The sequence below is a fragment of the Telmatherina bonti genome (assembly GCF_933228915.1).
Source record: "Telmatherina bonti genome assembly, chromosome: 21".
Classification (NCBI taxonomy): Eukaryota; Metazoa; Chordata; class Actinopteri; order Atheriniformes; family Telmatherinidae; genus Telmatherina; species Telmatherina bonti.
The window spans coordinates 24,275,791-24,419,969 of NC_136630.1; the positions used below are offsets into that span (position 1 = coordinate 24,275,791).

The 144,179-nt window shown below is 40.3% G+C and overlaps 3 protein-coding genes across 6 annotated transcripts in view; all 3 read left to right on the top strand.

The window, feature by feature from the left end:
- The window catches only part of pkd1b (polycystic kidney disease 1b), a gene marked incomplete at both ends in the record, with an annotated part of 36,443 nt that extends 29,712 nt beyond the window's left edge, over positions 1-6,731 (top strand). The window contains 9 exons of the mRNA XM_079260626.1: positions 2,430-2,615; positions 2,792-2,966; positions 3,057-3,239; positions 3,353-3,457; positions 3,551-3,685; positions 3,763-3,965; positions 5,541-5,652; positions 5,738-6,166; positions 6,723-6,731. Of these exons, the coding sequence (XP_079116752.1) occupies positions 2,430-2,615; positions 2,792-2,966; positions 3,057-3,239; positions 3,353-3,457; positions 3,551-3,685; positions 3,763-3,965; positions 5,541-5,652; positions 5,738-6,166; positions 6,723-6,731 (1,537 nt within the window). The remainder of the gene's footprint in view (positions 1-2,429; positions 2,616-2,791; positions 2,967-3,056; positions 3,240-3,352; positions 3,458-3,550; positions 3,686-3,762; positions 3,966-5,540; positions 5,653-5,737; positions 6,167-6,722) is intronic.
- A 3,617-nt stretch (positions 6,732-10,348) lies between these two features.
- spata20 (spermatogenesis associated 20) lies at positions 10,349-121,192 on the top strand. Of its 4 annotated transcripts, none has more exons than XM_079260457.1 (17): positions 10,349-10,597; positions 11,400-11,528; positions 11,603-11,667; positions 11,756-11,910; positions 11,989-12,132; positions 12,994-13,195; positions 13,898-14,028; positions 15,372-15,476; positions 17,556-17,630; positions 18,381-18,593; positions 19,118-19,310; positions 19,796-19,964; positions 31,500-31,708; positions 39,536-39,735; positions 45,048-45,128; positions 68,641-68,859; positions 120,958-121,192. In XM_079260457.1, exons 1-16 carry the CDS (start codon positions 10,401-10,403, stop codon positions 68,833-68,835), a joined length of 2,463 nt encoding a protein of 820 aa, XP_079116583.1. In that variant the 5' UTR covers positions 10,349-10,400; the 3' UTR covers positions 68,836-68,859; positions 120,958-121,192. The 4 variants fall into 4 exon arrangements, with proteins under 4 accessions (XP_079116583.1, XP_079116584.1, XP_079116582.1 ...); XM_079260458.1 differs by having other exon boundaries at positions 68,641-68,855; XM_079260456.1 differs by lacking the exon at positions 120,958-121,192 and having other exon boundaries at positions 68,641-69,773.
- An 11,014-nt stretch (positions 121,193-132,206) lies between these two features.
- cacna1g (calcium channel, voltage-dependent, T type, alpha 1G subunit) overlaps positions 132,207-144,179 on the top strand; it is a gene marked incomplete at both ends in the record, with an annotated part of 337,957 nt that continues 325,984 nt past the window's right edge. Inside the window, one exon of the mRNA XM_079261395.1 lies at positions 132,207-132,547. Coding sequence (XP_079117521.1) covers positions 132,207-132,547 — 341 coding nt within the window. The remainder of the gene's footprint in view (positions 132,548-144,179) is intronic.

The following is a 144,179-nucleotide window of genomic DNA, read 5'->3' on the forward strand; positions in this document are numbered from 1 at the left end:
ACAATCACGGACTATGAAGGTTTATACTCCCTGGTCATGGTTTCCATCATCACACTGACAAGCGTGACCTGGTCCATAACAGCGGCCTGCACATTATTCATGCAGATTTGATGGAACTTTACTCCGTCAATCTGAACAGATCGCTGAGAGTCACATTTTCATTTCATTGTCAGGCTTTGTTTTCAGCGTGTTTGAGTTTTTAAACTTCAGACACCCAAATAAACAGGAAAATAACTACAGAAAATAGTTATTTTTACTGTTAGTGTTTTTTTTTCTTAGATTAGCTCTAAATGAAACCAGTCCACATCAGATTGATGATCTGAATGGTTAGCACTTCGTGTTCCAGCAGCTTCCTACTCAAAGTTCATGCCCTCCAGAACTCTGTTGCAAAATGCATGTTGGATGCACTTGCTGGGACGCAGAGGACCACGCTGATAGGCTGCTGCTGGAATCGCTGATGTGTTGAACATTATGGAGCTGAAGCACTTCATGGTTTGGACATGGAAACAGGTCTGGTCAGAGTATCTTAATGTGTACATGGGTGCAGTTCTGTGAAGCAGATGTGACGGAATCAATATTTTATTACACTGATTCTCCAGAGGAACGTTGGAAAGGGTGCTGGATCAAATAAGCACTGAGGAAAACACACCGTCATACAAGTTAACTTCAGTTACAGAAATAGTCCTATTTTACGCCTATAAATAGCATGACTTATGAGAGTGTGTTATCTGTTTTAATAAACTATCAAAGTTTTATAGATTTCAGAAAAACAGTGATGATCTAATTTACATAAATTTCTGCCCCCATTTGAATCTCGCTGATTTGCAGAGAGGCATTTTTAGACCTGGATTAAGGCACATATTGTTCCAAAAGTAACTACTTCATGTTCATTTGTCAATATTTGATGAACCTCCCTTGAGTTATCCTCATTACATGCTACATGCTGTACAACGTTTGGTGAACTGGAGCATCATCAATCTGAGCTGTACCTCACATACATTTCGCACAAAAAGTAAAGAAATTCATGTTTGATGGAAAATTTTTCCCTTTTATTAACACCAGCTGGTATTCTATGATATACGACTGGAAAGCCCAATTAGTCACATTTAAATTAAGGTAGAACTTTTGATTGATTGAGAAAGTTTATTTAAAAGGGTGCTATTATGGGTTTTCTGAGCTTTCTACAGTGTTACAGTGTTGAATACTCATCAGACATGTGAACGACACTGATTTTTATCACCTAAACGCATGTTTGAGTTTGAGTTTGAGTTCCAGCATGCTCTCCGTTCGGTTTCCATGGCGACGAAAAACGTGTTGTTTTAGAGAGTTTTTTCTACTTGGAAATCTTTGTGACGTCCCGGGGGATAAGGTTTGGTGATTGGTTACCTTCTACTGGTTAACAAGGGCATGTACAAATACATCAGGCGGGTGGAAAACGTGGGATAAAGTTATTTCCAACGATGGCTGGTGAGTTTACCAAAGAGAGACATCCTGCTGCATTCGTTGCTGTGGGTTGCTGTTTTCCACTTTGTTTTCAGGGTCTGATTCAGGTTCCAACATGTAGGGCTGTATGCTATGTGTTGACATTGTATTTTGTTTTTTATTGAGTTTATATTCGCCTAATCCTTCTGTTTATGAGATGTTACAATGACGGCGAAAGCAGTTGCAGTGCGCGCTCCCGAAATAAAACATATGACCAATAAAGAGAAAAACACAAATGTTCAAAAGGAGTGGGTGGATGCATGAGTTTATGTAATCCCACACCTGTAATTGCAACAATCCTCAGACATTAAACCATTATCCAAATCACTCATGAGCACATGCAAGGATGGTGCTTCAGTGGACCGACACGGCTAAATGTGTGGGTGGTCCTTCCTATAAGCAAAAATGGCCTGAAAGCCCACCGTCTGGGAACCTGCAGTCCTCCAAAAACACCTGGCAAAGTTTTCATTCGAGTGTTTATTTCATGTTCCTCTGTGAGATACAGCTGCTGTTGCTCATGTTGTCTTGCTTTCCCAACATGTCGTTAGCTTCATAGCATAACTGCTAAATATCTGAAGGTTTTATAGACAATAATGGACAGTCAGTCAGCAATTTACGAATGTACAGTTAGGCATTTGTCGCAATTTAGCTAAAACGTGACTTAAGCGGTTATGCCAGGGGTCTCCAACTCCGGTCCACGAGAGCTAGCGTCCTGCAGGTTTTATTTTTTTTTATTGTTGCTCAACAGCTCATTAACAAGCAGATGCAGAAGATGACAACAAGTTGTTGTAGATCCTTTTCGTTTAAATGAAGTGTGTTGCACCAGGGAAACACTAAACTCTGCAGGATGGTGGGTTCTTGAGGATCGGAGTTGGTGACCCCTGAGTTATGTTATGAAGCTAATGATATGCAATCCAAAAACTCGTACATTTCCTGTCTTTACGCAGCTGGTCAGATACCGAGCAGTGGATCACTCACACCTTGGTGCCATACCTCCACCAGAACCCTACCTTGCACCTTGTAGGGTTGCCACGGCTACAGCACACACATGCAGTTGGTTTTCTGGGGAACAACAGCAAAACAACGGTCCAGCTCCTGGCCGATATGCAGCTAAACAACAAGAGCGAAAAGCAGTAAGCTGGTTTATTACAGCAGCTCAAACCTCCAGACATGCTGAGCGCGTATTTGTTACAATTTAAACTCCTAAAGTCTTGATTTTTTGTTTTAAACATAATGAAGTGTGTGACCTGCCGAATGTTGAATCTGCTCCAATGATTTTCTAAATATCTTCAAACTCTTTTCGTCAAAGGTATACAACTCTCTCTATAGACTTCACACACTACCACAGAGAGTCTGGTTTGTTCGTGTGTGTGTCTATACAACTGAAAACAACACAGGGCCAAGGAATTGCCTCCGTCCTCTCCATCCATCCACTCCTTGTCCCCTCATCCTCCTCTGGACCAGACCTTCATGTTGCAGTAACGGTAACAAATCCTCATCCTCTCATACTACCAGTAGACTTCTGTTACTTATACATTCGTCAGACTTAACCCTCTGGCTTTTTTTTTTTGCAGATTCTTCTCCTCATCTCCGCTCTTTTCATCATGTTTGGGGAGTTTCGGTCAATGGTCAAGGAGCGTGCTCAGTATATGTGCCAGTACTACCACTGGTTCCAACTACTCCTGGCCTTATGGTCCCTGGCGACAGCAGTTCTGCAGCTCTGCTATTTGTCTTTTGCTTCTTCATGTGTCTCAGAGGTGGAAAACAAACCTTTTGGGGTGTTTTGACGCTGCATGTTTTGACTCTGCACTATTCCAATGTAATCTACATTACTCTGACTAACTTCAAGTATCCCCTGTGTACCATTCAGATGCAGTCCAGTCCAGACAATTTCATCAGCTTCCACAGGGCTGCCCTTCTGGCAGAGTCGTCCTCTCAGTGTGCCGCTGTTTTGCTCACTCTGCTTGTTCTGAAGGTAAATGGGAGATCTGGTTCTTAATGATCCAACACTTATCCAGAGAATTAACACTTTAGCAAATGTCTGCTTGTCTTCACTGCTGTTCTCCAGCTGCTGGGAACCTTACGGTTTGTGCGGAGGTGGGTGATGATTGGCAGAGTACTGCAGAGAGCCTGGAGGGAACTGTGGGCTGTGGCTGTTTTAATGCTGCTACAGCTGCTTCTCTGCACTCACCTTGGAAACATGGTATGAGGAAAAACTCTTCAGCTGATAAAGGTATTCAGAGGGGACAGCCCTGTTATAGGACTTTGTCTTCGTTCCAGCTCTTCTCTCAATCAGTGGAAGGTTTTCTGTCAGCGCAGCAAACCAGGGTCTCAGTGTTGTCCATCCTCCGTGGACGGACGGTACTCCAAAAGCTCTGCAGGGTCCACACAGTTCTTGGACCCCTCTATGGGCTACTGCTGATGGGTGGAAGCTTTTGGCTTCTAGCTAGGTTCTGTGGAGCAGTTCTCATCCATAAATATAGGTATGCAGCATCATCTTTTTTATGAGTGTTTGACCATGTTTAGTGAACCCGAACAAAAGTTTTGTGGTGATAGCCTAAATGTGCAGTAAGTAAGAGAACTTAGCTAACTAGTGCTAGTTTGTTGGTTCACCAAACTTTTGTTGACCATGTTTCTCTCTTGGCCAACAAGGAACCTGCATATTTCATAGAAAGAGAGAAGACAGAGTCAACATCAGAGAAGATGCAAGATGCCTGCTGAATTAGGCACCATTAGGGGAGCGCCAATGCACATTGGCGTAGTGGATGTCCTCACAGCAAGAAGATCACTGGTTTGATCCTCGGCTGGGGGAGGCTCGACTGGTGGTCTTACTGTGTGGAGTTTGTATGTTCTCCCTGTATATGTGTGGGTTCTGTCTAGATAATTTGGCTTCATCTGACCATCCAAAGGTTAATTGGTTACTCTAAATTGCCCATAGGAGTGAGTGTGAGCATGAATGGTTGTTTGTCTGATTGTGTTGGCTCTACACCCCTCCAGGGTGTACCTTGCCTCTCGCCTGAAGGCTGCTGGGATAGGCTCCAGTCCTGCAACCCTTAATCAGATTAAGCGGTTTCAGAAGATGAATAGAGAGCACCAAAAGTTTGAAAATCTGCAGAATTTTAGTAGCTTAGCTTATAAGAGCATGTGGTATGTACTGTTCTCTGTTCCGTTTGTTGCTCACCGTGGTAAAAAAAAAAAAAAAAGAAGCGGAAGATTTTACTTTAAGTGAAACATTATGATCAGATCTCTGATGTCACTATGTTAGTGGGGTTTAACCATTCAGGTTAAAAGAGAAGTTGGGGCTTCAGTGACATCGGTTCAGGAAATATGTATAAAGGCCAATTTATGCTCCCTTATGTGTGTAAACAGGGACGTCTGTTGTCATACATCGTTGCCCTCAAGTCAAAACCTCTGGTAGTGGGCAGTGTTGAGTTTGCCGTTCACTTCAGAGTTTTGACACCAGCTGGTAGTATTAATGCACCGCTATGAAGTCACTTACAGCTGTCCAAAAACACCAGAAGTAGAATAAAACCAACGTTTTTTTTTACTGTTCTCAGCTTCTTATACGTCATTTTAATGTACTTTTTTGTTAGGAGGTTTCTGCGTTGTCTTCTTCCTCCTCTTCCTCTTCTTCTCTGGTTTGTTACCTTCGCTGCTTGCATGTGGGCTATAAAACTACATTGCCCCCATGATTACCGATGGTCTAGTTCTGTTTTTTTGCTTCAAGCAAAGTAGAGATAAGTTCTTTGAAAACGGAACAAATTAGTCATGAAACCGACACAGGAGATGGAAAAAACTGTCTGTCTATCTGTGTATCCGTCTTCTACATAAATGTTCCTTGAGATGAATTATTCAGTAGTTGTCTTAAAATAAGCATAAAATAATTCAAGTGTGTATCACTGTGACTTCCAGTTGATGCCAGTTAGAACTATCCTCATCCTCCAATGATCCATTATGATAGTTAGAACTTATAGATTGATTGTCCTTCTAAACGTTGTACTGATTGTCTGATTATCCATATCATACCACTGAGTAGCTAACTGTGATGTGTCATCAAGGGAGGAGCAGGCCGAGTTGTTCCATCCAACCATTGAGCCTCAGGATTATGAAATGGTTGAGTTCTTCATCAAGAGACTCAAACTGTGGATGGGCATCTCCAAGGCTAAACAGGTAGGGGGAGTATCAGTTTTGACATTTTACATTGGATGGACTGAAGATTGATTGATTCCGCACCTTCTTTCCCTTTCCCATCTAGTTCAGACACAGGGTGAAGTTTGAAGACATGGCCATCCCTCCGTCCAGATCTTCACAGGACTCTTCTTACTCCACCTTGTCCTCCACTCTCCCGTCTTCACGCTCTTCTTCACGTTCATCCTCATTGTCATCCCCCTGTCCACTGTCTTCTGAGGTTTCTGTCCGGTCAGAGGACAAACCGAGGTTTGAAGTCCAGCTTTACCTGGACAACCTGGAATCAATCATTGATACTCTCCTATCTCGTTTTGATCAAGTCAACCAGTTAACCGAAGACATTCACAACCTGGAAATCCAACTGGAAGAAGCTCAAGTCAGGAGAAGGAAGAAATGGATGAGTGACAGAAAGGAAAAGGAAAATATATCTGAAGAGCAAAAACAGCCGAAGGAACTGGATGAAAGGAGGGAAACTGGAGAAGTTAGACGCAGGAAGGTGGGTCTTCTTTGCCCAAGGCCTCAAGTATCTCTTCCATACTTGTTTCCATTCTCTCCCTCAACACCTCAGTCTTCTGCTGCATCATTTCCCAGAGTACGTAACTCCTACTCTGAGTGTGAGTCAACACAGTTCCACCATCAACCGTCCAGAAGCAGAACTTCCTCTGATGCTGCCCCTCCTGCATCCGGAATCAGTGGTTTGTATACAAAGGGTCCATCCACTGGGTTTGGACAGTTCCCTAGAAGAAGAGCATGGCATTCTGGAAGCTCTCATTCAGCGGATGCTGCTCAGAGGCCCTTCCAGTCCTTGGGAGCTGCTCCATGTAGAAACGAAGGAGAAAATTTGGCTTTGACAAATGTAAGGCCTAGAAGTGAAGAGGGGGTAAGAGGATGTATGTGTGATGGGGTTCCAATGAAAAGGAAGGCTTGGATCACTGAAGACCCTTAGCAAAACTAACCCTGTGTTGAAACATCCCATACAAACACAAAGTTTCTGTTTTTTCACGATGAATACCGCGTGTTACTTTCTCCATCTTTTTATTCTCCACTTTCAGCCATCTTAGCAGAGCATTGAGGCAGCCACCACTGTCAAAATGAAATCTCTACTGTTCCATACAATCTGTGTAAACAATATCTTGTGATCCAGACTGGAAGATTTGAATAAAGTTTATTACTTCCTTTATTCTGTATTTTAGGCTCTGTTTACACTATCAATCATACTCAGTCAAACTTTATTTATAAAGAAATTTTCATGCAACCAGCACAAAGGGGTTTGCATAATAAAAACAATGTCTGCATATTGAATAAAGCCTTCATACTCCAAATCAATAATCCCCCTCAAAAACAAACAAATAATCAATAAATAAATAAATAAATGGTGGCAGTAAATAAAGTTTTTCATTTTGATTTTAAGCAGCTGAGAGTTTTAGCTGACCTGCAGTTTTTTGGACGTTTCTTCCATATGTGAGGAGCATAAAAACTGAACATTGCCTCTCTATGTTTAGTTCCCACTATGGGAACAGAAAGTAGACCTGACTCTGACCACCTGAGGAATCTGGTTGGTTCATAACAAACTAGAAGATCCTGAATGTATTTTGATCCTAAACCATTCAGTGCTTTATAAACTAACAACAGGATTTTGAAGTCTATTCTTTGACAGACATGAAGCCAGAATGAAGATCTAAAGACTGGAGTTACATGATGATTGGTGCAGCAGCGTTCTGGACTTCAGCTGTCTGAAGGGAGACCTAAAAGACAGTGTTACAGTAGTCTGGTTAACTAAAGGACAACTTTTTCTAAATTCTGCTGAGACATTAGTACTTTTTATCCTCGGTGTTTCTTCAAGTGATAAAAGGCGACTTTATGACTGTTTGAGGCTAAAATTCAGGTCTGAGTCCAGGACTACACTAAGATTTCTGTCTTAATTATCTCCACCAAGGAGATCATGTTTTTGCCAGTGTTTTTCTGTCTGTTAGCGACTTTATGCAAAAACTATTGGACAGATTTTTATGATTTTTTTCTGAGAATGGATCTTGGTCTAAATTACATTCCATTAAATTTTGGGAGTGATCTGGATCACCATCTGGAACCAGGCCTGTTGTGAAGAATTTATTTATTACTGCAAGATCATTGTGAGTCCAGTCTCAAGATATATGTGTTAGGGGTGGAAAAATCAAATCGAATATCAGGATTTTTTTGCATCACAATTTTAAAATTGATTTTTTTTTTTTGTTAAAATAAATATTTTTTTGTTTTTAAAAAAAAAAAAAAAGTTTTTTTTTTTTTTTCCCCCAAATAAATAAATATAATCCATTTTAAAACTTTTTTTTTTTTTTTTTTTTTTGTCATTTTTATTGTTTTTATTGATCTTTTTACTTGTCTTCTTAAGCATTATAGCATCAGAATGATGGTCTGGCTATTGTGTTGTTTTTTTCTAACTGAAATCAACAAAAATGACAAAAACAAAAAAAAGTTTTGTACATTTTTTTTTTTTAAATTTACAAAAATCAGCAATATCAAGGAATTGTTAGGATGGCAATCTAAATCAAATTGGCACGCAAAAAAATTGGAATAGAATCGGGACAAAAGCATGCCGTCACAGCCCTAATGTACATAACTCCACAATAAACAACCAAATAAATACAGGAAAAGTTTCCAACAGGTTTTACATGGTATAACAGTTACATCTGGATCCAGGCAAAACTTTGGATACTACAATCAAAAATGAGGAATAAATAGGGAATCTTTGTATTTTTCATCACAGCAAGAGAACAAATTAAGATATGAACATGCAACAAACACCACAATATAAACAATATACTGTAGACTTATGATCATCTAATTGTGTATTCTCATAAAATGAACATAGGACTAGAACAGGGTGGAAATCACAACATGGGTAGATCCGCTTGGTGGAAGTCTGGACCAAGTAGAGTGGTTTTCTCGTTGCTGGTTTTGAACTGAGCTGTTCAAAGCAAAATGCTTACTTTTGATCGGTCTTCCTTGGCTCCGAATACTCCTATTTTAGTTTTGTCTTCATTCAACTAAAGGAAGTTCTGCCACATCCCGTCTTAAAGGAGTCCTTTTGCAGCTGATCTTGCTTATTACCGTGTTTTAACAGAAATATTAAACTGCTGATGCACAGCTTGTGCCGTCTCCATGACTGAATTGAGTGCTCAGACATCACAGGTTCGTAAAGGAATCAAACTGGATATCATGAACTGAACTGTTGCTTCACTAAAATAATTTTTTAAAGTATTTTTTGTTGGCTCATTGTGTCTTGTGCAGTCAGCCTTAACACTCTTGCTTGTGGTTCTCTCTTTTTTCTTGGATTTAACAACCTTCCTACTCTATTAGCTCTTTTGAAACCAAAGACATATTTGGCATTTAAAATTGCAAGCTTGTAATGACACCGTGAGCACACACTTCTCAAAGGTCAACAGATGTCTTTTCCTTTGGATTGTAGCTACATGAGCTACGTTTAAATAAGGTTGTTTTTTTTTTAAATAATGGATGATCTGATCAGGCAAGGTCAAGCATGAATTATGGGAACATTTTGAATCCTGATATATGATGTAAAAGTAGCATATGCAATGAGGTCAGCCTACTTTGGTGTTAATAGTTTACTTTGTCATTTGTATGAGTACGAGAGGCGTTTACTCATGTAAAGCATGAAGAAGGTGGGTCTGCATGTGAGCATGTTTATGACCTTTTACAAGAATCCCAAAGCTGACCTAAATATGGAAATGTCACCTGACAGCGGGTGGTGGTAAATATGGAAGAGTATTAGGGCAACTGAATTTAAAAAAAAAAATAAAAAATAAAAATCTGTGAACTCTGACTTTAATCTCAGACTTTTTTTTCTCAGAATTCTGACTTTAATCTCAGAATTCTGAGATTAAAGTCAGAATTCTGAGAAGCCACGCAGCACAAAATAACGCTGCGTAGCTACTTTGCATACGCAGCAGTTCTGACAATTCTAAACTGAGGCTTACACACTGCACAGCTCAATGAAACACCTACAAAGAGCGATTGTTTTTTTTTTTTTTGTCAAAACTGACAAATGTTGCTTTCTTTTTGCGATAGAATAAAATTGGAACACAGCTACTGAAAACCCAGGCGTTAAACTTGTAGTCTTAACTTGCAGTTAAACTTCTGAGATTAAAGTCAGAATTATGAGAAAATAGTCAGAATTCTGACAAAAAAGTCCAAATTCTGACTATTTTCATAGAATTATTAATATATATATATATATATATATATATATATATATATATATATATATATATATATATATATTTTAATTTAGTGGCCCCAATACCCCAATACTACGAAGGGAACACAGCTACTGAAAACCCATGCGTTAAACTTGTATTAACTTGTAGAGAAACTTCTGAGATTAAAGTTAGAATTCTGAGAAAAAAGTCAGAATTCTTACCATTTTCACAGAATTATTATTATTATTATTTTATTATTCAGTGGCCCTAATACTCTTCCGTAGGTATACAAGGTTAGAAAATATTTTTCTTTTTACCCCCCCCTTTTATACTTCTTCTTCTTGACATATTAATTTACTTGTGAAGGAATGTCCTGTTAGTGCGCCATCGTGTGCACAGTGGCGGTATTGCAGCAAAGTGTTGCCACTCGTGTGGAGAGGTTTTTATCTGTCCGTTGGTGCAGATGAGAAAGCAGCCAACGCTAGCTTGCCAAAGTAACACACTTGGTGGATTAGGATGTTAAGACTAGCATGGCGTCGCTCGACGTCTACAAATAGCCTTGCGGAGCCTGCACTACGTCTAACTGCAGCATTTCTAGGAGCGGACGGGCAACAGCAGAGCTCACCGGCTCACATTAGGTGTTTTAGACTAATTCCCCACCCACCAAACGACAGGTCACCTCTCCTGCAGCCCCTGTCGGCCTGCTGCCTCAGGTAAAGCCATCTCGGCTAATAGGTAGCTACCGCCAGCTTGAAGTAAACCTTACTATAACGTGTTACAGCAAGCACACCAAACCTAACATGTATTTCCTTGTCATCGTCATTATGTTTCGTCGTTGTATGTTACCTGACGGCAGTGAACGTGCTAAGCTATTTATGCGCACCAAACTCATGTACAGAAATACGCATTTTAGAAGTCTTCAACATGAAATACCACATTGACAGATGTAACCGTGTGTGCGTATAAACAGTTAAGGTAGAAATTACTTGTGTTTATATTCGGCGTGACCACACAAGCTGGTATACTTCTCTTACTTCCAAAAAACGTGTTACTCTGGCTAACTGGTTTCCTTGGTAACCCCATACGTCCCGATGCTAACGGTGACCTGCATCGATGCTTTGCTAAATACATATATAAAACACTTGTCACACAAGCCCTATATATTTTGAATATATCACCCGAATTAAAATTCACGGTATAAATAATCGTATAATATCCAGTCATGACTTGAGAGCCGTACATTTTCAGCATTAAGCCAAGTTGCAGTAAATTAAGCGTTATTCTAACGTAATTCAACATGACTCGGTTAGCTAACAGCAACACAGACTGACAGCCAACACATGAAGGACACAGCCTTGTGTCAATGTTTACCTTAACAGCTGGCTTATTAAAACAACTTTAAAGCTGACTCATAAGGGAAACTAGCCAGCTAGAATTAACTTAGTGTAATTTTAATGTTTTACAATCCATTAATAAGGAGAAAATTAATGTGATATTGTGAACATGTGTGTCCAGTCCATCTTTGCATAGGAGCATGGCATCAGGGGGTGAAGGGCCAGCATCCGATGGGCAAAAACACACCAACAGGCTGGCCAAAGAGAGGTCTCCCTACCTGCTACAACATGCACACAACCCTGTTGACTGGTATGTTCTTTATAGATTCACACATTTTAATGATCATTGATTTGGCTTAGTTTCATGCAATATTTTTATTGCAGGTATCCGTGGGGACAAGAGGCTTTTGAGAAGGCAAAGAGCGAAGACAAGCCCATCTTTTTATCAGGTGAGAAAGCACTCTTAGGCCTGATACTTCTCAAACAGCAGGATTTACACATCTGCTGACTGGTACACTGTCTGTGTTTTACCACCAGTGGGCTATTCAACATGTCACTGGTGTCATGTTATGGAGAGGGAATCTTTTGAGGACAAGGAAATTGGTAAAATCCTCAGCGACAACTTTGTCTGCATCAAACTAGATAGAGAAGAGAGACCTGATGTGGACAAGGTCTACATGACTTTTGTACAGGTATGTGTGCCAAATTCCCACATTACCAAATAGTTAATATTTAATTCTTATTTAACCTTTAGTTGTTGATTTTCCCAGGCAACAAGTGGAGGTGGAGGTTGGCCTATGAGTGTTTGGTTGACTCCTGATCTTCGACCGTTCATTGGAGGCACTTACTTCCCCCCCAGAGACCATAGAGGACGACCTGGGTTCAAGACAGTCCTCACCAGAATCATTGAACAGGTAGTGATATTTTTCAGGAATAAGAAAATATATTTAATTTGAAATCATGAGCACATTGAAATATTTAAAAACATTTCCCACCTTTAACGTGACCTACAACCTGGACAATACATCTGAAAAAGTGAGAAATCTGTTAAAGAAAATTGAGACAAAAGGAACATTGCAAAGCTCTGGATTTTTCCCAAAACCAATGAAATGACAAGATGAAAACTTTTCATGGAGGTTGCCAAGGATTAAAAAAAGCTGCAGGAATCTCTGACAATAATTGTTGTCTAACTTTTTTGACAACAATTTCAAAGGTATGTTTGGCATATACAAGAAACGCATTGCATCAAAAGAACACTATACCCACAGTGGAGCACAGTGGTGGCAGTTTCATGCTGTGGGGATAATAATCTTTGGCTGAAACTGGGAGGGAATATCAGTCACTTTTTGTCCTCAAACCCCTCAGATGTCTGCCAGGAAGCTGAGGAGGAATTTCACCTTCCAGCACGACAATAACTCCAAGCAGACATCCAAATCAACAAAATATAAACTTCACCAGAAGAAAATGAAAGATTTTGACTGGCCCAGTCAGGGCTCAGACCTAGATCCAGTAAAGAATAACTGGGGTGACCTAAAGATGGCCGTGCACGAGACTTGGCAGCCATAAATCTGATGGAGTGATTACATTAACTGTTGCTTTGTTCATTTCTCAGTTGAACTGTAAAGGTTATAGGACATATCCCAGATGGAAAACATTTAGAAATTATATACTGTGCTTTCATTTTTTAACATAATGAAAAGCTGGAATTACAACCAAGGTGTGAACACTGATGAGATCCACTGTGAATGCTCTGACGTATGACTTTAACTCTTCAGTGGCAGAACAACCGTCCTGCTTTGGAGTCCAGTGGTGAGAGGATCCTCGAGGCTCTGAAGAAAGGCACTGCCATCACTGCAAACCCTGGAGAAAGCCCTCCACTGGCCCCAGATGTTGCTAATCGTTGCTTCCAACAGTTGGCCCATTCATATGAGGAGGAGTATGGAGGATTTAGGGACGCTCCAAAGTTCCCCTCTCCAGGTAGACCAAGCTGAAGCCAAAGCTATCGTCTGACAGTAGAAACATTCCTCAGGAACTAGGAACTTCTGGAGCAGAGGGACCCAAAGTCGGTCCTTAAGGGGCTGCTGTCCTGCAGGTTTTTAATGTATCCTTGTTCCAGCACACCTGGCTTGTATCAAATGGATCCAACAGCCTATGAAGTTCTGCACAATGACTGATTAGTTTGAGTCAGGTGTGTTGGAACAGGAATACATGGAAACCCTACAGGATTGTGGTCTACGAGGACCAGATCTGGACACCCCTGTTTTGGAGGATCCCGTTTGCTTCCATCACAAGAACCAAAAGGACAAAAGTAGAAGTTTTGTCCCTGGTGTCAGGGTGGACTTATAAAAGTCCCAGCTTCTCTCTGGATGGAGTTTGTGGGTCTTCTGAACTTTTCAAATAGTTTAATCTCCTGGCTTCTAATTTCCATGTTTCTGCCTCCATCTCATGTTAAATCTCAGCTATAACTCATAAAGTCTGTTAACTAAAGCACAGTTAGAATTGTTGATATGGTTTTTATCAATGCAAAGCATAGGAAGGAGTAAAATAATGAATGAGGCGAATTGAGCACCCAATCAGAAAAGGGACTGCCTCATTGGCTGTTAGTGTGACTTTCAGCTGTCATAAACCAGTTAAATATTTGACAATATTTCAACTTTCTATCTTTCTCTGGCTCCACAGTGAATCTGATGTTCCTCATGTCTTACTGGTCGGTGAATCGCTCCACCTCAGAAGGGGTTGAAGCTCTTCAGATGGCCATGCACACGCTTCGCATGATGGCGCTGGGAGGCATCCACGACCACGTAGCACAGGTTCATTACTTGCATGGTTGTAATGTGACATTGTCTTTGTTTTCTCTGTAGTTACCGTCACAGTTCTTCTCATTACTGGGAAAACTTTTCAAGCACAGCAGAAGATTATAGATACAATCTATGTCTAACAACTCATCAAACAATGAAATCAAAGCCCACAAACCCAATTTAAAAACAGCTTTTCACAACAAAATAAATCACAAGCTCTGACACCATTTTAACACTATTTTTAGTTGTTAACTGGAAGGAAACCAGAGCTTCCAGTTAACTGGACGATTATCTTTCATCTTCAACAAGCTGTTTCACCCCTAAGATGTTAGTCTGTTTAATAAGAGGCTAATCTTTGGAATCAAGCAGTGAAAGCACCTGAGGGGATTGCAGAAAAATATTAAAACTGGGTTGAAACTGTCCAAAGCATTATCGACAACTAGGAAGATAGTTGGTGGTTTTCCATGTGGAAAAAAAATTGAATGACGGTGATCACTTGAACGTTTGGTGAAATCAGATAAAAGAGAAACACCAGTAGACCTCAGGGCTGTGTTTAATAGTGAAAACAAGAAAATATCACACAAAATGTGGAGGAAATGTAAGGGATTGGGACTGAACAGCTGTGTAGCCAGAAGAAAACCTCTGATCTGCTCGGCTAACCGGAGAAAAAGGCTCCAGTTTGCAGGGAACGTGGATTCTGGAGCTGTAGAAGAACGTTGGCTGAGTCCAGAGTTACCCTGTTCCACAGTGACAGGAGCACCAGGGCAAGAAGAGAGGCAGGTGAAGTGATGCAGCCATCATGCCTGTTGGCTACTGTACAAGCCTGTGGGGGCGGTCTGTGATCTGGGGCTGCTGTAGCTGGTCCGCTCCAGATTCAGCAACATTATGTGTCCAAACGAGGAGGTCAGCTGATACTTGAATACACTGAATGAGCAGGTTATTCCATCTTTCTTGATCGAACTTCCATATTGCAAGATGACAATATCAGGATTCATGGGATCATATTGTGAAGGAGTGGTTCAGGGAACAGGAGACATGGATTTTGCAGCTCTGAGTCCAGACCTGAACCCCGTTTAGAATCTTTGAGATGTGCTGGAGAAGTCGTCGAGCAGTGGTCGGACTCTCCCATCATTACCACAAGATTTAGATGATGACTAAATATCTGTTCGTCAGATTACACAACATTAATTCTTTCATCCAGGAGTTTGTTAGTTTGTTGATTCGTTGCTGGGTTTTCAGTTCAGGACAAAGAAGCCAAGCTTTTCCTTCCAGAACATTTAGAATTAGATATAATGTGAATCATTTTATGTCAGTGTCAGGATGAAACCTTTCCCCCCGCTCTGTTTCTTCCTCAGGGATTTCATCGTTACTCTACAGATTCCTCCTGGCACGTTCCTCACTTTGAGAAGATGCTGTATGACCAGGCCCAGCTGGCTGTGGCCTACATAACAGCTTTCCAGGTGTGTACATACGTTGTTAGTGTATCTCACATGGTAATTCACCTCCAAACACACGTCCCCAGCCAGCCCCCGTCATCTGCGGGACCTGGATAACAACCACTGCTTCACAGGAAATATGTGTTCAGTCTCTTCCCATTAAAAGGGGTCAGTGTTGAATTAAGCAGAAGGAGAAAACATGCGGTTGTGTTTCTTCATGAGTGGAAGCAGGACTGTCCTGTTTTTGTTTTTGTAAAAAAAAAAATAAACGGAAAACAAACAAACCTCCCCCCCATCCCAAAGGAAAAAAAAGACATAATTAGGACACAAACACTAGCGTAGACCAGTGGTGTCAAAAGTATTCACATTCATTACTCGGGTAGAAGTACAGATACTCAGGTTTAAAAAGTACCAACTCAATTTTTTTAATTAAGTAAAAGTGCTGATTTAAGTAATGCAAGTGTGAAAAATACCATTAAAAAGGAAAACTTTAAACACTGTGGCACTGGATGCTACAGCACACTCACCCAAAATAACATTTTTCTAAAAGTTATAATGACTGTAATGTGATATCAGAATGTTAATAAAGTAGTACACCTTTTCAGCCACATAACTTCTGATGAAAAATGACCACAACTGAGTGCAATGCAAGTATTTTAATGAACGATATATGAGCATTAAGATGTGTTTCATGGCCTTGATGGTGTGACTGTAAGCATTATAATGTTGCAAATAGTCCAACTTTAAAAGGCATGTTATAAATAACCTTTATTAGAACATAAGTAAATATAAGCTATATATTCCCACATTCCCACAGAGATGGAGCTATATATATATATATATATATATATATATATATATATATATATATATATATATATATATATAATGTACCTTTTGCATATTTGGATCTCAATGGGATTTTAAGTAGAGCTACAATATGCAAAAGGAAGAAGGGGGAATGTGACAAAAAAAATTTGAAAATGTAATTTATTGAAAACAGCAATTAAACTGAAATAGGCTGTTTATATATATATATATATATATATATATATATATATATATATATATATATATATATATATATATATATATATATATATATATGTATATATATATATATATATATATATATATATATATGTATATATATATATATATATATGTATATATATATATATATATATATGTATATATATATATATATATATATATATATATATGTATATATATATATATATATATATGTATATATATATATATATATATATATATATATGTATATATGTATATATATATATATATATGTATATATGTATATATATATATATGTATATATGTATATATATATATATATGTGTATATATATATATGTATATATATATATATGTATATATATATATGTATATATATATATATGTATATATATATATATGTATATATATATATATATATGTATATATATATATATATATATATATATATATATATATATATATATATATATATATGTATATATATATGTATATATATATTTTATATGTATATACATATACATTTATATATATATATATATATATATATATATATATATATATATATATATATATATATATATATATATATATATATGTATACATATACATACCTTATCCCCCGGGACGTCACAAGGATTTCCAAGTAGAAAAAACTCTCTAAAGCGACGCGTTTTTGGTCGCCATGGAAACCGAACAGAGAGCGTGCTGGAACTCAAACTCAAACTCAAACATGCGTTTAGGTGATAAAAATCAGTGTCGTTCACATGTCTGATGAGGATTCAACCCTGTAATGCTGTAGAAAGCTCAGAAAACTTAAAATACCATAATAGCACCCCTTTAAGTAAGGTATTGAAGTATTTGTACTTTGTTACTTGTACTTGTACTTCTCTGGTGTGGACACACATCTAGTCCAGGCTGGTGTTTACTGAAGATACAGAGGCTGCCTCAGCCTTCTCTTCAGATGCTGCAGGGAACTCCCTGCTGATAAATGCCACCTCCCCATGTTTAAGGCTACCTCCTGCGTACATCATGGTCCTCATGCAGGCGTGTCCGTTGTGTTTTCCAGGTGTCAGGTGAGCAGTTTTATGCAGAAGTGGCAAAGGACGTGCTGCTCTACGTCTCCAGAGACCTGAGCGACAAGGTGAGTGCTCTGCACCTCCTTTACTGCCATCCTTGTAATTGTTTGTGCGTGTTCCTCTGTACGTTGCACTTGAGGTCTAAAGGTAGGACCTTGCTGACAAGAAGCTTTTAAACCTTAGCTTTCCTCCACAGGTCATCCTTTTATTCCTTTTTGATTAATGAGGCGATGGCGGCGAACAGCGCACTCAACTAAAACCGCACTCCTGCTTATTGTTATATTCTCAAAGATTTATTAAGTAATTATAGGATAATGAATTACCATTTTCCATACATGCCTGGCTTCTTCTTTTTTCTTTAAACATAGCGTGGAATTTCCTCTGAATGAGGCAGGACCCCTAAGTTCTCATGCTGGCGGTGTGAAGGCAGTTGCTGTTCTGCTGCTGAGAGGAGAGGCCTATGATACTCTGATCATCATGTCCTCACAAACATGGCAGTTTTTCCTTTCAGGTTCCCCTCCAAAAATGTTCACATTCATGTTAAACACACAATTAAAACTCGAGTTGGTGTGAACTGTGGCGATCTAGTGCCCAACCTCCGAGGCCACGTTCGACCACGTGTTGCTCTAAATATCACATGTGCTTTCTTTAAACTAAATAAAACTGTGAAATTTTAAACCTTTTTGTAAAATATTCACTAGATTGTTTTTTATTTCCTGCATTTTTATCAATCTGATGGTTTAAGCTACAAACAGCAGTCTAATCTCCAATCATCTTGTCCTTCACGGCGCCCTGGGGATCTCTTTGCTTTGCAGTCTGGAGGCTTCTACAGTGCAGAGGATGCAGACTCCGTCCCAGTGTCGGGGGGACCGGGCAAACGAGAGGGGGCCTTCTGCGTCTGGACGGCCTCGGAAGTTCGGGAGCTTTTGCCAGACGTGGTGGAGGGTGCCAGTGGAGCTGCCACGCAAGCGGACATCTTCATGCACCACTATGGGGTGAAGGAGCAGGGCAACGTCGCACCAGAACAGGTGGCTTCCAGTTAATCAGGAAATCAGACACAAGAAAAGTCAGATTCATTTTGAGGTTTTGGATGAAAACAGAAGCTTAAAGGTGGAGTATGTAAGATTTTCAATATTTTTAATATAAATTAACTAATAAAATAACTACAATCATAATTAGATAGTTTTTTGAACATGTAGGTTCCAGTCTGTCCATATTTGATGCGTCATTAAATTACAAGTTTAATTAATGACAAATGACAAAAAGCACTTTTTTTTACTGGTAGGCAAACATTTAAGAAGGGTCTTTGTCATTAATTAAACTTGTAATTTAATAACACATCAAATATGGACAGACTGGAACCTACATGTTTTAAAAAAAACTATCTAATTATGATTGTAGTTATTCTTTAGTTAATTTATTTTAAAAATATTGAAAAGCTTACATACTCCACCTTTAAAAGATGCAAAAAGCCGTGCTCAGAGGCACAAGCGCAGCATCTGACACAGAAAGCCAGGACTGCTCTGTAAGACCACCTTTCTGCTGTTGCCAGGACCCTCACGGGGAGCTGCAGGGCCAGAACGTGCTGATCGTCCGCTACTCAGTCGAGCTTACAGCTGCTCGCTTCGGCGTCACAGTGGAGAAAGCCAACCAGCTCCTGGCGTCTGCCAGAGCCAAGATGGCGGATGTGAGGACGACTCGGCCACGCCCACACCTGGACACCAAGATGCTGGCGTCCTGGAACGGTACTTCTTCGCTGAGTCGCTCATCGTCTGAACAGATCACTCTGATATAACGCTGTTTGTCTAGAAAAGCCCATGTAGCTAAAGACAAACTTATCTCCCACGTCTCAGGACGCTGTGTTAGCGAGGTAATGAGGCGCGCCGATCCCGAGAACTCTCCAATTAGAGCTCAGCCTCTTCCCCCTCTCTAATGAACAAACCCCTCCATTAATCACCTGTCCTCCACTGCAGCACTTTGAAGACCAGGCTGTGCAGCAGTGGCTTTGATTCCCTACATGAAAGAGGAGTGGAGAGACGGATGCAGAGAGAGAAAGGGGAGGGGGGGAGTTCAAAGAGAGAGAGGGGGGAGGTGTGTGTGTGTGTGTGTGTGTGGGGGGGGGTAGCTAGAGACGAGCGGCTCGGCTGAATAAGACACGATGTTTTAAGAATGGTTTTCTACCTAATCATCATCCTCATCATCATCATCGCCGTGGTTTCCTCCCCGACAGGCCTGATGCTGTCAGCCTACGCGCGCGTCGGAGCCGTGCTGGGGGACGAGGCCTTGCTGGAGAGAGCGGTGCAGGCAGCCAACTTCCTCAGGGAGCACCTGTGGGACGCCGAGCAACAGATCATTCTCCGATCTTGTTACCGTGGAGACCAGATGGAGGTGCAACAGATGTAAGAGAGAGTTTTCATGGAACTTGGTAGAGCTTTTAATTAGTGGTTTTAAGTTGGCTGCTGCTGGTTTTCCAAACTTAGTTAGGGTTTTTATGTCTGGGTAAGATGCCAATGATGGCGCATGTGCGAAAAGTGTCACTATTTTAGATTTACACACTTATGACATCATTGTGACCTACTGACGTTTCCACGTAGATGCCATGAAGATTTACCAGGTCTGTTTATTCATCCATTCATTATCTGATGAAGGGTTGCGGGGAAGCTGGAGCGTATCCCAGCAGCCTTTGGGCGAGAAGCGGGGTACATCCTGGACAGCTCGCCAGTCCATCGCTAACACAAAGAGACAATCAGCCATTCACGCTCACACTCACTCCTATGGACAGTTTAGAGTACCTAACATGCATGTATTTGGACGGTGGGAGGAACCCACAGATACACAGGGAGAACATGCAAACTCCACACAGAAAGGCCGTAGGACTGGGCGATTAATCGGATTTTTATCTCAACTACAATCTGGGTTTTTAACGATCATAAAAATAAAAGGGTGTGATTATTTTTCTTTTTACAGTTTCCTCTCCTGCTGTCTTCAGCTGTTAATCGAGCGTCTCTGGCATTGCAGCGCTGTGCTGTAAACTCCTCCCACAGCCGCTTTGCTTTCATTCAGACACTGTTGCCAACTTGGCGACTTTCTCTCTAAATCTGGCGACTTTTTTTGTTAAAAGCGACAAATCTAGCAGCTTTTACTGGACGTTTCTTTTGTTTTGGTGACTGACTTGAAGGCACATATAGTTCTGCAGTTACTGTAAGGAAGGAGCAGCGGGAGCCTCTCCCGTCCTAAAGCACTCCCAGGCGGCCAGTCTCAGTCGGCTCCGGCTGCAGGTCCATGTAGAATAACTGCAGTAGGTTGTGGAAGTTCACCTAAACATAGTTTATACCATTGTCAGTGACAACTGGCTGCATTATTTTCCTATACATAGTTCGGCAAGTTAAGTCACTGTAATATCCCTCCGTTACAGGGCGTTACCATAGCAACGCGTTAATCATCTGGTTCAGATCAGCCGTCTTTTAACAGGAGAATGAGAGAAACGCGCTGCAGCCTGACAGCGGTTGTTTGGCATAAAACATGCATCAAGGCCAACGTAAAATAGTTCCTATAGTGGTAAAAATGGATTAAACAACTGGGAACCGTTCATTAGACGGTTATGATGTGCGACATGGAGTCAAAAACATCACAACATGCAGCATTGTTTAAAAATACTGGATAATTGTGTTAAATTATCGAGATCTCAATTTCAGTCAAAATAATCGTGATTATAATTTTTGTCATAATCGAGCAGCCCTAAAAGGCTGCCGTTCCACCGGGCAGCCATAGGTCTGTTTATTATTTTATTTAATTTGTTAGAATTGGGCCAAATTGGCTGAAAAGACATCAGTACACAACTGCATCATGTAAACTTAGGGTTCAACATTTCTGTTATAATCCATCTGTGGTCTTGATGAAAGCCAGAAGACGCAGTACAGAAATGCAGATAAAAACATAACAGATTGCATAGACTTCTACCTAACAGCAGCTTTATCAGATCCACCTTGCTGTTACCGGTTTGGAGCCCTTTTCTCTTCAGCTCTGCCGCAATTCTCGGCGTTCTAGATTCACCAAGGTGCTGGAAACATTCCTCACCTCAGCATCACACAGTTGCTGCACACATGTTAGCAGCTGAAGAAGATGATAGCTTTGTGACATGGAAGTGTCCATCAGAAGATGCTACTCTGCTCATACAGGGATGGATGTGGTCAGCACTGGCTGTAGCATGTAGAAGATTCCCCACGATGTTAAGCCACCTGCAACCTGAACCGCTGATAAAATGCAGGATGGATTCATGCTTTCATGTTGTTTCCAGCTAATTCTGAGCCTACCATCTTACAGTTGTGCTCATATGTATTCATCCCCTTTCATTAAAGAAAAGGCTGAATTTACAACAGTCACTCAAATAACTTGAAACTTAAAAAAGGAACAATAACTAAAAAATTGCAAAAATATAATTTAGTAATATAAGAGACTGTTTTCATTTAAGTTGAGTTGAAGGAAGAAAAAACAAACAAACAAACAAATGTGTCCTGGACAAGTTAGAGCACTTATCTGTTGAACAGTGGGACAAAAATAGCGGAAACATTAAAGGATTGTTCAACTAAATATCAGTTTATAAATGATGTAAAATGTAATAAATTATCTTATTTGTTTTTTTTTTTTTTGTTTTTTTAAAATATTTAAATTGAACCAGAATTAGAAAATAATGTCATGATTTTCATAAAATGTTTATTTATTATTACTTTAGTCAATTTCAGCTTATTTTACAGGCAGCTGTTTTTTTTCCCTTCTTTAATGAAAGGTTATGAATACATATGAGCACAACTGTAAATGTAGATGTAAAAAGAGACCAGGCAACATTTTCCATCTTCTTTTGTCCGGTTTTGGTGAGTCTGTGTGAATTGTAGCCTCAGTTTCCTGTTGTTAGAGGCGGAGTGGCGCCAGGTTTGCTCTTCTGCTGAAGTAGCCCACCTGCTTCAAGGCTGGACGTTCTGCAGTGCTAACTGACCTTTTTTACCTTTTTATCATCTCCAACCAGTCTGCCCATTCTCCTCTTGCATCAACAAGGCAGTTTGGTCCAGACAACCGCTGCTCACTGGATATTTTCCCTTCTTCAGATCATTCTCTCTAAACCCTAGAGATGGTTGTGTGTGAAAATCCCAGTAGATCAGCAGTTTCTAAAAATACCCAGACCAACCTGTCTGGTACCAGCAACCAGTAACCAGTTGCTGCAGTGTGATCGCCTGATTCATTATTTCTGTAGACATACGGTTGACTTTGACTGAAAACTCATTTGACTCATTTTACTCCATGGAAACACAACTCCCCAAGGAAGATTATCGCTCCGAGTTTAAACTACAGAAGGTATAAACAGATGTGCTCTCTTCCTTGGAAGGTTAAGTGTTTACAGGTAAACAGGAAACCCTGACGTCTGGCTAAATCAGGTTACAGACAGAGATCAGAGAACATGCTCTCATGCACCTCAGTAACCTGGTTATGATAAAGTTGCACTGACTTGCAACAGGCCAGTTATTGGATTTCACTCGTAGCCTCTGTCATGAAGCATATTTCAAACAAGATTTGCCAACTTTAAATCAGATTACAGTGTTCTGTTGCTTAAGAGTGTTTTCCTGGTCAGAGATTGACAGAGAGAAGAGAGTCTCAGAAATCTGAGGTCTGAAATACAAAGTTTTCTCTCCATCTTTCACTTTAAACAAAACACAAAGAAAACACAGGTTTTGGTAAAAAATTACTGAAAGTATTTTTAATTCTGGCACAAATGAGCGAAAATCTTTTAATGCTGTCAGCTGAAGCAGATGCGTGGTATCAGAAGATATTAGCTTTTTATAAGTCCTGTCAAATCCTTGTGAAGAATTTGTTTCCATCATACAGAGAGCCGAACCGTCTCCACAAAGGGAGGATCTTTTTATTTAAAGAACATGATTTTGCTCATGAATAAAGATGAATCGCATCATTTGACTCAATCTGAAAGGCAGAATGTGTAGTTTTCTGTGTAGAACTGGTATAAACACCTTAATCAGAATGGTTTTTGTCAGTTCAGTTCATTATTTTATATTGCAATAACACACAAGAAAATCATATTGAGGTAAAGATGCCGTCCTGTTCAGTCTAACTCTAAGTCTATTATATGATCAACATTAGTCAAATGAATCAAAAGTGGATTTGTTTAAGCCAGTTCAAACGAATTAATTGCCTTGATAAGGAAATTTATTTGCAGATTGCATTAAATTTAATTCAGTCTCCCTATCCTGACCATGTATGAGGTGGCAAGTGACAGTGGAGAGCAACAACTTCTTTTAATGTCAAGAAAACCTGGAAAACCAGAACCAGGAAGAGCAGCCATTCGCCTTGGCATAAAAGTTGTCTCAGGACACTGCAGGGCAACAATGACTCCGGGAATGCACGTCATAAATGTCACAGTGACATCAAAGCGAGTCAGATTCATCGCTAAACCTTTTAAAGTCCAACTGTAGAAATCTCAATTTTTTTAAATCTGAAGATTTTATTTGGTTCTTTAAAAAAAAAAAAAAACTGATTTATTGTTTGACATTTCATATTTTTTGGTAAGTTTAGTATTTATTACTAGTAGTGTGACAGTATGTTTTTGTCACAATTCGATTCGTTTCTGATTTTTTGGTGCCAATGCGATTTAAATTGTAGTTCTCTCTTTTTTTTTTTTTTTTTTTTTTTTTGCTCATCATTTTTTTAATTTCAATTAGGAAAAATGCCCAAGAAGACAAGTAAAAAGATCAATAAAAACTATAGAAATGACCATTTTTTTCTAATGGATTATTTGTATATATTTATAAAAAAAAAAAAAAAAAAAAAGACTTTTTTTTAACCAAAAAAATCCATTTTAAAATTGTGAAGCAAAAAAATTCCCGATTTTTGATTTTTCGATTTGATTTTCCCACCCCTATGCATTACCATGTGATTGGTAAAAATTGTTGTAGTCTTCTGATTTCTAGTATCTATTAGAAAGCAGGTGACAAGTATCAGACTGTGTACAACAGAGTTTGGAGAAAAGTTTCTAACAAAACGTGATGCAAAAAGTCTGTATCAAATATGTTTAAGGTTGGAACATTATGTACGACTGCTTAAAGAGCTTTATATGGAGTGTTGGGTGAGATGATGAGGATCAGCTGCTCACTATGCGATCCCTTCATTCTGAGAACAAGTTTATGCCAAAAGCTTTCTTTTTTTCCCATCTTGTAAGTTCCATAAATCCTGGAAGTTTGGTCTCTTCGGTCAGTAGATCAGCTTGGGAACCTTATGAAGAACATACACACAAACACAAATATTATCTTGTGCAACTTGAGTCGTCCTCGTTAAGTTGGCTAGCCCTGTGTCCTACTTTCTGTAAATGAGTGAGTGTTACATGCAACCAAATCAGCAAAGAAAAAAAAAAGTGCCAACAGTGCCACAACATCCATGATGAAATGCATACACCAGTACAGCTACACACTCCGTGCCTAAACACTCTGGCCTTGTTCCACGGCTCTCGTCTCATTCATTACTGGCCCGTCCAGGATGCTGTCAGCACTGAAAACGCTTACCAAAGCTCTTTTCTCAGGCCTGGTTTAGTTTCCATGCATGGGTGGATCACTCTGTCATGCCAGGCACATGTGGAGACTGGGAGCTAATTTACCAGGACGAATGGAAGCTGCAGCAACTAACTGGGTTAATCGGCTGTGGAGGTGTTGAGGGGTTGATGCCATAGATTTCCAGTTGCTTTTGCGTAGCACTGAATGATTGAATGTCTTAGTGGTGTCTTCGAGGACCAGGAGGAGGCCTGAGAATGGGTCCACAGGAGGAGTGGAAAGTGAGAAGGCTCAACAATGTAAACTCATCACTGATGACTTGTCAGCTTTTTTTTTTGTTGCAATCACTTGGTATAAAGTTCTTAGATTTGCAGATGTTTAGTTTATTGGCCATTTGGAAAACGGATGGAAAAACTTTCCTTCATTTAGTTGTATATTTGAAAGGAAATTTATTGAAACATGTCCAAATCTGATAAGCTTGAGGGTCAGTATTTGGTCGACGGAGCTTTATTTTTCGGCACACTGCCTGAAAAATGTTTGACGTCCAGGATCTGGGACGGATTCGTCCCTCCATCAGACCTGTTGTCACTGAATTTCAGTCCAGTTCTTGTTTCATTGGGCACACCTCAGACTTTTCTCCCTGTTTCCCTTCCTGGAGAAAAGCTTGGCAGCCACCCACCCATTGAATGTGGAACTGAAATAGAGACTCATCAGACCAGCAATGTTTCGTTCCATTGTCCAGTTCTGGGGAGTGTGTGTGAACTATAGCCTCAGTTTCCTGTTCTTAGCTGACAGGAGGAGCACCAGATGTGGTCTTCTGCTGCTGTAGACCATCTGCTTCAAGGTCAGATGTATAGTAGTACTAATTGACCTCCTGCTGCCTTTTTTAAACTACTGTGAAAACCTCAGTAGATCAGCGGTTTCTAAAATATTTGGACCAAAAACCACTTGTCATCTTTACCATACATGTCTAAATACACTCTGCCATGTGATTGGCTGATTAGATGATTGGGCTAATGAACAATTGAACAGATAAAGTGAGCAGTGAGTCTATTTGAACTTGGAAATCTCTGTTGGGGAGATTTAAGAAAACAAAACAACACTGATAATAGGGCCATGAACAGCGCACAAAGCATCACAGATTTGTCCAGCTGTGTCTTAAGGCCTTTACATAGGACCGATGCAAAAAAAACGACACGAAATTGGGAATGAAATGGAGGTGAATTATTGACCAAGTGTGATGCCAAATTATCAATAAATGATGAAAATTATAAAACAAACTCGCAAAGGTGGATTCAACATTAAGCCATGACAACAGAGTGCTGATGCTGCAAAGAAACAACAAAACGAGGTGCTGGGCTCATCCTGTTCCAGAAAAGAGAGGAGAACTTAGGTTCCATCCATCCATTATCCTATCCGCTTAGTCCAATGAAGGGTCACGGGGAAGCTGGAACCCACCCCAGCTGTCTTTGGGCGAAAGGCGCCAGTCCATCGCAAGGCGTCTTGGGGAGTTTTATTGTTTAATCCAGAAGCTGAAGCTGGACCACGGCCGCTTCAGGACAGATTTTAGGATGACCTAGAGACAGGCCGAAGATCTGCTTTAGCAGCTAGCTGCTTTCTTTAAGAAGCAGAGAAGAAGTAATGACGACAATTGGCCATGGTGACAATTTTGAAGGAAATAGCAGCAAAATTGACCCCTGCATAGCCCACAACCAGTGATCTCAGTTGACACACCTTCTCTGAATCGACCTCAACACAATAATATGTAACTTGCAAAATTGCTGGACAGAATTTTATTACTGATGTGAATACTTTTTTTTTTTTTTTTTTTTTTTTTAACTTTACACTGATTTCAAATTATTGACAAATTATTCAGACAAAAATATTCAGAGTGTGTGTGTAAAGGCCTTTACATGTTATTCACCTTCCCTTCTTTCCACATTTTTATCTGGAACAATGAGTCAGTTATGGAAATAGAGTCCATCCTGTCTTCTTTTAGGAGTGTTTTGAGAAGAGGGAAACAGTGACCAAAAGAAGAAGATAAAGTATGAGGTGTGCATGGGCTGGTGCACAAAACAATTAGATGACTAATTTGGGCGAGTGAGATGAATGTCAAGGGTTTGAATATTAATACAGAAAAATAAACACGAGCTACATTGTGTGATTCATGAATCAAACATGGAAATCTCTCTGGATGGCCTTCCCATATTTCTCCCTCTACTTCTTGCCTCCTTTTAGTTTTCTCTGACATTAGAACTGTTCAGTATTTCATGTTACTGCGAAGCATAATGGTTAGCTTGAACATTCAGTGTCAAAAAGAAGCGTATTAGATTAGTCTGCGACATAAAGGTCAGAGCTGTTTAAATCATGAGACTCGGTTTGTTGCGTGAACTAAATTGCCCCAATAGGTTTCTAGCTCTGAGGCTTATTCAGGGGGGAGTGAGCAGTGTGCTAGTGTATCAGAGAGCCATTATGAAGCTATTATTTTTAAACGGTCTACTCGTGCTTTGACTGACAAGGTGTTTTATATTCTCTCTCTGGGAAATGACTCATTTAACACACGCCGTTGAAGGTGTGCGTGACAAGCATGGCGGGTTTCACATTTTTGTGTTTGTGTGTTGGTGATGTCCTCTTGAGGTCTTGTCATCCCTGTGCTGGAGTCACCTCAGCCAGATGAGTTGTCTCTGGGACAGAGCAGGGTTTTCTCTGCAACACCAGAGTTATTTGGCTTTGGATTGAAATGTTTAACCTGTCCTCTGGAGTGTACATGTTGTCTCTGTTATCAGGTGAATTGACTAAATGGCAAATTTATGACTGAAATTCATGTGCTTCCATAAGTAATACTAGCATTGATGTGTTTCCAACCAGCTAAGAGGTGGATTACCACTAATTAGTGGACCAGAGTTACTAACTTTGTGGATTGATCAACTTAAGATGTGTCATCCTTACCACTGAGGTCTTTTTTTCTTTTTTACCATTAATATAGCTCTAATGATCCCAATCTGGCTTGGCACACCTGGAGATGGTGAGGAAGACGATGTGCAGTACTAATTAGGGCGTATTCGTACTGCTGTTTGGGACGCTTTAAACGGACCCTGGTCTGCTTCTGTGGATAGTAATGTTTGGAATAGTGTAAACATACATTCACGGGCCAAAAAGTGGAATTCTACTTCGCTTGAAAACTTGGACTCTGTTTGCTTGCTGCAGTTTGCAACAGTCCATATGAACCAAACAAAGGAAGTGATGTACAGCAACATGCTAGCTATGTTGTTGCCTGTCCTGCTGCTCATACTGGACGAATTTAGGTAAAAACCAGATTAGGTTTGGATACCAAAATAAAACAAATTTCAAGACTGAAACATTGTTGGAACCTTGTTTACTTGCATTGAGCCGTTTCGGTTCTGGTCAACCAGTGAGCTGAATTTTCTTCCATCTCTTTGGTTAGTAATAATTTTTGGGAATGTCACCCCTGGCGACGAGTTGTAACTATATGACATTGTCCAGGTGGTCCACTAGAGTAAAGTGCAGTGTTAAAGGAAACAATATGAAGCAACTTATTTAGTGTCTCTTTTATCAAGAAGTATGGATATTCCAAGTGTAAATGCGTTGATTGATTGAGCGATGGGTTGACTGACCATCCTATCAGGAACCAACTTTAAGTGCTAACTTTAGCCATTTTACTGTTTTAAGCTTGTTTGAGATTTGCTCTGAAATAAAACCCAATCATGGTTTTTCATTGTAGTTAACATCCACTTCAAGAGATATTTCTGCTGTCTTTTGACATGAAGATAGGGTGAGATATGACTCCTCACCCCTCAGTGACCTCTCGAAGGTATGCACTTCATCTCCTCCAAAGCCTTCTCTGGTTTTCAGCCTCTTGACCATCCGCCATCAGCCTCTCCGGACACAGCACTATCTGGCTTCCTGTCGCCATCTGTCCTCCTGCACTCACTCAGATGGGGTGCCATTGTGACAATTTGAGCAAGGGAGCTTGTGCTGAGGGGTAACAAAAGGATATTAATGAAGCCAAAGTTTGGTGACTCACTGAGAAGGACATGTCTTGGACAATAAATCATGTTCAACATCAGTGGTGGATAACGAGTTAGGAAAGTGAGCAGTGGTCACGACAAATGACTCCAAGTGTGGAAAGGATTTTAAAGTTAAAAAGAAGTGCAGAAGTTCCCGAACAAAGGCAGAAGAAGAAGAAGAAGGACACGCCAGAGGAACTATCTGTATAATTATTGTCCTGTTACCCACAGAAACTGGGATTGATAATGATTTTTTAGAAATGATGTAGTTTTATACCATGGTCAATGATAATTCTAATGCCAACTGGCTCCATTATTTTTGCATATACGCACACGTAGGCTGTGTCTGAATGTCCACCCTATTCCCTACATAGTATCCTATATACTGGTCCCGCCATTTTCTAGGGGTGTCTGAATGTCCAGAGAGAAAAAAGTAGTGCACTCAAAATTACCCACAGTGCATCTTGAAAATTAGTAAACATCAATGGTCACTAGATGGATCAATATAGACCACAAATGCATTGCGGAGCAGGAGCTCAAAGTGGCGCTAGTGACACAAACATCAAAGCAGATTAAGAAAAAACTGTAAATCATTGATTTTATATCCATATTTATGTAATAAATATGCAACAAAGGAAAGAATAAAATGCAATATGAGAACATTTTTTTTTACATAAATTTGGATTGAATTTGAAACGACACGTGATGGTTGCTCTGGTGACTGTCAGTAATAGTGTTCAAATCACCAAAAAAATCGCCACTATACTGTATGCTATAGGGCGTAGCCATATGTAGTAAACAAGGGGTTGTGTGGACATTTGGACACAACCGTAGTTTGGCAAATTAAATCACTGTTATATCACTCAGGCATCACCATAGCAACGTGTTAATCAACCGATTCAGATCAGATGGCTTTTGACAGTTGAATGAGAGAAATACTCTGTAGTTTGACATCGGTCAAGGCTAACGTAAAATAGGTTAGCATGTCAGCCAGATAGTTATGTGTCAGCTATATGCTAGCAATGCTTTGCTTTTTTTGAATTAGAACAAAGAACATGACACATAAACAGAAGGAGACCGTAGGACATCAAGCAGTTTGGGATGTATCTTATTGGCTCATGGTTTTAAGGAAGGAAAAAGCGTTGGTATATTTAAGCATGCTGCTGGTGCCGCTTTGTTTTAATGCAGACTCCGACAAGAAATCAGTGAATGGCAGTGTGTTAATCTCTGACTTTTCGGGTTGGATTGCTAAGACTGGGATCCCAACGAAACATTCCCCCCAAAAAATGGGATGGGTCAGTTTGCTTATTCTTGCTCTTGTCTCATTTTTTGTCTGTGGAAATTTTTCTAATTTTTTTCATTTTTTATTTATTTATTTCAAACAAAAAAAAAAGGACTTTTAAAAGAACAAATATTGGTTACAACAAACAACAAATAAAATAAGCTTCTTAAGTTCGCAAAAGGGTTTCAGGAAGAAGTTGGGCACTTATCTATTCCAAAACCCCCTTATCAGTGACACCGTAAAGTTTTTACAGCATGAAAAATACAGTAATACACATTAAATTCCCTGACAATGAAACTTAAACAGTATGCAATCGGAATACACACAATAAATCATAGAATTCAACATACATTGCTTTAAAAAAATAACCTTATTTGCCTCATAACTTTAAAGATGCTTACTAACCTGGACCTGTTGGTAGAAACAGGGCTTGGGTGAGCTGAACACTCATTCGGCAAGCGTTGAAAAGCTGTTTCACCACGGACAGCATTTAGAAAAGACTCATATGTAACCTTCCCATTATCACATACTCAACTGGAAAATGTGCCATAGTGTTCTGCAGACCTAGGACATGACAGAGAGAAATGTTTAACCCAGTTTCATCGCTGGGAAAAAAGTATTTTCCCCTCTGTGCTGAAACACAGACAGTAAAACTGTTTCCTATATCATAATTAGTCATAATTTGACTCTTCAGTTTTAGTTTCATTTGCAGAGCTTGAATGCAGGCTTTGTAAACTGGTTGTAACTGGGGATTAGACTCACCAGCTTCTCAGTGTTGCAGTAAAAGCCTGTAATGTTACAAATAAGTCTTTCTGCATCTTTATAGTCTTATTTTAAATTCTTCTGGATTTCTCTGTTGTCTTGACAGGAGTCATAGCTCTACCCTCCTCAGGCAGTATAAACAAACAATTTCTGTGTGAAAGATGAAGGGGAAAAAAACAAGACGCTGAACTAGTTCACCAGCAGAAACTCATCTCAGTGCTTCCCACACTGCCCTGTCAATAAATACTTTATGAAAAATGTCCTCATTCCTGCTCTTCTTCCACTTTAATTTTCATTTCCCTCTCTGTTCTCCAGATCTCCTCCCATCCCTGGCTTTCTAGACGACTATGCCTTCATCATTTGTGGCTTGCTGGACCTGTATGAGGCCACTCTGCAGGCGGAGTGGTTGCAGTGGGCCGAGGAGCTGCAGCTCAGACAGGACGTGTTGTTCTGGGATGATCAGGGTGGAGGTTTTTTCTGCAGCGATCCCAGCGACGGCACGGTTCTGCTGCAGCTGAAAGAGGGTGAGGGAAGTTTATTGTGAATCATCAGATAATGATCTACAAACAAACATGAAGGCCTGCTGGTGACCCGGAGCAGGCACTAGAAACTTTATTAAATGACCATAAATGTAAAAGTGAAGTTACTGGACAGGTGAAGGCACAGATATACTCATGTTTTTATACATCATGAGCCTTTTTCTCCGCCACCTTTATCCTTCACCTCATCGATTAAGCCAGAGCTTAACAGGCTGGAAAGTTCTGCTGGAATATCTCTGCTAGTTTCACTCCATTGCCACACTTAAGCCTCAAGAAAAGGAGAGTGCTGACGATGGATAGATGGGTTGATAGATGAGTGGATGGAGGATAAAAGTAGGGGAGCAGAGGAATATTGACCTCCCCAATCCACCCTCAGGGCTATCCAACACCCGATCATTCAAGCCGAAACTTTCCACCATGAAAGTGCTTAAAGACTGATGCTCTGATTCTTGGGCCATTTTGATCATCAGACCTGCCAAATGTGTCTCCATTTCGCTTCTCAGTCACTCTGCTGAGTGCGTTTTTGATTCAATGGGAGTCTAAAGTCTACTTTCTGATTCTACCGCGGTCTTATTTGATCTTTACATGTTTCATTAAATTTGAAATTCATTACATTTTCCTTTCTTGATGCCCATCAAACTCATCTTCTCAGCTCAGTTTTAAGTTGTTTCTCTTGTAGAAATATAAATGACATAATATATTCAACCACAGATTAAAATAAATAGAAAAAAGGCAATACCTATGTTGTATAAAAACAAACCTTATGACTTCTGTTGCTATGTCGCTGAGAGAAACCGCACAATTCCTTTGGGGATGGGCTGCATGTCGCTGTAATACCACTTTTTAACCTTTAGGTGGCGCATTTTCCCCTATGAAATCTGTCATGAAAGCAACAGAGGAAGAACAAGAAGAACTGGAGGCAGTAGTCGTTTACAGTAATAATAAACAAATAAATGGTGCTTTGTCACTACATGGTACTTTATTGTTTAGCATCGACTCAGCAGGCCTTTTGTCCTTTTCAAAATTTACATTGTTTAGAGCCGATATTAGCTGGAATCGTCAGCTTTGAGCGTGAACAACTGTCTACGGCTGTACGCACACCCAACTCACTTCTTTATTCATGAAGTTGTCTGAAAGCCTGTTAGAAAATTTACCGAATGAATTCCAGACACTGAAGAGCATTGATTGCATGCTGTATGGAACATGAATGAAATTGGGTGGGTCCATCTCCTACAACGAAACTGAGACAAAAAGATTCAGAACGGGGGTAGATGTTGGTGTTCTTCACGTTCACTGCAAACACATTTTGATTAGTATCCAAAATTTTCAGATTTTCTTCTGGATTGCTAAGTAAAAAGTTTGAATGTTGCGGTCACAGCTAATGCTCTAGCTGTGATTTTCCATGACAGCACTGTTAGCTGTGAGTGAATGACCAAAAGAGAACAGCCCTGGATTTCCAAAGACTTGAGTGAAAAAAATCCAAATTTTCTGAACTCATTGAGTGAATCCGACCAGCAGCAGTGAGTTCAAAGTTAGGGCATGGTGAATATTTGTTGGCTGTTTTCTAGCTGGAATGGATTTTTTTACATTTAGACTTGAATGAGTCAGTTGGGAATCTAATGGGAAGTGAGTGAAGAAGTTTTATTTTTTTCTTCAGTGGTCATTCTGAAACCTGAAAAAAGTAGAAAAAAAACTGTTAAATACTGAATACATTTTTTACAGAACTTTGTGTATTAATAGAAACATTTTGATGAAACTCTTGCAGTGAATCTTTTAAGATCAACACTACATAATACACCTTTCTGTATCTGAACTTACTGAAATAAAAAATATGGAACTAAAACTGGATAACTGTTACAATAATTCATGATCAGTTTCATAGAATAAACAGTTAAATGTAAGATTTTAGTATTTAGTTAAATGTATTACTATTTAGCCCCTGTACAGCTCCTAAGATCTGAAAACCAGATTAATTTAGAATGTATGTGGCTTATGTTATGTAATGCTTAGTCAAATACTTATTCATTATTATATTATATTATATTATATTATATTATATTATATTATATTATATTATATTATATTATATTATATTATATTATTTTATATTATTTTATATTATATGATTTTATTTTTAATTATATTATATTATAATATATTGTTATATTATATTACGTTATATTATATTATATTATATTATATTATATTATATTATATTATATTATATGATTTTATTTTATATTATATTATATTATATTATTTTATATTATATGATTTTATTTTAAATTATATTATATTATAATATATTGTTATATTATATTACGTTATATTATATATTATATTATATTATATTATATTATTTTATATTATATGATTTTATTTTATATTATATTATATTATATTATATTATATTATATTATATTATATTATATTATATTATATTTTCTTACATTACGTTACTTTACTTTGCGTTGTGTTGCATTGCAATATGTTATATTATATTATATCATGTTATATTATGTTATATTATGCATTCACCTCTCCAGTGCCGGGTATCTTTAGAATTATGCAAGAAGGACAGTGAATTGTCACGTTTAAGAAACCAGTTGGAGGTGATTTGAGCTGTGTTACATGGTGTCTTATCCTGCTGAAAGCAGCCATCAGAAGATGATACATGTCCTGTTCTAGGCTGACCGGAGTGGCACGCAGTGTGGTCATCTGCTGCTGTAGCCCATTTATGCTGGATATGTTTTCAGAGTAGAGTTGCACAATATATCGTTTGAGCATCATCATCACGCTGTATGTGCATGCAGTAGTCACATTGCAGGTCCTGCAGTGTAGCAGGTAAATAAACATGTTGAGTCCATCTACAACCTGCAGACACAGATGGGCAGTCCGTCCATTTTGGTCTCCACCTGCTTTGATGTGGGCAGTCGTAAGTGAAACATGATAAAACGAAACATTTACACAGGACCTTGCACAATAAAAGCAAGCAATAAAACAGCAATAAGAAGAACTATACTTGTAACATGCACAAAAAGAGGTGAGATGAGCGCAGGTTAACTGTCAACATGATGGCAGGAGTGCCACTCCAGTCATGCAGTGAAAATGACAACACATAGTGACAAAAGCTGCAGTGTAAGTTTTTTATAGTATCCTGCAGCACGAGATCAGAGATGCTATTCTGCATAGCTTGGCAGGAACCAGTGGTTTTTTGAGCTCATGTTGCCTTTATATCATCTCCATCCCATTCCTCTCTGACCTCCAACATCTACAAGGTGCTGGGTTTCCAGACTTCTGCTGCTCACTGGAGGTTTTCTCTTCTTCAGACCATTTTATACTCAGAATCACTCAAATCCCATTTCTTCCCCATTCTGACGCTCAGTTTGAACTTTGTCTAGTTGTCTTTACCACGTCTCTATGACTACGTGTTTATTTTATTTTTTAATCAACAGACAGTTGAACAGGTGTACCTAATGAAGTGGCCAGTTGTTACACATATCAAAGAAAAATCAGTTTCTATCAGTTTAAATCTGGCTGTTATTTTCATTTTCTAATAAATGATCGATGCCTGCAGAGTAAAAACTAAAACTAATGCAAAACAAAACCCATGTTTTGACGTAGCTCTGAGCGAGGACGCGAATGGGATCTAAATATAAACGACTGACTCTGATTTGCAGTCCAGTGTGTCTACTGCTGCCATTGCTCTCCTCTAGCTGACGGCTGCCGGTGGGTCAGAAAGTTGGACACCTTGTCGACATGCAGACGTTCACCTTTAATCAGGCAGAACAAAGCCTCCAGTTTGCTTTAATTGACTTTTTTTTTTCGGTCGAAGGCTTTTCCAGCCGCCTCGCAGCAACCATCCAGCTTCAAGTGTTTCCATCTCTTGTAATTTGACCCTTTTCTCATCTCCTCTCAGCTGCGTGCTTTTCTTCCAGCGGTACAACACAGCTGTGTGCCTCTGGCAGCTGATTTTGCCTTCTTCCTAAAGCATGTTGCGTTTGAACGAGGCTCGGTCAGATTGTGGCGGTTTCGGTTTGATTTGATAACGCGTAACATCTGCGTAGCAGATCAGAGATGATGGCCGCGTATGCGCACGTGTGTTCGCACAGGGACCCATCGTCCTGGCGCGCCATCAAACCTGCATCCTCGTGTCTTTATCCGAACTGACGCGCCAGAGCTTTCTCATCTGAGAGGATTGACGGCGCCATTATGGTGGCTGCGCCGTGCAGGGTTGAGGCCCATTAGTGACGCTACAGCCGCCACGGTGCGGACGCCCGTCCCGGCTGCGCAGCCTGTCAGTGCAAGACAGATTACCCACACCGCGCTGCCACTCTGCATCTCGCAGCCCTGCCAATCCTCCCCACCTCCTCCTCTCGTGTTTGTGTTTGTCAGGTAAAAAAACCGGCACGTATTTGTTTTATTCCGCTAAGTGTGTGTCCAGTTTCTGTCTCTTGAGTCGATGCTGTCCTCTCCGATGTTCTCCTGTTTGACAAGTCAAGACGTTCAGGACACGGCGACTTGACGCCAACGTGAGATTCTGATAAACTTTGAGAAACTGATAAAAGTGTAAGCGACATTTCTGCATGGATTTCCCTCCCAGCTGTGAGAGTGTGACCTCCTTCCTCAGAGCTTCCGAAGAGGAGAGCAACGTGACACGGCAACAGACTCAACAGACTCCCCTGGCAACCTCTAAATGCATGTGTGCATACGTTCAAACCTCCATGGGGCTCGGGCAGAGTCAGAACATCCTGCGAGATAGAAGCAAATCACTCTGCGTTTCACGTGTTTCTGCTGGATTAATTCAGGCTTGTCAAGGAAAACATCAAATACGTGTCGGACGGTAAAGTTCATGCGATTTGTTGGCTTTGTTGTTGCTATTTATAGCTCATGACCAAAAATGGCAGCTGGGCTGAAAATCAGCGACGTCTTCAGAAACGCAGACATCAGGGCACTGCTGAGCAGAGAGGTCAGAGGTCATGAGAAGCTCACCCTCAGGCTCTCTGGACACTGATAAAAGATAAGGAGCAATCGCTTAACAGAGCTTAGTCATGAGATCATCCTTCCTTGTTTCAGCGCATCACACCCTCCACACATACACACACACACACACACACACACCCCGATACACTGGATGGTTTTTTCAGTGAGAGAGAAATGGAGGCAGAGCATCTGATTTTCCAGCTTTTGCGTCCTGGTTATCGTCCACCTGCCTGCTCACATAAACTACTGCGGGAAGATAATGACTGATTCTCACTGACTGATAATTACTCAGTGAATTCATTTCAAGCAAGTATAATCATCTTTGTTATCACACAGTAGAGCTTGTTTGTCTGATGCTTGATCCATTAAATAAAACTGATGAACGATGAATGTTAAACTGAAATTAACGAGGTTTCATAACTGCAGCGATATTTAGAAACACAGAGATGTGAGCAGGACACAGCAGAGCATCGGAATAATTCAACTGTTGAATGTCACCTTAAGCCGTTTATACTGTGTGAATATCTCTGGGATTCAAGTTCATACAGGTGTAACGACTTAACAGCGCCTGTTGTTTAGGGAAACATCTAAAACCAGCAGAACACTGGTCCAAGAGGTCCAAAGTTGGTGGCTAATCTTTTCAGTAAGAGGAATAATGATTTTTTGAAAACAAGTTTTTATGTTACAAGGCATGTAGATAGGGACAGATGGAAAGGAACAATCCTCCTATCAGTGTCATGTGGGATATCCATCAATTCATGCAAAAAGCTAGATAAATTTCATCAGAAAAATCCCAAAGGGAGTTTAAATCTGTGCACTACACATTGCATATGGCTCACATTGATACATATATATCAGAATTATAAATGTATATACGCAAGAGAAGCTGCTAAACAATGGGAGCATTTTTAAGTTTAACCAAGTATGACAGTTATGAGTCCCACATGGAAAAAATGGTTCCCGATCACCCTGGAAGTGGTTTTTATCTTCACTAATTGTATGAATTGTATCACTAAACCAAAGACACACTTGTGGTGGACTATTTAATTTCCAGTGTAGTAATATTACTCTACATGCAAACAATGATGTAAAAGCAATTATGGTTTTATGACTTTTCCTCATCGTCTCCTATCCGTGGTACCCAATATGGTCGTTTCTGTATAGTATTATTGATATAAGATTTGATGCTTTTGTGATGTAGGACTTGGAGCATAATACTGTAAATACACCAAACATATAGTTTTCTTTCTTTATTAATTAAAGATTGACTGTATCAATGCTAACTCGTCTAACAGTAATCGGTAAAGTAGGTGTATGTTAATGTTTTCCTTCTTTAGAAAGATTTGAAAATTAAGGTTTAGCTACTCTTTCTATTTAACATTATTATCTCCTAACTCTCCAGTTTCCTTTAGATGTTCTGCAACTTTCTAGAGAACAAGACACCGAAACTGATCAGGTGATCTAATACTACACTTCTGCCAAAATTTAGTCTCAGTCTTATACTTGCATTTTCCCATTGCACACATCTACATAATACACACTACACTAAAAATACACTGATACTGATGCCAGTATCGGCCAGATACTGATGTACTTGTTAGCTGTTCATAAAAGTGTTCCGGTACTACAGAACCTGATACTGATCTGAATTTGGAATATACAGCACAAAAAAATTCACCAAAAAACCACTTCATCCTTTTTATTCATGAAGATTTCGAGATTTTTCAGTCCTTAGAGGATTGGCTGCAGAACGACCCATTTGATATTTCACACAGTTAACCACTAAGTCAACGCATCTGACATTTTGATTCGCACTCCTTACTGGTGAAGTGAAATGGGATTCATTTGTACTCATATTTGCACTTGTTTTAATGTAAACGCAGGAGTATAAGTGTATCCCTAATACGCATTACTGATAGATCAACGCTATTAAAAACAAAAACAAAAAGAAGAAAATAGAATTTAAAAACATCAATAAGTAATTAATAAATCACAAAATAATCATGTTATAATTTATATCTATATATATATATGTGCGTTTATAGACAATTAAGATATTTAAAACTTTTTTTTTCTTTTCTCTGCCATTGTTTAAAAAATCTGAAAGTAAAATACAAAAATAAACTCAAGTAATAAAACTTTAAAATCAGTATATGATATCCAACAATAACTATCAAATGAACTGCAACATAACATTTTTGAACTACTGCCTTTGCGCATCATTGTGCTCCTGTGTTGCCGACTCATATGGGACCAATTTCCATAGATTCAGTGATATTCGTGAGTTGCAATGACTTTATTTGTGAGACGTCAAATATCCTAATCAACCATTAAACTACAAACTACCAGTGGAGATTAAACTTTCACCAAATGGAGAAACTTTTAAATCGTGGTTAAAACATTTCTTTTCTTATGCACCAATGTGTGAAGTCAGCACGGTAACTTTGAACTAAATTTGCTTTTAATCATTTTCATTTAGTTTATGATTTTATTATGACTTTTATATGATTTTTGCGATCTGTTGCTGCATTTGACTACTTTTTAACTCTTTCTTTGTACCATATTTTGCTTGAACATTATGTAAAGGACTTTTAAATGTGGCATTCAAATAAACTTGCTTTGACCGATAATGTTGTGGCTGATGTAACAAACCAAAAATTTAAATAATTAATCGAAAGAAGCCCCTGATCTGATACTGAATTGAATTGGCGATCCCCAGAAATTAGATGTTGTCTGCTTTCAAGTACATTTTTTTATCCAACAAATGTTAAATCCCAGTGGATCTGTTTTGTGTGTGTTTGTGTGTGTGTGTGTGTGTGTGTGTTGCAGATCAAGATGGAGCAGAGCCCAGTGCTAACTCTGTGTCAGCTTCCAACCTTTTGCGTCTTTCCCAGTATACTGCAAGACAGGAGTGGCTTCTGAAGTCCCAGCAGCTGCTGGCAGCGTTTTCTGATCGCCTGAACAGAGTTCCCATAGCCCTGCCTGAAATGGTTCGGGCTCTGATGGCCCAGCACTACACACTTAAACAGGTGAACTGAACCTCCAGCACATGAATCCACTGCATACTGGTTATTTATATGTTTTCTACTCAGTTTAGTATAAATAAGTCGAACTTTATTCATGAAGCACTTTTTGTACAAAACAAATTGGAATACAAAGTGGTTTACATTTATAAACAATAGAAACAGACACATCTTAACCCAGACCACAAACCACCAAGTCACGCCTACAAACCGATACATGGCAAATAGCCATGTATAAATAGAACCACACACACATACATAAACATAAAATAATGCTATGACCAGCACTGTCCTAACCCGAACAAATTGCATTGAGGAAACAAAAACACTGGGAATTTAAATAAAAATATTCAACTAACAAAACTATTACACCAAAATAAAATGAATTTATAAAATTTAAAAAAGACAATACATATATATTAAACACTCTTTCCTCACTCAACCTCCCATCTCCTTTGGGGAGGATGAGTGGCTGTTTATCTTAAGCTTGGGTCCCTTATTAAAGTCCCAGGAACTTAAGGCTTCTATGCAGTATCTTAGCTGTTCCAAGGACTGATGTCTGATGTCTGATCAAACATCAGAAATGGAGATGTTGGATATTTCTCCAGATATCTGTTGGAGCCACTTGTCCAGCATGGGGGACATGACCCCCCAGTGTTGGGGGTTTATTGGCCACCTATCTTTTTAGTCTGTATCTGGGAGTCCCACAGGATCTTAGCCTCTCATTCTCCACCAACTTGGGAGGTGTCGCCTATTGGGACTTAGAGGTCTCCAGTCCATATTCTGCACAGATATTTCTGTCTTTCACTTTGCTGGCTACTTGGTTATGGCGCTCCATGTATTCTTTGCCTGCCAGTATCGTGTACCCTGCTGTGAGGTGCATTATGGTTTCAGAGCTTTCTTTGCACAATCTGCACCTAGAGTCCTACCTGGTGTGGTAGATCTGAGTCTTGATGGCCCTGGTACTCAAGGCTTGCTTCTGTGCTGCCATGATTAGCGCCTCTGTGCTGTCCTTCAGTCCAGCCCTCTTTAGCCATTAGTAGAACTTGTCCGTATTGGCCACTTCAGTGATCTGTTGGTGGTACATCCCATGCAGGGGCTTTTCCTCTCATGATTGTCCCTCCATTTCATTATCCTCCAGATTTCAGTGCCTGAGATACTCACAAAGTCCTACATCCCTTTGGGCCCTCTTCCTGATGTATTCAAAGAGCTTGGATGTTTCATCTTGGATAGTGGCCCTGATGCTCACTAGTCTGCCTGCTTCTTTGTACTTAGCATACAGTCGCTGGGCACCAGACTTGGGTGGCATCATGCATGGTGAACAGTTTTCAAGTATCAACATCTGTGGTCTGAACTTTTTCCTTTGGTCAGCTTATTATCCCAGCAGGGTGTCTGATCACTGGCAGGGCATGCCTGTTAAAGGCCTGAAACTTGTTCTTGCCATTGAGCTGACTTCTCGGTACTTGCCTTACACTGCCTTGAATCACAGTTGTTGAATTGTGCTATATAAATAAATTTGCCTTGCCTTTCCTTACTTGTTGCAAGTATTTGGTTGTGCCAACTTTCCTCTTCATGGTTGTGTCGTGCTTGTGGTATGCCAAGCTACTTGTAGGTCTCCACATCTGTTATCCTGCCCTCTGGGAGAGCAAGGCCCTCCGTATATACTACCTTCCCTCTCTTGTTACCATTCGGCCACATTTTTCCATACCGAATGACATTCTGATGTACCTGTTGTCAATCCTGGTGGTGTGGATAAGTGTGTCAGTGTCTCGCTTACTCTTAGTGTACAGCTTTAAGTTACATCAGTTAAATAACACACTCAAAAAATGGAAAAGAAAAAAAAATGTACAGACGACTATTAAAAATGGAAAAATTGAATAAAAAGCCCTGTTAAATGTAACAACTACATTCATAGAAGAAATGCAGTTTGGGATAAAACACCCTGCTGGCTTGTTTTGAATATTCTTGTTATACTTTGTTATTAATGTTGACAAGCAGTCAAAGTAGTCTGTGTGAATCAAAGGACATTTGTTTTCACTCTGTCTGTCATGAGTTTGTGCAGTGGGCGTGTTTACCTGAACAAATTTTCATGTCCGCCTACTGAAAGCTGGACGGGTTTCTGCTTGAATGACAAATGGTGCAAACATAAAAGATGTCTTTACCGATGAACAAAAAGTGAACAAAACAATGAACAGCAGCAGAACAGAAGGCTGAGTAAGAAACGGTTTAAAAATTGCAGATCTGCATATTGATTGTACTGAATCACATCTGTTCACCAACGATGCCGAAGAGTGAACATGTTTTAATGAATTCCAATGGACACAATATATATCACAGGAATTCACAAGTACATGACCTGTGAATAAACTTTATAGGAATTGAACAATTTTCATTTAACTTTCACTGCATCTGAAGTACCTAAAAAAGAATAAATCACAATATTTTTGGATTGATAAACTTCTTAACTGCAGCTGGTTGGAGCAGTTCGTCTTTAATGTGACTAATGAATGGTTATTGTGACATTTAAATTTCCCAAACACAGCCTGACAGCCCCCCCACAACCCCCACGACTGAACGGTTAATTGTGTGAAATATCAAATGGATCATCTTGCAGCCTTCCTCTAAATGTAAGGCTTGAAAACTGTCAGAATCTTTGAAAAGAAGGAGGATAAAGTGCTTTTTGGTAGATTATATTAACCACCGTGACTAAGCACCCATATGCCGAAAATCTACTTCTCCTCACCGAGACGATGCTAAATTCAGCTTTATAATGTGACATGAGAAATTGCATTATTTTTTTACGCATTAACATGTTTTGTTCTCTTCAGATTGTGATTGATCAGAGAAACTTGAAACATGGCTACATCTCAGCCTCTCCAGGCCTCAATGAACTAGTTAAATGCTAAAGTTTAACATGACAACAAGACGTTTAGCCTTCTTTTTTTAAATGTCTAGGTGAAGATCATTTCAAGCAGTGGAGTTTTTCAAAATATTCTCAGAATTTAGAGCTCAGATAATGTGTTATAACGTGTAATAAAACTTACAAAGAATATTAACTCTATTTTAAAGACACACTACAGAACTTTTGTCATTTTCGCCATCGGTCGCCACCTATCGATAGCTAATTTGGCATCCATCTTGCATCCTACCTTACATATTTTCTCTTTTCAGCCAGCAAAAGACAATATTTTGATGACTTGTTTTGTCCCTTTCTTTCTATTAATCTTCTTTTGTTTCTTTCTTTCTTAAAGCGAAACATCACATTGTGTCCCGGTTCGGAAATTGTATTGTGAGTTTTTTGTTTTTTTAGCAGCGGGTCATGAATGCATATTTTAAAAATTGAAAAGTTACAGAGTGGGTCTTTAAGCATTATACGTCTTAGGAATTACTATGAGGGAAGATTCAATTCAAGCTGTACCTGTTCCTGCGATGGACTTGAGGTTTGGAGCAAGAGAAACTTCAGATGCTCTTCACTGGAGCGAGTGTTTCCAACTTCACCTCCCTGGAAGAATGAAAAAAAAACCAACAAAAAACAGATTTTTGTCTGATATTCATCAACTTGTAACTCCACCATGGACACAGAGCAGCTATGACATGCAACAGCTATAGCTGATGTAAATCATGTAAATATCATTGTATCATTTAGTTTGTTTTTTATTTTGTTTTACTATAAGGTTGAAGTATAAACCCCATTTTAAAGGAAATTAGACTTAAAATAGTTTCTGTTGTGACTTGGCACTATAAAGAAAAGATAAAAAATGAATTAACTTGACTTTGTAGTCTTTTGCTGGCGAATGTAATCGAGTGATGAATGAAAAAAATCCAAATTTGGCATCATCTCGGATTGAGAAGCTGATATTGGAAGGCAGCAACAAGGGCAACCTTTTCATGGTGTATATATCCGAATAACTCACCGAGCATTGGCGAGATTTAAGGAAAGGAAATGACAGGAAACACACACAATAAAAGATTTAGTTTATGATTCACTATTGGATTATTTAAATTTTAATAACACAACCACAACCATTGTCCTCAGCCGGATGGCGTGTCTTCTCCGGGTTGGTGGTGAGACTCCTGCCCCAAGTGGAGGAGTTAATGTATCTCAGGGTATTGTTCACAAGTGATGGAAGGATGGAGCGTGAGATTGACAGGTCCGATCAGCATGGCATCTCCAGTGATGCAGACTCTGCTTCAGTGTGTCGTGGTGAAGGAGTTGAGCCAAAAGGCAAAGATCTAGATTTACCGGTCGATCTACGTTCCTACCTTGAGGCCTGAAGAGTCTGAGATGTAGCTTTCGGGAATTTTTTTTAAAGCTTCTCTTATCAATCGCGGTTTGACCTTGCTTGAATTTGCTGGTGTATCCTCTCCTGGGAAGACGTCATCTGTCTTGACTATTCTCCATTTGTAAATAATCTTTCTGACCGTTGAATGAAGGACTCCAAACCCTTCACCGGGATTCCGTTGTGTTATATTTGGGGTAACTATTCAAGGTATAACTTGATCGTTTGGTTTACTTCTAAATGAGTATATTTCAGCGTGAAATGCCACATTTTCTGACTCAGAAATGGCTAAACCCTCTTCCACATTTTTTTTTTTGTCCCATCTGGATGACATAAGTACCAAACTTTAACTCCAAAAGAGAGAGAGAGAGAGAGAAAAACACACTGGCAATTGCTTCTGCTGCAACAGGTAGATATAAAGTTTGATGGCACATGGAATTCCCTGCTCAGAAAAGTAGATTTAAAAAGTTAATCCACATTTATCCACCTCATTTTAACTTAAATAGGTCATCTGAGGACATGGCTTCCTATTTGGATGCTAATTTAATCCCTGGATACACAGACATTCAAGATTTTTCTCTGTTTTTAAAGCCCACTTGCATTTAATGGGCCATCTGAGCTGTTGAGCCTCGGTTATATAATAAGTGTTGAAATATTAACGCCCTTCGTTTAGCCCGAAACCAACCGAAACTAGCGCTACAGCAAAACAAAGTTTCTTGGTCACCCAAAGAAAAGTTTTGGTGTGAAAGTACAATCAGAGGAACAGAGAAAGGAAGGACAGAGTGTTAGTTAGCTTTCTGTCCATCAAACATGACCCTCAGAAGATGAGTCAGGAGACGGGGTGATGGTAACGAGCAAAGTGAAGCGATGCAGTCTTAGAGAAAACACCTGCCTCCCTTGTTAAAGCTACAAATACAGCTCTGACCTCCACGTCTTCCCTCACCTTTCCCCTCCTATTTCACTCCATTCACACTCCTCCATCTCATTATATTTTCCCTTCCCTGATTGTTAAATTTCTTTTTCCTCTTTCTTTTTCAGGTTGTGATCTGTGGCTGTAAGGATGCCTCAGACACCGCCAGCCTCCTATCAGCAGTCAACTCCCTCTTCCTTCCCTATAAGGTAAGTATTCGTCGGAGTGGGAGCGTCTCATCATTTTGACTAATATGTCATCAGTCCCTAATGATCAACCACGGCCGCAGTACCTTTAAAGAGGTGGCGGATTTGCAGTAACCTTTGCAACATGCACACACCGACACATAAACATCCACAGATAGAGAATGCGACTGAACCGGAACAGTGCCTGGGGTTTTAGCTAGTTTAAGTGTGGCTCTTTAAAGGTCAGCCTGAGCTTCTCTCCTTCCCTCTCCTCAGTGTAATAACTTCCCAGCTATCTCTTTTCAGGCATGCGTTGACCTCAGAGCCCTTTCCTGACATCTGAATGCCTACTGGGTTTCCATGGTAGCGCTGCAGTTGTGCTTTAGCGAGTGAGAGTTTTCCTGCGAGCCCTGACACGGACGGTTTGTGAAGAAGTGGACAGCTGTCAGTCTGAGTCAGATTTACATTCTGTATCAGGCGACCATTTCTGCTATTTACAGCCACGTTTAACACTTTTAGCCTCAAACTTTAAACAGTTTCTCTACATTTCCGACGGAATTTACTCAATTACATAAAGAGTTGGCTCCAAATCCTTTTTTTTTTTTTCATTCTGGTGCCGTCTGACATCCAACATGTATGTGATAAAGATGAGAGTGAACAGCACTCCTGTGCTTCTCACACAGCTTCACATCTGGTTTACTAATGTCAATCCCACCAGTCAGCCACTAGAATTAGAACACGGCATTAAAGCAGCAATTGTCCAGCGACACACTCCATCTCTTTTCCACGTGCTTTTTCATCAGAACCCCTCTGAAATATAAACTACTGTTACCAGTTATTGGCACTGGTAACATCAGGCCAGTCCAGATACCCACACAGAGACAGGGCACAAAGATCTAAGCTAAACAAAGCCGTTACCAGGTTGGATGTGTTATTTCTTGGGATGTTTACACTCCATCACGTCTAACCAGGACTAGTCGTGTAGCAGCCCTGTCAGCTACATAGAATTGTCTCCAGACTCGGCCTTTGGGTGATTTTCACTCAATTTCTTCACTGCAAAAACTCAGCCTTAAAAAACAAGAAAAAAATATACAAAAACTAGGTAAATGTTGCTTAAAATAAGATAAATTATCCGCCAACAAAACAAGAAAATTTGGCTCGTCAAGACTTCCCAAAACAAGTAAAAATACGAGGAATTCTCTGGCATAAAAACTAATTATCTTATCTTTTAAAAAAAATAAGCATATGTGTACTCAATTTAAGATTTTTAACAGTTTTTGCAGTGTTTGGCTTTTTTTGTGATACACATCATCATCTTTGATGCTTTGGATGCTATAGACCAGGGTCCTCCAGTGCCACAGTCCTGTAGATGTTAGGAGTTTCCCTGCTGCAACACACCTGATGCAGATCAACGGCTAATCGGCAGACTTGTGCAGGGTTTGATGTCAAGCTCTGCACAGGTCTGCTCATTTGGTCTGATGTGTGCCAGGTTTGTTGCAGCAGAGAAACTCCTAACATTTGCAGGACTGTGGCACTGGAGGAACAGAGTTACCTACCCCTGCTATAGACAGAGACACACCCTCTAGTATCATCCAGCACTTTGAAACTTTAGCAGGTTTTTTCAGTAAGGCGACCCCCTAACGATGGCTAATTTGACCTAAATGAGCTCATTTGAGGAGAGAAAACAGCTGTTTGTGGCTGTAGCATCATTTATCTCAGCCAGGCTGAGGCACTGTGATCCACTCCCACGCCAAGTACACACATACACTCATGCTTGGGCGTGTGATACCAACCTTCCCAGAGAAATAGCACCGCTTCCTTCAGCAGATGTGAATCACCCACCTTCTGATAACAGCATGTCCACAAGCACATGCTCGGACAGCAGCAGATGCAGCACACGGGCAGGTTCTGGTACACATGCAAATCACAAGATGTCACATGCATATATATGTGAAACACACACAGGAGAACAGCAGTGATGGGATGAGAGAGCTAAGGGGAAAATAGCTGCTGATCGACAGGAAACATCATCTGGAACAGTTTGGCAGTTAAATAATTGACTTCCAGCATAAATAATTGATGGTCTGAACCCTGTTTTTCCTCACTGTTGCACATCACCTCCGCTTGTCAACATCAGGATCTGCTGAAAACACACTTGTTATTACCAGTTTAATTACATACAGCAAGTTTGCTCATGAAACTATGATGAAACTAACTTCTCGGTGAAAATGTAGCTGCTAGTTTTTATCTACTGGATTTCTTTAACATTTAGAGTATTATAAAGTATTTTACCTGCGGCAGAACTCTTATCTGGGGAATCAAGGAGGAGAAGTCTTCAGCATCTGAAGCTGTTGAAGCTTTTCAGCAAATATGATTTTTTCTTTTGCAAAGTTTCGCTGTGAGATATTACTGTCTGCATTTTCACAACTAAAGAAGGTGAGTGTTGCTCCGAATGCACAGTGGCTGCACCGGTAATTCACCTGATGAGAGCATCACGTGTCAGACATGTTGGAAAGCTTTCTATTGGTGTTATTTCTGCAGAAACAGCGGATACAAAACATTTGTTCATTTTAAGACTTTTATTGATTTCACTGTTTTCACAGTTATTAATAGTTTTGGATTAGGCCAGCAGAATCTGGACTGCAGAGTGGGACACTTTGGTCTGCTAATGTGCAAGTCGCTGCAGGTAGGAAGTAAAGGGATTACACATAGGGGTTTTCTTTGTTGTTTTTTTTCCCTCCAGCTGCATAAACACTGTTTAAGATCTCTTTTCTAGTGATTACATTATGGATGTAAGGGATCAAACCATGTTTGGGACATCTTGAACCACAATTACCATAAAATCTATAGCTGCATGTTCAGTGCCAAAGAAATCTAAAACCAAACAGTGGCAGTGAGTTGGGAGACATGAGCAGGAAGTTGGCTGATCAAATCCTGATTCCTTCAGTCAATCTGTTGTTATGCCTCGGGCTGTTATGATATGCTTTTTGTCACAATTCAATTCTATCCCAGTTTTTTGGGTGCCGATTCGATTTAAATTGCGATTCTCATGATTCTTCATTATTGCTGATTTTTGTAGACAAAAACAAAAAAAATGTACTTTTTTTTTTTCTGCTTGTCATTTTTCCTAATTTCAATTTGGAAAAAACAACCCAGTAGCCAGATCATCATTCTGCTGCTAGAATGCCCAAGAAGACAAGTAAAAAAAATATCAATAAAATCAATAAAAAAAAAAATGACAAAAATTTTACAATAGATTATTTGTATTTATTTAAAGAAGAAAATAGATTTTTCAACAAAAACATCCATTTTAAAATTGTGAAGCAAAAAAATACCGATATTTGTTTTTTTTTCTATTCGATATTCCACTCCTAGTTATGTCTCTGCAATCACCGTCCTTGCCTCCTGTCAGTGTGCCCCCCCATGGCTACACATGTTTTGGCAAGCGCTAGAGAAATCTCATCCATTAATATTATCAGTCTAAGTGGTGAAATGGCACCTAATTTAACAACAAATTAATTAATTCATGAGTTGTTCATTGTTTGTTGATTTGGATCCCAATTAGCTGCAGCTCATTGCTGCTGGTATTGTTCCATCTCAATGTCCATGTAAGAAGTCACACGAATAATGGGTGGTGGGGGGGGTAATCCAATCCCACATCATACTTGTGCACACCAGCTCAGGCACAAAATAAACACACAATACGACAATGAATAATTTTTCACATATTCCAGTAATTCACATCAAACCCCAAAATAACATTAACTCTTAAAATGGCTCAAATTCACCACAATCACTGTATTAACATAACAATAATTACTTTAATAATAATAATATTTTCCATGTTATATTTGTACTTACAATGATGCCCTTCATCATCAGTAATGGTCAATACATTCAATATGTTTTACATACTAATTATTATTTATTAATTTTCACAATGCCACTAATAATGTACTTTATATACTTTATCTTTTAAAGAAAATGTTCCATTTTGATATGAAGAGCTAAAGACGCTGCTTGATCCGTTTAAATTTGAATCAGCTGTGTTGGTAGAGGGAAACAATAAAACCCTGCCAGATTCCCGCCCTCAAGGCCTGGAGTTCGACACCTGTTATTTACAGTAACCAATTAACATGCATGTCTTTGGACAGTGGGAGGAAGTCGGAGTACTCAGACAGAACCCACACATACATTGAAAGAACATGCAAACTTCACACAGAAAGGCCACCGTTCGAGCCCCCCCTCCCCAGCTGAGGCTCAAGTCCCAGTTTCAGCTGAAGAAAAGCAACATCAAACCATGATACTGCCACCACCATGCTTTACTCATGGTTTGGTGTTCTTTTATTCATGCAGGGTGATTTTTGTTCATTCTTTTTTTTCTTATCCATGGTACCTAACAAAATCGCATCCCAAAAAGTTCAGCCTTGGTTTGGTCAGACCAGAACGCATGTTTTTCTCCACTATTTGATAACAGTACTCCATGATATCCACTGCTGTTGAAACTGATTCCTTCCTTTCAAAAGTGACATCCGTTTGATGGTTTGCAAGCTTTCTTTTCATCCGGACTTTAGTTGGAGCTGAAGCTTTTAGTTGCAAATACAGCTGTAACAGAGACGTATAGGAAGAAGTTTGTGCAGTTATAACATGTTTTAGGAAGGCAGAACGGGGATCAGCTGAAACAGCTGAGGGGACAAAAGAGGGTTACCTATCACAGCTCTAACGATGGAACAACGTTAGATGATGTTAAATGAGATAATCTAATAAGCCTGTTGAAGGAAGAGTACGGAAGGTGATTGTGCTCCACGTAACATCAGGTAGCTTTGAGTGGAAAACTTGTCTAATTTATTTAAAACTTATTACTCGGCCTCCCCGGTTTAAAGCTGCCAAAAACTAACTGTGGTGAACGAGGTGCTCAGAAACCAACTCATGCTAATCTTACACCACACACACACACACACACACACTCAGATCTTTACTTCATTTGATTAATTTATTCTATTATATCACCATGAACTCATTTGCTGGTTGGAATCAGTGCCCCCCCCCCCCCCCCCCCCCCTCCGAAGCCAGGCTGAAACATCACTCTTAATTGTAATTGCTGCCATAAATTGTGGTTTATTTATTTTTCGATCACACAGAAATAAATCTTGATTGGAACTGGGTCAGGGTTTGTTGATAGCGAGGCTGCTGAAATTACGAGAGTGTGGAAGTTGGAACACAAATAGAGATGAAATCTTACGAGCAATTAGCCCCATTCGCACACTTTGCCGTGACTGCTCTTTTCGCCTGTGTTAGCGTGTTTATGATTGTGCTTATATTTTATGCATTTTTGTAGCAAACAGTGAAGACAACCAAAAGAAAAGAAAAAAGCCTACCGTCATAATGGTAAAATTGAAGCCGGAATTTTTCTTTTACATTGTTGTGTACCACAAATCCAGAATTTAGATCGTTTAAATTTCACATTTCTCTATGGAGCACATGTAAAAACAACAGAAGTTGACCAGAATTCATACTACTCAGTAAATTTACTTTTTTGGTTCATTGACCCATTTACTGTCCTAGCTCTTTGTATGTCTTTTTTATTTATACAATTATATTTTTTGAAGTGTATGCCCAATATTGCATTATGCTGGTTTTGGGGTAATTATTTGATAACATGTCATACTGTAAACGCCCTGCTTCTACTGATTGCATTATATTTCCGGGGAGACACACACACACACACACACACTTTTAGACTAATCTTAAACAATTATTTTTAGTCCATTCTTCTTCCTAAAAAAACATCAGATAATACTGCTCACTGCAGGCTTTAACAGACTGGATCAAATCTTTACTGTGTGTATATTGTTGACTTGATAAAACCTTCAGCTTGTGATTTAGTATAATGAACATGAATGATCATGCAGGGGATTGGATTTCAGCACGACAACCGGCTTGTAATCAACATCCATGTATCCAGCCACTGGAAAGCTGCCTGCAAGCTTTGTTGGATCAGTGACTTTTAGACTCTCGTCAGATGAATCCACTCCTCCTTTCTCCTTTGCCTCCGCTTATCTCTTCTTTTCTCAATCAGATTTACCATTTGACCAATTTTTTAACCAAATAAAATGAAAAAAAAAAGTTGAAAACAGTGTTAACGGATTTAAGTAATGAGTAGGCGTTCCTTACAATAAGTAATAGGTAACAAACTATGGATAGATGTTGCCTGTAAAGAGTTGGGGGATTGGATTAAAATGATTGCAGACCTGATGCTGATGTCAGCAGAAGTAGTTCTACAGTTGAAGGCATATTAGATATCAGCAGATAGCAGCTCAATTCTGTTATTAGTAAGAATATGATAATTATTTGATTACCAGTAAAAGAATTTTTTATCAAGTTTGACTGCAAAACTGTGATAGTTCCATCCACTGGTACCAACCCAGGTACCCGTGTCCTGTGCTGCAGTGTCACATGAGGTTGTTGTGTATTTTCATCTGACGAATCTCTGCTTGCAGGAAACCCTCCGACCAGCTGACCTGCTGCCCCCAGTTATATTGATAAAATGCTTCAGTTAACTTTCGGGCTCTCTCTCTCGGACTGAAGCATTCAGCTGTGCTGCGATCTGAACGCAAGCATCCAATCCCTGTGGACTAGTTTTCATATGCTGTGTTCTGACAACCTACACTTCTCATACAGTCTCTTTTGTATCCAGTCAAATCCAAATTGTATCACAGCAGAACTTGTGATACTGGTAAACATTAACAACAACACTACATCATTTTCTGACCTTCCAACTCTGTGCTTCTGACTCTGACGTTTATTATGCGCATTCCTTGAGCCGTTGTTGCCCAGCAACGTCCTGAGGCTGAGACACCACATTTCACAGCACCCCTGCATTTTGCTTTATGGTACCATGTCACACCTCAGCGACCGGATATCTGAACACTGGCCGCTTTGAACGTGTCAGAGCTGATTCAGTAAAGAAAGGCAAAAGAGCGACAACACGTTTACTGGCTGGAGAACTCCGAATCTTTGTAGGATGCCCGATGGATGACAAGTTAACCTTCATTAGGAAGCGCAAAATTCTGCCAAAGTTCAGTTGTGGTGATTCAGTTGATACATTTTTTAATTGTGATCAAAATAGTGATTTCTAGCACTTATTGACATAATTATAGATCCTACAGAACTTAACTGGCTGGTTCGTTACAGGTGCTAAATGCGCAACTGCTAATAGCTACAAAAATAGCTAATTTGGTCTGAGAAGAAAAGTCATCTCCTGCTTTCTTTTCCCTGCATTGATACTTTTAGACCACATTCCACTAAATGGAAGTCATACAGATCTAAACATAAAGATTAAACTATTTTTCTTTAAGTTGGTTGGGGTGCATGATGCAACAAAGCATCTCTACGGAGGAGTTGACAGCTGTTCAGAGTGTGAGTTCCTCTGGGGAAGATTTTTTTTCATGTCTCACGTGTAGAAAAAAACCATTTTACAAGAATAACAACTTCCACTGAAACCCCCACAGCTGTTGGCCTGAGTGTCTCTGTTAGTACTGCTCGTTAATTCGTTTCTCTGCTTTTACCCTCAAACGCCGTACATGCAACTCTCTGTCGGTGTTAGACAACCAGAACCAGGCAGTGTACTGCAGGAAAGAAAACTGAGAAATTAGCATTTGATCCTGGTGGAAGCATCTGCGGTAGTTGTTAAGGAGAAACAAAAAAGTATTACAAGGATTTTGTAGGATTTAAGAAGGAAGATGTTACATCCCAAGGAGGATGAGTGTCTTGGTTTCCCGTTCCCATTGGCCTTTTAGAGAGGAGAGCCTGACGGGGTGGAATAAAGGATAAATGTGACAAGAGCAAGAAGGAGAGAGTCCTTTAAAAATCATCTGTGGAAGGAAACGACCTGGAATCCCTAACAAGACCCTGGAGACGTCGGGAAGAGATGGCAGGGTGATGTGAAGTGCCGGCACATAGGACGAGTGATTGAGCCGGATGGAGATGGAGAGCCCAGTGTGAGGCTAACTAGCACTGCTACACCATGGTGCAGAGGAGGATTACGGCTCAGCAGTCCCACAGTCCTCCTCAGTGAACTCTGAGCTCCCCTTGTTTTGATCTGCTGCCTTGTTGCCCCTCTTGTTCCTTCCCCCTCGATCACAATCCCCCCAGTCACAAATCAAAGCTCCTTGTTAGGCTACGTGTTTGTTTTTGTCTGGGTTTATTTTTATTTTGTGCTGGGAATTGATCCCTCTGTTCTCTGCTAATGACCTGCTAAGCTCAATAACCAGCAAGAGAACAAAAGCCAGGTTGACTGACAGCTGTGGGAAAGTGTATTGGCAAACGGGAATGCAATCAGATTGCCTCTCCTCCTCTTTATTTCCCCCTTCCTTCACTCTTTAGTTTGCACATAATCATTCTTTAGCATTCTGTCACATAACCAATCCATCTCAATCCATCCGCCTTCAATTTGGTAATCTAGAATGATGCATATTTCTTTTATCCTCTAATACCAATACATCCATACAGCTACGGGGGAGGATCCTGCTGATAGTAGGCAGCTTTTGTGGTGTAGTTTGAGATACAGTAAAATCCTGCTGCTGTGGTTGTATCCCGTCTGTGCATCTGCAGCAGTTCTGTTTGTCCACATCTCAGTTAGCTCAAAGGAAAGCCTCTCGGAACTGATAGGAGGATATTATCGGCCCCGACAGGTGTGATAAAATGCCTGGCTGTGTATTTATGAATACACACAAACATTATTCAGCACTAGTTTCGCACATGTTGCCTTGTTTATGTCCATATATCTATGATATATGTAATTCAGTGCAGCTTAGCTAACTTGTTTATATTGTATGAAGTTGAAGAAGTGCTGAATGAAATGCAGGTATTTTCTGACAGGTTTCACTTTAAGATTACTTTCACTTTTATTCAATACAATGTTGTGTGGAGCTGAAACTACACTTGCCGGTCATTCCATTAGGTACCCCTGTTCAATTCCTTGCTAATAATAGTTAGCAGGATCTTCAAATCCAGTCCTCAAAGGCCAGAATTCCCTGCTTTAAATCCCGAATCCCTAATCACATGAATCCTTATTTCATGTGTCCCTGCAGCAACACACCTGATTCAGATGCATAGATCATTTACAGGTTTATGTAAAGCATGTTAGTGTCTGTCACATTCACCCATTTGGCACTTCAGCATTTTATATGTCAAGTTCTTTGCTGTGTCACAGACACGTGGGGAGCTTCACTGTCTTGCTCATGGACACTTCAACCATGGGAAGAGTGGAATTTAACCACCATTTTCCAGGTTGGCAGACGACTGCTCTGCAGTCCTGCAGGTTTTCATTGTGTCCCTACTCCAACACAGCTGACTCAGATTAATGAGTCATGGTGCAGAACTCCATAGGCTGTTAGATTCTTTAATTTAAGTCAGGTTTGTTGGAGCAGGGACACAGTGAAAACAGGAATATGGCCCTCGTAGGACAGAGTTGAGTTGTCGTGTCACAGACTAACATGCTGGATAGCTTTAGTTGCTGCATTCATGGTGCATTCCTACCAGGATAGTCACGTGAATTGTTTCGACTGAATGGGATATTTGCAAAACGTTTTGCATCTTTGTTTGGTTTGGTTTCACACTGAACTTGCACTTTGTACAAACTACAAGTAGGCCAAACTACCTGAGCAGTGGCAGATAGTTCCAGTAACACTTGCAAGGGGACGTTTTACTCCATACTATCACTGATCAAAAAGGAAGAGGAAGTAAATATGGCTCCAATGCAGTTTAACAAGAGTCTGTGTGAGCAGCAGAAGAGGCAGTGAGATATCTGCCATGTTGTTCTATGTTACTTCCTGTATTTGGTTTGCTGAGAGTTTTGTTTGCTTTACACTGTAAGCGAACAGCATCAGGGTTCACTTGGAAGTGAACTGAGACCGAGTTTGCCTCCTTGATCTGTACTATCGTGTGAATGTGCATTCCAAATGAACTGTATTATCTGTAAAAGCAGACAAGGGTCCATTTAAAGCAGACAAATCAGTTCTAGTTCTAACTCACCCTTAGATGGCTAGCAGCATGAAAGCATGAACCCATTCTGGCTTGTGTTAACAGCTCAGGTTGCTGGTCTAACAGTGATATACTCATGGCCACATCCGGCAGAATATTGTACCATGCCCCAGTCATCACTATGACAATGTACTCCAATGGCTTCCACAGTTTCCAGATCTCAATCCAGTAAAGCACCTTTGGTGTCAATATGGAGCAAAATCCCTGAGTCTATATTGAGTCTATGTCAACAAGAGTTAAGTGTGACCTAACAACATGGCCAGTGAGTTTGTATTTTACTCATGAAAACTTTCCGAAAAGTGTCATGTAAAGTTTGAAAGAAACAACTCAAATCTACTAAATAACAACGCAGTGTGTGCTGCTATAAACACTGTGGAGCACTGAGTGAAGCCAGCATCTCGTTGGCAGTGAATGGATCCTTCCTTTCAGTAACTGAGCATTTTGTTCGTAATCAGTGCCAACACTGAATTTTTTTGTACACTTACTGGGCAACTCTTTTTTTTTTTCCAAGAACATCCTCCAACAATGTTTCTCTGATCTACATACAGCGACTCTACAAACAGCTCAGTCAGTGCAGACTAACTTGTTTAGATCATTTATCTTCAGGAGAACAGTTTGGATTGTGTTCTGTTGGGTTGCCTGTTCACCCTTCCTGTTCTGGCGAGCATCATCATCCTCCTCATTGTTAAGTCAAGCAGCAGTGATTCAGCTGTGTTTACTGCTGTCTCAATGGTTCATGAAGCTCCCTCTCTTCATCTTCCTCTCTTATAGTACTCCTCTGGATCTGATGAAAGCAAACTCAGCAACCATAAAAGATGTTGAATACCTTTTTTCTGATTAATGGACTGATCGAAATGCAGCTCAGAATTACGTTTAACTCGTCAGTGAACATAAATTATATTTGAAAAAGGTGTTTTGTATATTGTATAAGTTGACTTTGTCTTTTAAAAGACCTTGAAAGAATCGGCCCTTTAGTCATGCTTTGGCCCCACAGAGACAGAATAGTCTAATAGTATGTGATGTGGGCCGCACTTATAAATTCAAATCTTCCTTTGTTCTGTAGTGTTTTCAATGCCCAACTTAACTGTATTTAGAAAATATGAACCAATTTAAAGTTTGGTGCCAGCAATACAACTAAGAACAGGACTAAAAACAAAGTCCTCCTAGACAACAGATGTGTTGGGGCTACTTTTGGCTCTGTTACAAGTGTTGTGTGGATGAGATGTCAGCTACCAGCATCACTGGGATTTTGGCAAGTCTGCTATGGGCCACATGTGGTCAATATCTAAGTTGTTTTGTGTTGTTGGTTTTATTTATTTATTTTTTTATATGGACTATGGCAAGTATGCTGTGGGTAGAAGTGGTCTTAATACGATTCTTCTATATAATTCTGATTTCTAACAATTTCCCTTTGTTAAATTTACATTTTGAAACCCAGGTGAAGCCTGAAAGACAACTTTTTTTTTCTTTCACAAAAGGAAATACTCCAAGTACATTCATTCATTCATTATCCAAACCGCTTAGTCTGATCAAGGGTCGCGGGGAACCTGGAGCCTTTTCCAGCAGTGTCTGGGCGAGAGGTGGAGTACACCATGGACAGTTCGCCAGTCTATTGCAGGGCCAACACAGAGACAACAACCACTCATGCTCACTCCTAAGGGCAATTTAGAGTAACCAGTTAACCCAACATGCATGTTTTTGGACAGTGGGAGGAAGCCGCAGTACCCGGAGAGAACCCACACATACACAGGGAGAACATGCAAACTCCACACAGAAAGACCACTGACCAAGCCTTGCCCCAGCCAAGGATCGAACCAGCGACCTTCTTGCTGTGAGGCCACAGTGCTAACCACTAGGCTCTGTGATTAATTTCTCTTAATTAATTGCACTTTAAGTGTATAACAGTATTTGCCGCAAAAATGCAACATTTTTTTCATTTTAAATGAATTGGTTTACAACTAAATCAGATAATTGACACAAATATTAATTTAGTAAACTCAGACTCTATTGATGTCTGGAAAAATACATTAATTAAAAAATACAATTAATTACATTTTAAATGATAAATAGATTTCTGAAAAGTATTCATATGGATAAAACCTTTGAGAACAAGAACAAACTTTTTTGTTCTTTGGAAGTAAATAATAGTCTGAATCCTTTGCTAGTTGCTCCTTTGATACCCAGTCCTGACACCCTCACCAATCTGATGATTGTACAGTATTCCTGAACAATGTATCCTTTATATTCTAAAAACCTTTCTTACATTTAAATGTTAAATTTGTTCATATTTTTGTAAATCTAATGACGTCTGTGAACAAAGAGATTGAGAATAATTTCTTTGGCCTTCTGTTCCCAACTTTTCTGAACATACAAAATGAAATGTTATGACAACACATGATTACAAATACACCAGCATGTATCCTGAAATAAATTTTCATTGGACAGATTTCCTCCACAGTAGGATGGAACAGCCCATATCTTCTAACTCGCTATGACATTACACCCAGTTTCTCTACAGACACCAAACTTAATGGTCTTATTTGTGATTCTGGCTCGCTGTACAGCTGACAGCTAATGAAACACACTGATGGAGTCCGGCAGTCTTTAATTTCACACTTTAAGGGAATTATTAGTGGTGTTTAGGGGTCACTGTAGTTCATCTGTCTCTCAGCTGAGTTGGACAAACTACCATCAACTGCATCAGGAAAGGAAAGTCCCTGGAAAGGATTTATTATTTATTCCACATATTTCTATGTTTGATTTAATGTACAGGATAAATTACTTTCAAATTTTAAATTAAAATAAAAATCCTTGTGTAAATACTGCTGAAGGGTAAGCGTTTAGTTGGTACAGTATGTTTTTACACCGACCCCAATATGATGTCCTGTTTACGTAAACACAGAAAAAGGTCATTTACAGCATGTAGAGATGTCCGTGTCATTATAGGCAAGGTGCACGCTCTCCTTACGAGACCCGCCACTCCCCTACCAGTTCAAGTTCATTTATTTTGATCTGGTTTTCTATACAGCAAAAATCCACAACAGAATCTATTTAAAGTCTCAGTCCAGAAAGTTTATTCTGAGTTCTTTTATTAAGACAAAACAGTCTGAAGTATGTTACAGTATCTCTGTGTTACTGTCAGAGTTTTGCGGTGATGTGACCACATGATTTCGTACAATGACATTAGCTATTAGCTGTAACTTGGTACCAAATACATGGAAGACATGCTTGTAACTTATCTGCATCAGTAATGAAACAGAATTATTTATCAATATGTACCTCATCACCTGACAGGACGCTCCAACTTGTGCCAGATGGTGACATTTTCACATTTGACTCTCCGCGGCTTCGGTTGTTTGCATTCGATAAGCAAACCACTAGATGGGAGGAATTCCCACACATTGGGGCTTTCAGTGGACGGCGCTGCGCTCATGGTTTAGCTGTGTTTCATTTAGATACCAATGCTTGAGAGAGTCTTTGTGCTGAGTTTTTCTCAGTGATTTTGATACGCTGCATGGATTGCTGCCTCCTGCTTCGGATCTCATGCTTCCCCCTGCGCAGAGCGCTCTGATGGAGATGAGGCTAACATGAAAACAAAACCATTCGCCCATTATGGTATTAACTCAGCTTCCAGCTTAACAACTGCAATGCTGACGAGTTAAACAAGAAGGCGGTTCTGAAGTGTCAAGCTCCTTTTGTAGAAGCAGAAGTCCGTCAGATGATTTACACCGTTTAGACCAAATATATGTGGTTTCCGTGGCGACATCTGGCCTTGTCCTTGCAATATCTCAGATTTGATCACTAAAGCATTTTCAACTCGACGTGACTTTTACGACATTAACAGATGAGAGTTCCCTTTTCATCTTAAATGCAACATAAGCTGGTGAAGTTTGTCGTAGGTGTCAGGGCCTGATTGACGAGAGAGGCTGTTAATTCTTCTCAGACACCGAGGCGTCCTCACATCTCATCGCAGACGCCGCTGATTTAGTGAAGAGGTTCTTGTAGAGACTGTCAGCAGCTGAAAACTGATGCCCTGTGAGACAAAGGACAGAGCACAGAGCTGGAACACAGTCCAGTACTCATTCCTAATCAGTCTGAGCAGCAAACAGGGCATGTGTGTGCATATTGTATTTTTCAGGCATTAGTCAATTTGTTTTTGTAATAGAAATTTGCAAAGGAGCAGATTTTTTTTGACATTTTAAACAGTTTGATCTTTTTTTCTGAGCAGCATGGATTAATGTTTCATTCAATACTTAAATGTCACTGAATATGAGTCCTTTCAGATGCGACATGAAGTAATTTACTTTCTACTGTAGGGTACAAACAGTATGATGTGTGTTTTGTATGTTCATGTATGTATAGTGGAGGTCCCTCAGTCACATAAAAAGCTGTAGCATAGATTATTCCAGCAGAGTTAATGATTTTAAAATGTTACACTATTGTAGGCAAAGTGGTCTTTGTGGATCTGACAGAATATTGGAAATGATTTTTATGATATATAACATCAGTTATTTTATATAGTCGTTTTTAAATGTATTCATACCCTTTTATTAGAGAAAAGGATGAATTTACAACAGTCACTCAAATAACTGGAGATTAAAAAAAACAAGTACTAGAAATTTGCTAAATTATAATTTGGTGACATAAGAAACTGGTTTTGTTTTTTTTTTGGTTTTTTTTTTTCATTTAACTGAGTTGAAAAAACAAAACAAACAAATCGGTTTTGAACAAATAAGAGCTCTTTTCTGATGAACAGTGGGACAAAATACCTGTCAACAGGTGCAGAAGTCTGACTGATAGATAGATAGATAGATAAATACTTTATTAATCCCGAAGGAAATTGTGCAGTTGTCCGTTGCTCACATTCATAAAACAGCAAAAGAGAAAATTTAAAGTTTAAAAAAACCAGACAAATAAATAATTCAACAGCATTAAAAGATAAAGTGCTACAGGTTAAGGCGCTACAAGTTAAGGCACTGAAAAAAACAAAGTTCAGGACTAGTATCAGTCTCTCCTGCTCCTCCCTGAAGTGGCTGCATTATACAGCCTGATGGCACGAGGGATGAAAGAGTTTTTTAGTCTATCAGTGGAGCAGCCCAATGAGAGAAACCTGGAGCTAACAGAGCTCCTCTGCCGAGAGAAGACAAGATATAGGGGGTGGCTCTGATTGGAGAGGATTGCCCTGATCTTAGAGAGCGTCCTCTGCTCCACCACCTTTTCCACAGAGTCCAGGCCGAGTCCAACCACAGAGCCTGCTTTCCTTATGAGCCTGTCCAGCCTCTGAGTGTCCCTCTTTTTAGCGTTGCCCCCCCCCCCCAGCACACAACAGCATAAAAAAGAGCACTAGATACAATCGATTGGTAGAACATGTACAGTAACTTTGAACAGACTCTAAAGGATGCCAGCCTTCTTAAAAATACATCCTGCTCTGAGCCTTTTTGTACACAGCATCTGTGTTAGCTGCCCAGCTCAGACTGTTATCCAGCTGCAGCCCCAGATATTTGTAGTTAGAGACCACCTCCACCTCAGATCCACTGATGTTGATGGACTGTACAGCAGGGGGCGCCCGGCGGAAATCCAGCACCAGCTCCTTTGTCTTTGATGTATTAAGCTGGAGCTTGTTGTGCTGGCACCACTCCACAAAGTACAGAAGTACAGAAAAGTTCACAAAGTTCAGACCATACAAACCTCTGAAAATTATTTCCCACCCACTGCATTAAGCTGATTTCCTTGTTCAGTAAATAACACAAAGTAATTATGCTGTTTTCTTTTTTTTATTATTATGTATTTACATTATTTTAGGACTTGATTTTTACCTAAATGTTCTGATCTGTAAAACACTTTTCAGTGATTGGGAATCCTGCTCGTAGCTGTAGTGTAGCTGGTTTGTATTTTAGCGGAAGCTCATGATTTTGTCTGTTTGTGGACAGTTTTTAGAGGCACATGAGGCCATCTGTGAGTACTGTTGTGAATCTGGCAGGTACTGCACCTGTCCATGAGAAGTTTTAGTTATTTTCCTGCTCAGGTTTTCTTACAAGACTCTTTCAGTCACATGTCCATAAACTCTTCTGTTTCTAGTAAAAACTTAGAAGCCTGAATTAATCTGATTGTGAACTGTGTGAGCGGGACCGACCTCCTCGGTATGGAGCTTGAACAGTGACATACGTTTTGTAACTTGCATCTACGCATTAAAAACTGTGACAAGGGCAGGTACAAGTCAGATCTATAGATTTAAAGTTCTAAAAACCAGTCCTTAAAGGACAAGTTAAAATATAAAAGTACATTTGACAAATCAGACAAATACAAATATTTTTTTTACAAGTCAGAACATAAAGGTCATTTTTACGATTTAAAAATTACACATCTGAAAATGTAATTTATCTGTCAGGAAATACAGGCATTTCTTACAAGTCACAAAAAGTCATTTTACAAGTCAAAAAATAATGAAAATTCAAGTAAATTGGGCAAATCTGTAAATACAAGTTTTTAAAAGTCAGAAAGTACAAGTAAATCTTAGAATTCCCCAAAAAATCATGTAATTTTTATAAGTAAAACAATACAAGTGAGAAAATGCAAGTAAATTTGACAAGTCCAAATATGTTGGATAACTTTACAAGTCAAACAATACAAGTACATTTTACTGGCCATAAAATATAAGCATGTGCTATAAATGTGTTTTACTTGCAAAACTAACTGACCTGTATTTTCTGACTTGCACCGTCAGTCCATACCTGTAGAGTTTATGTGTACCTGATCCTGTTGTCACACTTACAAGTTAGCAAACGAATGTCCCTCTTCATGTTCCATACCTCTGCAGCAAGATTTTATGTCCAAGTGTGTGTGTGTGTGTGTGTCCAACCCTGTCCAGATGCCAGGTTGTTATGGTGACAGCAGGTCCTTTCATGATGCAAAAAGTAAATTACCTCATGCTCGGCTGCAGCAGCACATCCACTGCCATCACTCCTCCTCAGGTATGACAGCGGATCTCACAAGCGTGTTTGCTGTTTCTCTACGTCGCTGACAGAAGGTCAGCCGGAGAGCCGTGTCCGTGCTAGCCGGGTCGTAAGTTAAAAGGATTCCTGAAGCCGAGTGTTTGTGAGTTCCTGTCAGCGCAGGTACACGGTGTTCTTTTAAAGTGTGTGAGCTGAGGCGGTGAGGTGGAGTGGGAGGGAGCTGTCAGCGCGGGGACGTTCAGCGGGTGGGAGCCATGTGTGTCCATGTGTGTTTTGTTTCAGGGGTGCCCGGTATGAGGGGATCAACCCTGTGGGAGTTTGACTATTCTCTCATGCGAAGCCAACTGTGCTGTCTGCCGCAGCCCCGACACACACACACACACACACACACATACACACACACAACCAAACACACACAAAGACTCAGTGTGTGGACACAAGACAACACACTTTCAGTACATCACATTCACACATCTCTTGTACACATTCGCACATAATCTGTCTTCCTGTCTGTCTGTGTTGCTCTCAGTCTCCATCACTCTCACACACACACACACACACACACACTCTACAGACTGCAGCGTGACCTTTAAGTTGAGGGCATGTGGTTGGATCAGCGCTGGACCCGGGGAGAATCTGCATGAAGCTGACAGCAAAAAGAAGCCGTCAAGACAGAGAGGAAAACGTTCAGCTTGGCCGGGGAAATCCTCCTCCTGTCTCCATGGCAACAGTCACACCATTATGATCACATTCCATCACACTCTTTTTGGTCTTCCCCCGTCTGTGTGTGTGTGTGTTTTTAATGTCTAAAAATGCTTCTGTTCAGTCATTTGCACCCTAAGCTCGACATAATAGCTCCGCTGGATAAGATGAAGATGAACGGCATCACTTCATCGGCTCCTGAGGGGCTTTGGGGGGTTTTATTAGTTTAAGAAACAGAATTTATCACCACTGATGAGACAGCCCCTCATTAACAGGAGATGAGCCCTGCTAGCTTCATGCTATTAAACATGCAGATGGCTACCAGAACAAATGAGCATCTAAACGACTGCGCTGACCCCACCTGGGACCCTCCGAGACCGGATGGAGGGGCTTCAGGCAGTTCTGCATGGTGACCGACTTGGAACTGAACAGAAGTGTGTCCTTTATTAGACGACTTAATCAACTGACTAACCAAAGATTGAAAGTGAAGACAAATTCAGGTTCAAATTTATGCAGAACCGGGGGTCCAAAAATCCACAAGAGGTTGTGTTTTTTAGAGAAATAATAAACATTCAAACGATTATCTGAATTTGGGATTTCATTTATGTGATCCGATAAGAAAACATGACATTACTAATATATATATGGATACAACTTTCCCTGCATTAGGTGGTCCCAGTCAGAGTATCATCTGCCTTGTCCTTTAGAAACAGTTCATTAAGCACATAAGTGTCGTGCTTTAGAGATTTAGCTCAGTAGCTGCCATAAAACCAAACTTTTGCCCTTCTGTTGATCAATCAGAGCCGCACCCTGCAGTCATGAGCGATGTTCAGCTTCACTGTGTGAGAGCTTGGCTCTTCGTTGCTGCTAAAAATAACTGTGCGTGCTCTGCACAGTGTAATTAAGAGCGCATGTGCATGCAAAGAGAACAGTAATGTTAATTAATATTCATTAAATTTTCACCAAATACATTTATGGTAGGAAAACGGGGAGTGATGCAACGGTCTCAGCTGTTGCAATGTGTCTGCAGCTTCAGCCTCGTCTGTCTGAGAAACACAACAGACAGCAAAAAGGAGAGTGAAATATATCCTCCATCTAAACTGGACAAAAGAAAACAGATTAAAAGACTTGTGAGCAAGAATTCAATAAGATTTTCTTCAGCACAGCACCTGTTCAAAAGGCTTACATTTACAGAAAACCAATAGTACAGGAGCATTTTACACATTGAGGGGGCATTTTTGAGTCAGGAAAAATGGTGACATTGAAAGTATATGGAGACTTATGGCTGATAAAACACACGTAAGGATTCTCTAATTCTGAAGAAATATCACGTAATCAAACATGATCTAACAAAAACAAAGGAGAAGATGAGACATAGTATCAACCGGAAATTACAACACCTACATTGGAAGAAGACGTACAAAAAGAGAGAAGAATGATGATCTTAGAACTAGAAAAATCCAGAAAAACAAAAGCCTGAATACAGAGTGAACACGTACTTTATTGTCTACTGAGCGAGCTCGCCCCTGTTAATCCTTGTTTTCGCCTGCTTCCACTCATCTACGTGGATCAGAGGCTGCTTCCTTGTTCCCTGATTACCTTGCTTTTCTGATTGGGTACACCAAGTTAAATACTTGCGATTCTTAACCTTGACCTGTTTCAGCCGATTGTTGGGACCAATTACAGAGGATAATCTCATATACGACTTAAAAAAAAAAAAAAGATTGGGCTGATGACTGGAATTGAGAAACACTGCCCTAAAAGATGAGGTCTCACAACTCAGTGGGATTGTCTTGGTTAAATCAATATCTCACTAAAGATAATTTAATAACAAATCTGTCTTTTATGAGAAATTTCAGGCTTAACTTAATGGTGTTTCTTAATGGGACCATAAACTCAAACTTAACGAATTCCATCAAATGGGGAAAAAAATATAATGCGAAGTCTGTCTTAAACGATACATTTTTAGATAAGGTCTCCCTATTTCCTCTTCACGTCTAACATCAGACTCAATCCGGTAAAAAACTTGGCTTTTGGCTGCTGATTTGAGTTTAGACCAGGGTTTCCAACTCCTCGTAAGCTCCTTGTCCAGTAGGTTTTAGTGTTTCCCCGCTGTGACACACCTGACCCAAATCAATGGCTCATAATTAGGCAGGTGCACAAAATGACAATAGGTTGTTGGAGAACCTTTTTATTGGAATATAGTGTGTTGTACCAGGGAAACATTGAAGCCTGCAAGATGGTAGTTCACGACAACTGGATTTGGAGACCCCTGGTATGGACCTTCTGTGGGACTCTTCCCTCTCAGTGATAGAGCATATAGACTACTCACAAAAAGTTAGGGATATTTGGCTTTCAGGTGAAATTTATGGAAAATGCAATATGTTCATTTTACAGTGATATATCATAAAAGTAAGACATTTAAGTAGAAGGATGTACTACTGATTTCCTCATCTCAAAAAATTCATTCAACACAAAAGGTAACAACAATGGTAGTTACACCACAACAAAAAATTTGAACGTCTCAATATCTCGTCATGTGCCCTTGAGCATCAATTACAGCTTGACAACGACGTCTCATGCTGTTCACAAGGCAACTTATTGCCTGCTGAGGCATGGCATCCCACTCTTCTTGAAGGGCAGCCCTCAGGTCATTGAGGTTCTGGGGTGCAGGGTTTCACGACGGCTCAGCTGATCCCACAGGTTTTCAATGGGATTCAGGTCTGGAGAGAGTGCAGGCCATTCCATTTGAGGTACACCAGTCTCCAACAGCCGTTCCCTGATGATGCGGCCTCGATGAGCAGGAGCATTGTCGTCCATGAAGATGAAATTAGGCCTGTGCTGTTCATGTAGGGGCACAATCACTGGATTAATGATGTTATTCAGGTAGTATGGGCTTGTCACTGTACCATTCACAAAGTGTAGGGCAGTTCTGTACCAAGTGGACACCCCTGCCCACACTGTAACACCGCCACCACCAAAAGCTCGCCTGGTGACAACAGTGGCTGATGCATAGCGCTCTCCCTGACGTCTCCAACATCGTTGCCGGCCATCATTTCTGCTCAGTGTGAATCGACTTCCATCAGAGAACAGCACTGAGGCCCACTGGTTCCTCGTCCAGCGTAAATGCTCCCTGGCCCATGCAAGACGATGATGCCTGTGCCTGGTGGTGTGGTCAGGTACCCGTGCAGGTCGTCTAGCACGCAGACCACGCTGATGTAAACGGTTTCGAATGGTCTGACGTGACACTTGGGTGCCTCTCACCTCTCTTAAACGTGCCTGGAGTTGAGTGGCATTCATCATCCGGTTTCTCAGGGCAGTGTTCACAATGTAGCGGTCATCAGCACGGGATGTGGCCAAAGGACGTCCACTTCTAGGCCTTTCTGTGACTCTTCCAGTCTCTCGATATCTCTGTTGCAACCTGCTGATGACACTCTGTGACACTCCAAGCTCAGTGGCCACTTCTGTCTGAGAACGTCCTGTTTGAAGCATCACAATGGCAAGGGACTGTTGTTCCATTGTTAGGTGTCGTCTTGGTCTTATGATGTCAAAATGTGAACAGCATGATGAGGACAACTGTTTAAACACCAGCTCTAATTGAACCAGGACATTTATTGGTCAATTCAAGGATCACACACCTGCCGTGATTTTTGCTGTTAAGCTCCTTGTTAGAGAACAGCAACTTGTGCAAAATTTATTGAAACATTTAACAGTTGGACATGTGCATTTAAAAGCTTAGAGAAGATCACATTAAGTTCACCTGTACAGGTTTGAATGCATTTTAGGCTTGTTGTGAAATTTCACCCAAAAGCTGAATATCCCTAACTTTTTGTAAATAGTGTATATATATATATATATATATATATATATATATATATATATATATATATATATATATATATATATATATATATATATATATATATATATATATAATATAGCATATAGGAGGGGTGTCCAAATTCAGTCCTCAATGACCAATCTGCTGCAGGTTTTCATGTATCTCTGTTTCAACACACCTGGCTCACATTTAATAGATCCAACAGCCTATGAAATGACTGATTCATTTGAGTCTGGTGTGTTGGAGCAGGGGTACATAGAAAACCTGCTGGACTGTGGACCTTGATGACTGGAGCTGGACACTCCTGACGGATAGTCATGGTAGACTTAATACATCCAAACTTTTAACTTCATAAACTGAAGTGGTGCTCATTGTTGTTTACTTTCCTTTAACCTGTACTCCATTAGCATTTAATGTCATAGCAACACCCACTTCGATCCAGAACTGTCGCCACCTTGTGGTGGGAAGGAAAACATTATTTTAAAGTGGTGGTGACAACGAGACCGTTGCAAATGAAGAATGAGGGTGCTTAAACACTTCCATTTCTTATGTTGTCTGATAGGGCAGCTCTGACATAGCCAGTTGTGCTGCAGGCAGACACATGAACCACCTATCCATCCACACCAGCTATTTTCGTTATTGGACTGTGTGCGCGTGAGACCGCGGCAGCCAATGACCCACAAGAGAATGTTCCAGTTTGGGAGGCTTATTTTGGGTCTTAGTGAAGAAGTGTTTTTAAATGAAAAAGAACTAGAAATTGATCAAAGTGGAGGTCAATCCCATGATCAGACAGCCCACTGGCACAAAAACGATTGAAATCGCAGCACTTGTCTTTGGCGAGTAGATTGTTGTTGCTGAGTGACAAAAAAAAAAAAAAAAAGGGACCTTCATTTTTAAAAGCGTTACTGGCTTGGACAATTTGTTCTTTTTTCTTTTTTCAGCTGTGAAAAATGTATTATATGAATTTTACAGGGGGGAAAAATGATCAAACTGTTATTTATTACCTCCTTAGTTTTGCTCATTTGCTCAGCCGCTAGGACTCATTTCCATTGGGCAAGGAATTTACTAAATATTTTGCACGTCCCTTTGGTTCGGTTTGCTTTCACACTGCACTTTACTCAAATGGACCAAACTACCTGCACAACATTGTGCAGTTACAACAGCTGCTTGTATTGACTTTTGGGATTTTTCAATGTGATAATTTTATGATTAATTTAAATGATAATAATGCATTTTATATATAAACAAAAAAGCACCTCTCAGGTCACGCAAAGCCGCTGTACAATAAAAACATGGCGAAAACAACAGAAAAAACAATAAACAAATAAAATACAGACACAAAACCGTGGGACAGAGTAATTAGGGAGCGTGTACTTTCTTAAACAGGTGTGTTTAGAGTTTGGATTTAAACAAAGGTAAACAGCCAACGCTACAGATGTCTGGTGGGAGAGAATTCTGGAGATAAGGAGCCGAGTAACTGAATACTGTCATGCCCATTGTGCAAGAAGGAACAGTGAGGTGGATGGAGGAGGATGATCTGAGGACGCGGGTAGGATAAGGGGTGCGAGGTTATGGATGGCCTTGACTGTGTACAGGAAGATTTTCAATTCAATTCTTGTCTAACCTGTCACCGGTTCAAATCCCAGCCTGCGGCCCTGCATGTCACGTTCCAATTTCCCTAACCCCTCTCCTGTCTACTTACTGTCAAATCAACACCACTAAAGGCCAAAAGTCCTTTGAAAAATAAATATTTCTAATCCTCAAATGAAGTCTTCATCAGGAACTAAAACAGTCATTGATTGTAAAGGTTGCGTATTAAAAATTGCTCACAGCAGACTTTTTCTTGTTATTTATTTATATGTTGTAGACCTAACAACTATGTTGTCTACATTAATGATCATAATAATGATTATCGTTGATTTGTCAGGTTCTTCTTGCTAGCCAGCCTCCTGGCATTTACTTTCTCTCCTCTTTTTATTTGTGTCGCCTCTGGCAGGTCTTGATGCTGACTGATGGGAATCCAGAGAGTTTCCTGTGCCAGCGGCTGCCCGTCCTCTCCTCCATGTCCCAGCTGGGTGGTGTCGCCACCGCTTACGTCTGCCAGGACTTCACTTGCTCTCTTCCTGTGACGGACTCCCAGGAGCTACGTCGCCTCCTCCTGGACGGGACTACGGACATGCCAAGACAATGACACCTGAAGAACCGGTGGACGTTGGTAGAATGTGAAAGCTGCTCGTCTCTGCTGTGTCTGGCTTCAGCCTGAATGAATGCCAATGCTTTAAAAGCTAGCAAGCTCTGCAGGTCAAAGCAGGCTTTCTTGGCCGCCATTCCAAAGCTACAGGATATTCTGTGTAGCTTTTATCCATGTCAGGCACCATGAATATGTGCATAGCACGCAATGGTGGTCACAGTAGGCCAATATAGAACAAAGCTTACATGGCATGCGTGTTGCTTTAAAATGCCTTCTGCTTGCTTTGTTTCTGTCCCTTCCAGTTGTAGAAAAGTTTAAACTGATGGAGGATACTTCTCGGTTTCCTCCTCCCAGCGATACCAAGCCAAGGATTTTATAAACAGTTGTCGAGAACAGTTGCATCTGTGAACCTTTCATTCCAATCAAATGAGCTGACAAATGATTTGACTTCAGTTGGTTCGGTTTAGCTTTCCCAACGGTGTGGCTAAATTAAAGCCTATGGGCTGATAAAAGCTGTAGCTGATTTTGTCTATTTGTCAACATGGAACAACGCGAGTTAAGCTAATTTTACCTTGAGGTGATTTCTTTGCTTTATTCATCGAGATGTCCTTTGCTGCTGATTGAGAAAGCCGGTTGCAGGTCGTTTACATCAAAAGCATAGCAACAGTTGTTATGAAAACACCTAAATGTTTATTTACAGGAGAAGAAATGATGCAGGATTCACCATGAGGGGTCTGAATCCCAATTTATGTCACACATTGTGAGAATCCTGACTCAGCTTGGGGAAAAGCAGCAGTAAGACCAGATATAATTGGTCAGGGTAAAGTAAATTATTAAATAGCAAAAAACAAACAAACAACAAATAAATAAAAAATAAATAAAATGTGAACACAATCTGAGATTTGAAATCAGTAAAAAAAAAAAAAAAAAAAAAAAAACTACACAAAGAAACACAAACAGGAGCCTTATAAACAGAGAGAAAAAGCCAAAATCACAGCAAAGTCAAGGCCAAAGTCCTCAGGTGAAAACCTGTTCTGATCTACTACAGCCGCTCTGACTATCAGCAGTCTAAATGGTCACTGGGATCACTGGGACCAGCTGGTCAATCACACATGGAGAACGCCACAGCCAGCATGTCACTTGTTTGCATCCACACTCTGAAATCTGAATAAGTAAACATCCTTGCGTAGCCATGTGGCCGCAACATGAAGAAGTTCCATCCATCCATGTGTAGAAGCTCCTCGTAGAACCAGAAAATACACGATATCGCAAAACTGAACTGATGAAGATTTTTTTTTTTTTTTTTTTTTTTTTTTTTTTTTTTTTTTTTTTTTTGTCTTGTCCAGCATTTAAGCAAGCAGACTGATGTTCTGGATGCTGTGTTCTGCTGAGCAAATTTATTTTGCCAAGGGGAACTTTTGTAGATGTAATGATCCCCTTGTATTTCTTGATTCTTATTTTATTTTTCAATTTGTTTTGGATAATAGCTTGTATTACAGAGTTTATGCTACTGGACCCGACCGGAAAGGACAGGAAAGGGGCAGAAAGAGAACAGAAAAGAGAACATAAAAAAAACAACAAAAAAAAAAAAACAAAAGAAAGAGATCAATGCATACATGTATATGCACATACATACCCACCTACATATATATGTATATACACTCGCACATACATTATATATATACATATATACATACATACATACATATACACATACATACACATGCATACACACACATGTACACATACATGCATACATAAAGATAGATATACATACATACATATACACATACATACACACACATATATATATATATATATATATACATATATACACATATACATACTCACATACATACACATACACTCACACATATGCATACATATATACATATCCATACACATACATACATACACATACACATACACATAAGTACACACACATACCCACCCACACACATAAATATATACACCCACACAAGCCAACTCTAGATTCGTGGAGAACAAAACCGTTGACAATCATGAAGACCAGAAACTAGCAAGTTAAGTCAAAAAGACAGAAAGAGAGCTACCTGCTGTTAGTGAATAAACTTGCTGGATGACTCAGTGACTGTGACACATGCAGAACATTCATGCAGAACATTCAGAGTGGAACGTGTTTAGAGAAGAGTGATCATGCCAATGTGACCCCGCCCGCCTACAGCTAGAGGAAGGCCAGGAGAACCCAGAGACCCGGGTAACCGACAGTCACCCCCAGGTACAGATCCCAACCCCCCCACTCCAGAGCCAGCCATGCATCTGCCCAGGAGGTGGCGAAGGAGGTGCCCAACCAGAGTCCCCCGCAGTCAGGGGGAACAGGCCCCAGCAGGCCCAGGCCGGCAAGGGCCGATCCCGCTGGGCACCGGCCACCTAGGGCAGACAGAGCGCAGGCCCCAGGGCCCCAAGAGCCCGTGAGCAGCCCCCCGCCCCCGCAGGCAGAGGGCACAGCCCACACCGACGGAGGACCAGGATCCCCAGACCGCCACCCAGCGGCAGCCAGGTCGCACCCCAGCGCACCAGCTGCGCCCCCGGGTACAGGACACCACCCCCCCACCACCAAACCACACACACATATACATGCATACCCCGCCCCCCCCCCCCAACACGCACTCCCCTCACACATATACATGCATACCCCCCCCCCCCCCCCCCAAACACGCACTCCCCTCTCAACCCCCATCCACACAACCCTCTGCAATCCATGCACATCATCCATAACATATACAACCCCACCCCACCTCTACTCACTCACCCATACCAAGTCACACGAACCCCAATCGCCCCCGCCCCCACACACGCTCACCCCCCCCCCACACACACACACACGCTCACACCCCGCCACCCCATCCCTCTACTTCTACCCAACCACACATGCCCCACCAAACACCCCTCCACCACCCATAGCCCCCCTCCAAACTTCACCCTCACTCACACATCCCATTCCGCATATACACCCCCCCCTACACACACACACACACACACACACACACACACACACACACACACACACACACACACACACACACACACACATACCCTCACTCCTCCAACACAGGCACACCCCAATACAACCCACGCGCCAACATACCCCTCCACACACACATCTACTCATCCTCACACATCCCTATCCCCTACCCACCTATATCCCCAACCCTAATCCCCCCCCCAGCCATCCCACCATCCATCTGTAACCCCATACACCCACTCCCACACATCCTCACCTCACCCCTCCATCATGTCCCATGTGAGATACCTCAGAGGGGGCAGAGGACAGGATGGCCCCGATCAGGGCCCCCATAATTACCGCCCACCACTCCCAGCGCCCCCCCCACCACCCCACAGATGCAGCCGACCCAGCACCCCCCCAGGGCCGGCGACAACCCTCCTACAGCCAGGCCAGCCCAGACTTAGGCCTAATGGACGGCACTCTTCCCCCACCCGTACCCCCCCCCAGTAAAGCCCCGAGAGCAGGGGCATGAGAAGACCCTATCGTCCCTGCCTCCCCCCCGCTTATGACTGATTGTGAAGTATGTATTAGTTGCAATTAAAACTGAGGGAATTGCCACGCGGTGCTGGGAGAGGGACCACCTAAGCAGCCCCGCCCACCATACACCGCATGCTCTTCCCCCTAATCATGTGAGTCGTCAGTGTTTTGGTGTTTGGTGTCTAAGTGTAATTAAAACTGGGAGGTGAGCCGAGGCTGGGTGCAGCGATCAAGACCACCTTGATGGCCTTTCTCACCACCCAGCGCCACGTGCACACCTCCCAATACCCTGCCTGTGTGTGATGGGGAGCGGGGAGGAAGAGGGGTTGAGGGATTTAAGTCTGGAGGAAAGTGAGCTTTCCTCCAGAAGGTGAGCCGCCCGCAGCACTGGGCATGCCCCCTACTCCCAGGGCCCCCCAAGGACCAGGACAAGCCGGGGACAGCCATCCCCGTAACCAGAGCCTTCGGCGACTCTAACCAGAGAGTCATCACCGACCCAAGAGGGGACCAACCCACCACATGCAGAAGGGGGGCACGAGGACAAAGAGGAGGCGGGGCGGCAGAAGGGGAATCCCAGACCGATTGTCCACCGCCCCCTCACTCACAGAGGACACCCCCACCTGGGGACATGAAGTCCCCACCTTGTCCACACATCGGCACCTCACACTGTCTCAGCACAAACCTACAGCCACACACACACACACACACTTCCGGACACATTCAGGTCCACCCAGCCACCCGTTCAGCCCACCCTTAAAACCATCCTCCTGACCCCCACGTCACATCCAAATCTCCCCCACTCCCATCCGTCATATCTACACTTATCCACCAACCTACCACACACATGCACCACCCACTCCCCCATACATACACCCCTGCCCCCCCCCACACACACACAGACAGCACGCCCCCCCTCCCCCCTCCTCCCCCCCCATACACACACCCGTATACATGCACCACCGCCACTCCCCACATACACGCATCACCCCACTCCCCTACACACACGGCACTACCCCCCCCACAGACACCACGACACCCCCCCCACACACGCATCATCACACTTCCCCACCCACACACATCCACATACCTATGTACCGCCACCAGTCCTCAACGCACACCCCCTACACACATCCCTCCATACACACTCACATCCCATCCACACTATCAAACACCCCCCACTCAACAAGTCCCAGGGTCGCAACCAGGCACCAGAGCACGTACCTGCCCGCCGCCGCAGCGGCAGGTCCAGGTCAGCCCAGCCCCCCCCCGGCACAAGCCGACCCCCCACCCCCAAGAGACAGGGGACAACCCCGGGCACCGGAGCCCGGGACCCCGCCCAGCCCACCCCACGGCGGCACAGGCGCCCGTTACGGAGTCACGCCCGCCAACCCATCCCCCGCCAGCGACCTCGCCCCGCCGCTGCGCGGCAACTCCAGCCGCTGGCCCATCCAGGTCCACAGTAGGGCTAGAAACCTAGCCACTCCAGCAATGGAGCAGTCAAAATCCCCCCCCCAGGAGCCCACCACAGACCCACAGCCCCCAGAGAACCCCAACCGGCCACCAACCCCGAGCGCAATAAGGTCACATTCTCCCCCCATACTAAGTGATGGAGCTGATCACAGGGGACCAGAGGGAATAAAGTTCAGCTGACTGATCTCTTGAGGAGGCAGACATCATCTCGACACTGATGTGATCTAATAAGAGATTTCTGAACTGCTGGATACACAGACTTTGTTTGCTTTTCCAGTTTAGAAGGATAGTTTTCTTTGCGATACATAAACTGGTGAGGATTAAGTTTGCAGAATTAAATTCTATGTTAATTTCACCCAAGTAACCCAGTAGGCCCAGTTTGGGGTTTGTAGGGATGTTACATTTGAAGCAATTTGACAGATCTTTACATACCTGAAAGCAGAATTCCTGGACAGGTGGGCAAGACCACAAAGCATGGTAGTAGCTGTCAATTGTGTTGCCAGTGCAGTGTGGACAGATGTTTGATTGTGACAGACCCATCCTGAACGTCCTGTGTCCTGTATAATGAGTTCTATGCAGAATTTTAAATTGTATTAGTTGCATGTTTGAATTCTTAGTCATTGTAAATGTATTTGAACAGATTTGTGACCATTCATTTTGGTCAAAGTTACTGGATAAGTCTGCTTCCCATTTAGAAGTTGGGAGACATATGGAATCGTCTAGCTTTGATAGTAATCTATATATTTTGGATAACAGTTTCGGGGCATTGAGATTTAAGAATTCTGCAGCCCTGATAGGTAGCTGCAAGTTTAATTGATCAGGGGTGTATTTCTTACCTATAATAGATTTAAGTTGGTGGTATTCTAAGAATTTTGTGCTGCTGATTTCATATCGTGAAGTAATTGTATCAAAAGGGAGAAAGTTCCCATTTTCTATTAAATGTTCTAACTGTTTTATTCCTTTATTCTTCCACTGAGGGAAGTTTATCATTTTCCGGTTTTGCTGGATGTCGGGATTGTTCCAAATAGGTGTAAGTTTGCATGGAATAAGCAAGGATTTGGTTAGTTTAAGAAATTCCCACCAGGCCATTAGTGAGGAGCTGATATTAATGCTTTTAAAGCATTTTTGGCGTTTGACAGCTGTGCTGATAAATGGCAGGTCTGAAATTGCCATATCCTCACACATAGCTTCTTCTATATTAAGCCATGGTTCATCTAGATAGCTAGGTTTAAGCCATTTAGAGATGTATTGTAGTCTATTGCTTATAAAGTAATTTTGGAAATTAGGCAAGTCTAAGCCACCGCTATCTTTAGTCTTCTGGAGTGTTTTTAGACTAATCCGTGGTGGTTTGTCTTTCCAGAGAAATCTAGTAACATTAGAGTCCAGTGATTTAAACCAGGTGGAGGGAGGTTTAATGGGGATCATTGAAAACAGATAATTGATTTTAGGTAGAATCATCATTTTTATAGTTGCAACTCTTCCCATTAGTGATATGGGTAAAGATTTCCACCGTGTGAGATCGTCCTCAATTGTTTTTAGTAGAGGGACATAATTTAGCTTTATAAGGTCTGACAGTCTGGGTGAGATGTTTATTCCCAAGTATCTAATATCTCCTGACTGTAAAGCAGTGTCAGGAGTATTATGGAAGGAACAGTTGATGGGTAGAACGGTGGTTTTAGACCAATTAATGGAATATTCAGAAATTGATGAGAATTTATTGATGAGTGCGATTGTCTGACTGATGAAGATTTTTACAGTTCAAAACTTAAATCTCTGTCAGACGGTTCTTGTGGGTCTTATAAACTGGACCAACCTTTTTAAGGTATTTCGGTTTGGAAACTCACATCAGACATTTCACACCTAGATTTCACAGTATTAGCCATTTTGCTCTGTTTGACCTCCACTTCGGTGTCCAAATGAAAAAGTCACGTGAGCAGCGACAGATTACTTCAACCGTCAGCTTCAGATTGATGTCATGAAGCGTGAATCAGTGGAGTCTTGTGAGGAGAAAATATGCACAGCTGCAGCAGCGACCAGCTGAAAACCAGCACTACTTGTAGCAAATGTCCGGGCTCGACTGTTAGTCCAGAAGTAAACGTCAGACTCCTGACAAAGCGAAACCTGCAAGCATCCAGATGAAGTGGACCGATGATGTTTTGCAAATGAACCGACCTGCCCTTGTGTACTGTCCCAGCCATGTTCCAGCTCCCATTCACGTCCCATGGATCTGACAGCAGAAGCATGTGTGTTTTCTCTGTTTGTGTGCACAGGAAAATGTTATTTTTTTGTGTATGTAAAAAAAAAAAAAAAAGAAACAAACCACCAGCTCTTTCTTTACTCAACTTACCTCAGATTCATCACAACGATCAGCCTCCTGTGAATTTAATCTTTAGGTATCCGTGTCAGAAGCATAGCCTGTACACGTAGAAGTCTGAATAATAAATCTATTTCGCTTATGAGCTTTGTTTTTGTGATATTTGTAAAGAATTTTTTATGTTTATTGACGTTGTCAGGGTCCTTCAGATGCTAATATTTTAAAATTTTGTGTCATCTGGCTTTTGTGTGTATGTGACCCAACAGTGTACCGTCATATTTATTTTACAAATATTTATTTCTCATTAAGCAAAAAACACAAAATTTCTTGCTTTTTCTCCTGAAAGTAATAAATATATATATATATATATATATATATATATATATATATATATATACACTATTTACAAAAAGTTAGGGATTTTCAGCTTTTGGGTGAAATTTCACAACAAGCCTAAAATGCATTCAAACCTGTACAGGTGAACTTAATGTGATCTTCTCTAAGCTTTTAAATGCACATGTCCAACTGTTAAATGTTTCAATAAATTTTGCACAAGTTGCTGTTCTCTAACAAGGAGCTTAACGGCAAAAATCACGGCAGGTGTGTGATCCTTGAATTGACCAATAAATGTCCTGGTTCAATTAGAGCTGGTGTTTAAACAGTTGTCCTCATCATGCTGTTCACATTTTGACATCATGAGACCAAGACGACACCTAACAATGGAACAACAGTCCCTTGCCATTGTGATGCTTCAAACAGGACGTTCTCAGACAGAAGTGGCCACTGAGCTTGGAGTGTCACAGAGTGTCATCAGCAGGTTGCAACAGAGATATGGAGAGACTGGAAGAGTCACAGAAAGGCCTAGAAGTGAACGTCCTTTGGCCACATCCCGTGCTGATGACCGCTACATTGTGAACACTGCCCTGAGAAACCGGATGATGAATGCCACTCAACTCCAGGCACGTTTAAGAGAGGTGAGAGGCACCCAAGTGTCACGTCAGACCATTCGAAACTGTTTACATCAACGTGGTCTGCGTGCTAGACGACCTGCACGGGTACCTGACCACACCACCAGGCACAGGCATCATCGTCTTGCATGGGCCAGGGAGCATTTACGCTGGACGAGGAACCAGTGGGCCTCAGTGCTGTTCTCTGATGGAAGTCGATTCACACTGAGCAGAAATGATGGCCGGCAACGATGTTGGAGACGTCAGGGAGAGCGCTATGCATCAGCCACTGTTGTCACCAGGCGAGCTTTTGGTGGTGGCGGTGTTACAGTGTGGGCAGGGGTGTCCACTTGGTACAGAACTGCCCTACACTTTGTGAATGGTACAGTGACAAGCCCATACTACCTGAATAACATCATTAATCCAGTGATTGTGCCCCTACATGAACAGCACAGGCCTAATTTCATCTTCATGGACGACAATGCTCCTGCTCATCGAGGCCGCATCATCAGGGAACGGCTGTTGGAGACTGGTGTACCTCAAATGGAATGGCCTGCACTCTCTCCAGACCTGAATCCCATTGAAAACCTGTGGGATCAGCTGTGCCGTCGTGTAGAGGCTCGAAACCCTGCACCCCAGAACCTCAATGACCTGAGGGCTGCCCTTCAAGAAGAGTGGGATGCCATGCCTCAGCACGCAATAAGTTGCCTTGTGAACAGCATGAGACGTCGTTGTCAAGCTGTAATTGATGCTCAAGGGCACATGACGAGATATTGAGACGTTCAAATTTTTTGTTGTGGTGTAACTACCATTGTTGTTACCTTTTGTGTCAAATGAATTTTTTGAGATGAGGAAATCAGTAGTGCATCCTTCTACTTAAATGTCTTATGATATTATATCACTGTAGCATGAACATATTGCATTTTCCATAAATTTCACCTGAAAGCCAAATATCCCTAAATTTTTGTGAGTAGTGTATATATATATATATCTGTGTGTGTGTGTGTGTGTTTGTGTGTGTGTGTGTGTGTGTGTGTGTGGAAGTGCACAATTGGTCATGAAATATTATTCAGTATGAAACATAGTGGGATGGGGGGGGAAATGTACTTGAAAGGCAGAAGAAAAAAAATATTTAAACTTGGAAAACATTTGTTATGTTCATGCCTTGCCTGAGTAATCTGTATTGTACTGCAATATTTGCTCTGTACATCCAGCAGGGGGCAGTGCAGAGTTCACATTTGATTTCCTCCTTCAGTTTTAGATAGTAATGGACATGGAAACAATGATGGCGATCATGATGATGATCATTCATAGAAAGTGCCATAAAAGGATGCATTACAGTAGACGCTGTCATTAAATATATCGCAGCTTTCATTCCTTTATATTCCTTTTGCGAGTCACATATTGGCTTTACAGCTCAACTCTCAAAACAGACCAAATATGCAGAAAACAAGCCAAATGGTCCATATCTGTTGTTTGCCTAAGGCATAAATAAGCCTTTAAGTGACTTCACGGAGCAGTCATACGTTACCCGAGGTTGAACTGACGTTGATTTTTCCTAATATTTTGTCGCTGCTTTTTCATTCAAACTTTGTATCATCATGGCCAAGTGTCTATTATTTCTTCTCTGCTTCTTAAAGCAAGCAGCTTTCTACTAAAGCAGATCCTCCAACTGTCCCAAGGATGTCCTGACGTTTGTTCTGAAGCTTCATCTCATGGATTAAAAATGAAACTTCCCAAGTTCTCTCTTTTCTAGAAAAGAATTTTATAAGTGCCTCTAGTTGTCTATTTTTTTGCAGCATCAGCACACTTTATGTGCCTTTCATCAAAAGCCTGGCATCAAATCCCCCATAATACCAGCCCTTAAAGTGAAGTGCTGGTCACAGTCGTTGTGGTTGGCTCCCAAAAAACAAAATCCATCCAATGCTGTTGAGTCATTTCATTCAGATTTGAGCAAATGAACCTTTTCCTTACAGCCGATGAAGCATTTCTTGTGCAACTTGTTAGCATTGAAAACCTCCAGTGTCCTCTAAAGTGTTAGCCTCTTCCTTCTCACATTGAGCAGTGATGAAGGTGGGCGTCATTATAATCTTGAAATGGAAACAACTCGAAAACCAATGGTCATAGGGTACCATGGAGACCAAATGTAAAGACTTGCTGAAAAACTCGATACTATCACTATAGCTCTGTAAAAAGCTCAGAAAAGCCGAAATAGCATCAAAGAGCCCCTTTGTCATGAATAATAGCTTGTTGTTTCCAGATATTAATCTTATTGCTTTCATTTGTTCACTTTGATTGCCCTGTCAACAATTATTGGTATTGGTACTGGTATCAATTATACTGCTCCTTTTATTTACTTGGTGTCAACACCAGATCTTGCAGTACACCTCTATTGGGAAGGTCCTGCAACAGATGGAAATTACCCTTTAAGAACACCTACACCATCTGCACTTGTTTACTTTTCTTCCTCTCCTTCCACACTTGTCAGCCCATCCTCTCCCTCCTCCCCTCCTCCCCCTCTCAGATCTGGCAAATGCCTTTTTGCCTCAGGAACACGAGGAGTCATTTTGGCAGGCGGCGTCTTCTGTGGGAGACCAAGAAAGAGCCAAGAGAGGGAAAAACAGGAGGAGAAAAGAGCCATCGCTTTGTTCCACTTTAACTCCGGAGTATCCCAGCCTCCCTCCCCACCACGTCGGGAGCAGTCACTTCGGCTTCTCTGCTCTCGTTCTACCACTAAACCCTCTCACAGTCTCATCCCTTCTTCCCTCTCCTCCGCGTCTCACCCTATCATCTTCTACCAGGTTGGGACCTCGCTCGTGTCTCTCAGTCTAAGTGCCTCTGCTGTGTCGGTGCCCAGAGAGCATGTTGGAACCGCTGTCTCCTCATTTATACTTCGCTCACACACACATGCATCATTTACCTCCCCCCACCAACCTCCATCTTCCCTCCCCCTCCTCAATTCCATCAGTCGTCTCATTATTGTTCTCCGCTAATTGTTTTGATGAGCTGCACAAGCTAGATTTTAATTAGCATAGAGATTAGTGGTTGACCTAAGCCAACCTGTCGGCCCTCTTCATTATAAAGCTATTGCCTACAAACCACCGATGTGAAAAGATAAGAACTTTTAAGGGTTTATATTATGGATGGGAAAATCCAATCAAAAAATCGAGTATTATTTTTTTCTTCACAATCTAAAAATTGTTTCTCTTTTTTTGTTAAAAAATGTTTTTTTTTTTTCAAATAAATAAACATAATATAACATTTTTGGCATTTTTATTGTTTTTATTAATCTCTTTACTTTTCTTCTTTGGCATTATAGCAGCAGAATGATGTTCTGGCTACAGTCTTGTTTTATCCTAACTGAAATCAAGGAAAATGACGAGCAAATAAAAAGTTTTGTACATTCTTTTGTTATCAATCTACAAAAATCTGCAATATCGAAGAATTCTGAGAATCGCAATTTAAATCAAATTAGGCACCCAAAAAAATCTGAATCGAATCAGGACGAAAGCATATCGTCACAGCCCTAGTTTATATCAATAAATATGGACATTGGACTAATAAACTTTAAAATTTGTTTGATTATTTCTCACTGTCACTAATTCCAATATGTGATGTATCATACATCGTAGGAGAGCCTGAGTAGCCACCTCTACGACAAGGTAGAACATGTAAGAATCATGCTTCTATGAATAAGTGGGGTGTCCCAGAGAAAGGAGCCGAACCCCCCTGTCATGTTTACTGTTGGTATAAACTCTTGTTTTTAGATGCACGTGCTGCCAGATGTGTTGGTGTTGCACTGTGGTGGAGGTGTGGACCCAAATGCAAGCGGAGACAAGGAGGCAAGCAGGATGCAGGGCAGGACGTTTACATCCACACGAATGACTACAGGAAAGATAACTGCAGGGAAGATGACTAAACAACGATGAACTGACGAGGGAGAACTGAAACGTGGTACATGTAGAGGGAACGCAACAGGACACAGGTGGATTGAATGAGCTAAATGAAAGCAGGCGAACTAATGAACAGGAAATGAGATGCAAAAGTACATACACAGGGATGGAAAACTACAAAACAAAACAGGGAAGACACATAAGACATAATAAGACACATGAGAAGACCACATGTCCCCACTGCGGAACCATAAAATCATAACAGTGAGGGTACGTTACTCAGGTGAACCAAACCTGGAAAACACCACGTAGTTACAACAACAGCTCACTAGGGGGCGATAGTCCCTGAAACGACTACTCACCAGGCAAGTAAAAAACTAAGTAGCAATAATAAGTGTATGCAGTTGTAGAGGATCTGTTTTTACTTTAGTGTGCAAACCTGATGTGCATTTCACGAGTATGACGTGCAGCAGCAGAAGCAGGCTAACCCATCCTACCTCCTTGTTTTCATTTTTATACTTTCACTTATCATTTTCATTTATGAGTATTTAACACTTATTTTATGTCATTGTACTAATTCATCATAAGAAGAAGAATACAGCTTTATTTCTACAGCGCCACTTCACAAGGACATCTGGGAAACATCAATACGATAGCCAATCTATGATAGCCTAGTTAAGGTAAACTATTAAATTGCATTGACTCTCGACTTTGATCCGAGGCAAGGGGTTAAAGTTAAAGGGAAAAAAAACTCCTTTTCATACTCTAAGATACTCTGGGAACCACAAGTAAACCGACAGTCTGAGAGAAAAGTGCTTTGTTTGGAATACATAGATCTATTAGAAGTCAGGAGAAGAATTTAGAATTTTGTGTTGTTTCTGCAAAGTAATGAAAGTTATTAATTCTGTTTTTTTTTCTCTTTTGGTTGGCCTCTGAGGTATTTATATGTTGATACATTCATTTTACCCTATTTTAACCTCATAGTCTGACAACTGAGGCGGTCTTGATTACATAATGTCTGAATGCTGAATGGGAATAAAAAGACTTGAGCTTCTACATGTAATTTTTGCATTAACAAAGAATAAACCAAAAACTAACAAAAATGTCCTGAAGTTTTAAGGGTTAAAATAATCTCCGGGAGATATATGATGTTTTTCCCATTTTCATTTCAAGCCGCTTTAACTTTTTGACAGGCAGGAACAGCCGTGCTCAGGATGGGGGGTTGGATCGGGTCAAGATTCGGTGCAATCAGTTGCTTTTCCTTCACTAGGCTAGTTATTATGACCTGGCTTGAACTGACATGTCTGTAAAGATGACATTGATGTGAAGTGGTGCTTCACAAATAAAGTTGAACTGAGTTGAACATCAGTATTTGGTTCTAAACAGAAGTATTAGATGAAAACAGGCATCCAGACCGAACAGCAGGTCACGTCTCGGCTTGTGTTTTACGGTTGTACCTCAAACCTGATTGGGTTTATTTAAAAAACAAAACAAAACAAAACAAAAAAAAAACTGCGTAATGTATCATTTGTGTTTCACATTGCATTGGGTTTTGCACGAGTCTTGTGTAATTTGCAAGTCCTAAATGTTTGGAGCAAGCTGGCGTTCAGACTGCATTTTTGTGTGTTTGGTGTAAAACATCAGTGTTTACCATTTTGTGGTGATGTGTGAGTTGCGTAACCACTAAATTGTTCAGCGTGTGTTTATCATATTCTGGTTCTTTGATGGACATGATTTAGTCATGCCGTTGTGTGTGCGTGTGTGCTCAACCATCTGCGTCGCGGATGAAAGCAAATCACTGTGAAAATAAATAAATAAATCAAATAAAAATGGGGGGAAAAAGAGGCGATCTTGGGCTGTGTGTGCGCTGTTGTCTGCGTGGTTGAAAGTGGCTGCTGTGTCTCAGTCTGAGTGATAATGAGGCCACATGGGGCCGGGAACAGTAGCGAACTAACTCAGAACAAGGGAAAGAAGACTCAGAAGTGGGGAAGGGTGAAATTGTGGATCCTTTTATTCTGCTCTTCTGTCACAGAGCTCAAAAACCCAGATGCGTCTCAAGATTTCGCCTCATTCTGATGGGATCTGACAGAATGTCACTGATGATACTGTTCAAGCAACTTCATTTAGGAAACTCTGAGTTTCACTCAAATGGGAAACTTTTTTAATTGTAAAAATTTGTCTAATGAAAGTTGTTGATAACCGAGCCACCTGTGAGTGTGTGGGTGTGTGTGTGACTACGGGAGTCAAAAACAGGTATCTAAACAGTCATGTAATCATGTTTGCGCAACTGCACTGTTTATTGTCATGCTCATGAAACCCTATAAAAGTAGCTCGTACCCAGTACTGATGGTTGAACCCACCGGTCAGGACAGCTGGACCCCAACAAACAAAGAAGATAACTATCAACACACTGGGCGTGTGTGTGAATGATTCTTCTGTTCCGTACTCTCTGAACTGGTCCTGCTTGCCTACATGTGATTCACCCTTTAAAGGGACATTATGTAAGAATTACTCCCATATAATGTAAAAATCATGCATTGCATTCAGATGAATTATTCATGCATGGTTCATGGTTGCATCTTGTCAAGTAAAATTAGAAACATCTTGGATGTTAGCACCTTCCAGCAGGTTGCAATTAGATGCTAGTTGGTGGTTCTGAATCTAAAACTCTCCACTTGGGCAAAAAAAAAAGAAGTGTCAGGGTTTGTCTCATCTCACACCAATAAGGACAAAATAAATTATAAACAGATATATTGACAGATATATATTCCAGTTATGTTCACCACTCAAAGGGTTTTAACATCACATTCGCCCCTATGGTTATAGACACAATGTGGGACTCAGTGTCTTGCCAGTTCTCCTGTGTAGTCAGGAGAACACTGGGATTGATCCCCGGACTTTCTGATTGGTAGATGATTGTGCTTCCTTATAAGCTACACTTATATGCTATATATAATGCTGACAAGGGGGTTGGGGACAAAGTAATGGAGAGGGGGTTTTTGCAAAAATGGTCCAGACCACTGTAATGAGTAGTCCCTGCCACTAGGGGGTGACTACACCATTCATTCATTTATTCATTAATTTATTCATTCATTCATTATCCTAACCGCTTAGTCTGATGAAGGGTCATGGGAAAGCTGGAGTCTATCCCAGCAGTCTTTGGGCGAGAGGCAGGGTACATCCTGGACAGGTCACCACTCCATCACAGGACCAATACAAAGAGACAAATAACCATTCACACTTACTCCTATGGGCAATTTAGCGCAACCAATTAACCTAACATGTCTGTCTTTGAACAATAAGAGGAAGCCGGAGTACCTGGAGAGAACCCACACATGCACGGGGTAGTATGTGGTATCTACATACCATACATTTCAGATGCCAATATAAGAAAGGCAAATTTATTTGTTAATTTTTTTTTTCTAGAAGAAATTTGGTAAAAGAATATGAAAAATGAAGTAGTAGTACATTAGTGTCTGAATTATTGGTAGGCACCATAAATTAATTGGTTAAAAGCTCTTTATTTCACACAACTTTTTTCGCAGTCCTTCCACTTTATGTAATAATAAAATAGTGGTAACCATTAATAGGAAGCCCATATTTAAACAGAATTAGTGTTAAAGAGACATTGTCTTTGTAAAAAAAAAAAAAAACCTTTTGGACATATATGGAAATACTTTAACAACACTTTTCCACGACAATTATTTTTTTTATTTTTCTAAAATAGAATTCATTAGGGTGACAAAATTATTCCTGAACCCCCTGCCTACTGTATTACACAATGGTTTGCAGTATTCTTTTTTGAAACAGAGTTTAACAGAAACTGCAGTAGCAGGACTTGGTTTATTGAAAAGAAAAAAAAAAGTGGACTAATAGATCATTACTACATTGTTAAATCTATATATCCCAGATATCCTATATATGTTCTAGATATTCTGTAATTGTGATCGAAACCTTACACAAACAACAGATTAAAATTTTTCTCTGTGATAAAGCCCAGTCTAATGTTATAAAATGCAATTGTAAGACCCAAAGTCAAGGAAAAACATTTTAAAATTTTAAAACAAAAAACAGAACAAACTCTATGGAGAAATGTCCTGTGTATTGATTGTATCTGTTAGCAGTACTGATAAAAAGGAAAAAAAACTAAGTCAGTCGCTGAGATTACTTTCACATTTTTAAATGTTCGGTGATTATAACTATAAGACCCTACAGCGGAAAAGAATAACTGTGTCAAATTTCTTAGTAAATATACTTCAGTTATTAAGTGAACCAAACTCGTTTTTACATCTACATCATCATTTTAAGATACGCTCTTTTAAATTATTTTTAATGACTATCATAATTTAAATTGATTAATGTAAGGAGGTATTTATCGGTACTTAATGTCTGATAGTGGTGATCTGTATTTTAAATGCCTTGCACTTTAATTTAGTATTTTATTATAGCCCACTTTTAAGTGTCATGAAAAGCGCTCTATAGATAAAAGGTCACTGCCTTTGACCACTGTAATCCTTGCCACTAGGGGGCGACTAGATCAGTGGTCCCAGAGAACAGAAATAACACAGCCTGTGTATCCATCCAACAAGAGGTGACCAAACTGCTATGACAAAAGCTAAATGAAATAAAATAATAAATAATAGGCCTAAATTAAAGCCAATTAATTTGTAAAAACACAAGTGCAGCCTAGCATATATTAATGACTGCAAATGTGTTTAAACCATCTCAAATCAAATATTGAACACGGTCATTCTTTTTTAAAAAGTTTTGTAATACATTGGTGATACTTGGAGCAGAATAATTTGGCTGAATCAAAATCTATCTAGCTCTGTGGTGATCGCAGTGCTTGAGGACCACAGCAAGGACCGCTGAGTTTGTAGACACCCAGTTGCAGGGACCACTCCAGTCATCTGGACTGCTGGTCTCCTCGCCCCCTAGTGGCAGGAACCACTCATTACAGTGGTCCGGACCACTGTTGTAGTCGTCCTCTTGTGGCAGGGACAACTCATTACAATAGTCCGGACCAAACCACGATTTTAGCAACAAGCCCTGCTGCAAAAATGAGAAAGTAAATGGGTAAGATAGATATTAGTTGTTTTATATGACCAATATTATGATAAACTGGACGAATGTGGATCATACAATGGATTTGTTTTAAATGTATTCTAATTAGACCACAATTGGACTGAGTTAAACTGTGTCTACCAGTTCCCCTAAGAGCTTTTTGTTGTGAATTGGTACCACACAAATGAAGCTGAATTGAATTGAATTGACTGCTGTTTACATAAAGTTCAGAAGCCAGGCTCTGTGAGGGTGTGTTAGTGCTCTGGGTGAAGCTTATTTTTGCTTCTGTGATGGCTGCAAGAAAAACACAGATTTCACAACACATGCAGCTGTTAAGGTGACATCTTCTACAGGGACATACAGAAGACCATACTGGTACTGGACAGATCTGGCTATGGCCCTGACTTGTCCACAGCAAAGTTCTTGCAGGAAATGTGACACAAAATCACACCTGTATGTTCACATGCTTTAGGTTCCTTGTTGCAGAATGTATTCTTATGTTTCTATTTTATTGCATTATAGCATTGACTGTAGCACCTTCGACCAAATCACAATAAAAAACTAATTGCACCCATTTCATTACTTAAAGTTACAGTTAGATGTTAAATGTTTTCCTCAGAAGTTGCTGTCATCAGGTCTGATGCTTGTAATGTGGTCAGACCATTATTTCTGTTGTTATTCTTTGTCTAAAAAAGTTATTCTTTTCCACATTTCACTCTGATCACCATCATCCTACTTTGAATTAAGGATGTTTTTAATAGCAATAAATGTGAAATATCTGATTCAGGCTTTTAACATGATCAACCTACTGAAATCAGCATAACTGCACAATCATTGTCCTTTCTTACAGAGAAAAGTGTTTTGGATGTTTAAGCCAGGCTTTTCTGCAGACTTTTTGTCCAATGCCGCCTGCATTAAACATTTTGTTGCCCAGAACTGTTGGGTTATGGTTCGGACTGTATCTTGTGCAGCAGAATGCCAAAAGCATTCATGAGCAGCAAAGTGCATCGAAGCAGATGCTGTCAGGCCGGCTGACAGCCGGGTGGAGGTGGACAGATAATAGAGTCGTAGCCTCGTTGTGAATGACAAACTCTAAATGGGCCGTTTGGAGTTTCTTCCATGTATCTGCTGTGTGCATTTGGTTTGTAATTGTGGCACAGGAGACGTAACACTACGGAAGTGTCTTTTAATTACAAAAAACATCTGTAGCAGCATCTGTTCAGTATATTGCTGCAGTAACGGCTTTTTATGGACTGCCTGGGATATACTGGGTATCCTTTGTGATGCAGCAGTTGGAATTTGGTGCAACTGCAGATCAGATGTAGTCCAGAGCATCCCAATGATTGTGTCTTTAGTTTCACCACTGCAGACTGGGAACACCCCATCTTAAAGTTTCTGTAATATTCTCACCCAGTTTCCTGGAGGTAATGACTGAGCTCATTACATTTATTTCTTTTGGATAACGTACTGACCACGTCTGCTTGCTTGCCATCTAATATACCACAACTAGTAACATGACATGCATGATGTCATTTATTATATTATTAGTCATGTCCAGCATTATGCCAAGCAGAATGACGGTCTGGCTGCAATGCTGGACCAAAAGATTTGCTTTTTTAAGGTTGTGGGGGGAGCGGGGAGGATTTAATGGAAAAGATTCTTTGTGGACATGGTCTACCATGATACTTAAGTATTGTTGTTGTATTTTGTTTGTTACTAATTTAGTCGTAATATTAGACCTGATGGAGTGAACAAAGCAAAAAAGAGAGTAAATAGAAAAAAGGAGACAAAAGTAGAAAAGATAGTAAGCAACAGCAACAACTGTACAATCAAAACACACACGCACAAACACACACACACACACACACACACACACACACACACACACACACACACACACAAGGAAAAATAAAACAGACAAAAAACTTAACTGAAAACATCTCATGGCCCCTGCAAGAAAAAAAGGCAGAGCATCATGAGGAGCACTTATGACTATAAATTGAGTAAAATGTGAACATTAACAATAAATAAATATAAAACTTAACTGGACCTGTTCGTGTTTTGACCTTTAAAACTCCAAGAGCTCCAGTTTTTGCTATTTTTGGTTTCAATGTAAAACTGCATGTCTTGGTAATCCCATTAACATCCAGACATTATTTCTCTTAGCACAGCCCCACTTGAGGCTAAAACAATATCAAATGAATGAATGAATACCGCAAAGTCCAACCAACAACATAACATATTTTAAGAGCACTTTACAGAAACAACACACAGATCAACAGTGAGCAAACCTTTTCTCATCTGCATATCATTCTCTCAAGTCTCAGCTTTCAGGACAACATGCACTGACTCTGAAACAAACACAACAGACAAACACACTTTTTCCTCTAGCTGTTCTTTGCATTTTACAGTTATTTACGCTACTATTTACCTGCTATAATAACAAAAAAAAAACAAAACTCTTCTTGGCTTTATCCAGCCATACAGAACAATTATTTTAGTTCTTTTCAGACAAACATAAAGCATTCTGCTTGCTTGTTGATGTTTTATACGTTATGATTGGACATTATCATCAGCTTAAGCACTCCGACTGGCCAAAAGTTTGACAGGACGTGGCTTCATCGTAATTTCAGTCAGAATAAAGGTGTCTTTGCAACACTGTAATGACAGACTGTTTGATTTAAAAGTGATCAATACTGATGTTTCATGGATCATTCATTTTAGATTTAATGTAACTGGAATTTTTAAATAAACACTACATTTTGCAGCTTGATTTTTAACCTCGTGGAAAGATATAAATGCCAAGAAAAACTTCAGTAGATCACCCAAAGTGTATGTAATCCATCATTTACCCCACCGAGTTACAAACTACTGTTCCTTAGAAAGAGGCGCCGGTGATCTGCAGGAGTTTTAAGGGTTAAACCTGCAGGTCAACACAGTTGCTGTAGAACAGGGATGCTCAGGTCCAGTCCATGAAGGCTACAATCTTACAGGTTTTCCATGTATCCCTGCTCCAACACACTTGACCTAAACTAATCAAGCAATGGGCAAAACATCATTGGCTGTTGGATCCATTTAGTGGAAGCCAGGTGTGTTGGAACAAGAATACATTGAAAACCTGCAGAATAGTGGCCCTTGAGGACCAACTTTTGGCTCCCCTGCTGTAGAAGCATGTGTAAGTGACTATGAGTAAAAGTACTAAATATGAAGAATGAGTGTGTTTTTAATTGAGTTTGGTCATGTAAGACATCTCCATTTTTTCTCAGGAAGGACAAGTAAATGCTCATAAGTCATGTAAGAAGAATGAATCAGTAAATCTAAGAAAAATTTGCTGAAAAAAGCATCTAAAATGTCGATGTATCTACAGATTGTGGATCCTTGCCTGAAGCAGTTTTTCCCTCTCAAAAGCAAAACTAAAAGAATACACAGTAGATGTGGAATAATTATGTGCTACAATGTGCCTTTCCTCGCTTCTGAAGACGCAGCAGGTTATTAATGTTAAGGAAAGCCCAGAAACATGCAAGGCGAGGTGTAAAATAACTGTGAGCAGGGGATTGACAAGATGGGCTTAGTAAGCAGAAAAAACAGGAAGTCGTTCATTTTCTGTCTCTGAAAGAACAAGAAGAAAAACTTGACAAGAGGGAAGATCCTTTAGGAGACACTGTTGAACTTTGGAGTGAAACGTTTGGGTTGAACACATCATGTCTTTCTCCCCAAGAAACCCTGCTCAACACTGTACATGCATCACTCTAATCATTATACACCCAAGCGCCACTTTATTAGACTCAACTGTTCAGCTGCTTCCTGAAGTTGCACTGTTGAAATTTTCCAGTTTCCTTAGTGATGCACCCCACCAATGGATGATTAAGCATCCATCAGAAGTGTGTATAGTCATCTGCAAGTGTGTGACGTGGTGCGTAAACACAAAATTTGGCTGCACTGTCACATGGCGTCTCAGGTGAAAACACGATGCGTCTTTGACACATTTAGCTAATTATCATATGGCAGCAACTTTATTCATGAAGACATGGTCAAGACCTGCTGAAGTTCAAATTGAGAATAAGAATTGGAGTTAAAAACAGTGGATATAAGTTACATACCATACTCATAGTTTTTGGTGCCAGATGGGCTAGTCTGAGTATTTGGAAGGGTAAGGACAGCAATCATTTTCAGGCAGGCTTTGGTCTTTTTAGATGCTCAATAAGCACAAAGATGCAGAAAGTATTCTAAGAAAACCCACCAGCAGCCTGAACTGTTGGGAGAGATCCATGATGTTTCCACCAAATTTGGATCCTACAATTTGAGTGTTGCAGCTGAACTGGAGACTCATCAGAGCAAGTAATGTCTTTCCATCTTCTATGGTCCTGTTTTGGTGAGTCAGCTTTATTCTTGGCCAAACAAGAGTCGCACCCGATGTGATCTGCTGCTGCTATTGTAGCCCATCTGTTTCAAGGCTGAACGTGTTGTGCATGGAAGTTTCCTTCCTTTTCCTTCCTTTTGGCTTTGTTTATCATCCCTAACCAGTCTGTCCATTCTAGCTGACCTCTGACATCAACAAGACATTTTGGTCCAGATAACTGCTCGCTATTTAGCCATTTTTTTTGGCCCTTTGCCTGTAAACCCTAGAAGGAGTTATGTTTTTCAATTTACAGTCACATAAGGCATTTCTTGTCATCATGACATCTTTTTATTTAACCACACCCAAAGAAATGTAATTGCAGTAGCTTAGAGAAAACATCTGTGCAGTGAAGTGGGTATATGTGCATTATTTACTGGCTATATTTATTAGTGTTATATCAGCTGATTCCCTCATTTAAAAGACCACATGCAGAGGCTCTGAAAGTGTGAGATAGTGAGGCTTATGCATGGGGGGAAAAAAGAGAGAACAAAGTCCCCTAACCCTGTCAAGGGCCTGGTGCTCCTCCGAGCCATGCCTCCTCGCTCTCTTCGACTTATCAAAGTATTTGCTGTTGTTCTGGAAAGAGAGAGGACTTGAGCTCCGCCCACCATTCATTGAGCGTTGCAGGGTTGCGCTTTTGGCTTCTGATTGAATTAGAGATGGTAATGCAAGCAGCATTCTATGTGAAAAGTGGCTTTCTGTAGTCAAGAACACATGTCAAAGTGACTTTGTGCTTGGCTTTGCTAGCTAAAAGGAACAGCTGCCGTGGAGTTAGCGCCGGATGGCAGTGGCAATTCAGCCAGTAGAGAGTCATGCACCTGCCCTGGCATGAAGGTGTGCTTGCTTCGGCAGAGAAATTCAGTGTTTCCCCAGCAAAAGAATGACACACAAATTTGTGAAGCGTTTCTGCATTTTGCCAATTCCATGGTTAGCAACCCCGGACTTCCCCAACGAGGGCGATCCTCCTACAGGTTTTACTGTTCCCCTGCTGCAACACACAAGGATGGTAGTCCTCAAGGATTCAAAGTAAAATAATGACCAACAAAATCATCACCTCTTTGTAGGTCTTATCCTTTTTCCTCCATACACTGCCTTCCAGATGATTAATGAGAATCTAATCTCTACGCTGCGAGTCAAAGGCTGCTTCCTGAGCTGCTACAACACATACAAACAAAACACAAGTACTAACTAGCAAGTGCTAGCATGCTGACACCAAACTAATCAATATACAGATAAATATTCACCAGGAGTTGTGGGAAATAGAGTGATTCAAGGTCATTTTTAACTTTCTGAACAACAGGTACTTGTTGCAAAATTTAGCAACTGTAACGACAACAACGGTCAACAGATGTCGAACTTTAACAGTGTATGATTAGCAACCTGTGTAAGATGAGACATGATTTCCCGTGTAAGGAAGTATTTCTGCAGGAGGCTGCAGAAGAAAGCTTGATGAAATTGCTGTTAGCAGCCTTCCTTGTGTGCACAATGAATTTCTGTCAGTTTGTCTGGATAATTAAAGAAGCCTTCTCTACTCTCAGTCCTCGTGTCTCTGATCTGTGGTGTCAAGAGGATTTTGCTGCACAATTATCCACAACATAGTCTCACCTGACTTGATGTGGAGATATATGAATAATATTTCAACCTCTGCTTTTTGGCATAATGTTTATAGCTTAACAAGCTTTTAGCCTTTTTTTTTTCTTTAACACAGATTCACAAGTTATGAAAACTTAATCTACTGATTGTGTGTCCAGAGACTGTACACTGTGCAAGGAGTATTATTTGAGGAATATAAAGGGAAAAACAAGCATACAATCATACAAACCAGTCAAGGAATATATTAGCAGGATGAGGGAAATGCGGCGAGGACTGTAAGGCATTGAGATTATGGGGAAAGTGAAGGAACAAAGTGTCATCAGGTCAGTTATTTAAGAGCAGGACAGGCAGAGTGAGATATGAGATGGGCTACCAGAGACAATAAGAGTCTATAAAGATTTTTATTACTGTATCTTATGTCTATGTTTTTGGTACTGTGTGACGTTCTCTCTGGGAGGTGGGAGATTCAGTAACTTGTTTTATTGCTCCCGTTAAGTCACTTTGGGTTAGGAAAACACAGCTTTTCTATTGGTGGTTTTATTCCAGCCGCTACCCTGCACCATACCGCTTCCCAGTGGGTTTATATAGAGATAGAGGTATTATTAAACAATGTCAAGAAAGACTCAATTTTCCCTGAAGGGAGCAAGAAAACAAATATTTTATCTTATAAAATAGTTCATATTAATTATATTGTGCCTGTTTGGAATCTCAACACTGGCTGAAAAGATTAAATGGATAAAAACAGAAAAACATAAAATAGTATTTAAATAGTCTTTTAATTGTTCCCAGAGTATAGCTGAAGTGGTCCATGCCAGTCGGTAAAGTGATAGACTAGTTATCTGGATGCAACCTATTCTGGGACAGCTTCAAACCAGTGGGTAAAAAAAAAAAAATAATCGATGGATGTATGGGAAAAACACAGAAAAGAAATTTCACAAATAAACAGCAACATAAAAATGATGTAATAGTTTTTCATTCATTATAATTTTATTTGGGAGAAACAAATGCATTATCTGAATGAAAAAGGCAGACATGGCCTCCATGTCTGAAAAGTAAAGCCAATATGAGCGTAGCCTCACATTTGCTCTGGTAATGTTAAAGCAGAATGGATTTACAATATTTCTTAACTTTGTTTTTATTTTCTGGCAGCGGTTAAACGTGTCCTCTGGATTTAAAAACCAGATTTTTTCGACACAAAGTCATTCTACCGTCTTATCGTTCAGCGTGAAGCAGAAATCCATCAGTCTTTGTTTTTGTTTTAACTGGATTGAAGACATGAGGATCTTGGCTGGATCTGCAACTGTGGGTCAGCCCATTTCACATTTGCTTTTCCAGTAAAAACAAACGTCACATGGATCGACTGAGAGGCTAAGAAACCAGAGAAAAAGCAGTGTGAAGGGAAAACATTGGAGAAGTAATCAGTGTTTCACCAGCCCAACAGAGCCAACGCACGCTCTCCATCTCTCTCTCACCTGTTCTTCCCGTAGATTTATTGCAAGTTTCTGGGCCCAGAAGTTTGGTGTGTAGGGAGGCAACTAGAGCGATGGAGGAAGAGGAGGAGCAGGGCAACTAGTTCATCATGTTAGCCTAGTTAGATGAAAGCAGAAAGAGCGAGATGCTCATTAAATCCTTCCATCCCTCCTGCCCAGCTTCGCGTTTCCCAGTTTTCCTGCCCAGTTCTTCCTACTTCTTCCCTCTTCTCAGCGTCACAGTTTTGCGTCATGCTTGGCACGAGGAGCATAAGCTGTTGCGCAAGACAGCCAAGTAATTACACGCTGCCTAATGCTTATTTCACCCACTGAATCGGAATCACTGTCATTGCTGATGATAGGTAGAGTCTGTCATCACTGATGCTCTGGCGTCTGCACTGGTGTTGGCATTCGTTCAATGCTGCACTGACTGGTGCCTGAGTCATTTCGCACGAGTTAACATAAAAAATCATAATGTAAGTAAACTGCTATGTTTGCAACAGCTTTAGTGCTCTGATATTATCATTTTTACCGAGTTTTACCGGATAAAATAAAACAGGGAAATGAAAGAAGCAGATGTGAACTGAAGTCAGGCATTATTTGCGAACGCAAATTCAAGTATCTGCGCCCATCTCTGCGTCCGAGCCCTTGACATTTCCCCGACATTTGCTGACATTTGTGGACACGTGTAAACTGCAAGATTTGAGATTTTTAGGAAAAACTAAAGGAGATTACTGATGGGCAAATGTCACCAGGCTGCAGCCATCTGTTGTTCATGTTGCCAACAATGAGATGAAGTGCACTGTGGGACAGTGGTACAATGGTCACTTCTGCTGCGCTGTGGCTCGTCGTCAACTCTGCACTGAGGAAAAGTGTCTGGCTGTGCAGAGATAGTTAGAAGTAATGGATTTTATTGATCATGTCGGTGAGATAAATATAATTTGATGAGTAAGTTTTAATGACAGGCAGAACTTAATAATAGTCATTGTTAGCCAAACTTTATCTGTAAAGCCTTTGGTCATTTTCATGGTAAAATCATTGTGACTTTGTGAATCAGTTTCCAGCTGTGTAGCAGCTTTTCTTCATATTTCCTAAAAGTTTGATGGTCAACTCAGTTTGCTTCGAGGTGTTCAGCTCCTGTGGCTTCATAGGCAGCCCACATCATCAACAGTCCCCCACCGTGCTTAAGAGTTGGTATGGGGGTTTGTGCTGCAGTTTCACATGTGTAATTCCTTCTGTTTCACATGGAATTGTACATCGATTTCACATTATTACAATGAAAATGTTCCAAAACTCTTTTGGTCGTGTACAAAATGTGTGTATCCAGATATTTACCTCCAACAAGGAGGTTGTGTTTTTACCGGTGTTTATCTGTTTGTTTGTTTGTTTGTTTGTGTTCAAGATAACTCAAAATATTATGGATGGATTTTCATGAAATTTCCAGGAGTTGTTAGAAATATAAAAAGTAAGAATTGATTTAACTTTTGATCCGGGTCACTGTTTGGATCCAGGAACTTTTTCAAGAATTCATGTTCATATTGTTTTAACATATTAAAAAAATGTGGAAAACCACATGTGAATACCTCTGCATATGTTCCACATGGGCATTTCCTTGTTTTGCCATTGAATTGGGTGTTTAGATTTCAGGTTTATGTAATATTTAATATTCACACTGCCCTTTAAGGGCCATGATTGTTGATGCTTCACCTGTGTTGCTCTCCACCTCAGCGGGAGCATCTTTCATCCTCACTGCCAGATCATAAGAGGTTTTCTCCTGTGTTTAACCAGCCTTGTTTTCTTATCTTGAACCATATGACTTGCTTTTGTCCTCAGATTCCTGGGTTTGCCTGCCCCAGCTTTAAGGTGATGAAATGCTTTTTTCTGGGTTTTTTGGCAAAAGACTCTGTTTAGATCTGATTTTAGTTTCTGAACACTTGTTTCTCTTCTTTGGATTAATTTTGGTTGGACTTAATCTTATTAAGAGTCAAAAATCAAGTTCTCTCAGTTAGTCTTCTCACCTGTTTATCATGTTGACCTGTGACGCTCTGTTAGTATTCCTGAAAAATACCCTGGACAGATTCCAATGAGACCACTGGTGCATCACCAGTCAGCTGCAAACTACCAAAAGCACTCATCTGTCTCTGTCATTACCATACAAGAACTAGAGCGAACTGGATGTGAGAACCTACTTTTGCTCCTAAACACCTGCTTGAACAAATTCTTATCTAACCCATTTTTGAGGTGTGTGAACTTCTGTCGTCTCTGAATCATAACAATAGGTTTCACATCTAAACACACAGGTTTCACAAGGAAATTTGCATGGTTTCCAGAGCACATTACCTTGAAAATGTTCCACAGCAATGTTTCCCATGTGCAAAATATGTGCCACATATTTTGTTATTTTATATAAGTTAAAATTGAACCAAGATAAAAAACAAAACAAAAAACAAATGACCACATGTGTCTTTTTGTGGGTTCACATGTGTTTTAAGAGGTTTCAAATGGGCATGTTCTTGTGTTTATGGAAAAACATGGGTTTCAAATGTGAGCATTACGTTTTCATGTATGTATGTGCATGGGTTTCACGTCTTCCAATGAAAATGCTCCAAAAACAACGTTTCGTGCATGCATGTTTTGCATGTCTTCCTATTTCATGTTATTTTGCCATAAACAAACTAGAAGTACTTTGGGAACATGGATCTCTGCTTAGTCATTGTAATTTTTTGTTTTTGATAATTGTGGCCATTATTTTTGAGTTGGAAGCAAAACGATAAAATTATTTCCTGATCTCCCCAGCGTAAAAAAAAACAACCCTTAATTCCCAGTCCAGATCCCCACCTAATCTAATCACATTTTCCTTTTTCTAAGTTTTTCTAAAAATGTAATCCAAACCTGTTCATAACATATTGAGTTGCTAACAGACAGACAAACCAACACCACCAAATACATGACCTCCACCCTGATGGAGCGAGAGGGTCTTGGCTGGAGGATGAGGTGGGACTGGATATTGGATGGGGTTGGATGTCCAACCCTCAACATTTTCATTGGATTAACCCTAACTCTAACCCCACGCCCATTTGACATCCAGCTACACCCATTGGACGTCCAACCCTGCCTAATATCCGGTCCCGCCCTATTCTCCAGGCTACAGCCAGTTATCTGATGGAGCTGTAAATATGATCACATGTAAGTCCATACGTTTCACATGGGCGTTTTTGTGGATTTTACATTAAATTCCATCTGTTTCACATGTAACTTAATATAGGTTTCACATGTGGTCCTGTGGGTTTCACATTGTCTTTTCCCTACATGAAATTACACATGGGTCTAACATGTTTACATATGATTTACACGTGAACATGTACGTTGCCTAAGAAACCAAGCCTTGTTTGACATGTTCAAAATATGTTTTAGCATGTGTTATACATATTTCACATTATTTTAAGGTGTAAAAAACAAAACAAAACAAAGAAACAAATGATTATATTCATGTGGGTATTTCTATGTGTTTCCATATGAAATTCTTGACATGTAGATAAATGTCACATGTGAACATGCAAGCTTCTCGATGGGATCCGCATTTGACGCTAGTTTTTTGGTATTCATTTATATTTTACAAGTTTTGGCTGCTCAGCAAACCCAAGTCATCAGCCTTCCACAACTGTGCTTGACTGCTGGGATGAGATGGTTGTGCAGTGTTTGGTTGGTCTTATGGTGAAACACCTCTAATTTAGTCTCATCTGTCCAAAATACATTGTTCTAGGACTTTCTAGTACAATATAGCCATCTCTTTTGAAGAGAAGATGCTGTCTCCCATCCCTGCAAACAAGCCTTGTTCAGTCTTTTCCTAACCATTATTAGGTTGAACATCTAACAGGCTGGCTGATGTGGTGTTTGAGGCGTAACTGCTGTATCTGTTTTGCAGTTTCTCTCAGCATTGCAGGTCTGACCTTGTTGAAGCACATCCAGAAAAACTCAACCATCGGAAAAAGGCGGTGCTTTCCTCTTTCCACATGATTGGGATAGCTGTTTTTAACTTCTTATTGCGTAAGTAATTTTAATTGTAGAGAAGTTAATGTACCATGCACTTGCATGCAAGCCCCATAACAGATTCCTTATCGGCAACAAATCTTCTCGAAGCAGCATTTCCCTCGAAATGTTCTCCAACCCTGTCAGTAAAATTGCAACCAGCTCAGCCTTTCTGATGGAGACAATATTAGGAGATTTTACATGATGAATTCTGATGTGGATGAAACAGTCAGAACCAGTGCAGACTCTCAGAATTACCATTTTCTGGAGACAGTCCCTCATCTGGTAAACTGGAAGGATTAATGCTGAGATTAAATGGCAAGAAGAGCAGAAGAAAGGTCAAAGAGGGAACGTATACCCACATTCCTGACATCTGTTTCACAGGGGGACACCATTCATTTGTTAATCCTAACAAGTGGCTGACCTGACTGAGGTCAAACAACAGCCTGAATAATGCTGCAGTTCTTAATCAGCCTCTCAAAATGTTAAAGACTGGCATTCATTCTCCTCAACATGCATCTTCTACTTGAGTAAGTTTCAAGCAAACCAATAACCTTTTGTAGATTTCCATAAATGTGTAAATTTGGAATTTGCTTTGTTCCTATTATTGGATTAAAACAACTTTATGAGAAGTTTTCATGAGGTTTGTCAACCCAAAAAATTAAATCATTGAAGCAGAGCAGTAGGAATGTTTAAAGGCAGAGTATGTAAGATTTCAAGGCGATTCTTTCCACCACCAGGTGGCAAACACCAGGTCGTGAGCAAAACCACAAAACTGCTACCTCCACAAACGACCACAGGTTGGCAGTAATGAGCAAAACTCACCCTTCCTCCTTGCCAGCTCCAATGAGGGCAGGAATCGCTTGTGAGCTGTAGCTCAGAGTCGCTCTGCAATAAATGGGTTTATACTCCCCCTACTGGTGGAAAAAAAGTGTTTTTTTTTTTTTTTTACTGGTCAGAAAACATTCAAGAAGGGTCTCTGTCATTAATTAAACTTGTAATTTAATAACGCATCAAATATGGACAGACTGGAACCTACATGTTTAAAAAAAAACACTATCTAATTATGATTGTAGATTGATTATTTTTTTAGTTAATTTATTTTGAAAATATTGAAAATCTTACATACTCTACCTTTAAGCTAAACTCATGTAGTAAAAAAACATGCAGAGCTAAGTCATTGTAAAGTTTGTCTTTTGCTTGCTTTTCATTACATTGCCATCAAAACAACAACAAATACTCCAAAAAAAGAAAAACCACATATGTCCACCCTCCTATCAGGCCATTTGGTAAGTGGCAGACAAACTAATCCAGCACTCCAGGTCCCTGTCAGCAACACTCGTGGTCTCTCTGCCGACACTGTGCTGAACTTCAGAATCACCTGTGAGAGATCAACTACAACAAAAGATAAAACTAACTAGGAAATAATACTGTCAATAAATCCCATCAGTGTAGTAACCATCTAAATTTGGATCCATCTTTAATCAATCAATAAAAGAAATGTCCGACTTCACTCCTCACCGCTTTAGATTTTTTTAGTTAAGTTTCAGGAATTTATCAGAAATTTTGAGGAGGTTGATTAAAAAGCAGACTTTTATTAAGCGTTGCAGTCAGTATTTGATGTGAGCGGCTTTATTGCTCAACACAGTCCGAGCCCGAAAGATTTTTTTCTAATTTCTTTAACTATTTAAGGTTCGTACCAAGAAAAAAGGAAGAAATTTTCTTTTAATCATTTATGATAACCGTAAATAAAGACCTCTCTAATTTTCTTTATACATAGACCTCGATCAAATGGTTGAAGTGTCTGATCATAATAGAACTGTCATACTTTAAATACATACAATTTTTTAAGGTGATAGCTATAATTTTAGACTTATTTGTCCCTTTTAAGAATATCACTTTCAGATCTTCTTCATCTGCTGTGGATAGTTTTTAGGCCTCACACCCTTTCTTTGTCTTTCACTTGTACATTTTGGTTAACATTTTTAAGGACATACTAGATGCTGTGTGTGAGATGAGTCAAATTGTTTGGCTAATAGCTCTTTGAAAATGGGACCATTGGTGCAAATATACTATTTTACGCCTTTAACTGTGTTATCTTTGGTATTTAATAGGCTGCTGGTGACAAAATGCTTATAAATACAACATAGAATTTTTTTTTTTTGCTAAGTTGTCTTTCTTTTGTGTAGAAACAACACTGGTTCATATCTTATTTGGAGCAATTTTCATACTTAAATGATTCATGGGTTAGTTTGAAGTTGCTCACACACAAATATACATTTTTTCGGAATATCATCAGGTACAAGGACTTGATTAAAAATGAGTGAAAATGTGAGCAATTTCCAAAGATAAATTTTAAATGACCTTCAGAAAAGCATGAGAAGCTGTTGCTCAAGATGAGAAAAAAATTACATGAAAGTCTGGTTTTAGAATTATGACAAAGAAATGAAGCATGGCTGCAATCACGTTCATAGTACTGAAGACAAATCTGAACAAATATATTCTCAGTTCATTAGTCTAATTAGAAGTGCTCCATTTATGACCGGTCAAAGCATGCTGCCCATGAAGTTACTTTTACCCAACCTGAAACATCTCAGAAGCTGCTGCATTGATCCTCATAAGATTTGCTACAGTCAGTAATGATTCTAAATGTGCTCTGCTGACACTGGATTTCCTATTTTTATCCCATGTCATGCCATCTCTGCTGATTAAACTTCCAGTGTTGAATGCCCTAATTAACAAATAAAATATATAACCTGTTAGCCGCAGACATGATCACAATCATCATTTTTGTTTTAGCTGAAATAAAGAAATTATAAGTTAGTTTACTTGCATGAAGAGTGTGGCTGAGTATGTCATCAGATGATTCAAGCATGTACAAAATTCTGGATGAATAGTTGAATATATTGCAAATATGAAAAGGATTAAAGGTAAACTGTTATGATATGTTGAAAAAAAAGACTAAATTCCGTGGTGTAAATTCACCGCTAAAAAATAACTCCTGATTGAATTAGATGCCTTTCATGATCTACTGCATGAATTTATGCACATGGACCCAAAGACGACAGTTCTGTTATTCTGGGAGTGGTACACAAGTGTATTGATGATTTAATTATGGTTGCATTTCTATACTGGCTACAGCTGTAATAAGATGACGTATACTCAACTTAACTTCATTTATAAAGTACTTTAACACAACATCAGCTGCAACAAAGTGCTGAACAAAGAAGTAATTGGTTAAAAACGTGTAGAGTGAAATCTGAATAAATCTGAATGAATTTGATAACCGAAAATAAGAAAGCCTTAAACTGGGTGAAATGCCATTTGTCATACTGTAACTCATCAGGAGAAATTCACTAAAATGCCTCATATGTGTTATGTTAGGTTTGATTGGCAGCATCAACAGGATTTTGTTAGTGACGTTTTATATAAAAAAAAGTTTGAATGAGGGTGTGTTATCTGCTGTAAGCAGGGGCAAAACAAAACAAGAAAATTACATGTAAAATGTCTTTAAAACATTGAAAATTTCTACACCGGGTAGTGAGTCGGCTTAAATGGATGCTGGTCAGGCAAATATGTTGTGATGGTCTGTTGGTAACATCCAGCAGAAACCCCTGTCAAGCAGAGCGCTCACCTCCAGCAGAGCTGCCATGTCCCGAGTGAAACGGGAAATATTAAGTCTGAGGGCTGTAGTCGTGAGGTTGTAATAAGGTAAGCCTTTTGTAATCCCAGAACGCACTGGTAGACATCTGCAGTGAGCGATGCTGTCAAGCTGAAGGAGGAGTCCGATCAGGCCTTGTTGGCCCCTGGGACTCGGGAGATAGCTATGGGTATTAACAAGCTAAGTGGAATGCAGCTTTGGTGTTGCTGAGGTAAGAAGTTCGGTATAGGAGAAGTTTGGTGAGGCCATGAAGAATGACTTCAGGATGGCTTCAAGAAGATTCTAAACCATCATTTGGCAACTCAGGAGGGGATGCAGCGCTCCATCAACGCTGTGTACAATGAAAATGAGGGGCTGCTGACCTTATTCTGGACATTGTGGGTTGGCAGAGACACTATAAAGACCTCTTCATTCCCATCAACATGTCTTCCAATGAGGAAGCAGAGCTGGGAGACTGAGGGGTGAGCTGTCCTATCTCCAAGGCTGAAGTCGCTAAGGTAGTTAAAAAGCTTCTCGATGGCAAGGTGCTGGGGATGGATGAGATCCACCCAGAGTTTCTTGGGGCTCTGGATGTTGTGTCCTGGCCCACAGGCCTCTGCAGCATTGCGTTGACATCGGAGACAGTGCCTCTGGACTGGCAGATTGGGTTGGTGGTCCCCCTTTTCAAGAAGGGGTCTGAACAGTGTGCTCCAGCTACAAGGGGATCACACTCCTCAACCTTCCTGGTGAAGTCTGTTCAGGAGTCCTGGCAGAGACTCCTGAACAGACTCAAACCTATAGAGAAGAAGCAGTGTGTTTTTTGTTTTACCTCATTGCTCACAATGGACCAACTCCATGTCCTCTCCATGATCCTGTAGCGAGAATGGAAGTTCGCCCAACCAGTCTACATGTGTTTTGTGAATCTGGAAAGGGCATTCAACCTTGTCCCCCGAAGACTTCTGTGGGTAGTGCTCCGGGACTATGGACCCCCTTCCGGTTCAGTCCCTCTACAACTGATGTGAGAGCTTGGTCCACATTGCTGGCAGTAATTCAAATTTGTTTCCAGTAAGGGTTGGACTCAATCAAGGCGGTCCTTTGTCACTATTTCTGTTCATAACTTTCATGTAAAGAATTTCTAGGTGCAGTGAAGTTGTTGAGAGTTTCTGGTTTGGAGGCTTCAGGATTAGGTCTCTGGCAAACTTTGCAAATGATGTGGTTCATAATCTCCAGGTCTAGCTCGAATGATTTGCAGCCAAGTGTGAAGCAGCAAGATGAGGATCAGCATCTCCAAACTGGCAAGCAGTTGACAGTGAAAAAGTGAAAAGATGTACCGTCACTTTGAAGAATGCTTAGCTCAGCAAAGAAGCGGCTCTTGAAAGAATCACCTACAGTATAATAGGCTTGACACACGGGGAGCAACAAATGATAATAACAGGCAAAATTCCTCGCCACCCAGGTGACACCAATTACACGGGATGCAACAAATAGCAGCGACAGCTATTTGTTGCACATCATATCTCAAAGAGATCTGATTGGTTATTAACAGATAAAGCATTAAGAAATCTCCCAATCTTGCCGTTAACTCTACTTTACAAAAGAAAAAAAACAACCCTGGGTACATCCTATTTTAAAAACAAGGAAACATCCTGGTGAATATTATAATTTTATTTCAGATCTCAAGATCAATCCAGAAAAAAATCGTGTTTTACTTGAACAGACAAAGAAACCTCACTTATTGGTTGTGTTAATATTTTTTTTTTGTAGCAGAATGTAGTTCGTTATCAATGAATATTTGTGATAAAGTATGTATTCTGATTCCTCTGTGAAGTAGACTGGCATAATTTTCTGGTGGTGATCATGAGCCATCACATTCTCACTTCATAGGAGCCCTTCATGTCTGTTTTTCATGATCTAGGTATCACTATAAAATCAGTTTTGGAAAACATGGAACAGCTTTGGTTGTGTACTGCAACTTATCCTTCAAAACAAGTAATATGTTGGCTGTGCCAACAGTTAATGCTGACAGAATGAAAACCCTCACTGATTGGTTCAAGTGTCACACGATGGTGACAAAGTTGAACATTTTTCATCTTTCTTGTGTCGTGTCACAAGCCCCAGTGTGCACGTTTACATAAATGAGGGCAAAATTTCACATGCACAAACGTCACATGTTGCTTGGCTGGAGGAGGGCAGCGATTTTCACCTTACTGCACAACTTCCAAACAAATTAATGGCAAAATAAGCAATGTCACCCCCAAGCGTCAAGCCCATGATGGAAAAGAAAACTACTTTTATTAATACTATATCATAAAATGTTGTTGATAGTTAAATTTGCACTGAAGAAATCAAATATATAGAAAGCACAACTAAGCTGAGCCATAAAGCAGCGTTTTCAGCACAAACCAGTGTTATAGATGCTTGTCTATGCATGTGCTTTTCAGTGAGGACCTAATGAGGAACATGTCAAATATTCATCTTCTTCTTGATGTAAATATTAGAGAAAGAAAAAGACCAAAACATTTGAGGTGAAAATGAAGCATAAGTATCCTTTAAATTCCTCTGGAGGAGTGGGATTTTCCACTGCTATACCAAGTTACACAAACTCTAAATGTCACTCGGAACCCATTACATAATATCTGCTGTATTTAATGACCAAATCAAGACTCAAACCACAGCTGGTATGTTACATCTGCAAGCTACTTCACAGGCTCCTGGCCTCCTTGAAATAAGATTGATAAAATAGAAGTGGAATTCCTTTTTGATGAGACGTCTAAACTCCAAACAGCACTCTGACCACAGAGAACATGGATAAAAGCTGCAGATCATTTTTCTTGTGGATACATTGGAGCAGAGAGCGAACACTTGCGTGGCTTCTCGCTATTGTGGCTGTAACTCTCTCCAGACCATTTAAAATAAAGCCGAAGGCCAGACAAACTGTGGATAGACACATGCACACAAACTCGTACACATTCTTGTCACACTCTCTCTCAGGTTAATGAAGCGTGACTCTTCTGACAGAGGAGACCCTTTCGAAGACTTACTCAGAAGCAGGTTGCAGCCATCAGATTGGAAACAATGTCACACATGCATCCAGGATTACTTCAAATCAGTCTTTATAGATGATGGCATTGGTCCTATGCATGCATGTGTGAGTGTGTGTGTGTTACAAGACTGCGTTTTCAGTGGCTTATGGAAATATTCCTCCACCTACAATATCACATCTGTTCCCCCTGGTACCGCTCCCCTCATTCCCTCTGATCTGTGGCCAGATGACATTCTAGCCTGGCCGGTTTCATTACAGTCCCATGATGAATGAGACGACCTCATTTACATAATAAACTGCTTGAGATGGAGATGCAGAAATGAAAGAAAATCCACATGAGCTTTAGATGCTTGCATGAACTCTGTGACAGAACTTTGGTTTCTTTTGAGAGTGGAAAAAAATGTGGCGTATGACTCCAGTCAAAGTCACTCTTTTGTGTTAATGTTTGTTTTTATTTGGAAAATCTAGTTCATAATAATAAAAAAAATACATGTGATAAGATATGCATCTCAGCTCCTCTGTGAAGTAGACTGGCATAGTTTTTTGGCGGTGGTCATGAGCCTGGACATTCGCACGTCAAATGATGCCCTTTGTGTCAGATTTTCATGCTTTAAGGCATCGCTTTAACATCAGTTTTGGACACACATGGAACAGCTGTGGCTGTGTATTGCCAGTTATCCTTCAAAGAGAGTAATATGTTGGCTGTGTCAACCATTAATGCTGACAGAATCTGTATTTCTGCGAATCTGGTTCAACAATATTAAATTTAAATTGTATAAGGAGTTCATGTGGAAGGCAGGGTGTATTCTCCTGACTCACAAGGCCTATTTGCATCAACTCAAGGTAAGTTATAAACTTTCTGAGTTAATGTTTGGGGTTTTACTAATGGACTAAGACTAAACAATTAAATTATTTTGTTATTTAAGCATTAAATATACTTTATGTTAAGCAATAGATGTTCTAACCAACATTGAGAACAAAAAGTTCTCAGTCAATGTTGCTAAAAACATCATAGTCATGTGCAAGAAAAGCATTTCAGAGGAAGTTATTCACTAGACATTATAATGTGAAATGTTTCCAACTTTGAAAACTCTTTATGGCATAAAATGATGCTTTGCCTTAATCCTTCATCTTAAAACTGACACAGCATACTCCTAACCAAGTGTAAATGAGTGACAAAGCTGAAAAATGAGATGAACTAAGTATAGAGATTAGCTGTCATTCAAAGGAAGTCCTGAAAACAAAACTACTGTCTAGCCCTGTATGTTCAGAATGGCAATATTCCCTTGTTTTACCAAGTTTCCTGACATGTTTGCTGAACTAGTGCCTTTAACTGAAAAACATTCAGTGTGAAAAAAAAATTCTGTCTTTATTTTGGGGTTTACTGACAATCAAGACACCAAACATTTTCCCAGTGGGCTGATGTGTTCTTTGCCCCAACATTATGTATTTATTGTTCTGAATGGTCCATAAAATTTAGATCAGCAGCCCAACCTACAATGGGCCAGGCCACACACTTTTAAAACTACCTTCTTTCTGTGATCCCTGTCCCTGACTAAATGATTCATCAAAATAGTCAACGTAGAAGTTTCTTTCTTGATTATCAACCCATAAAACAAGTTGATTTGCAACTCATTGGGCTCAAATACATAGTGGGATACATGCTGCTCTGATTTTCATCCTTGTGCTGAAATATACATGTATTTCTTTTTTAACAAATTACATTTTTTAGAAGTATTTAACATGTCTACTCTCTCTGATTCCTTCTAACTCCCTGCATAGATTTTAATGAACTGTACAGTTGATTTTAGGGAGCACAAACTTTTGTTATGTCCATGATTGTTAACAGTTTAGATTTTGCCACTTGACAGTTTTCAGTTAAACTAAATCCAAACAGACCACAGTGTTTGTCAAATGACAGTAATGGGAGATCATTTGTCACAGTGGCCATTCCAACCCATATATAACACATCATGACTTTCGCTGTCTCCAAGAAATGGGCAGTTTAATAACTTTTTGCAACACTATCTAGTCACATTACAACCTCTGTCACATTAGATTTCATTACAAGTTTAACATACAAATAAATACTGGTCAACATGCTAACATGCTGCCAGTAACACTTCTCCCATGCTAATATTTAGCAGGTGCAACAATCACATGGGTCTTTTAACTTGTTAATGTGCTAATGTTAGCTAATTGATAAAACCGATCTGGCATCATGCTTTCATTATGACTGGTAATTGATATTTTTTGTAGGAATGAAAATAAATGGAATATTCAGCGTTCTCAGGAAGGTTAATGTCGTTTAAGAAGGGAATTATGAATGAATATGTATTTGGAAACAGCTAAAGTTAAACAAAAAAACTAGCATCTTCTCTGTAACATTCAAACATAATACAGGCTACACATATTCTGAGAAACTGGTTACTCTAAATGTCCCAAGGCGTGAGTGTGAATGTGAATGGTGTTTGTCTTTCTGTATTGGTCCGGTGATGGACTGGTGACCTGTCCAGGGTGTACTGGCCTCTTGCCCTTAATTGGATTAAGCGGTTAAGAAAATGGAGGGACGGATGGATGTTGCGCTGAACTTTGCAGCTTCCCAAATTTTAAAGTGACACAATTAACTGCAGTTTATTTGGAAATGGTGGATGCTAAATAAAACTCAGTGTTTTAATAACTCATTAAGAACAAAACTCTTAAAAAACTCTTTGGGGTAAGTTGTGTCACTTCTACTTATATAACCTAAATGATACAGCTATCACCATGCCTGACTGTAGGGAACGGTTGGCATAGGGATTGTAATAATTACGTTATTTTCAGTGCCTGGTTTGTGCAGCACACACTGTTGGGATTTGTGGTCAAATGTTTCAGTCCTGCTTTCATCAGATCAGAGGGTTTAGTTGTTTGTGGTCTGAGAAGCATGCCTTTCTCATTATCTTAGATCAGAAACCTGCTTTCTTTTGTCTGCTGGTGTTTCCAAATAACTTTCATGGATGATAAAGAATGACAAAGTATTTTCCAGATCTGTGTTGCATCACAATGATCCACAGACAATTGTCTTGATCTCGTGGCTATAATTTCATATGCATCACTGACTCTGAAGCTTACATAGACAGGCCCAATGTTTTCAGTTACGACATGGACCACAAAGTCTAAATACTATACATAAATGTATATTTACTGTAACAGTACTAGACAAGAGTTCAGATACACATACACATTGGAAATGAAGCGTGTCCAAACTTCTGACTGGCATTGAATATGTCATGCTTTTGTTTTTAATAAAATCACTGTCATTGTGGAAGATTCTGTCTACTGACACAAAAAATGAGCTGAATCTGTTTTTAATTTAGTGTTAAACATAAAATGTCAAAATCTCTCAGAAATTGTAGATACTCATATGGTTTTTATCTTGTAGTTATATTCTGTCATATAAGTTGTTTATCAGCCATATTTGTCAAGATTTTTTTTTTTTTTTTTTTTTTTTTGTAAGTTTAAGCTTTTTGCACACTGGTATCAGTTGCTTTTCCTAGATCATGTGTGTGTGTGAACATGTACACCTATTTTTGCGTAAGTTTTTGTTTGCAGCATGTGAGCCATATTTGACAATCTGCAATGTTTAGTGTACCAGCCAAAAACTGCCTGTTTAAAGCCTTGTCATCATACATAGTAGGTTTACATGGGTCTCACAAACCTCAAAGTGACTTAATACGTTATGCAAACAGATCCTTCGAATATAAATTAGTTATGATGATGCCAGAAAGTTTATCTGAGCAGACATTTATCACAGTTAATGCTCTCAACATACTTACTATCAGCATTAACTGATGCGCATCAGGTTGATATGAATAAAAAGCCAAAGTTGCTATAAGCCAAAACTTTAAAAAGTATCTCAAAGACTTCATATAAGTTTAAGTAAGCTGCAGTCTGTTTTCCTTTAATCACTGGTTTATTAGATGTTTTCACATGATTTCACGTTATATATAAAATTCAGGAATGCTTGAATGTCTTCTAACTTCCATGTTTGTCTCATTCAAATAACTCAAAACACACCTTCAAGCCATCACGCAAATGAAAATATGGATCTCCCTTTCAGCTGGTGATTTGAGTCGAGGAAATGACTCCGGTCTTATTTAATTTTCACCAGGCAGCATGAAGCCGACCTGCTGTTCCTGACACGCCAAATGGAAAACCCAAGTGTCCGGTCAAACAAGCCACTGCAAAGAAAGTTATAAATAAGCTTTTCAGTAATGTTTGGGATGTAAAAAAACTTTCATCTTTCATCCTTTCTTTCATGATGAAGAGGAACTGGCTCGTTTTCGAGGCTGGGGTGGAAAAGGCAGGAAAAGCTGTTTGTTCTCAACCTCAGTGTGCACCAGTAGTTACTGTCTCTATTTGTGTCCATCCTGCACCATCCAGATGCACTTCTCTGTTTGTGCTGTGTGTATTCACGCATCTGCTCGGCTCTGCAGACGTGTCTGGACATTTGATGGACAGCTGAGTGGACCTCTTGTCAGACTGAATTGGCAGGTAGCAGCTGTGGATCATTTCTGAGGTCAGAAACACACACAAAGAATGTCAGGACACCTCATTAGTCTAGTAAAGTATGAGAGAAATAAAACAGGATGCTGGGAAACAGCTTGAGTGATAAAAGTTTGAATGCTTGTTTGGGTGAGAGAGATGTAAAAGTGTCAACTAGACAAACGTAATGATCGGTTTACGCCAGCCACGTTTGCATGAGACAGCACATTATTCTAACGATATTGCAGATGATGAGTATCCATCAGCTATGAAGCTAATCATTTTGGTTATTTGTGGCAGAGGTATTACTATATATGTCCCATGAACACTATTTCTTGCCGTAGAGCACATCTATTGGCTCCATGCTAACTTCAGTGTGTGAGTAGCAGCATTTCACTTACAGATTTTCCCAAAGTAAAAACAATACTTCTAAAGTTCAGACACAGTACAAATGCCATTTGGAGGTGTTTCCAATAAATGGTAATTCATATTCCATAATTCTTGTAAAATCTCATCCCACGAGACACCACTATGAGAAGGATGGAGATACAATACAGTTTGCGTTTAGCATCACCTATTTCGGCTTTTCTTCTGTTCTATTCTACAGTCATTCGAAAGACGCTTTTATCCAAAGCAACTTACACGTGATAAGTGACCAATTAACCATAGCAATTAACCTAACATACATGTCTTGTGGGTGGGAGGAAGCCAGACTACCTGGAGAGAACCCACACATACATAGGGAGAACATGCAAACTCCACAGAGAAAAGCTACTGTTGAAATCTCCCCGTAGCCAAGGCTCAAACCAGAGACCTTCTTGCTTTGAGGCTGACCGCTATGCTACCATGCTGCTATTTTTGGTACTACTGTTGCAGCTTTCCTCATCAGAAGATGAAAGCAGCTGGTGACAGTTCAGAAACTAAGTCTGTAAGTATTAAAATGGACATGAATAAGGGAATTTTGGGAGAGGATCGTCAATAATTAATTGGCATGCTACAATTATTTGTAAAAAGATTTCCGTCTCCTCTGTCCGTCCTTCTGTATCTAACTGTTCGCCTCAACCCCTACATCACATCTTGTTATGTGTAAATGGAAAAACTCTTTCCACCACACTTATGACATATATGGACACGTCTTTTTTTGGGGGTAATATTTAGGTTTTGCGCTATTCCGGTCATGATGGAAGTGCAGGTGTAGCCTGACCAATCGAACTGGAAGTAAAGTGTAGAAATAAAAACAAAAATGTGGTCATGGTTGGATGGTGTAAAGAATGAGGTTGAGTAAAAATAGCTTTCATGACCCTGACCCCAAAATGGCCTGAGAACTGAGACTGCCCAGACTGTTTTTATATGTATGAATCTGTGTGTATGCTAGTTCCTTTTGCATCCTTCCACTACACATTTCAGCTGACTTGGAATTAAATGCCACTTGGACCGCCTTGACTCCTTACATTATTAACTAGACAAATTTTTTTCATTCACTTTCTGAACGATCCATTTTCTTAACCGGTTAGTCCAATTAAGGGTCATAGTGAAGCCAGAGTCTATCCTAATCACTGGTCACCAGTCCATTACAGAAGGACAACCATTCATTCAAACTTCCCCCCAGCTGAGACTAAAACCAGCAACATTCTTGCTGTAAGGCTGCAGTGCTAACCACTCTGCCACCATGTTGACACACACTTAAGTCTGTCAGAGCAGCAATATGACAAAACTTTCGCTTTTGTAGAGGTGATCACTGTTGATGATGGTCTTCTAATAATGTGCTTTGCATCAGCAGCAGCTATTTACTCAATTAAATCCTCTGTAAGAGGTATTGGTGTATTTTGTTTGTTTTTTACACACTGCTTCAACATTTTGATTTGTGGATCTGTGGTTAGCCTCCATGTCAATATATTGCCCCTGTGGGAGTGATCAATTGCTGCCACAGCTGGCTTTTATGCCACATAGATGGTCACGTGTGGCATGTGACCACTGACTATCCAATACCAAACAGAAAGTAGCTGCCTCAGGACAAGAATGATGTGAGCTGTACTATGCAATCCTCCAATATAAAGAGTTTACATGTGCATTACCAGCGTTGATATTTAGATATGATGCTTTTGTCCTTATGAGTTAGTGCATACTCAGTGAATGGTGTAGCTAAAACTGTAGTGCTGTCAGTGCTTATCATTCTTTCTGGCAAGCCATCAATGAGCATATTAGGGTGGTAGCACTTAGCAAAAAGAAAAAAAAACACACCAGTGCCCAAGTACAACCTAGCAGAGCAGTGGATGTGACCCCTGACTTTAATGTTGAGAACATATTTACTTTCTAACCTTCTGCGCATGTTGTGAATGAACTCTTTTGGCCTACAGAGTCTGTAGGCCTGTTGACATATCAGATTTTGCAGGTTGCACCATAAATAGTGTACATGAAGACCATGGAGGATGTTAATATTTAAAGTTATGTTCTGCATAACAGTTGTACTTACAATTATAATTTATGTGGATTTCCATCATTAACACTCCACGCAAACATAGAATATGTGTGGTATCGGTCATAACCATGCAAATCTGCTCTTTAAAACAAACATCCCTAGTCATAGGTATTCATGATGGCAAAGTATAGCTAAAACAAAAGTGGGTAGTTTGTGCAGCAATGTGTGTGCGTGTGTGTGTGTGCGTGTGTGTGTGTGTGTGTGTGTGTGTGTGTGTGTGTGTGTGTGTGTGTGCATGTCAGAAGCAGTTGCATGTGGCACATGTACTGTAAAAAGCACAAACATAATGGAGCTGTTTGAAGCTAAATTATTCATGCTGTGTAACCGAAAGAAGTCTTTATTTTTACATTCACATAATCTCTAGGACGATATTGTTTAATTCGTGTATGTGCTAATATTTACAGTGACAAAGAACACGACCCAGTATCTGTTTGTACAGATGCAACATTCATTTTCATATATCCACAAAACAGGCTTTGTAATTCCGCACAGATTGGATACACACATCGCAAATTCACTTCTCCCAATCTATTATTTACCTTCTGATAATTTTAGTGTAATTTTTTCCCCACTCTAGCATCATGGGGCTGTCTCAGTATTTGCACCTACAGCTATTAGGAGCCCAAGTTCCAGGGTAGGGCCCCCCACAGTCCTGTCTCACCTCAGGGACAACAGCTCGTCCTGGGTTGTCTCCAAAAGACCCCCGGAGGGAGCTCAGAGCTCTATGGGAGTCAACGCTGACAGAACTGGAGAACGCTCAAAGGGGAGAGACATGAAAGGCAGAGAGGGAAGCGCTGAGGGCCTCTTCTGTCTCCATCTCGTTCCTCTCAACTTTTGTCTTTACTTCTGTCTCTGTTTTGTCATGTTGAAATACCAACTTTGTGTTGGCAACTTGCATTTGTTACAAAAAGGAAAGAAAAGTGGGCTGGAGTTTGCAATTTGGCTCAGACAGTGGGAAAGGTCGGGAATCAAAGAGAAAGCAAAAGCAGGTGTGGAATTTATGTCTCAGCACTTATGTATTAGTTATGACATCACATTACAGTTTTCCCAAAGTATGTCTTGCTCAATTGTTTTGTTTGGTCTTGAGCTTGTTCAGTTCAATGGTTCTACATCTGTCTGCTTCTATATCCTTTACATCTCATCCTGGAGACTTTTCTTGATAATTTTTCTACATTTTCTGCATTCTGTCCCTTCATTCTCCTGGCATATCTTCTCATTCATCTCCTCATCATCTCCCATACGACATCTCCTAAGTCGGCACCTCTCTATTCCCTTTCTTTCTCCCCTTAATTTACTTATCTGAATTTTTCATCTCCCTCTCACCCTTCAGTCTCATCCCCTTGCTTTTTTGCCTCCATGTCATTACAGCCACATAATTTATGAAGTGCTGCAAAATGTTCCTCTGTGCTGCACTGCTCTGTAACCAAGGTTACCAACTAGAGAATCAGTATCACTGATATCATGTGTGATTTTGAGGTGGGCAGGCAGGAATGGAAAAGCTTCAGTTGCAGCTTTGTATAGTCTGGAGTCTTGTGTTTAGCATTTTTCAATTAGAAGTGATTTTTGTTTATAAATGACTGATATTACTGTCGACCCGCTTCATGCTCCTATAACCCGCCCACGCACACGCATGGGCACACCACATGAGTCACCCAGAGTGCATGGTGTTACTGTATTGTTTGTAGGCTAAAATAAACTGACACACTCATTTTATTATATTTATCATTCAACGAGTAAATAGAAATGTGAAACCAGAATCAATCACTTCTTCTCCTTTGTTGGAAGCCTTATCCTGTCCTGACCTGCTGATTTGTGCAAAGTGTGTGTAACCACAGTTCACATGCATTTTGTATCACCAGTAACATGTACCTAATGGAGTAATTCAGCTCTATTAGTGGAGTGGAGGGTAAAGATTAAAACTGCTCAATACAACTGAACAGGATGTATTAAACTAGACACAATAGTTTGTGAGTTTAGCTTAGCATAAAGTACATGCTAACATAGCTAATAGGAAATATGAAGTTGAAGGCCGGCGATGGACTGGCAAGCTGTCCAGGTTGTACCCTGCCTTTTGCCCAAAGAATTAAGCGGTTAGGATAATGAATGACGGAAGTTGAAGACAGTAGTTTGTTAGCTTACCTTGATGTGCTAGACAAGACAACTTTGCCCCATAAACAAGCTAAAGCACATAGTAAAAGAGATGTTAATAGTAAATATGAAACTACAGGCATTAGTTTGTGAGCTTAGCTTACCCCAGCTTAACTTAGCAAAAAGTTACTAATGAAGTTTGTTCTGCAAATGGGCTACAGCACATACTAAGAAAGCTACTAATAGTAGTGTGAATTTGTAGGCAGTAATTTGTTAGCTTAGTTTTCTTTAGCTTTGCATAGTGTGATGTACCAGACAGCTTTGACCTATAAACAGCCTAAAGCACATAGTAAATGAGTTCCAAACAAGATGTATGGAACTACAGGCATTAGATTGTGAGCTCAGCTTTACTTTCGCCTAGCATAAAGTTACCAGGTAATTTCACCCTGGCACAGGCAAAGAACAAGCTAGCAGGTGCTAATAGGAAATAGCTGTCTCGTTTCCTGTTAAATTCTCCCCTTGTGTATTCTGTCTTACTTCCTGCTTCCTTTTCGTCTGCAAACATCTGCTCATTTGCTTCACCAGCTCCTCGTTTAGTTAGTTCTTCTCCTTGATGTATAAATACCTTTTGGTGTCTTCAGTTACCTGACAGATAAAAATCACTTTTGCCCTGTTTCATCTGTATACGTACTCCAGTTCATACATTACAACCACTTTCTTGGCCATCTGCCTCTTATCCTGTAATTTGGTTCTTACATTCAACACTGTGGGACCATATGTGTTGACATTAGTTCAAGATTTGGAAGTCTAACTAAAACACACGCTTTATACACCAACAGAATAGCAAACCTTGTATACAAACTCTTGCAAAGGCTTTTAATTTTCTATTTCGACAGATATTTGTCATTGATTTGTTATAGGGTGCAGGACACAGTCTATGTGATCTGTTTGTTTTACTGACCAAACTACTTTCATTTTCTGGGCACAACATTACTCTGATAAATTCAAGTAAAATTACAAAAATTATACAAAAAAAAGGATCAGAACTGAGCAATAAGACTTGCCGTGTTAAACATTATTTTACACTCAGTAAAACAGCCTCCTGCTTCCATTAACATGAACTGAAATAAAGAGCATCTATTGCATCATCCTAAGCTGGACAACAACATGGATATGTAAAACTGTGCCAGAATGACATCTCGCCTCCAAAATTTACCATGCTGTTGTGTTTGAAACAAAATCCACTGTTTCCTCTGCCACATATCAACAGCGTTCACTCCGATGCCCACACACTGCCATCAACCAACAGACAGTATCAGCCACTGGCCCCTCAATGTCAGATAGTGGTAATCTTCATGAAGTGATGGTTTGGGTTCTTTGTCTTCACTACTTTATATTTTAAAGTCTTTTTTAGTGCATTTAAAGTTTTTCTCTGATTGAATAGCCATTGACTTTGCAAGTCCTTACATATTGCCTTGACATCATCAAAAACACAGTATTATTGGCATCTTTTCTGTAATAATGTGCACAGAAAAGCCCCCTCCCCAGTTGTGGAGGGCCTACTGGTATTTTTGTATAAACAAGGGGGTCATAGTCAGCTTGGGTTTTGAGCGACCTGAAGTTGTTGCCAGAGGCTAACCAGTCAAACAGATGATGTCCGGGATGTGAGGTGTCTTCAGAGATGTTTATGGCTTGAGATGAGGTAAGGAGTCCTGACAGTGTGTTTCAGAAATGAAATCCAGCGACTTTTTAGGCAGTGTTTATAATTCTTGTGAGTGCTCTTTTGTCTGCAGCTGAGCAGCTTACTCACCGCTGTGAGACAGCTTTCTTTGGACGAATGCTCTAAAACCATCTGAAATATTTCCTGCTATTTTGATGTTCTCACATAGTGCAGGTACTGCCGAGGTTTTCAGTTTTTATGCATCAGTTGTGGTGTTTACAGACCAAGAGATATCTACTCTGTGAGCTGTTAGGAATTTAAAGGCTCCATTGGTGTACAGTTTTTTGGCTTGCTTGATGTTCAGTACTAAATAGTGTTAGGAGCACCGTGCTGATGACTGAAGCTACTTTGACATTGCCTACTGTGTTGGGAACTGTTGTTTTGCAGCTTCGCTTTTTGTTATTGCCATTCTAGTGTTACTATAATCAGAAATAAACAAACTTGAAGAGAGTGAAGCTGGAGAAAAGTACTAGAAGCATCAGCTCAAAATAAGTTACTGCAGAGTCTGGAAATAAAATGAGGAACATTTATACACTGATCAAAGCAAATGACAGAGTAAGTAAAACTAATCGAACTTGTAAGAAATGTACTGACCTCACATTTCATGAGAGAAGTTGATATTTGAAAGCACAGTGATTGGAGCTAACATGGCACACATTTTAGATTCAAACTTTAAGTGGCTTCATTTCTGACACTGGATACCTTATGTACTGTTTTCACAAAAAACTAACTGTGGACTCAAATAGCGTTTTCAATACCCAATAACATCGTATGTGACACAGAACATCTTTTATCATTATTGCTCACTAAGCAGATTTAAGAACCAGAAAGGTTGCAGTTTTAGCTGTTAGCTATTATTGATAGTGGTCACTAATATGCTTATACTGAACGCTCATTAGCCTAATCAGCTGAATACATTAAAGCAAAGCCTAGAGGATGAGGAAAGAGGTGGCACAAACCCCACTGGCATCCAGAAACAGACTGGGTAATAATTGCATGAGATGCCTCAAAATAAAGACAGGTGAGACTGGTGGTGATAAGAAACATATCTGAACATCAAAGGGTGGTCACCAGTTGCTAACACACAATGCTGCTGGTCATTCAAACCTTGGATATCATAGGTCTTGAATGGGATTTCCTGGTGCATACAGTATCAAATATGTTGTGCTGTCTTTAACTGAGAGGTAGATATTGTGATAATATGGCTACATGGTCTGTACACAGGTCCTGTGTCCTGTTCCAGTAAGGAACATTATTAACTAAGGTTAAATTCTAATATTACATAAATCACATCAGGTAAATTGCTGTTGAACACTTTTGGTGTTGGTGTATTATATGTAATGCTGTAAAATGTTAATGTCATGTTAATTGGAACAGAAAACTATCACTAATACCGGAGTTCCTGTTAAAGCTTTTGATGAGGGCATGAAAGACTAAAACACCAGGACGGTGTTTTGTACTTTTATGTGGACGTTGGTCCAAAATAATGAGCTTTTGCAATTGCATAGTCCATGTGTATGTGCACATATACTTAGAGAATGTGAGCGTATGCATGCAGAATATGAATTGGATTGGCCTGAGTGAGTATATGACTCCCAGCCCAACTACCAGTCCAACCCTGTGGGAGATTGTCATCATGGATGTCCAGCCGACAAATGTTCAGCAACTGTGTGATGCTAAAACAGGAGTGGCCAACTCCTGTCCTCAATAGCAACAGTCCTGCAAATATTAGGAGTTTCCCTGCTCCAACACAGCTGACACACTTCAGATTTAATTTGCAGAGCTTGACATCAAACTAGGGACAAATTTTCTAATTACTTACTGATTTGAGTCAGATGCGTTGCAACAAGAAACACCCAACACTTGCAGGACTGCGGACATCGAGGACTGGACTCGCCCACTTTGTGCTTACATGTCAATAGGGAACAAAATCTCTGAGGAAGGTTTCCAACACCTGGTTGAATCTATAGCTGCCTTTCCATTTTATTTTGCAAAATAAAAGCTATATTTGTAATTTTCTACAAACAACAATTGCGATTTGCTGGTGTTTCCATTGAACAGTTTTTTGTGCATTAGCCTCAAGTCTTGTAAAATCCCATGAGAGGAATGAGATTTTGCAAAAAATGTGGCTAATGCAAGGTATCCACGTTGAGATACTTTGGTGTTTTCCATTTGCTGTGAAGAATTTGCTACTAATTTTTTAAGCTTTTCTCCCGGATTTTCTTTTCTAAAACTCTGAATTTCGCTTTTGTTTGTTCTACATCGTGCCATCTTAACTGGGAATGAACTGCTCACATGACCCCTACGTCATGTCTGGGGATACGTACATGTGAAAAAAGTGTTCCTATTACACTTTTGTAATATATTTCTATTTTGAAATGTCTGAAGAACCACCTCATGAGAGCTTAAAACCTTTTAGTGATATTTGAGTTTTTTTCCAAATGTAGGTGTTCCCATTTGCATTTTTTTAATTACAATATTTAGTTTTTGTGCATTTTTAGGTGTAATGGAAACACACCTTATGACATTAAGAACTGAAGAAGTTCTGAAAGAAAATAAGGCCCAATGTGAGACTAGCAAAGTGTACTTAAAGATGCTGGTGATTGTGTGTAAATCACACAATGGCAGACGTTTTGTAACCGCATTCGACTTTAATCAGTCTCGAAAAAATGTTGTATCATACTGAATGTGCTCTTTGTGATTCTGCCATGAGATGACCTTTAGAAGTTTGGATCATTTCGATCATTTCAAACTTTCCCAAAAGTTTTACTTTTTTCTGAACTTTTGTTTTTATTTCTGCAGGTCTCTCATGGGCAAGGGTTCATTGGAAAAAATGTTATGTCATTTATTTCTATGAACTAATCAGAAGATATATACAGTTAAATCAAAATGTGCTGACAGAATTTCCTCTTCTTGTACTGCCAGCACTTTGAGTCAAATCTGTTGAAAGCACACCCACGTAGACCTGTTATGACAGATTAGCTGACTTCTTCACTATTAAATACTCTGACAATTTGTTTACTGATATATAACTTTGACTATTCAGTTTAAACATAGCAAAGCAATGTAAAAGTTAAATATATATGATCCAAGAGTGGGTTTTCATAGGTTTAAATGTCCAGTATGAAAATGTGTGTGCGCTAAATGAGGGCAAGCCTGCTGGCTCTTAGAACAGGAGTGGGCTGCTTGGCTTCAGAGTGAATACCACTGAGTCAAACAGCATAAGCAAATAACAACTTCCTGGATTTCACAGGGACCGCAGACATCACTTTAAACTTCAGCTGATTTCACTGATTAAACGGAAACAGCTTGACATATTTCAACATGCTGTCAGTTAAATGGAACTGTTTTTGTTCTTTTCACATTGGTTTGTTGACATCGCCATTGGTAGCGTGGAGTCATAGATTTCTCATTACAAATCAGACCATGGAACATGCTGTTTTCCCATAATACTCTTTGCATGTATTCATATCTGTAGTGAGGAGTCTGCACACAGGGACATAAAATTTCATTGATGGTTTTATTATTGTACATGCTAACTACAGAGGCCAAGCTAACATACAAACACTACATGTCTTGTACCTTTGGGAGTTGAAATAAATTATTCTGATTATTGTGACACTGATTCTCCAAACTGAATGTAATCTCAGTCACATGCAAATTGCAGGAGTGGCAGAAAGGTTGTACTTACCCTCATGAGCCAGATTCAACACGTCTATGAGCTTACTGGCGTGTTTTGTTTTGAGGATAAGAGGATTTAAATCTACGAACTGGAATGATGGAAGGACACTGGATGAGTGCATGATCTATGTAGTTGCACAGGTCCGAAGAAGTAATGGTCACTTGTTGTACTGATGTTTCACCTGTTGTCAGGTGACTCGGGGAAAACTACAGATGCCTTTTGTATGTTGACACAATGCATTTTCAATTTTATTTTTACATTAGCATCACAGGAATAAGGATGGATGAAAGAAATCTCACTGGTGTCAACTTGTCAAAGATGCATATTTCGTAACAGTGAAACAATAATGGATGAGTAGCACTTGCCCTTTTCGGACTACATGCAGGATTGTGCTGAATGAGACACATGACCTTCCTATGCATTCACACTGAATCCACCCACCATGTCACAGGTAATGGCATTAGTTAAACTGGTAATGTTTAATAGGGGGGAGGGGTGTATGTGTAGAGTTGAGGTGGGGTTGGGGAGTGTGCAATGGGGTGTGTATGAATAAAGGGGGAGTATGCAAGTGGGGTGTAGAGGTGGAGGGACGGGGTGGGAGGTGTGGGCACGTATAGGGGGTAGTGTATGAATGGAGAATGGGGGGGGGGGGGTGGCCTGACTGCCACTCAGCAGTGGTCCGGGGATCCTGGTTCTCCATTGGCGTGGGCTGGGCCCTCTGCACACGTGGATGGTGGGTTGCCTTGAGGCTCTTGAGGCCCTGGGGCCCGCGGTCTGTCCGCCTTGGGTAGCCAGCACCGGCGGGGTTGATTTTTGCTGGTCTGGGCCCGCTGGGGCCTGTTCCTCCTGACTGCGGGGGACTCCGGCTGGGGTTCCCCTCTGATGCCTCCTGGGTGGGTCCATGGCTGGCTCCAGAGTGGGGTGGTTGGACCCTGTGCTTGGGGGTGGCTGCTGGCTACCTGAGTCTCTGGGTCCTCCTGGCCTGCCTCTTGCCTTTGTGTGGGCGGGGTCACATTGGCATGATCAGTCTTCTCTGAACACGTTCCACTCTGTATGTTCTGCATGTGACACAGTCACTGAGTCGTCTGCAGGTTTAGTCACTAACAGCAGCTTGTTTTCTTTGTCTCTCTTTAATATTTAACCTGAAAGTTTCTGATGCTCCTGACAGTTGATCGCTTAGTCCTCCGCAGGGGGAATAAGAATCTAAGATTGGCCTGTTTGTGTATATGTGTGTGAATGTGTAGGTACATCCATTTACATAGGTGAATGCGTATGGGTGTATATGCGTATGTTTATGCAAATGTCTGTTTTTTTCTTTCTTTCTTTCTATCTATCTCTCTCTTTTCCTCTCTTTCTATGAGGTGTTCTCTTTTTATTTCCATTTGTCTTTCTGTCTCACCTATCTTCTCCGGTCTGGTTCAGCAGTAGAAACTCTATTTATTTTGTTTAATTGTAATACAAAGATATAAAATAAGAATTCAGAAAATAAAGGGGATCATCATACTAGTAATGCTCCTGTTGGCAAAGTAAATTTGCTCAGCAGAACACAGCATCCAGACCATCATTCTGCTTGCTTAAATGCTAGATAAGACACGAATTTAAAAAAAACTGGTAATGTGACCTTTTACACTTAGCATAGAGTAAAGTAATTCAATGCATTTGATAAACTGTTACAGCATAAGACTTTAGACCAGAGATAATCAACTCCAGTGGTCGTGAGCTACCATCATCAGGTTTTAGTGTTTCCGCTGACCCAAATGATGACAAGAAGTTATTAGAGAACCTTTTCATTCGTATGAAATGTGGTGTACCACGGAAAACCTGCAGGATGATAGCTCACAAAGAGTTGGTCTCCTCTGGTTTAGACAGTAAAATGTGTTTCAATCCTTTTAGACCATCTTATTACATTTTTAAAATTCAAGATCTCAGACTAACAAAAATGTACACAAAATATTTGTCAGATGGACCCTTAGACAGTTACAATTCAGGAAGTAATTGTCTCTTCTCGATAATGGTCACTTTCCAGCACCGCAAAGACAGGATTAATAAGGGTGTAATGACATGAATGGAGTGGAATCCCACACACAGTAACACACACGTGTACACAACATGATCCATGGTAATCTGGTCTGAGGATTCTGGTTATTCTTAGACTATGACAAAATGTTCATTTTTGAGTTTTGTAGGGTTTGTTTAGATTTTCTGCAGTTTTTTCTGATTTTCCTCCTTTGCTTAAACCTAATAGGCTCAACACACGGGGAGCGACGAATGAGTGACAGGCGAAACTCCTCGCTTCCCAGGTGAAACCCAACAAACTCCAGCAGCAGCATGGCGCATCACATTGTCGGATTGCTTGCCAACAAGAAATTTGACTGGTTATGATATTGGAGGGAATTTTGGAATTTTCTCAGCAGTATGTCACAGATAAAGCATTAAGAATGACGAGTATGGAGATTTTTCTCGACATATCTTGCTGTTAACGCTACTTAATAAAATTATTTTTAAAAATAACCCTGGATTCATCCTATTTTTAAAAAACAAGGAAACGTCCCGGTGAATATCATTTGATGTAAGATCATAAAGTTGATCCTGAAAAAAAACATATTTTTCTTTAACAGTCAATGAAACCCTTGTGACAGCAACAAAAGTTCAACATTTTTCAACTTTCTTGTCATGTCACAATCCTCCGTGTGCACGTCTATGTCACCTGTCACTTGGTTGGAGGAGGGCAGACCAGAAACTTTGTCAGAATTCTTAGTTCCAGCACTGGTCCAGGAAATTCTCCTGAGCTGCTGTGGCTGACTCTGTAGTTCAGCTCAGAAGTAACTAATTACTAATCAGGTTTTTCCTTTTCTAGGGGGGATATGCAATACCCACTACTAAGAGAGTAATTACGGAGCTCCCTATTGGGAAAACATATCTTTTTTTTATCTTGTTATTGTCAACAAACTCAGCACCTTCTTTGCTTTTAATTGCAGACACGTGTGATGAATTCTGAACCACTATTTCCTGATGACAACATGCAGCCTCATTTATTTGCTCCAAGCATTAATGACAATGTGCTTGATCTACATTTTTATGGTAACAACAACAAAAACAACAAACTTGCTCTCGTCTCAGAGACACTGCAGGCTTTGACTAAACATATCTGACATCTTGGGATAAAAATGAGTCTCCTTCAAGCTGTGGGCTGGCTTCAGCACTGAAGACTAACTGTGCCAAAGAAAAATCAAGGCAAAATCACATTACCAAGGCAATTTAAAGTGAAATGTGTTTCCCACTGTCAGAAAACTAGAGCTGACTGGAAAAGCTTGGGTGCTTTGGCAGGACAACTACCTGGAAAACAATCGAGGGGCTGACTATGAGAAGATGGATAACATACAGTATAAGAGGAAATAAAGCCAGATAAATGAAATACAAAGTAAATGTACATGGTTCATTTCTTTTGTTGGTTATAGAGTAGTAAGGATTTTTGTTTTGTATCCTGTATAATCAGTTTAATTTAAAATGTGTATACAATTTAAAATACAGGATAAAAATGATCTGAAAGTTTCCATGAATAGTTCTGGATGTAAATCTGAAACCCTTTGGAAAGAGTTGAAATCTGCTTTTATATAAAATACTCAGATGTGGCCATAGACTGTATATAAACAGACGGACGGAGCCTCCGTGACGTCACCCATAGGTGGGCGGTTCCTACCATCGCCATCTTGGTAGCGTCGTCTCTGCGTGTCGTCTCGTCCGGAAAATACTAATATGGGGAAAGAGGTGGAGCTGAGAGGGGAGCCGTGAGCGTCATAGTGGATGATTGACATCGAGCGATCTCCGAGCTTTCTGTAGCTAAGAGCTAACCGAGCTAACCCAGAGATAACGGGAGCTAACTAGCTAACGGAGGCAAGCGGGCTAACGCTAAGTCACATTGTTAACCGGCTAAAAACCGCGGTTGTTCTACGTTCTTCTGACTTGAAGCCAGAGACTGGTACCTGTCAATCAAAGGGACACACCCCTAAATATGCCGAACTTCAAGATTAAATTACTTTTAAACGAGTTAGAAAAGAATTCACTACCCCCACAGTTGTCATATTAACATATGACCTATTAACCGAAAATGGATTTTTGAACCAGGCTGTAAACATGTTTATTTCTGCTGGGAAGTTGGCCTTTTTAACATGGGAGTCTATGGGGATTTGCTCTGTTTTGCAGCCCCTAGTGGATAGAGGGGGGACTGCAGTTTTATGCACTTCCGCATAGGCTTCACTTTTTACCGCCAGTGGTTGCTGCTTGGATGTGGCACAAAATTACTGCAAATGCAACTACTGGTTCTACATCTGGACCTGAGGGCTTTTCATGCCAGAGGCAACACAAAGTGCTTTACATGAATTGCTCATGAATGCAGGATTTGCATATTTTGTGTGAGTAAGAATTAATCAAAATTCAAGATTCATGGTATATATCACCATTTTAATGCTAAAATGTGCCACATGAACTCTAAAGGTGTTAAATTATTTTATACCATGGTCATGTTAGCATTTTCAGGTAGTAGGCTATATCCAGGAACGAAGCCGACAGCAGGAAGGGAAAAAACAATACAGCTTTATTATGAAAGGCCAAAGTCCTTGGCGAGTCGCCCAAAAACAAAGGTGGTAGCAGAGAAGAATACAAAATGTTAGATAGTCAAAACTGACTGAGCTGGGAATCCTTCACTTTGAAAAAAGACAAAACGATCAGGCAACAAGTGAATTAAAGCCTGGCTCTTAAGAAGGCTGAGCTGGACAGCTGCAGGTGAGTAGCATCCCTCATTAACACCAGGTGAGCAAAATCTTCTCACTTTGTCAACAGGACCTCTGAACAGAGGAGAAAAAAAAACATAAATAGCATTAACATAATTCATATTCATATAATTCATTTACATAATCATTATTCTGATGTCAACTTGCATGCATTACTTTAATATATACACGCATATGTAGTTCTGAGAGTTAAATCTCTATATATCTCTTTGTTATGGGCTTCACCATAGCAACGCATTAATCAACTGATTCAGATTAATGCTTTTTTTTTCCTTTGATGAGAAAAGTTTTTATTTACATTGGGTATAATTAATTAATGCTAAATATAAACTTTTATCTGAAGTAACTTAACTTGTTCACCATTCATAACTAAGTTGAAACACTTACGAAATAAAATAGTTCAATTTTCATTTTAAGTTACCGATTTCAAATTTTCTGTGGCAATATCCAGCTGCAGGAAGGCAGATTGTGGCACAACAGGGTTTTTTGTTGAAAAATGGGGCGCTGTAGCTTTGGTCTGACTAGCTGGTTAGCTAGGTTAGCTCTTAGCTACAGGCAGCTCGGAGTTTGATGGGTGTCAATCATCTGCCCCCACGATTTCAGTCCCCCTCTCAGCTCCACCTCTTCACTCGGTCTTTGATATTACAGGAATAACAACACGATGCTGCCAAGATGGCTACGGTAGTACACGCCCAGTACTTCAATTCAGCTCTATAGAAACCAATGGGGGATGTCACAGAGGCTCCGTCCATCTTTTATATACAGTCTATGACTTTGACAAATGAATGAGAGAAACAGTAGTTTGACAATATTAACATAAAGAGTACATTGAGACTAAATAATGATCTGATCATCGGTGAAAAGGACAGGAACAAAATGCTGACTGGGGGTTTCTGCTGCAGAAAATACCTCCAGGAGGTTCTAGGAATATTTGATAGGTTGTAAATGCTGCAGGTTCTTTCAGTGTCACCCAGCAAAACCTCAGGAGTAAAGTGTTTCAGTGTGATGTCTAGTTCAGTGTCTGGGTGTTTTCATATTGAAGGATCCTTTTTACAAAAAGGTGATAAAATGGATCAGAATGAATAAAAATAAACAGTTCTCCTAAATTAACCAGTCATTCAGTTATTTTTCAGAAAATGCAATAAATGTAATTATTGAACTTCATGTAAAGTTGGTGACCTGCAGGGTGTATATGCTTCTTCCCTCACTGCAGCTGGGAAATGCCCTGCAGTGGAATAAGTATGGGCAGTTTTGTGTCATTTTCAGACATTTATAAAAGAAAAAACCTTTTGACCTTCAACACACTGCCGGCGCATTCATGCACTGATTTTTGCAAGAGCTCGACAGCTGCCGGCGCATGAATGCGCCGAAATACAGTAACATAGTTCACTGTTTGTTAACTTGAATGGCCACATTTAGAAGACAATGATGTCTGAAGGGGAACTGTTTGAGCTATTCTTCAATGAAGAGATCATCGCTCTGTTCGTCCGTGAGACTAATCGGGATGCTCACCAAGTAAAAGATGCAAAGGGCGACAGAGCAGGACAATCGAGTCGTGTTGCTCACTTTGAATTTCAATGTTTAATGCACTCCTGATCTTCACCTGTAAAAAATTCCAAAGAAAAACTGTAAATAAAATTTTGTTTGTGTGTGTTTAATTTTTTATCAAGAAATATATGCAAAAGACAATGAATAAGACACTATAAACATATTTTTTGATTCTTTATTTAATCATGTACAAAATACCAGGCTGTTACAATAATAAACAAGAAAGATATGTGCTTTTGAAACAGGTAGGCATTTTCTGTTTGGGAAAAAGAAAAAATCTAATTTTTTATGCAGTGTGATGAAGGTTAAAGCTAAAAATCTGACAAACATTATAGTACTTAGTAGTATTTAATAAACGTATAAGTCAGCTGCACAATGCTTCATCATTTGCAGCTGCATCCAGACTACTGCCCTCTAGTGGATATTACCTGACAACCATGATGATGCTTGAAGTCGATAGTAGCCTAGTACTTCCTAAAAGTAGTACTTATATGTACAAGCATAGATGAGTCCTAAGCCAACAGCTAATGTATCTTCTTGACTAGTATCTGTTTGTCTGATCATTACATAACTATGCTAGCATGAAGTGTTAGCTTGCGAATCTTCAACCAAATGTGGAAGCTAGCTTCTTTCTAAAGGAAAGCAGTGGCGTAGCATCAAATTTAAGTCAACCACTGTTGTCATCACTGCACTGACTTTCTGCTAATTTGGTTTTACAAAGAAACTTTTTGCTTCTCCTTTGTTAGGAAACTTCACACAGCTTTGGTCTTTTCTATTTGTTTTCTCTGGTTTCCACCATCAATTTGTCAACTCAAGCATTGCATTTGAATGGACTTAACTTGAGTTATTTGTGAAATCATTCAAACCCAGAAGTTTTCGTACAACTATAAACTGTTGTAGCGCTTCTGCAGCTGTTTTACACACTTTTTTAAAGCCTCTCCAGCAGCAGAAGATATGTCATTTCATCATCTGAAGGTGGGCAGCAATGCAAACAACGCTCCTGGTCGGCAGGCCAGTGGAGTTGTATACACAGGAGGAAGTTTTCCCCAGAGGATTGTGATCACTCGCTCTGATAGATTGGGGTCTTAGCTCAAAGTGGCCTGCATGAACAAACATCATTCATCATGTTGTCATAAAAGCTCGCCTTAGGAAATCTTCATAGGCACTCAGAGCTGAGCTGTCAAGTCTTGATTCCACAATATTAATAATGAAAACATCAAAACATTATTATACTGCTTATTATTAATTCATGCTGTTTTTATCCTTTCAGGTTTACCCTACCTGGTCTTATTCGTGTCGCACCAGCAGTGTCTCATTCCTGCTTAATAAATACAAGCACTGCTGGATCAATATGTTTGAACAGTTACTCTGTTAATAAAGTAAACAAAAAAGTAATTGACGGAGGCTTTTGTATTTAATTCTTAGTGTTCGCATACAAGAATGTTTAGTTCCAATGTGCTTGGGGAGATGAATAGGACCACTGTATAATATCTGCCTCTACACACGATACAGTAAAAGAAATTGGTTCCCGTCATTGATTTGCTCCTGCCTGGTCTCAGATCAATGATCATACAGTGTAAGGAAAATAAAGCACACTGCTGCAGTAAATATTATGTCCTATATGACTGAGAGTATGTGTGTGTGTGTGTGTGTGTGTGTGTGTGTGAGCATGTGCAGCTGGGTTTTAAGCCTAGAATCACAAAAAATTTGATGAAAAGCTCTGTATACCTGCTCTGCCTCTGGCTGTACCTCTTCCTAAGGCAGCTGTGGACACTCGGAGTGTGTATGAAGCAGATAGACGGCCTGGGGAAACAACTTCCTCTAGTGGCTGCTAGCATTCAGTGTGTATATGTGCCAGAGCTCTGCATGGCTGCAGGGTCTCCACATCTCATAACACAAGTGAACAACAGAATCCCATTAGTATTGAAATTAGCTTTGGTTTCATTCTTCTGTGCAAAAATGGCAGATTTATTTATTTATTTAATGTTTGATTTGGTGAGTGTGTGTTTAATTTGTCATTTTGTGAGTGAGGACAATAAATGTTCATTCCCAGCAAACTTGAAAGTGCTGCATGCAGGGATTGACATCCTCTGTTGCCTCAGGCTGGTGCCCCTCCTTGCACACTGACGGACAGCTCTAATTACAAACTTTGCACATAAATTCAAAATGTTGCTTATTTAACCCAGATAAAATCAAGTGAAGGTATATGTACATATGTAAATCGTTTTCTGGAGGCTAACATCCCTGGGGTCAGAACGACCACAAATATGAAAACATGTTTTTGAGGACAATAAAGGTTTAAGAACGTCACCTTCAAATCTGATGTAGATTTTTTTTTTTTTAGGTCAGAAACTTCTTTTCTCCAGTTTGATAAATTTTTAAGTGGTGCTACACACCATGTTTTCAGATAGGAGCTCTTTGAGAAATATTTTGCTGGTGGACAAATGTTATTTTACTGTCAGACTGATATCTTTGTGGATGTTAGTAAAGCAACGAGAGCGACAAATGTATCTTTGCAACAAGCTGCTGATATCAATGTGTATAGATACAATGTAAAATTATATCTCGGCTGTGTTTTTACTTGAATGACTCATACTTCACGTATTTCTCAGAGCTGGACTGAGAAATGGTGACAAAAGCAGGCAAAAACTTAAAAAAGGCACTAGAAAACTCAAGAACTACTGCCATAGACTGGTTTAAAACCCCACTACTGAGGTTCCCCCAAACAACAGTGTCCATGTTGCATCCTGTCTCTTCTCTGAGCTCCGTCAAGCAGGTAAGAGTCAGTCTGATGTTGACTCATGTCTTATCTCTCTCTCTTTCCATGTCTCTACTTCTTTTTCCTCACTTCCTCCAGCAATGTCCTCTTGCGATTCTCTGCTGAATCTGCCAGGAAGCAAGTGCAAGTGTTGATAGCCAGTTGCATGTCATGTGGTCCTGTCATGTACTGTGTTCTGTGGTTTTGGTTTTGCTTTCTTGTTTTCTATCTTACTTCTAGTTTCCTGTTTTAGTTTGTAGTTTTCCTATTTCTCTGATGTCTAGTTTCCTGTTTTAGTTTGTAGTTTTCCTAGTTCTCTGATGTCTAGCTTCCTGTTTTAGTTTGTAGTTTTTCTGCTTCTTTGATGTCTAGTTTCCTGTTTTAGTTTGTAGTATTCCTAGTCCTTTGATGTCTAGTTTCCTGTTTTAGTTTGTAGTTTTCCTAGTTCTCTGATGTCTAGTTTCCTGTTTTAGTCTGTAGTTTTTCTACTTCTTTGATGTCTAGTTTCCTGTTTTAGTTTGTAGTATTCCTAGTCCTTTGATGTCTAGTTTCCTGTTTTAGTTTGTAGTTTTCCTAGTTCTCTGATGTCTAGTTTCCTGTTTTAGTCTGTAGTTTTTCTACTTCTTTGATGTCTAGTTTCCTGTTTTAGTTTGTAGTATTCCTAGTCCTTTGATGTCTAGTTTTCTGTTTTAGTTTGTAGTTTTCCTAGTTCTCTGATGTCTAGTTTCCTGTTTTAGTTTGTAGTTTTTCTGCTTCTTTGATGTCTAGTTTCCTGTTTTAGTCTGTAGTTTTTCTACTTCTTTGATGTCTAGTTTCCTGTTTTAGTCTGTAGTTTTTCTACTTCTTTGATGTCTAGTTTCCTGTTTTAGTTTGTAGTTTTTCTACTTCTTTGATGTCTAGTTTCCTGTTTTAGTTTGTAGTTTTCCTAGTTCTCTGATGTCTAGTTTCTTGTTTTAGTTTGTAGTTTTCCTAGTTCTCTGATGTCTAGTTTCTTGTTTTAGTTTGTAGTTTTCCTAGTTCTCTGATGTCTAGTTTCCTGTTTTGCTTTCCTGTTCATTAGGGCTGTGGCGATATTTTGTCCCGATTCAATATGCTTCCGTTTTGTTTGGGTGCCGATTCGATTTAAATTATGATTCTCACAATACTTCAATATTGCTAATTTTTGTAGATTAAAAACAAAATAAATGTACAAAACTTTTTTTTTGTTTTTGTTGCTCGTTGTTTTTCTTGAATTTCAATTAGAAAAAAACAACACAGTAGCCAGATCATTCTTCTGCTGCTATAATGCCCAAGAAGACAAGTTAAAGGATCAATAAAAACAATAAAATTGACTAAAATTTTATTGTGGATTATTTTATTTGTTTGAAAAAAAAATTGATTTTTTTAACAAAAAATTGATTTTTAAATTGTGAAGCAAAAAAATCCCGATTCCTGATTTTCGATTCCCGATTTTTGATTTTTCAATTAGATTTTCCCACCCCTACTGTTCATTAGCTCACCTGGTCTCATTAGTTAAGTCATTCCAACTGTGTCTCGTTCTGTTTGTGTGTGTATATATACAACTTGGTTTCTGTTTTCAGTTGCTGGACCATAGTGTTAACTCCCTGTGTTAATTCCATGTGTTAGATCAGTTTTCCCTGTATTAGTTTAGTTCCTTGTATTAGTTCTGCCTTCTATCATTTCCTAGATTAAAACCCTCCTCATTTTGCATTCCTGACTCCTGTCTCCTGCGTTTGGGTCCATACCTCCGCCACCATTATGACAGGTCCTGTAAAGTGATGCATGAGGATCACAGCTGGGTTATCAAATGGGCATTATGGGCACAGGCCCAGGGGCCCACACCTTCTCGGGGCCCATGTAGGGCATACACCAGCAGTTTCAACATGAAACAAAATGTACATAAAAGCCAGATAGTTACACCAGAGTGTCTAGTGTTTTGCTATTGGTACCACTGGCTGAGAGATGTTAAAAAATGTCATTTGACAATTCAGAACTTTCACAATGTTATGGTGTGGAACGGGGCCCCTGGAACACTCTGGGCCCAGGGGCCTGTGCACTTTTAATCCGGCCCTGGTGAGGATGGAGAATAAAGGGTTATAAAGTGTGGTTTCTCAGTTGGGATGCCGCAGAGAAACAACGCTCCACAAATGTGCATAATAAATCTCAGTTTGCAACCAAAGTTACACCGATTTACTGAAAAAAAACCCCAAAAATCTTCATGACTTCAGTGGTGTATAATAGTATTGTAAACCTATTTAAAAATTAAAACGATGAGAAGTCATATAAAATCGGTTGATTAAATCGCATATTGGAAGAAAAAAAGTCAGAATTTTAAAGTTAAGTCAGCACTAATTTAATAAATCACAAGAAAATCATCGGTGCTTAGAAGTTAAGTCTATAAATGAGGGATATAAAGCACAACTTTTATACAATAAAAGACCTTCAGAAAGTCTTGAGAATTCTTAAGAATTTAGATGTAGGATTTCTTGTATAGAAATAAAATAGACCAAATGAAAATAACTCGCTGGTTCTTAAAATAAAAAAAAAAATAAATAAAAAATAAAATAAATACAAGTCTGGAACACTGGAAGCACTGGGATTCATCGCTCCTTGTTTCATCCCATTTCAATATGAACAAACAGCTGGAGTCGCATTGCACGTGCAGCAACTTCCCCCTCAAACTTCCCATAATAAACTCTGCACCAATCACACAGCAGTGCCTGTAGGATGCCGTCACTACCTCGCTTTTTATTGGTCGTCAGCTGACATTAAGATTCCAGCTGTTTCACCCTCTCCTCCCCCCCAACAACCCCCCACCCCCTACCCACTTTCCAACTTAAACTGACACAGAGACCGACCATTTGAGGGGGGGAGCTCCGAGCCAGGGCGCGCTCTGATTGGCGCAGAGCGGGAGCTTTCTGGGCGGGGAGTGAGAAGTTAGGATCTCCCATCCAGCTGTGAGAGCTCCGCTGATGAACGGAACCGGGCGGATGCAGTCTAAAGGAGACAGGAGTGAGAGCAGGAGCCTCCGGTCCTTCATGGTTGCGACAACAGAGGGGAGAGGAGCAGAGTTTGAGACATTCACGGCGTCAAAGCTCGTCTGTTTGGCCCCTGTTGGCGCGCAGCGACTGGATGCGCAGCAGCATCTCCATGGATCTTTAAAGAAGAACATTTGGAATATACCCTGAAATTAGAAATACAATAAAAGAAAAGCCCGTGGATGCATCAAAAAGTGTGGGATTGTTGCATTGAATGAGGAGGAAGAGCGCAGAGGAAACGATTCAGCATCAGTTCATTTTCATGCTTTTATCCTTTGTGGAAAAACAGGATTTAGAGAAGTTTGTACGGAGGACAAACTCAAAGTTATTTTCTGTTTAATCACGGGAGATGTTTCTGAAGTGTCGCTGAGGCCCCTGGAGAGGCTTTGGACACCGGGAGAGCCGGGGCCTGAGCGCAGCGCATCTGCTGAGGGCGCACCACCTGGAACCTATCCGCAACTAGACGCACCAAGCCCTCAACAAGGAGAGACTCTCCTGTTTTCTCCCCCTTTCTCCCTCTTTTTCTTCACTTTATCTCCCCCCTTTTTCGCCTCTTCTTACCAATAAGGATCCCCCCCCCCCCCCCCCCCCCCTTCTTGAAGCTCGAGCGGACTTTACAGCCCCGACAAAAACTGATCATGCGATGACTGAGTGCGCATTGAGCACATCTACTGAGACCATTCCAGGTAAGAAAACCAGCAGAGAAGATGCCTGAGTTTAAAATAGAAAATCAACCACATGCTCTTTCTTTATTTTTGGTGTTTAGAAGGTGAGAAATGCTGCTAAAGTTTGCACGAGATGAATCAGCGCCGGTCGTTAAAATCTTTTTTTTTTTTTTTTTTTTTTTGGGGGGGGGGGGGGTGCTTTGTTTCTGGGAAAGGATGCAGCCCCGCGTTTTTAAGGCTAAAAGCTCTTCTGGTTTTCCTGAGCAGAGAAAATACCGACTCAGATGTATTGAAATTAAACTAGAATTAAACTCAGAATTGCTTAATATTTATTATTTACAACTAATTTTAATGAGCATTGTTGTGATTATAGATTTTTCTAAAGAGCAACAATAAAAATAAATAAATAAATAAATAAATAAATAAATAAAAATAACAATAATAATAATAAACATGACCAGCTGTTCCAGACTTAAGATGTTGGGACGTAAATCTTTTATTCTGGCCTCTTTTCTGTAAAGTTGTTGTTTTTTTTTTTTTCAAACTTAAGTTACTGATCAGACTGAAATATTTTGTCGACTTTTGGTGCAGAGTTTGCGTCCATTTTTGCGCCTTCCTCTGTCTGTGTCTGTCCAACATTCCCCTGCTGCGTGAGCTGGATGTAACCACGCTGCATGGTCGCCTGCAGGAGCTGAATGATGGCCGAGGATGGGGGAAATCTCTCAGGGATCCCCGACGCCAGGGGCTCGGAGGGTCGCTCCTCCTTACCCAGGACCTTCATCCGGCTCAACGACCTGTCCGGGATCGGGACAGGAAGCGTGGAGCACGGCGAGCTGGTGATGGAGCCGGCGTCCCCTGCGCCTGACGGGATCTCTACAGGCGGGGATGAAGGCTCGACGCACGGCGGGGACAGCCTGCCATACCCCACGCTGGCCCCGGTGGTCTTCTTCTACCTGAAACAGACCACCCGGCCTCGGAGCTGGTGTCTCAAAATGGTCTGCAATCCATATCCTTTCCTTTTCTTTTTCTTTAATTTGTGAGATGGAAGTGCGCTCATGCGCACACGCACACACCTGTGGCAGGTAAGACGCTCGCGCGGATTTCCCAGCTGACCTCAAGGGTTCATTGAAATCTTTTCATTATTATTGTAACTTTTACAACCTTTGTTGAGTGGCAACGCTTCGTGGCTTTGATTTGATGGAAGTGTTGCATCCACTCTCACGTGGTCTGCGCGCACGCGAGTGCACGGTCCACGCGCTCCAGCTTTTACTGTTTCCAAGTCGCGCTCTCATTCCGAGCCAATTGATTATTCATAAGAAGCAGCAGGCGTGAAAATCCACTGACCTCACATGACTGTGCCTGTGTCGGAAGGGGGCTGAGTGTTAAGTCAGTGTGTTGACACACACCTGGAGTGGCTTTTTTATTGAGCGTCTTTGGGATGGAGTCTATTTAAGTCACTGAGGCTTATTGATGCTGCTGAGGTGTACTATTGATTCATAAATGTTCAGACCTGCACTGATGCGGTGCTGCAGCAAGGAGAGTGGAAAAAAGAGGCTGTATGGATTCTATCCTGTGTCTGTCAGGCAACATCTGTGTGTGTGTGTGTGTGAGTGTGTGTGTGAACAGAGTTGTGGAAATGAGAGTTTCCTAAGTTGATGCTGCTCGGCTCTGATGGTTTCAAACAGCGTTTGTTTCCCCTGTTAGCAGCTTTCTGTGCTTCTGTTCCCTCCCCTCTTGTCTTGCCTCCTCCCTCCTCCTCCTCTCCATCCACCCCTTCTGCCTCCTCTCCTGCTTCACATCCAAACACCCCTTCTTTCCTCGTTTGTCACTGTTTTAATTGAGATGTGCTCAGCGTGTCCTCCTCCTCCTCATCAAACTCCCAGAGGAGTGTTGTTCGCGATGCCGATCGCACTTGTCACTCTGTCAGCCCCCTTTTCTATCATCCTCCTCTCACCTTTATTACCCTTCTTTACTCTGGCTCCGTTTCCCAATGATCGCAGCAGATTTCCATGTCTGTAAATGTCAGATCTTTAAAGGTCTTACAAATAGAGCTTCTTTTTGTTTAGCTGCAGGGGCAGACAAGTCCCCTTGCGGCTCCACAGGGAGCAGGAGGCGATCTATGATGCTGTTATCCTTTTCGGAGCTTCTCAGACATTTGCTTTTGTGGACCCCCAACAAACACATTCTTGTCAGTAAACCTTGTAGATTGAATTAGTTGGGAACCAGAATAGTGGTTTACGAAACCACCCAAACAGAGAATTTCTGCAAAAAAATGATTTATTTGCAGTTATTCACCTGTTGGAAATCATTAGGTTTGGTACAAACGGATCTAAAGTTGCAGAAGCGATTGATTATATGGTAGGCTACGAGCTACAGTACTGTGCAAAGATTTTGATGTGAACTGAATTCTTTGAAGCGATTTTGTGTCCAAGCAGACTCTGGTAATGTTTTAAACTGGTCTACAGCTGAACTTCTCCAAGTTTTCTCAACCTTTTTGAACAATGATAATTTTAACTCTAATTTTCTGTCCAGTTCTTGTGTCCTTACAATCTCGCGGTAGATTTTTAGTGGCAGGTGTGTGGCTCCCCTGTCTCATTCCGGACGTTTGTTTGTTTTAAGAAGAATTTTCACAATATTGGGCCAAAAGTCTTGATCTATGCATTAATTTTTTTAAACATGTTTTGCTTCCATGCAGCCAAAGTTTCTAGAAATGTCCTAAAGTAATCTATGGATGTGGTTTGCCAAGTTTTCTCACTGGATGTTGGCACTTCTGTTGCTTATTCCAGTCCTTGTACCTAAGCCATGTAAATAGGAATCTATAGCTTGGTTTTGACCAATAGACCCGGCTTGGTATGGGTCACTGTTTATGGGACCTTTCTGTTGGGGCTCCAATCTTACCAATTTGACCCAAAAGGTTGGCACTTGACACACTGTTATCTTTTGATTGGTTGAACAAATCATCACTGTTATGAGGGTATATTCAAACAGCAGCATATTAATGGTACATTTTGTTGTTGTTTAAAGTCACATGTCATGAAGAAAGAAGGCAAAATGCTGGATATCCACAATTCTCTTCTTTTATTTCAGTGTTGTGTTCTTTGTTATCAGTCAAGTAAGGTGCCTTGCTTTTGTAGCTGATGTAGCTATTGCTATCAGGCTTAATCCTTCCTACAAGGTAATGGTACAGTTGGCTATGGGAATGGACCAGATCAGATCAGGGGTAACTCAACAAACTGCATCAAACCAGCCAAACCTGAGCCCAATTCCATGGCGGAAACAAGGCTCAAGTACTATCACAGGATCTTTGCTACCACCAACCTTTTGAACGGCTGGTTCAACATTACTGAAACAGTAAGCAGTAACACAGAATGGAAATGAGTCAGTATCTCAATAATAACTTTGGAAAATCTAGCAAACTGTTTCTGAAGATTTAAATACCAAGGAAAACCTGTTGAGGAGGATTTGTAGTGGTATGAAGACTGAAGCTGCTCAGACAAAGTATTATCTGTCAATCTCTGTCGCATATTTCCACATTTCTGCACATATTTCCAGTTATCCAGGCAAAGCACACAGAATAAGGTAAAGCTCAGGAGTTTTGCACTTCACTATACGAGAAGTTGGAGAAAATGTTGGGTGTCTGAATAACATTGCTGTCAGACTAATCCAAAAATCTTTTCATCTCTTGGGAAACCATCCCAATTAGCTACAACATACCAGGAATACATCAGTGGAAACTGCCACAAATCTGCACACATCTTATGAGCCGGCGAGTCAGCCAACTTCATATTGACTGTTTGCGATCATATTTCTCAGCTTTTCCTAAGTGTCTCTGCCAAAACTGTTTTACAGGTGCACAGATCCTTTTTGTTTCCAATCCAGCTGAAGGAAAAATGACCCGTAGACGACACCAACCACATCACACATGGATGGGCTTCTCTGTTACAGACCACTGAAATCGGATGGTTCTCAGCGATTGCTTCATACTTGACTGAACAAGACTTGTGCCTGTTATCAAACCAGGTTTTTTTTATAAACGGACTTTTTTGTTTGGAGGCGCATTATGGATTTTATGGTGCTGAGGGACAGAAGCTGCAATGCTATTTGAGTTCTTCAGAGTGTGCGTGTACAGGTGTCCCAACGGCCGACCATCTCTCTCTCCTAAATTGCCCTTTAATGTTTATCTCTGCCCATTTGGAAAAGGTCGCTGATTTCCTAATGCGTTGTAATGTAACTCTTATCGATCGACCTACGCGCACCTTGTCTGTGCGTGTGTTTGTGTTAACACAATGAAGCTTTTGTATTGGAGCGAGCAGATGCAGCCGAAGCCATATTTTTAACTCTTCCACACTTGATCCACGGCCCTCCTCTGCTTTTACCACCCCACGCCGTGTCTCTCTGAGCTCTCGGCTTGGAGCACTAATCCTGCAGTAGTCGTTCTCCCTCCTGCTATAAATACATGCACAGCACACCAGCAGCCGCAGCCAGCTCTGATGCACAGAGACCTCTTCCTCTGTCTGAAGCTGCAGAGCAACTAGGCAGGAAAACCCGACTGATCTCGGGGCCAGAATCTATTCTAAACAGGCGTATCCTCGGTAAGCTCTCGGCTTCAGCCGACCCGCGGCTGTTCTCAACAGTCTGAAGTAATTAGGACCCCTGGATGCTTGCGGAGGTATTTAGGGTCTAATTGAAGACCCCTAAGGTGCGCGCTCTGAGTGATGTTTTGCCCAACACGTTGCCTGTGTGAAATTGCCTTTCCTGTTTTTTTTTTTTCCTCATTTCTGTAGAATCTGTGTTTGGTAGAAAGTGAGATCTTTCATTTTTGTGTGTGCGGGCGAGGTTGTGTAAGCAGCTCTCACACACACACACACACACACACACACTTCCACAGGACTCCCGTAGGTGTCTCCTCACTGGTGGGGAACTGCATGTCGTGCCAAGTCGGAGGAGGAGGAGGGGAGTTTGGGAACTAGTCCAGTCCTCTATGCTTTGATTTAAGCGGAGGATTACACGGCCCTGAACAGGGAGGGTGGACACCTGGCCTGGCTAGGTGGACGCAGCATCACTGTGCTGATATGAAGTCTGCTTCCTGAGAAGAGTCAGACACTTTTGATTCCCAAGTGTATTTCTTTTTTTACTATCACTTAGAGTTTCTATTTTGGTCAGGAGTTTTAAATGGTTTCCATGTTGGTAAGACATTTTTATTTAGATTTTTAATGCATTTTTGGTAGAAAAGGACAGGTCTGGGCAGCACTGTGGCCTCACAGCAGGAAGGTTGCTGGTACGATCCTTAGCTGGGGTGTGGTTTGGTTGGTGGCCTTTCTTTGTGGAGGTTCCATGTTCTCCCCATGTATGCATGGGTTTTCTCCGGGTACTCCGGCTTCCTCCCACTGTCCAAAGACATGCATGTTGAGTTAATTGGTTAGTCTAAATTGCCCATGTGAATGGTTGTTGGTCTGTTTGTGTTGGCCCCGTGATGGACTGGCGACCTGTCCAGGGTGTACCCTGCCTTTTGCCCAAAGACTGCTGGGATAGGAAAGTCCATCAACCCTTCTAGCAACTCCTTTCATAGTAAAAACAGCAACTATAGTGACAAATCTATCAAGTTTAAGACTTTTGGAGAAAGGAGTACATGTTTGCTGAAAACTGCATCCAAAGTCTTGTTCCAACGTACTGCAAATGTTTTCATGGAGTTCCAACAAAAAGGCCAAATATGAAATCATTTTATACGCTTTCTTTTTTTAAATGGTGTTATAAAGTAAAAAAAAAAAACTTTACATAATGCTGGTAGAGCTGGTACTGTAATCCCACTATTTTGTCTGCTCTTGATGGCTGAAATTTAATCGCAAATTAAATACATTCTGCAGAGTTGTTACCGTTTCAGAAATAAACCCTGACATTTCCATCCTGCTTTGTCGTATATATTTGATTTTATTACAATCATTTTTCAGCTGAAATTCTTAGCAATTATTCTTTAACAGTTTAAAGGGAATATTGCTCTTAAAAATCAGCTGTTTTGTTTGGTATAAAGAAGTAAAAAATTATACAACAGTACTATTAGAATAAGTGTGAAATACACACATAATACACAGTAACATCTTTCATTGATTGATTGATTGATTAGAGCAAAGATTAAACATATGAATTGCAATTAATGTAATATTTACATGCAAACTTTCACAATGAAATCAAAAGCATTGTATTGCACACTTCAATAAAACGTACTTTATGAAGAAAAGTTAGTTTGCTAAGTGACTTGGTTTGCTAACATTTGAATAATCAACTATCAGGAGAAGAACGTTGTAGTTTTAAACATTTAGATATCTCATTTTTGTCTCAACAACATTTTTCATCTTAGCTACAACAACATACCTTATGCACCAGGCTGATTATGCAAATTAGATGATGATGTCATTTAGCAATAGCTAATTATTGTACGGAGAATTTGACAGCAATATCCCCAGCTTGAGTCTCGTTCACTACACGAATCGACTCTTAGATCTGACTTGTACATGAACCAGACATGACCATGAGGTAGACCTCCTGGCTTAGCCAGGCGGATGTAGCATCACTGGAAGGCCGATAAACTGCTGACCTCAGAGACGAGGGGGATTTTGGATCAAAAATGCTCCTGATTGGCTTTGAATTTCTGCCAGTCTCTCAGTCTCAATTTCAGCAAATCAGGTGCTCACATACGTCTCTCACAATCTGGTACGCCTTTGAAATAACTGAGGCCAAAGCAAGCACTTACTTAATCAGCAGAATATGCCCCCTACCCTCCGCCCCCTCCTCATCTTCTCTTGCTTTCCTTTCTATTAAAGCGTCTGCTTTTGAAAGCCGAAATGCTGGCTGAAGAGCCAGCGGGGGTGTGTATATGTGTGTATATATGTGCCATCTTCAGCTGCCTTCACAACCGGTGGAGGGGGGAACAAGGGAACACGAGTGGGGGAAAGTTGAAAATAATATATAAGGAGAAGCTCAGCCAGAGAGGCAGCTTGGATTTCAGAGAGGATTTTAGAAGAGGTGAGAAAGTAAGACTTGACTTGCCAAAAACTTCCCTTTCAGACTTTTTCCCTCAGCCTCTGCAGCCGGTACTCCTGTCTCAGCTCCTCGCAGGGTTGAGATGTTTCAAGCGTTGTGCTGCTTGATCTTCAGTTCAAATCTAATCACAACTTGGAGGCTACAAGCTCTGCGTGTGTGTCTACGGGTTTTCCTGTATTTTTATAAACTGAATAAATATATATGTATATTTTTTCTCTCAACTCCCCCCCCCCCCCCCCCCCCCCCCCCAGGCGGCTGACATGAACCCTGCTTATGCACTGAAAGATTGTTTGATAAAATATTCATCTTATCACCCTTGTAAGGCCTTTCTGAGGTCTTTACTCTTGGATTCATGTCTCTTGCCGAGTGATGCCACTTGCATGTATTTTGCATGCAAAGCCTCAACAACAAGGGATATATATATATATATATATATATATATATATATATATATATATATATATATATATATATATATATACACATGTGTGTGTGTGTTGACTTGCATAAAATCTAGAGCTGCATGCAGCATCATATTAAAATGTAACCAGTGTGTTTAACATGTGCCCCAGCTCAGCTTTCTAAGAGGAAGCTTTTATGTAAAGTGCAATTTGTCAAACAGATGGGTTAGCTGGCAGAGTTTATGCTTGGTGGATGTGCGGATATGATTTGCATTGCTGACTGATTGGTCAGTGACTGTAGGGCGAAAATAAATCAGCTTTGAGATGGTACAACTGAACATTATGTAAAGCAAGCAGAGATGATTCTCATAGAGCCAGTCTTATTTACCGTGATTTCCTTTTGCTCGTTTAGCAACATAAGTTTGCATACCGATAAAAAGTTTTCTTTAGCCGCTTAAAAAAATGCTGATCTCTGCCAGTTTGAGCACTAACCTGGCAGAGAATCAGCTGGAAGGTGAACATACCATTAATATCACATTCCAGAAAGCTGTAAGAGATCAAATTAGACCAATAAAGACTCGCTGCCCACTTTACCAAGTCTACCTTATTAGTAATGGGTAGAAACAACCGATTTAATTCTTTGTAGCATAGATTCAACAAGTTGTCTGAAACCTTCCTCAGAGGTTTTCTCCACGTTGACATGAAGCATCACACAGTTGCTGCACATCATGATGAGAATCTCCCATTCCACCACATCCCTAAGCTGCTCTGTTGGACTGAGATCTGGTGACTGTGGAGGCCGTTGGAGGACAGTGAACTCATCGTCATGATTAAGTAGGAACCTGGAGGTGATGTGAGCTTTGTGACATGGTGCATCATCCTGCTGGAAGTTTCCATTGGAAGATGCTGAGTTGGTACTAAGAAAGGCCAAACTCTGAGAAAGTATCCCTCACACCATTGTACCATCAACAATCTGAAGCATTGGTACAAGTCATGCTTTCATGTTATTTCCACCAAATTCTGACTCTACCATCTGAAATGGAGACTCATCAGACCAGACAACCATTTTCAACCCTTCTATTGTCCAGTTTTGGTGAGTCTGTGTGAATTGTAGCCTCAGTTCTCACATCAGACATGATCTGTTTAGCGACCATTCTCTGTAAACCATAGACGTGATTGTATGGGAAAATACCAGTAGATCAGCTGTTCCTGAAACATTCGTACCAACAACTATGTCACATTCAAAGCTGTTTAAATCCTCTTTCTTCCTCATTCAGGAGCTTTGTTTGAAATTCAACAAGCTTTTCCCCTCCACCGTCGCCCCGTGCAGGATTAGGGCCTAAATCGGATCGAAGACTTGATGCAATCCATTGGCTCCAATATTCCATTATTCTATATGAATCATCTATAAGCAAACATCTATAACAAATTGGATTAATTTGGATCATATAGTAGATTGCCATTAATTGGATTATTACTGGATACAATAAACTGGATCAAACTGGACGATATTTGTAAAAATGCCTTAAGGTGGCTTTGTTGTGCAGAGCTTTTAAGTGGAGTGTCATTTCAATGAGAATCCATCTTTAGAGCTGCAGATCCTCTTTCTTTATCCTCAGCTCTCACTCTGGGAGAAGCATGAAAAATCATTCTAAAGCTGACAGCCAAGAGGACGATGTCTGATACCTTTCTTTGAACTGACTGTTGGATTAGCCGCAGCACTACATCTCACCTTGCATTTTCCCTTTTCAGATGAAAACTAAGTGACAGAAGTAGGACTTGCATAGCTGCAGACTGGCTAATGAGAGCAGTTCAAACATTCAGCTCTGCCGCTGGTATTTATGTAGGCATGTGCATGCGGGAGCTTTTGTTTTTGTGTTTTGTTTGTGTTTTTTTTTTCTGTTGGAAAATCCTTGAAGCACTCGGAATTAAATGTTACTTGGAAAGGATTTATCATCGTTTGCCTCTTGCCTCTTGGCTTCAGCAGACAGACCCAACAGTCAGTTCATCATTCTCTATCAGCGAAATTTAAACTATGTTTCGGTGACCATACTGTGCACTCTCATTATGCTTGTCTTTAACGTCACCAGCGCCTGCTTTTTACACAATCAGCATGCGCTTATTGGCACCAAAGTTGTTTGAAATAAGTGATGGATCTTTTAGCGTAATGTGTTGAGCCCGATCCAAACAGCAGTTCTCTGGAAACTGTGATAAATCTGTTCACTGGCAAACTCCTGACACAGTAGGTGTGTGAACGTCAGTGATTCAGTCGCTGACACACTGAAAGTGCCAATTACTGAGGAACAAGAGAGGTGACAATCAGAAAAGATGGCAGGAGAGTGAGGAAAGACAGTGAAACGGACTAAGGTCCAGGTCTGAGTGCAAAAAGGTACAATTAGGCAACTCTGTGTGAGGTCTGCTCTTAACAAGGAGCTGTGTTAAAGCTTCGTTAAGTTGTTAAACGCAATGAAAACTCATTGTGGTCAGTCTGCTGCTTGGCTCCAGATTGTTAGAATGCTGTAGCTTCACTACACTGTTGCATTGTTAAAGCTGCTGCTTATTCTTTGATTTCCAGCTGGTGTTTGGTCATTTTTCTTTTTGTCTCCCAGGAGAAACTTTTCCTTGAGTCAGAGAAAGTGATAATCACATTTTGTAGGGGTAAAACGCTGCTGCCAGTGGTGTTCTCTTTGGAGAAATCTTGCAGACATCGCAACAAAGAAAAGTGCTCTGCAATGTATAGAACACGAGAGTACATAGTTTCCATTATGGATGCAGTAACTTTCTAACTGCACACCTGAAACAAAGAGAAAAGACAAACAAAAAGAAAGGCATTGATTCGATTTTCCCCATGGATTGTGCATAATCATTTGATCTCTTGTCACACTGCGAAAAGATTCTTTACAATGCAAACCGAGGAAACAGTTTTACGGCTTTACTGCAAATTTCACTATGAGTTAACCCCTTAAAGTCCTGCAACTTTTGCCTAAAACAGGCCTTTTGTGGACCAACTGTTTCACTCATGTAAGATGAGCGTTTTGGTGGCAGCATCATCTGCTAGTATGACTTTGAATGTAATTGCAAATACTTTCGCATTTGCAACTTGTCAGAAATGAGTTTTTAGTGATTCCTGATTGTAGCCTGGAACGATATTTATTATTCACATCTGAAGAATCTTCACTTCCCCATGGTGTATAACATGTATAGGTATATGGTGAATGTCCCACCCATGGCATGTCTGGTGCCAACAGACTTTTAACCTTCCCTTTATTGGCAGGGAAGTTTAAAACGGTGGTACTTGTTGAATTCACACTGCAAGTTCAGTAAAGATTAAGCCTTTAATTGGCTACTTTAAGATTTTATCCATAGACTGTATATAGAGATGATGGAGCCTCTGTGACGCCACTCATAGGTTTCTGAAGAGCTGAATTGAAGCTCGGTGGGCGGTTCCTACCGTCGCCATCTTGGCAGAGGCATGCGCGTCGTCTCACCCGGAAAATACAAATATGGGCAAAGAGGTGGAGCTGAGAGGGGAGCTGTGAGCATCATGGTGGATAATTGACATCGAGCGAACTCCGAGCTTTCTGTAGCTAAGAGCTAACCGAGCTAACCCAGAGATAACAGGAGGTAACCAGCTAACGGAGGTAAGCGGGCTAAAGCTAAGTCACGTTGTTAACCGGCTAAAAACCGTGGTTGTTTTACTTTCTTCTGACTTGAAGCGGGAGATTGGTACCTGTCAATCAAAACGACATGCCCCTAAATATGCCGAATTTCGAAATTAAATTACTTTTAAACGGGCGAGTTAGAAAAAAACCCTGTGACGTCACCGTTTACGGTACTGCAAGATTGCGGCGCTTTTGATACAAAATATAAAACTAAACTACGGTTATCTTGTATATGTTAATATTTGTCACGTTTGAAATACTATTATTGATGAGATTATGAGTGGGTCTAGTAAATAATGTTTAATTTCGTGTTAAAAAAAAATGGCTAGTCTACATCGTATGAAATCCACTAGATACATTTTAATGATGTCACGGGATCTTTTAGTGAAAAAACAGGATCTGGATACTTTGTGGAGCTCAGCTGTGGTTTTGAGACCTTCTGGTAGAACCATCAAGCATCCTTTATTTTTCTACAACTTAGTTATGTGAGTGTGTGTGAGCACATTGAGTATGTTTGTGGGCCTGGTCTGGCAGCTTCCTCTGTGTGTGTGTGTTTCAGAAGCTGAAGATCAGCTAACCTGATACACACCCGGTGAGACTGCGACCACAGTGGTTCAGGGGCAAACCGCAAACTCCACTGCAGATTGCCAGACAGCAGCAGGAAGCACTCTCACTGTCTGTCTCTCTCTCTCTCTCTCTCTCTCTCGCTCTCGCTCTGTGTGTGTGTGTGTGTGTATGTATGGTTTGTGAGAGAAGGTTTGGCTTAGTATATATATGAGCATATGTGTACCACCACATGACTCAATGAACATGTTGGCTGTTTCTCACCATTTCATGGATTCATTTATTGGTTTGTGTGCATAGTACAAGTAAAAAGTTTTATTTATATTATTTAGTTAATTTTTTATTTTTTCATGGATTCAATAATTTTGGATGTTGATCAACTTGAGTTTTTAATTCTTTGAGAGGATTTGCTTCTCTTGTGCTTTTCCACCTCTTTGATGGGGTGACATAGTTAATGGATTCCTGGGCATCTTTTACAAATAAAGACGATGAGAGGAAAGAAAGAGCAATGGAAGGGTCTGATGACAGGAGTTAGTGAAATCTAGAGGAATAATTTGAGCTTAGATAAACGTGGTGGCTTGAACAACTCATCTGCAACCCATAAAAATCCCCTCACGTCTCACCCACTCATAATGGTTTTTGCCTTCAGCAACAGTATCTCCCTTCTCATATTGTCTTTAGTTTGAAACACCCAGTCTCAAATGTGTGTTTGTCCTCAGAGAGCCAATTTGTTCCCGATTTCAATCAATTATTTGTGCATGGAGAATAATTAGTGCAGATAAACCCAGCAGTTAATAGCTGCTGCTTCAGAGAACAGCTTGTCGTGATTAAAATGAGTGAAAAACAAAGCAATCCTGTCACTGCCATCTGCAGTTAATTATCAGGTGGGGTAATTCTGTCAGATGTATTGTCCATAACAGGTTGGTTGTTTGGAAAAGTGGTGCAGAAAGGTGGACTGCTTGGTTTGTCTTGTGTTTTATTGTTTAAGTTGCTTTGATGGTTG

What these genes read in the sequence shown, in the direction of transcription:
- spata20 (XM_079260457.1), top strand. Translation starts at nt 10,401, where the DNA reads ATGTTAAGACTAGCATGGCGTCGCTCGACGTCTACAAATAGCCTTGCG. An exon ending in TCTACATGACTTTTGTACAG is followed by an intron (nt 11,911 to 11,988) that starts GTATGTGTGCCA and finishes TGATTTTCCCAG; the next exon opens with GCAACAAGTGGAGGTGGAGG. An exon ending in GATGCTGGCGTCCTGGAACG is followed by an intron (nt 19,311 to 19,795) that starts GTACTTCTTCGC and finishes CCTCCCCGACAG; the next exon opens with GCCTGATGCTGTCAGCCTAC.